Raw genomic sequence first — 144,179 nt, forward strand, 5'->3', positions numbered from 1 at the left:
TTTTTGTGTAGTTTTTAGCACTTGTTATCATTGGTGGATTTGTTTTTTGGTTTGGTTGCTCTCTTCTTTCTTTCTTTCTTTCTTTTTTTAATTATTTTTAAATTTTTTAGTTTTTAATTTCAATAATTTTTTGATTTTTTATTTTAATAACTTTAATTTAATTTAATTTTGTACTTCCTTTCTTTCCTTTTTTCTCCTTTTTCTTCTGAGGTGTGTGGCTGACAGGGTCTTGGTACTCCAGCCGGGCATCAGGCCTGGTCCTCTGAGGTGGGAGAACTGAGTTCAGGGCATTGGTCCACCAGAGACCTCCCAGCTCCACGTAATAACAAATGGTGAAAGCTCTCCCACAGATCTCCATCTCAACGCTAAGGCCGAGCTCCACTCAATGACCAGCAAGCTACAGTGCTGGACACCCTATGCCAAACAACTAGCAAGACAGGAACACAACCCCACACATTAGCAAAGAGGCAGCCTAAAATCATAGTACAGTCACGGACACCCAAAAACACACATCCGGATGTGGTCCTGCCCATCAGAAAGACAAGATCTAGCCTCATCCACCAGAAAAAAGGCACTAGTCCCCTCCAGCAGGAAGCATACACAACGCACTGAACCAATCTTAGCCACCAGGGCCAGACACCAAAAAAAACGGGAGGTACGAACCTGCAGCCTGCGAAAAGGAGACCCCAAACACAGTAAGTTTAGCAAAATGAGAAGACAGAGAAACACACAGCAGATGAAGAAATAAGGTAGAAACCCACCAGACCAAACAAATGAAGAGGAAATAGGCAGTCTACCTGAAAAATAATTCAGAGTAATGATAGTAAAGATGATCCAAAATCTTGGAAATAGAATGGAGAAAATACAAGAAACGTTTAACAAGGACATAGAAGAACTTAAGAGCAAACAAATAATGATGAACAGGACAATAAATGAAATTAAAATTTCTCTAGAAGGAATCAATAGCAGAATAACTGAGACAGAAGTACGGATAAGTGACCTGGAAGAAAAAATAGTGGAAATAACTCCCATAGGGGAGAATAAAGAAAAAATAATGAAAAGAAATGAGGACAGTCTCAGAGACTTCTGGGATAACATTAAAGATACCAATATTCGAATTATAGGGGTCCCAGAAGAAGAAGACAAAAAGAAAGGGACTGAGAAAATATTTGAAGAGATTATAGTTGAAAACTTCCCTAATGTGGGAAAGGAAATAGTCAGTCAAGTCCAGGAAGTGCAGAGAGTCCCATACAGCATAAATCCAAGGAGAAACATGTCAAGACACATATTAATAAAACTATCAAGCATTAAATACAAAGAAAAAATATTAAAAGCAGCAATGGAAAAACAAAAAATAAAACAAAAAATAATATACAGGGGAATCCCCCTAAGGTCAACAGCTGATCTTTCAGCAGAAACTCTGCAGGCCAGAAGGGAGTGGCAGGACATATTTAAAGTGATGAGAGGGAAGAACCTACAACCAAGATTACTGTACCCAGCAAGGATCTCATTCAGATTTGACGGAGAAATCAAAACCTTTACAGACAAGCAAAAGCTAAGAGAATTCAGCACCACCAAACCAGCTTTACAACAAATGCTACAGGAACTTCTCTAGGCAGGAAATACAAGAGAAGGAAAAGACCTACAATAACAAACCCAAAACAATTAAGGAAATGGTAATACGAACATACATAACGATAACTACCTTAAATATAAATGGATTAAATGCTCCAACCAAAAGACATAGACTGATGAATGGATACAAAAACAAGACACATATATATGCTGTCTACAAGAGACTCACTTCAGACCTAGGGGCACATACAGACTGAAAGTGAGGGGATGGAAAAAGATATTTCATGCAAATGGAAATCAAAAGAAAGCTGGAGTAGCAATTCTCATATCAGACAAAATAGACTTTAAAATAAAGACTATTACAAGAGACAAAGAAGGACACTACATAATGATCAAGGGATCAATCCAAGAAGAAGATATGATAATTGTAAATATTTATGCACCCAACATAGGAGCACCTCAATACATAAGGCAAATGCTAACAGCCATAACCGTAACACAATCATAGTAGGGGACTCTAACACCCCACTTTCATCAATGGACATATCATCCAAAATGAAAATAAATAAGGAAACACAAGCTTTAAATGATACTTTACACAAGATGGTCTTAATTGATATTTATAGGACATTCCATCCCAAAACAACAGAATACACTTTCTTCTCAAGTTCTCATAGAACAGTCTCCAGGATAGATCATATCTTGGGTCACAAATCAAGCCTTGGTAAATTTAAGAAAACTAAAACGTATCAAGTATCTTTTCTGACCACAACGCTATGAGACTAGATATCAATTACAGGAAAAAAAACATTAAAAGGATCATACACCATGATCAAGTGGGGTTTGTCAGAGGAATGCAGGGATTCTTAATATACACAAATCAATCAATATGATACACCAAATTAACAAACTGAAGGAGAAAAAACATATGATCATCTCAATAGATGCAGTAAAGCTTTTGACAAAATACAATACCCATTTATGGATAAAACCATCCAGAGAGTAGGCATACAGAGAACTTACCTCAACATCATAAAGGCCATATATGACAAACCCACAGCCAACATTGTTCTCAGAGGTGGAAAACTGAAACCATTTCCTCTAAAATCATGAACAAGAAAAGGTTGCCCACTCTCACCACTATTATTCAACATAGTTTTGGAAGTTTTAGCCACAGCAATCAGAGAAGAAAAAGAAATTAAAAAATCCAAATTGGAAAAGAAGAAGTAAAGCTGTCACTGTTTGCAGATGACATGATACTATACGTATAGAAACCTAAAGATGCTCCCAGAAAACTACTAGAGCTAATCAATGAATTTGGTAAACTAGCAGGATACAAAATTAATGCACTGAAATCTCTTGCATTCCTATACACTAATGATGAAAAATCTGAAAGAGAAATTAAGGAAACACTCCCATTTACGACTGCAAAAAAAAGAATAAAACACCTAGGAATAAACCTACCTAAGGAGACAAAAGACCTGTATGCAGAAAACTATAAGACACTGATGAAAGAAATCAAAGATGATACAAACAGAGGAGAGATATACCATGTCCTTGGATTGGAAGAATCAACACTGTGAAAATGACTCTACTACTCAAAGCAATCTGCAGATTCAGTGCAATCCCTATCAAACTACCAATGGCATTTTTCACAGAACTAGAACAAAAAATTTCACAATTTGTATGGAAACACAAAAGACCCCGAATAGCCAAAGCAATCTTGAGAAAGAAAAACGGAGCTGGAGGAATCAGGCTCCCTGACTTCAGACTATATTACAAAGCTACAGTAATCAAGGCACTATGGTACTGGCACAGAAACAGAAATATAGATCAGTGGAACAGGACAGAAAGCCCAGAGATAAACCCACACACAAATGGTCACCTTATCTTTGATAAAGGAGGCAAGAATATACAATGGAGAAAAGACTGCCTCTTCGATAAGTGGTGTTGGGAAAACTGGACAGCTACATGTAAATGAATGAAATTAGAACACTCCCTAACACCATACACAAAAATAAACTCAAAGTGGATTAAAGACCTAAATGTAAGGCCAGACACTGTAAAACTCTTAGAGGAAAACATAGGCAGAACACTCTATGACATATATCACAGCAAGATTCTTTTTTCCCAGCTCCTAGAGTAATGGAAATAAAAACAAAAATAAACAAATGGGATCTAATGAAACTTAAAACCTTTTGAACAGCAAACAAAACCATAAACAAGATGAAAAGACAACCCTCAGAATGGGAGAAAATATTTGCAAATGCAGCAACTGACAAAGGAGTAATCTTCAAAATATACAAGCAGCTTATGCAGCTCAATATCAAAAAAACAAACAACCCAATCCAAAAATGGGCAGAAGACCTAAACAGACATGTCTTCAAAGAAGATATACAGATTGTCAACAAACAAATGAAAGGATGCTCAACATCACTAATCATTAGAGAAATGCAAATCAAAACTACAGCGAGGTACCACCTCACACCAGTCAGAATGGCCATCATCAAAAAATCTAGAAACAATAAATGCTGGAAAGGGTGTGGAGAAAAGGGAACCCTCTTGCACTGTTGGTGAGAATGTAAATTGATACAGCCATCATGGAGAAGAGTATGGAGGTTCCTTAAAAAACTAAAAATAGAGCTAACATATGATGCAGCAATCCCACTACTGGGCATATACCCTGAGAAAACTATAATTCAAAAAGAGTCATGTACTACAATGTTGATTGCAGCTCTATTTACAATAGCCAGGACATGGAAGCAACCTAAGTGTCCATTGACAGATGAATGGATAAAGAAGATGTGGCACATATATACAATGGAATATGTCTCAGCCATAAAAAGATACGGAATTGAATCATTTGTAGTGAGCTGGATGGACCTAGAGTCTGTCACACAGAGTGAAGTAAGTCAGAAAGAGAAAAACAAATATCGTATGCTAACACATATATATGGAATCTTAAAAAAAAAGAAAAAGGAAAGTTCTGAAGAACCTAGGGGCAGGACAGGAATAAAGACGCAGATGTAGAGATTAGACTTGAGGACATGGGGAGGGGGAAGGCTAAGCTTGGACAAAGTGAGAGAGTGGCATGGACTTATATATAGTACCAAATGTAAAATAGATAGCTAGTGGGAAGCAGCTGCATAGCACATGGAGATCAGCTCGGTGCTTTGTGACCACCTAGAGGGTTGGGGTAGGGTGGGTGGGAGGGATACGCAAGAGGGAGGAGATATGGGGATATATGTATATGTTTAGCTGATTCACTTTGTTATAAAGCAGAAACTAACACACTATTGTAAAGCAATTATACTCCGATAAAGTTTTTAAATTAAAAAAAAGGAAACAAAATCAGTATCTCAAAGAGGTATCTGCACTTTTACGTTCATTGCAGCACTATTCACAATAGCAAAGATATGGAAACAACCTAAATGTTCTTCAGTGGATGAATGGATGAATAAATAAATAAATAAATAAATAATTCTACATATATATATATATATATAGATAGATAGATAGATAGATAGATAGATGTATATAGATCGATATATCTATATCTATACAGGCATCTTATTCAGCCGTGAGAAAGAAAGAAATCCTGTTATTTGAAACAACATGGATGGACCTGGAGGGCATTATGGTACGTGAAATAGCCAGATAAAGACAGACAAATACTGTGCAGTATCACTTATATGTGGAATCTAAGAAAAAAATTGTTGAACTTACAGAAATAGAATGGTAGTTGCCAAGACCTGGGGAGAGTGGGAAATGAGGAGATGTTGGCCAAAAGGTACAAACTTTCAGTTATAAGATGAATAAGTTCTGAGGATCTAATAAACAGGTAGTAACTATAGTTACTAGTACTGTATTTTATACTTGCAAATTTTCTGAGAGAGCAGATCTTAAGAATTTTTGCCACACACACAGTTAACTATGGGAGGTGATAGATGTGTTAACATGATTGTGGTGATCATTGTACAATGTGTATGTGTAGCAAATGATTACCTTGAACACTGCAAGTTTACACAATTTTATGTCAATTATACTTCAATAGAGCTGGGAAAAAAAAATTACTTGTAGTCCCTATCAGTGCCTTGTCTCTCAAAGAGGGTTAGTTCTTTTTTTCCCCTTTTGGAGCATACTTATCCTCAGTCTCCATCTTTACTTGGCTAACTACTATAGGTACTTATAAACTTAGCCAGATATGGCTTCTAAAGAAGTTTATTTGATATTTCTAGACTGATCTATGTATGTATGTATGTTTTATACTTCTATTTCAGTCCGTCATTACCTCTTTTATAACTTCTCAAACAGTTTTGAGCTCCATGAGAGCAGAAATTATGTATACTATCATAGTGCCTAATATTATACCTAAAATCTTATGGGAACTCAACTAGTATTTGTTGAAAAAAGATTAATTCATCAAGACAAAACACATGCCAGAGGGAGGGAAAAACTATGTTTCCATTAGAAAAGGTTAAGACAAAAATCTAACCAAGAATTCCATATCTATTCTATATTTGATTTTTAGGTATCTCAAGCTACTTATAGAGATAAGTTTAAAGGTGCAAATATCGGGCTTCCCTGGTGGCGCAGTGATTGAGAATCTGCCTGCCAATGCAGGGGACACGGGTTCGAGCCCTGGTCTGGGAAGATCCCACATGCTGCAGAGCAACTAGGCCCGTGAGCCACAACTACTGAGCCTGCGCGTCTGGAGCCTGTGCTCCACAACAGGAGAGGCCGCGATAGTGAGAGGCCCGCGCACCGCGATGAAGAGTGGCCCCCGCTTGCCACAACTAGAGAAAGCCCTCGCACAGAAACGAAGACCCAACACAGCCAAAAATAAATAATAAATAAATAATAAATAAGTTAAAAAAAATTAAAAAAAAAAAAAGGTGCAAATATCTATGTGTCCTTCCTACTGCTTAACATAGTTTTTAATAACTTTAAGTTGATTTTCTATCCTTTAAATGTCGAAAAAATTAAAATGTATCTTGTCCACAGTCTGCCTTAACAATTCTTTCCCAGACTAAATTTCTTTCTTCCCTTTAGGAAAATATAAAATATTTAATGTCTTAGTTTTCTCTTTTTACTCCATCAACACTTTCCATTACATAACTAAATTAGCTAATATTTTCCCAGAAACAAAACTGGCTTGATCATTTCAGAGATGGACTCAAAGCAATTTTGACCAAACACGATTCTTCAAGGCTACTATGTTTTATTTAGAATCAAAGAAAATTTGATGAAAATCCTCTTATATTATGTGATACATATACACAACCAAAGGGTTGGCTGGAGGGTAGCCAGTGGCGCTTTGTGGGGAGGGGTCTCCTACGTGCCTTACTTGACCACACAGCTGTGAAAAAAAAAAAAAAGAAAACTACCAAAGACAATTAACTCAAAATTATAATTTGTAATTGCCATATTTTTTCATCAATAATTGCCTATACTCCTAGTTTATGTCCTCAATTCTTTAATGATCAAGCATATTTTTATAGAAAGAATGGCACAGGACAACAGTCATTACTTTCTTAAAGATGCCAAACAATTTTTTTTGAGTATTTGAGAAAAATTGTGCTTAAAAATTACAACTGACCAGTGGTCCCTACTGCTGCCCAGTTTTTATGTTTAGATTCTGTACACAGTTTACTTGGGTTTGAGTCAAGCTTTTGTCACCTGTACATTGGGAGATTTGTGGCAAATTCTTTAATTCTTTTTCCTCAGTTTCCTCATCTGCAAAATAATATAATAAGAACACCTACCTCACAGGGTTATTGCATAATATGACTTATGAAAAGAGCACAGAAAATCACCTGACAATGGAACGTTTAAAACATTTTAAAAGGCAATAATTCTTATTAATTTAATAATTTTAATTTTCTGATTAAACTATTAATAATCACAGTAAATATTGAAAAAATACATACAAATTATAAAAAAAAGTCATTTAATTGATTTGTAATTATATGCTAAACACTATTTTATTCCAGGACTTGTAAGAATAATAGGGCTTGCTTTGTTGTTTTGTCTATTTTTAATTATAAAAAAGCCTTTTAAAAATAATTCTCTAAACAAAATGACATTTATAGAGAAATAATGTGACTAGACTCTAACTGAACTACAAAGTACCTAATCAATCAATTTGGGGAAAAATGATATAACAATTCTACCTATCTAAACACTAACTCTGATTCTAATAATCTATGATTTCCTTTGTCAATGTTTTTATAACTAGCACAATGGGACAGTGTTGTTGAATCATGATGACTATAGTTATTATTTGTATGAAAGATGGCAGTGACAACTTGAGTTAAAAGAAGAGAAACAGTGTGGGGTTTATTGCTTTTATCAATGTTTTCACAAAAAAAGGGTAAAACAGAATTTATTAAATGGGAAAAATAGAAGAAACATCAGAAATTGGTGGGTCATGGATTTTGTTTATAAAGCAAAAAGAATGAACTGAGATAGGGGCTAATAAGGGGTAAAGCCAATGAGTAGATATGTGATAACGTACCTTTCTCTTTTTCATGGAAATGATCTAAGTGAACATTGATCTAAGGCAAAGGAATGAATAAAATAACTTCATGATCCTGCCCAGAGCCTAGATATTGTAAATTCAAAGCCCTGTGGTGAGATATACAAAAGGAAAAGCAGATTTATTTGTAATAATTGCCTATCATATTAGATCATTTAGTATATGGTGGATAAAACAGAGGGATGTATGTTAATAAAACTCATCGTTAAGTTACAAATTTCCCTCTTATAACCATACAGAATCAGCTGGACTGTATTGGGTTTATCAGTAGAAGCATTTGGAATTCTGATTTTTTTCAATTACTCAAATCCCCCATTGTACCCAGATAGAAAAGAAGTGTTGTAAAAATGTCTATTGTAAAAAAGCAGTTTTCAGAACAATGCTGAGTATATAGGACTCATTTATCACCACCATCATATTCAGGTAGTTCCTTTCTGTTTTGAATTTGTAGTGTTTATATTGTTTCTGCGTGAATTAACCTAATAGATGTTTAAATGTATAAATCTTCTTTGTCTGATATTTCAACACATATGTTAAAATTTATTCTTATAATTTTATATGATGTTTTGATATAATGATGTTGTATTTATTTCTTCAGCTAAGTTTAACACTAAAGGAAAATGTGGCCTCTTATTCTTTTTGTAAATTGTAAAAGAAGATCATTGATTTCTACAGGAGTTCTTAGCATAATTTTTGAGACTGTTACCGTGGATATTTAATATACACAAATCTTACTTAAAAGTAAAAAATGTAAAATCTTCCTAATCAACACATATGTTAATAGATGGAAGAAAGAACATACATGGAATGTTTTCCTGTGATTTTATTATTTAAATCAGCATAAGGAAGAAAATATATTTTTGTTCTGAATTTCAGTTTCCTGATAACTCTTTATGTGTAAAATAGTATCAGACATGATTACTCATATATAATAAAATAAAAATGTCAACACATATTGGAAAATTAAAAGCTTGTTAGAGTTGTGTTTTAATTTTGCCCTGAAAATTAGTTAAAATGTTTTAAAGTATCTCAAAAATCTTCTATTAATTAATTCATATTTTTATTTTATTATATTTTAATGATTATGTATTACATTGTTCATTTTAGTAAACACTACCTGAAGTCCTTTTATGCTATTTATGGATTAAAAATAAAGACTTATTAAATGATCAAAAATGACGTGTTTAATTTTTTAATTTATTCTCATTTAATTTATTCTCATAATAAAAATTTATTATTAAAAAGTAAATTTTGAAATTTATTCTCTTAAAAATTCAACTGAAAATATTGGTTTTATTTTGTTCAAGATGTCTTCAATGGAAACTTTTGCCTTCCTAGTATACATGACAAGTACTGGAGACAAGGAGGTGAACTAGTCATCTGCTGACACTAAGCATATATTTTAGAGAGAAGAGGACATAAACACATACACAAATCACTGAACAATATCTGTTGTTGAAGAGACTCTTAAGAAAATGTAAAAAATTAGTGTAATTTAAAATGATTGTCAGTGGGAAGCTAGAGAAGATATGTCATGTGAGAGACATGAATACTGACAAAGTCAGACATGATAATCTGGTGTAAGAACAGTTCAGATGCAGATTACAAATGCAGTTCTTGAGATAGGAATTAGCTTTGCATGTTTTAAGAAAGTTTGGCCAGAGAAGAGTAGAAGTCAATTATATTAGTGTTCATGAATATAAAGTTTATTGAATAAATAGTAGATGTATTTGTTTTAATCTCCCTATCCAGACTAATCCTTACAACGTGCCCCTCAAGTGCAGTGCATGCTCCAGCAATTTGAGAATATGGGACTTTTTGATACTATCAAGTCATTGTATAAGCATCTGCGCTTCATGGGAATCCCTCCTCAATACACTAGCTGTTCCTATGCCTCAGAAATTTCCACTTCTACTTCAAGTCTCAATTTAAATACCATCTCTTTTGTAAAGTATTGCATAAATTTCAACAATTAATTTAAAGGTACTGTTTTTTTACACTCCTACTGGGTTTTAAAATATATTTTCACTATAACACATATAATTTTATAATAATCATTTGGAGTTGGAGCAGATGTCTGTCTATTAGATATGTCTCTGTATGTATAAAGATGTCTTGTTTACTTTGTACTCCCAGGTATGCTGTACATAGTAGATGCTCAACACATATTGGTTTAGATAAATTAATTTGATTCAAACACTATGTTTGAATATATGTTGTATGTTGTGATTACAAGTCATGAGGATGGAAAATAAAATTGTGGTCTACCATTGTAAGTTTTGAGCAATGTACCAAGGATTTTAAAACTAAAGAAGGTAGGGTGTAATCATGTCATTTCAGAAAGGGGAGTACAGGCCTAAACTACTGTGAAAGCACTGCCTTTATTTCTTTGCTCCTTGGATATCATTCAGCATATGGCTTTTCCTACGGAAATAATAAACACCATTATTTTCCTAGTAGAAATAAATGTTTACAGTTTTCAATAGTGGGATGAAATTACATAGAAATATCTATGTTGAAAATAAACTATGCATGACATTTCTACGTTTAATTACTTACAGAGGAATTAAATAGCAATGTAGTATTAAAACAGGTCATATTTTTTCTAACATCTCATTTCTACATACCAATTTAATGACATGTATGTTTTCTTCTTATTAGTTCAAACTATGATACACTGGTGCTTGTGCCTGAAATTAGTTGCAAATCAGGATACGCCTTTATACAACATTAGGTATGTGAAATAAATGGAGGGAATGACTTCTGAAATCTTAGCATTTCTATTCACCTTCGCCACTTTATATATTTTAAGCTAAGAATCTGCATTATGTAACTACCTTGGATCAATAAACTGGAGTAAGAAAGCAATATTCTTATGTTACATTACAATTATCTTCACCTATTTCACTGGTGTAAACTTGTTCAATGGGAACAAAAGAAGTTTTCCCACAAACAACTGAACTATTGTCACCAGTATCCAAACATTATGACAAAGACTACAAAGCAATACTCTAAGGAGTGTCATTGAGTGCCTGTGAGCAATGCAAGCTGTTAATGTGTTTTCTATTTTGGAAAACTTTTCCATGAACTTTCCTTTCACTATCTTGGATGAAATGCCCGTAAGTGTATTTTTTCTAACAACAATATAAACCTACATTCAATTTTGTAGGCATTTTATTATATCAAAAATATTTGTCTCTTTTTTTAAAGAGCAGATTCAAAGGTCTGCATTCTTTTAAGAATAAGCAATTTCCTTAAAGTGATTCCAAAGTTGTTGTTGTTTTTGTTTTCTTTAAAAGCATTACAAAGCTTGTAAGGACTGTTAAGACAGCCAAAAAGGACTCTGAAATAAAGAGTTGTAAAAGTAAAGCTACTTGAAATTTTGCAGTGTTATAGGATTACTAGGTGTGAAATGTGGTACTTGAAAAAACAAAACAAAGCAAAACAACAGGTAGGTAGTTACAAAGTAAAAAAGCTGCTGAACTGGAAATTATACCAAATTTTGTTTTTCTTATAGCCAAATTCTTTTATATTTCATGCTACCTCCCATATTATGACAAACAATGTCCTAGGAGCACAGGATCTGAAGTGATTGTTAAAAACAAGTAAAATATTTATATTCCCTTAATCTCTCAGCTTTTAATGTAGTAAGGATTCTTTCAAGCATAAAGACTTACTGCTTCCATTCAGAGAGGCTTATATTATACAGAGTATTTTTCATTATAAATATGCTCCTGAAATAATTTTATCTTTAAATTTTCAATGTTTAACTTATTTTTTGTAATACAATATTGGAAGTTATGATAAAGCCCTCTCTTGTTATGTAATAAATCCAAGCCATTATTTTATCCTACCACTGAGGGTCTGGTCACAGTCTTTATTTCTGTTAGAATTTCTTCACTCTATATCTTTCTACATATTGAATTTATACACAAAATTAATCTTTTAATTTAACAGGTAGGGCCTAGGTTTGAGACAAGGACAGAAAAATGAGGATTATCAATAGGGTGCACAGTTTGAGATAAACATCAACATACAGTAACCTTATGTTGAGCCCCATTTCTCCAATGTTTCTTGGATGCAGTTTCATGGGGAAAATGCACTTGATAGTCAATACCAGTATATGGTGTTTCTTCTGTGTAAGCAAAATAATAAGAGACTACAAACTAGATGACAGCTGTGGTCCAAAATATTATAGTTTAGGATACTTAAAGTAAAAATAAGAACATTATGGTCATAAAGGAAATATGCTCTTAAATGAATTGAAACACACAAATATATTTAGGGAACATTGTGGATTCATGGACTGGTGATAAGAGAAAATTACTGTAATGTATTACAACTATGGTTTTCAAACGTGTGTATTTGAAAAACAATTTTAACTGTCACTTAAAAGTGACATAGCTACTTCTTTCTTCAAATGCCTGAGGTTTATGTGTGTCAAGTACAGTACTAAAGTTGAACATACATTTTTTTACAACAAAATACATGTTCATAATTTTGTTTTGTATTTGAATTATGATGAATTTAAATGTTTAGCATGTTAAAATTTCTAACTTTGGTAAAACTGAATTAATATCCCTTTCCTTGCATTTTAAGATTTAAGATTAGGAACAGTTTCAGGTGCAATCTATCATACCTTATCACATCCAAGTTAATCCCATGCCATCAGATGAGACTAATAAAGAGTTAAATGAAACTTCACTTTAAATTATAACTTACTGTCTCCTTAGAATTTCATCTTAAAATATTCCTTTTTCTTAATCAGAACAAACTGAGAAAAGCTTTTCTTGGCAAACTGATTTCTCTTTTGCTAAATGTTCCGGGTATATGAGACTTAGAACTTCATGATATGTTATATAATTTGAAAAGGATATTTAAAACAGTTTTTAAGTTGATGGTGACTTTTAGGACTATTTTTTTTTTTTCTATCTGCATTTCAATTGCCAATTTTGTGGGAGAAATACAAGCACAACGCCAACCAATAGACTTTTGGGAGATCTCTTGCAGGGATATTTTGTTTACCAGAGCCATCTCCATGTTGGCAAGAGGAGCAGCTCCATTAGTGCTTAAGTTTTGCCCTTCTCTTGACAGTGGCAAGGTTTGAACTTTGTCAAGCTGTGGACAGTAACCTCATCAAAGGAAAAAAGAAAGAAAATGACTCAATTCACCTCTTGCAGTTATTTAAAAAGTGGTAAAGCGTACTATAGGAAGGAAATGAAAAAATTCTCAAATCAAATTTAATATTTTTTGGATTGCTCCAAACCTTTGAAATAGTTTTACTTCCTTTTAACAAAAGCTGGGTTCTTTATCATCTAGTCCTTTATATCACAGATTTTCATAGCGTACAGCTTCTCTGAAGAAATATGAAAGCCACTTTTACTCTGTGCCATGTTCTACCTTCTTTCTCTTCCCAAAGTCAAAAGTATATTACAGTTCACATTATTTTTTCCTATCATAAAACCTGAACCATAAGAAATCTAATAGAATTTGAAGTTTTATAACAGAGATAATATTTTTGAACTGTCTTTCATCTGAGTAGAAGTTTTAGCTATCTAATATTGTAATCCCATTGCCTTCCTAGCTCAGTGGCTGAATATGATACTATTCATGAACAGCTATTTCTTTTCTGTTAGTATATAGCATTATCATGACTGTATTTTCCTTAATTTATAATTAGAAGAATTTGGGGGCATTTTGCCTGTCCCATTTATTATTTTATAATTAGTTGATTATTTAGAATGTCTAATAATAGAAGGAAATACAAGCAAAATGATATTCACATAGATATCTAATTATCACTATTTGATAGATGTTGACATTTATGTCCGTATTGTGACTATAAATACTGATGTATATTGCGGTAATGCTGGTTCTGTCTGTTATATGTAAACATTTTATGTATAAGGCTGAAACTTCTTGTGAAAAATGGCAGGCAATGATCTTCATGAGTGATGGTTTGGTGATACTTTCATCAACATATGTCTCCTAATAAAATCAGTAGTTATGAATTACTTAATTAAAATGTGCAGAAAGATAATTCAGTTCTTTTTAATTCCATTTAGTTCACAGTTTGTCAAATATTCAACTGTTTCTGCCCTCCTTATTCTTTAAATATTTGAATCAAAAGAAATGAATGCATAGGCTGTGAGGCCTTGATTTTGAGACTATTCTCTTCCTTAATATGAGTAACCAACTGAAAAATTCTCAGAGTTCTTACATAACAAAGACAATAAAGCAGAATGAAACACACATTTTTCCCTCTTTCTCTCAAACTGCTGTCATGGTTATTAAAACTTATGTTCAAGTTGTTACATATGTATAACAGGTTTATTCATGATCATTAATGACTGGAAACTACCTAAAGTCCTCCAACTGGTGAAGAGACAAAATTTGTTTTTCTCACACAGGAAAATACTCCTCAGTAATAAAAGTAACAACTAGTGCTATGCACAGTACAGATTAATCTAAAATTTATTTCACTAAATGAAAGAAGCAGGTTCAAAAGGCTACATACTATACATTCATATGTATGTGGCCTCGTGGCAATGTCAAAGCTATAGGGATAGAAAACAGAATAGTGTTTTTAGGGGCTGCAATTGGATGGGGAGGTATTGATTACAAAGGGACATGGAGAATATCTGGGGATGATGCAGGAGTTCAATATCTTGTTTGTGGTGATAGTTATACAAATATGTGAACCTATCAAAACTCAACATTGTATACTAATAAGTGAGTCGGAAGTATGTAAATTATACCTCAGTAATGATAATAATTTGAACATTATCAAAGTCAATATGCTCACAGTGTACCCTCCTGGGGTCTTTCACTCAGGGATAAATACAAATAAATACATATAGAGGAAGAGGTTTTGATGTAACGGTAAAATGCCTAAAAGAAACAGATAATGGATATTGAGGGCTCTACTTGAATGCCAAACAATGTCCTTAATGCTTCATATGCATTATATCATTATATCATTTAAAACTTAAAACTATAGCCATTTTTCAGATACAGAATATCTTAAGTAGGTTAAATTAACTTCACATATTCAACAGGTAGAATTTGGGAAGGCAAGGACTTATTCCAGCCTTGTTGCCAGTCTTGTTTTTGTTTCTTTTACTTAGTATATTTCCAGAAAATACTTGCATTTAGCTAATGATTGAATGAGAAAATGATCTTTTAATTTGAGGAGATTCCATTGAAATTATGTTCATAAAGGAATTGTTAGAACATGTCCTTAAATAAATTTTTAAAATTTTCTTAATGATAGGAAAAACAGTAGAAAGAACGAACAGGAATATGGATGAAAACTGTTCTTAAATTTTTGTAGACAAACTTAAAATTTTACAATGGGATAAACATTTGGTTTTTAATGCGACTCACACAATGTATCTACGTGTTCATTAAATGAAAAGCGCTGTGCAAAGATTTTGCACTTACCAGTTGGATTAGGGTAATAATTATATGTCAAGTTGATATGCTCTTGAATAATGAGGCTGAAGAAGAGAATAGTAGATCAAATCAAATTGCAAGAATAACAGAACCACATATATTCAGATGAGACTAAAGCAGGGTCTATGATAAGTGAATCAAGATTTTAAATTTCCAAATTTCATTTTCAACATTTCAAAAGCTTTCTCAGTTTTTCTGAAAGACCAGTTTTTTGTTATCAATTGTTTGTAAACAAATGCTAAAAGTATAATTAAAAGCATATAATATTAGCCATGAAAAATCAAAATTAACATTGCAGGTCAATATTACTATATAAAACTTATGACACAGGGATGAAAGTTTTATGTATCTGCATCATCATTAATAATTAATGCTTGTTTTTATTTTGTATCAAACAGGTTCTAAAATAATACACATTGATACATATGCCTAAAGGCAAACGGAATACATCTGCTTTCATGACCAACATTTGAAAAAGTTTGTTTTCTTTTAAACTTTGTCAGGTTTATCTACCTCAACCTATTCTCAGCCTCTTGTACTAATGATAAATAATGAATATATGTTTATGAAATAAATAAAAGTTGTCACATAGTGAACTGACCTGAGCCAATATTGTCTTACACAACTTTACTTTTTTGTGTGTGTGCCAATATTACAGCCACGGAAAATTTTTGAGGATCTTTAGAATTAGCTATTTCCCTCTAAAAATTTTTAGTGAAAGTGAGTCTCAGACTATTCTGCCAATAATCATACATTTAATTAATTGAACATTTACTAGCAGGCAATCACTAAAGTACTTCCTGCAACCTCTTCATTAAACCTCAACCAAGTCCCAGCTTCCTGTCCTTTCAGGTATTTAGAGAACTACCTATGTAAATGTTTACTCAAAGCAGACACAACAAAATTCCAAAGGCAGAGTTCCACTACTCTCTTAACAAGAATCAGGCATCTAGAATTACCAGGTTCAAGGCTGGCACAGGGCCATTCAGAGGTTAGCCTAGGATATCATCTATAAGGGTAATAGGGATAGGTTTTATTGCTGTATCGTCTGTTCAGCCAAGGGCAGGGAGTATCTCTTAAATAATGTACCCAAACTGCATTTTTCACTGACTTTATCAATGAGAGCTCATTTCTAATATTCAACATGCTCATTAACAGTTCACTATTTTGCACCATTAAAACCCATTTCTCAAATTCACCATGCTAATTAAGAAAGCACTGATCATGCTAAAGAAAATAGAACCACTTCTAACCACATCCTACAGAATATGGACTCTCTGATGAAAATGTGTATTCTTTAGAATGCTAACTGCACTTGAGTTATAGTTTAACCTAAAAAACATGCAGTACCACAATCCATGGTGAAGTGCTTTTAAGGATCACAGCTGTCATAATATGACAGGTAAAAATGAATATTAACAGTGCTAATCATATTTTTTTCTGTTCTTATTTAAAATTTAATAACTTTCCTTCAGTTTTCTTTGTAGGAAATGGGCATTCTTACTGTCTATAAACTTAGACAATCCTTCTTGTCTTAAAACAAAAAATTAAACACCAACAAGCTACATTTACCAAAATGGCCAAAATGGTATTTTTAGACTATACATCACTTAGAAATTGCCTTGTTTCTTCAGACTATCACTTTTTCTAAACTTAAAAATAATGAAAGTAAACATATTTTCCATGAACTTACAGACTAAAAGATTTTCAAATATATGCATGATATATGTTTCAAACTATTTTGCATTTAATGAACTGTTAAATATTAATTTAAGACACACCTAAGATAACCATTGGCATTTTAACTTTTGCAATTTAAGGAAAATATTTGAAATGGAAGAAGGTATTTTTCAGTCTTTTATAACAAACTGAGAAAAGAACCAAATACATGAATAGTTTCTTATAATAGAAAAGCTATGCCAGTGTTGCTCTACTGCAGGAATCACACTGCAGGAGGAAAGTAGAAAGAAATGTACACCTAATAAATAACATTTTCCTTTATAGGTTTGTATAATCAGATCAACTACCACAAGGGGAAAAATAACCTTGTAAAAGTATTCAGTTCTTGATAATAGAACGACAGTCAGAGATATAGCAAATTGCCCTAGTTACATGTGCTTTAGTATTATTTCTTTGTAATTTCTAATTAGTTTCTAGTAAGCAGAAGCCTAAGTAAAAACATGTATGAGAAGTAAAAGATGTGACATGATATATCATCACTGGCATCTTCATTACAAAAACTATAATCTATCTAGAATGCAGTTTCACCACGTGTTAAAAATATGGACTATTGATCAATGTAACTCAATAAGTTCTCATTCTTCATGTGTCTCCTCTCTTCCAAACATACAGAAATGGTTCATGAAGTTTATAAAAATAGAAAATTAAATGACAGAGATGGGCTCCAAATCAAGATATATATTTCCAGACATCAGAATATACCACAGTGATCACTGCTAAAGCCACTTCTGCTTTGCTTTCATTACAGAAGTAGGTAGAAGCGTGGAGAAATTTAGTGAGGATAAGAAATAAGATCTACTCTCATTTTTTGAAAGCAAGGGATGGAGGGTAGGATAAAAGTGGTATGAGAAGGTTCTTCTCATTTTTGAAAGTGGACTAAAAAGCAAATAGACATTGCAAAGCATAGCCCCCACTCAGGCCTGGGGGTGGGATAGCAGGACAGGACCATGCCAAGCCTTATTAGGGCCTGAGGCAAAAGGAAAAAGGGTGCCCTGATATACACTTAGCAAAATGTTCTCTACATTTTGACCAAGAGGGAAAAGTGAATTAATGCTGGCTAATCAGAAAACATTATGATATACAAAGCCCCATGCTGCCCAATCCATTCTCTAGTCATTGTCAACTCTCGTAAATCCAGAAGTACAGGATTATTGAAAAGATTGTTCCCAATGCACAATAATTTGAGGTAATAAAACAAGCCCTCTGTCCTTATTTCAAATTTTTATAGTTTTCACTTTACAATTGTTCATTATGAACTTTTTGCATTAATTTTGAGTTTTTAAATTTTGTATTCAGAAAAATACTGTATGCTTATAAACTGAAAGTATATGCCTAAAGACATTCATGATATGTCAAGTCCAACTAAAACAAGAAATTATTGTTCTAGGCAGAATAATGCTGCCCCTCCTCTCCACAATGCCTAATTCCTAAAGTTCAGAACTTGTGACTACTTTAAATTACGTGGCAAAGGGGAATTAAGATTGCCGATAAAATTAAGTTTGCCAAACAGCTGACCTTAAAATATGGACATTATCCTGGATTACCTAGGTGGCCCCAATGTAATCATAAGGCTCCTTAAAAATGGAAGAGGGTGGCAGAAAAGGAGTCAGAGTCAGTGAAAGAGATGTGACAATGGAAACAGGGATGCTATTTTGCTGGCTTTAAAAATGTAGGAAGGAGGCCAAAAACCAAGGAATATGGGTAGCTTCTGGAAGCTGGAAAAAGCAAGGAAAGGAATTTTCCCCTACAGCCTCCAAAAGGGAATAAATTTTGCAGACAATTGATCTTAAGCTAGTGAGAAAGGCATGGGATTTCTGACATCCAGAAACGTAAGATAATAAATTTGTGTTGTGTTAAGCCATCCAGTTTATGGTAACTTGTTACTGCAGCAAACAGAAAACTAATACACTATTTAGAACTGATTTAAAATCTGTTTGTTATGTATCAATATTATAGGATGCCACTAAAGCAGTACTTAAATAAAAGCAATTAAATACAGGTGCTTAGAAAAAAGAATAACAAAGTTTTAGATTAAATGAATTATATTTTTCAACCCAGGAAGCTAGAAATACTGTGATTTGAAGAAAGCAGTTTTTCCTCAGAAATCGTGTAAAAGTAATAAGAAAATGAGAAATAGAAATGTAACTTTCATTTACAGAAAAATTCAGACATAGCTAAATGGCCCTGAAAAACATATTAAAAAGTGAGTAGAAATGTAGCCAAGTGCAATAAGCTTCAAATAGTAGTGATTGTTCTAGGAAACAGAAAGAATTATGGCAATCAATCTCAGAAGTAATCAGAAAAATAGGCTTTTTAAAGGTGATGGCCAAATCTGCAGTGAATCTCTTTTGTTTATCAGGGAAAGACAATGGAATATAGCATCATGAACTTCTCTGGAACCAGTTTGCTTCTTAGAAACAGGAGGCAAAGGAATCACGCAGGAAGGCCATGCATGCAGGCTGAAGCCTGTCTCCATGTCAGAGGGTTAGAGGAGTTGTTATCCTCTTTGACTGGTGAGAAGAAATGATAAACAAATTTACCTGCAAAATCCTGAGCCAAAAATAAATAAATAAATAACAAGTAACCTCGATACTAGTGATTCTAATCATTTTCCTACGTGGAACTCCTACAAATATATAACCTAAGGAATGTTCCCTTCCTTCGACAATGAGTGTTCAGACAGGCAGTACAAAGATATTACAAGGGAAGACAACTTTTAAGAAAATAGACAAAAAATAGTTACTAAAAATATTTTGTTACATGTTGATGAAAATGGAGAAGTAAAATCATATGCTTAATACAGTCACCATCCCTATGAATCACCAGCATAAAGCAGAAGCATAAGAACTCAAGAAAAAATAGTAAAGTCGTAGAGATTTTAAACGTGTGAGTGAATGAGCTCAGAAAAAAGTTAATTTATTTCACTCAACAAATATTTTATTTACTACACAATTGCTGAGATCCTATGACAGGCATTGTTTGAGCAACTTAAGATACATCAGGAAACAAAACTGACAAATACCCTTATTGTGATGGAGTTGATAAGATAGAAGGAAGCTGGAAAGATAATAAATATATAAGTGATGTACTATGTAAGAAAGCAAGAAGTAATAAGTAAAACAAGGTCAATATATCAGGATAAGGTTGGCTGGCAGTGTGATGAAGTAGGTGAGACTGGAGCATAGACACCAAGGAAGTAAGTGAATTTTCCAAGCAGATAATTGCAAGAGTGGCATTCTGGCAATGAAACCAAGGAAAACAAAAAATCCTAAGGTAGGTGCATCCTGAACTCCTTGAGAAGCCACAAGGGGCTGGTATGCCTTGAGCAGAGTGAACAAGCTGGAGATTGATGGGAAATGAGGTCAGAGAACTGTCCATGTTGCTTTCCTCATCATTACTCTTTAGTTTGAAAGGTATGATTTAAATCTATAAAGTCAAGAACATATGCACATGTGTGTGTGTGTATATATGTACATATATATGGACATGTTTGCATATTTAAAAGAAAAAAGACACTAAAATGTACCACAACTAAGTGTTGTGGACCGCTAGTTGTTTCCTCAAATCAGTTATCATCTTATTCCTACCACAGGGCAACTGTGGTGTATAACTTGAATAGTGTTAATTTTAAGACTACAGATTATATGCAATGTTGGCCAAGGTGTGTAGTCACACACAGTGACTCTGCCTAGCCACACGTCTGACTAACTAGATTCTACGTTTCTAAGTGTATTGGTTAACTCAGTTTGCCATAGCAAAATATCACAGGCTGGGTGATTTAAATAACAGAAATTTTTCTCACAATTCTGAAGACTGGGAAGTTAAGATCAAGGCAGATGAACCTAGTTGCAGGGCAGGAATAAAGAGGCAGACATAGAGAATGGACTTGATGACATGGGGTGGGAGGGCAAAGCTGGGGCGAAGTGAGAGTAGCATCGATGTATATACAGTACCAAATGTAAAATAGTTGGCTGGTGGGAAGCAGCAGCATAGCACAGGGAGATCAGCTCGGTGCTTTGCGATACCTAGAGGGGTGGGATAGGGAGGATGGGAGGGAAGCTCAAAAGGGAGGGATATGGGGACATGTGTATGCATATGGCTGCTTTGTTTTGTTGTGCAACAGAAACTAACACGGTATTGTGAAGCAATTATACTCCAATAAAGATGTATTTAAAAAAAAAAAAAATCAAGGCAGAGCTGAATCAGTTCCTGGTGAGGAATCTCTTCCTAGCTGGCAGACGGCCACATCCTCACTACGTCTTCACGTGAGCTCTTCTTTGTGCACATGGAAAAAGAGCAAGCTCTCTAGTGTCTCTTTTTATAAGAGCATTAATCCATGGGGCCAGGGCACCATCCTTATGACCGCATCTAACTCTAATTACCTCACAAAAGTCCACCTCCAAATACCATCACATTGGGAGTTAGGGCTTCCCATATGAATCTGGGGGGGATACTAACATTCAGTCCATACCAGTAAGTCTCCCTTTAGTTAACTAGATATGACCCTATAAGTTTGAACCATCGGATTATAAGCAGTAGATAGCATGTGCATTTTGGGGATGCTCTCCAGATTGAAGACAATCTACTTTTGCTGTACATTGGGTATTTGCCATTAACTCTAAGCTTGAATTTGGATAAGGCAGGGGGCCAATTTTAACCATGCCAACAAGGGCAATTCCTTAAGGCTGTGATTTGCAAACTTTATTTTACATTGAAATTGCCAGAAGAGTATTAAAACACAGACTGTTGGGCCATACGCTGAGAGCTTCTGACTCAGAGAGGCGTTTATTACTTTATGATGCTTAGGAGAACAGTTTATTAAAAAGATATAATTAATATGTTTTCAGGTTAATAATAACATAAATATTAAAAAGCAAAAAATGCAGGAGTTGGAGTAGACAAATACTTTAATAGTAGAAGACTTCAATTTCCTCTCAGTCAATGACAGATGAACTAAAAAATTAAAGATATTTAAGTAAGAATATAGAGACGCTAAATCACAAAATAAATAGGCAGACATCAATAACACAAATGAAAAAAGAACAAAACTTCCTTTAGTGGCAAAGGAATATTCATGAAAATTGATCATATAGTAGGTTGTAAACTAAAATGAATACAGAAAAGTTGTAGGTATAGATGATATTACCTTATCACAATATGACAAAATCAGAGAAAAACCAAAAATCAGAAAAGGCCCTCTCTCAAGGAAGTTACATTAAACAGATTAACTAAATTCCCTCCTATACATATTTTGGGTCAAAGTTAAAATATTTTACAAAATACAAGAGCTAGAATAATATGAAAACCTGAATATCAGAATCTTGACACAGTTAAATTAGTGTTTAAAAGACAATTTAAGGCCTTGTGTATTAATAGTAATAAATCAAGTAATATAGTTATATTAAACATCAAATATAAGACACTAGAAAAGAACAACAGAATAAGGGTAAGGGAAACAAAAGGAAGGGATTTATGAAAGTAAGTGTAGATGTCAGTGGATTATATAACACACAGTTTATAATTGGTAGCTCAACCACCATAATCACCTTGCGAACCATGATTAACTAGTCACTTAATCCAAGAGCAAACATATATATGTTTCAAAATGAGGAAAGTTACTTACCAAAGAAGGCATCACTCCAGTACCCTGAAGGTCTCCTAGGTACCCCTCTTATTAGCGTTTGGCACATTTTCATTCAGCCCCTTCCTTTTCCACACACATATCAACATTTGATCAGCTGAAACAAAAGGATAAAGTAGCAAGTTATAGACACACTATAGTCTCTATTCAGCGAAGAGCCTCTGCCCTCTAGACCGCACTCAAACCTGGCAGTCTTGCTGGTTGTTTAATAAAGTGTTCTGAACAGTATTCCCAGATGTGATATATCTTACCCTCAAATTCCTGAAATGTCAACTGCAACAGCCAATCTTGACAATTTTAGGTTCATTTGGAAATTTCAGACTCAGAAGATTGAAAGAGGTCATATCCAGCACTAGATTTCTCAGATTATAGAAAAACACTGAACAGGAAACCCAGCATGCCAGCATCGAGAGCAGTCCTTCTCTGACAGTACTTGCAAATTCCCAGGAGCTATTTGTTAGCCTTAAAAACTGACAGCTCAATGTGGGGGAATGAGACCATGGAATGGTGTGAGGGATTCACAATGACTTAGAAATTCTGAGAGCTCCATATAGGAATTAATCTCTCTTCTAACAGTTTCATAAGCTTAGCTTCCAATTTACCAAAAGAGGAACAGACTCAATCACCAAGCTGAGGAAAACCCAAAGCTATGGCTTCACCCAGATTTTTACTAGTTTGTTTTTTAATAGTCCCCTAGTCTAGATGTGTTTTAGTAGTCAGCATTTTTTTTTTTTTGTCCTAAACAATGTTGCCTGGTGAAACAGCTGAAATTCTACTTTTCTCAGGTTTCTAATAATTAGACGAAGGCAAAATTAAGGCCCATATACACTGGGAGAGAATAGAAGAGGAGAAACGTTTGTTGTTATCTTTACTTACACCTACCATGCATAGTGACTCTGCATTCATAATTGTATTGCAAATATCCTTTAGAGGGGTTATCTACTATGTCCTAAGCCACAGAATTCCAGAATTTGATTGCGATGACAAGCTCAAATAGAGTATTTCCTTGGGAATTACCTTCTAACTTGAGCGTACAAGTCTCTCATCAAAACACCAACTTCATTTCCCCAAGGATCTACCCACAAAATGTCATCAGATCATCATTTACTGGGCCTCCATTATGTTTTACAGAATATGGAGATTGTTACCGAGTCCAAGCTCGCTCTGCTTGCCGCACTACATGCCAATAAATCGGAGACGAGGTGCTGAGGCAAGGAATATGACTATTTGGAAAGCCAGGAGACCGAGAAGATGTCAGAATAATGTCTCAAAATAACCATCTTATCGGGGTTTGGATGCCAGTTTCTTTTATAGAACAGAGAGGGGGGAGGAGATGAAGTAAAGTAAGAAGGCCATAAGATTTGCAAATGTCCCCTGGAATGGTCAGCCTTGGGGAGGGGATGTGTTAATTTCTTCTTTCTTGCAACCATCTACAGGTGGACAGGGTCTGGATGTTTCCCTGAACAAAGGCACTTTGGCTTAACATTCAGGCAGAGGGGCAGGGTTCCTCGAGGCAGGCCATTATGTATAGACAGTATCCTTTTAGTGAACAAAAGCAGCAGAAAGCAAAGGTTAAAGTAAAAGAAACAGGTCCAACACGTAGTCAGATTTGGCTCCCTGTTACAGGAAGGCTCCTTCAGACTACACTGTGTAAGAGAGCAGGAGAGTTCATGGAGTCTTGAAGCAAAATAGTGATGATGAGCTCAGAGAGATTTTTCATGAAGCTAATGAAGCTTAATTTCGGGACTCCTCAATTATATAGCTCTTTACATATCCCCGAGAGATGCCTTATCAACTCTATATTAATATATACATATATAATTTTTTCTAAGAAAACTGTCCCCTAATTTATAGAAGCTTTAGGAATATAAGTCCACCAAAGGAATGTTAGCTTATATTAGTAGGAAAAAACAAGGTAACAAGGTAACTTGCAGAGGAATAAAGTAAATAACACTGGCTGTGTTAACTTACTACAATATAGAATACATCCAGATGGAAGCTTCAACTAGGACTACCACTCAATTAATGTATTATAATCCAAGGTCATTTCCGAAGCTCTATTCGTATTCTGTATAGTTCCATATTAAACAGGGATCTTTGAGGGATCAACTAACCTACAGAGCATAAGCTCCTTCATAGCATAATAGCCCTTGCTCCAGAAATCAGTAAGCTAATATGGACAATATACCAATTACCAAGTGAATTTATTAAAATTCTGTATTCAAGCATTGAAAAAGTAATCAAAGAACATGTTTGAGACTCTGTGGACCAACTATATATCAACCATGAGTAAAACTCTATCACTAGACCGTGCTAACCCTCTATCTGTGGAACACAATGTTATTCTGTGTCCCAAGAATTTGCATTCACTTAGACATATGTCCAACAATCCCTGAAATCCCTAACAATTACAATGGTACACAACTGACAGGTCGCTTTGGGAAAGGCGACTTATTACACTTATAATACACTTATTATGCTAGTGTAGGACCCTTTCTCTTTGTTACTTAGATTCAACTACATTAAAGAGGACCTGGGATTGTGAAATGACACATTTTTGAGAACTGGTTAAGATACTTTAAGTTCCTATTATATTGATTCAGGATAAACCTCTGGTTGCCAGATCTAGATTTATATTGTTTGTTTTATTTTGTTTATTTTTGTACAACTCTTTACTCTTATAATCCAATTGAACTTTAATGTCTTGCCTCTTTCAGTACCAGGAACTCCATAATCACTTAATAGTTTTTGCATTTATATGAAGTTTTTTGGCATCTATTACCCTGTGGTTACTTCATCCCAAAGATCAGGGAACCTATTTTAAAAAGTAGAATCTACTAACAACATCTCTGACTTTCACAGAAATACCACCACAATACATTTCAACAATATTATCATTCTCATAAAAATACAGTTCTTAATGCTTCGATGAACCACCTCTGGGGACATTAGTTAGGAACTAGTTAGGAGTAGATTGCACATCTTAAATCTATTTTGACATTGATAAATATCAATTTTTCTATTTCTTCCACTACATTAGACCAAGGAATTTCTAGCATCTCATCCTCATTTAGTGAGAGATAACTTTGAGTTCAAAGAACAGTAAACAAACAGCTAGAACCATTCCTGTTTCCAGGTGGAATATAAAGTTCTCAATCAATGTACTCTTTAAAATATCAGCTTTACTAAAATTATGTTTCTTTCTGTTTGGTCAAATGCTCTTAGAATCCATACACACAAATATCATGCATGGATTTCATCCAATATAAATTAACAAAGCTTTCCAATGCTTTTACTTCTTTTCTCCCAGGTTAACTATAACTGGCCCCCTGGGGAATGCTAGATTCTGTCTCATTACAGATCTGGATAAAATGATAAAATTAGAGTTAGTGGAGTTGTGCATGAGAAGGTTTGATTGCTCCAGGGGTTGTTTTAGAGTCTTCAACAAGGCAAGAACAGTCTCATGAGACCCTGGGGAGGTAAGGCTGCTTCTGCTGACAAGGGAGGTGTGGTTGGTGGGGCTTTGGAGTACTCCAGCAATCTAATTACCCCCCTGTGCAGCCATTTCTCTTTTCATGTTTATACTCTTTCATATACTTTATTAGTAACCTAAGTTTAACATGATATAATGATTTCTGTAATTAACAATGGCTAAACATTCTCTTTAAGATCCAGTATAAATAAAGGAAAGCTCAGCACACACATTCCTTGGATTGCTCATGTCTTTATATTTTTCTATGGAAACAGCTTCACTTGGACTTTATTCCAGTTATCCATAGACGGCAATTTAGTTACTTGCTGATGCATGCCATGGGTTGCTGTGAGTCACATAACTTAATACGTTTATAAGTGACAGAATTCCAAAGTAGGTCAGAAGACCAGTTCCAGACCTCCAAAAGTACCATGAGAGTGAGTTACTTTCTATTTATACCTGCCACCAAATTAAATAGATCCAGAGTAATTAACTTTAATAAACATATATCATTTGTGGTAGCCAATTAAACAGAAAAGGATATTGAGTAGCTTGTTTAATCACTGGAAAGCTGAAGTAGAAAGCTTGAATTTAGCTACCATGTATAATACCCAAAACAATGCTATGAAATTGCCTTGATAAGATGACTTCCTTTCTTCTACCACTGATGATACTGAAACTTAGGTACTTCTGCCAACAAAATATACAGAGATTCTGAATATTCAAGTTGCTGACCTCTGAAAAGTCTTTGGAAGTAGGTGTATTGATGAATTCTTAGTTCTGTTTGACCTAGACCTACAATTGGTCCTAAGTAACTAAGTCTTATGGATTCTAATATAGTAGGGGATGGCTATCATAAAGACTGAGAATCCCCCCAAATGAGAGTATCAAAAGATACTAAGGAGTCAGAAAATGGGACATGACAAATATTCTAAAGAGAAGAAAGAACCATATGCTGGTCTATTTCTATATATTCTGGAGAGATGTTTTTTATTATCCCTCATTAGGTTATTGATGAGAAAGAAAAAGCTAAGTAAAATAATAACAGAAGAATGTTTTAAAAATAGAAAACATATTTAGTTTAACAACAACAGCAACAACAAAAATGCTAATGTCATGCTTAATTAGAATACTAGAAGCAGTACCATTGAATTTAGAACCTAGATATGTTTTGCAGCCATTATTATTATTATTCAACAATGCCCTGGAAATCCTAGACAGTATTGTCTGTCAAGACAATGCAATGAGAGACATAACAGTTGGAAAGGAAGAGTTTTAATGTTTATTACTTGCCTGTAATTTTTTTGATAATTGGAAAATCCAAGAGTATTAACTAAAACAATTAAAAAAAAAAAGATTAAGAGACTAGAGGAAGCTGGCTGATTAAAAAATAATACTACTCAGGAATCAACAAGCTTCTCATGTAGAAACAACCACCAATTAGAAAATAAAATAAAAATTTTATTTATAATAATAAAACAAAAAAGGATAAAATACATATAAAGAATAAATCAATAAATAGAATTATATGTCTATATAAAAATTTATAAAATCTTTTAATATTTCCTAAAATAAAGAACAGAACAAAGATGTACATAAATCAGGTTTATAGACAGAAAGATTCAAAACAACTAAAATAACAATTCTCCCTATATCAGTTAATACATCTAATGTACTCTCAATGAAACTTACAGAAGAGTTTTTGACTAGAAAAGATGATTCTGAATTTTGTGGGAAAAATAAAACCAAGTAAAACTATCTGGGAAAATTCTGAAAATTAAGAATAATAAAGCAATGCTAGTCACAGCAGACAACAAAATATATTATAGTGCTATAATAATTAAATCATGTGATACTGTTACATGAATAGACAGATTAATAAGCTAAAGAATAAAGATTTTAAGTATCTCCAGATGCATAAAGCCATTAATATATGATAAAGTTGATGCTTGTGATCAATGGGAAATGAAGAAACATTTACAGAACTGGGGTAAGTCCTTTTGGGTATTAATTTAACAAAAAAGATATTGTGAATACATATCTCAACCCCAAACTAAGATAAATTCTAATTAGATTAAAGCAATGTTAAAGAAAAGAAGGAGAAGGGGAGGAGAACTGTAGAAGAAGACAGGAAAAGAAAGAGGAGAGGAGAAGACAAATAATTAAAAATATGGAAGAAACCATGGTAAAATGATTAATCTCAGAATGTGAAAGGCTTTTCTCACTAGACAAAAATTTTAAAAAAATACAGAAATTCTAAGATTGAAAAATTTAATATATAATATTTTTAAAATAATTGCATATGGGGAAAAAAAGTCACACCACAATACTTGAAGATACAAAAGCAAACTGGAAAAACATTTGTAACATACACTAAAAAGGATAATTTCACTAAATGATAAAGAATTCGAAATCAAAAAGAAAAGGTCAATGGGTGAATGACAAGTTGAAAATGGTTTTAAACAGTAAATTTACTAAGAGGCAAAGATGGCTCTTAAATATGATATGATAATACTTAATGTCACTTATGAAAGAGAAATGAATATTTAAAAAAAACTGAAATATATTTTCAGCCAGCTACAGCAACTAAGTTCTAATTGTTTGGTAGCATATTAAGTTGGAAATTAGGTTCCCTTGTATATTGCTATGATAATCACATTATATTGTTACTATTTCATGGTACAACATCCATGAAAGTAACATGGCAAAATTTATAAAAAGACTAAACAGATCTCATTTGACCCAGAAATATTTCTTGGAATTAATTAGAGACTATATATATATATATATATATATATATATATATATATATATATATATATATACACACACACACATAAATTAGTTACTCACAATTAGGACTTTCAAATACATTTTTGAGGATCTGAGGACATAAAAGAAGAACTGAAAAAATGGAGAATTAATTGATGGGAAGATTTAATGACAAATAACAAAAGATATTAATGATCTGTCAATTTAAAGTAATTTAAGTAATATTTAGTATCACTGTCAGAAAAAAATTAAAGCACTTAGAAAAATATAGATGATTTCATTAGAACAATTCTTAAACCCACCATCTGCCTTTAACAAATCCGTGTTATTATACACAGAAACAGTTTGCTCTTTTTCATTGCTTGTGGCATTTTGTTTTAATGTATCATATATAGTTATGATTTTTACTAGCTTTACTATTAAAACCTTCTGGTGAACATAAGCACTCATTACCGTTTGGTATATACCAGGGAGTGAAATAGCTTTAGGAAATATTGCCTTTAGTAGATAAAGCTTTAGTAGGTACCAGTACCACCACTGTCTTAATCTGTGACCTTGCACATATTTTTCTCTGTCTGTTTACCCTCTGTATAATGAGTACCTACTTTATGAAATATATGTGAGAATTCAATGAGATAATATATGCAAAGGATTAAGAGCAATGTCTGGAACTCTGCAACTGCAATTAGTCACTTTATACTACGATCACCTTCTATAAGATTGTTCTATTATTCTTTATATAAGGTACTACAGACATAAATAATGAGCTACACAAGAAAATATTGACATGTTATCTCCTATTATAATAAAATCATTTTCAAATAGGCATGCCTTCATAACATATTGGCTTCCAATTTCTCCATCTAGCAATGCGACACTTCCATTTATTTAAGTTTTTTAAAAAAAATTTATTTTATATTGGAGTATAGTTGATTAATAGTGTTTGTGTTAGTTTCAGGTGTACATCAAGGTGATTAAGTTTTAAATATACATGTATCTATTCTTTTTCAAATTCTTCTCCCATTTAGGTTATTACAGAATACCGACTGGCTCTAGGAAGTCAAGTATACTAGGTTCTCTTTGTTCATTTTCTCAGGTAATCCCCAGAGAATGCTAACTCATTTCAAAGATCCTATGCCTGTTGCCGTTTGCTAGCTGGCCAGCTGTTGTGCTTAAGAACACAGCTCTACTCTTGGTCAAATCAACTATATCCATCCTGATATGACTCTCCAGGTTGTAGTAGTTTCCTCTAATTTACCAGTATGTTTAATTCTATTCTATGAATTTTATAGGTCCTGAAATAATATTTTGGAATGTGGTTACTTATTAGAAATAGATAAATTAGGTAATGATTTGATGAGATTACTAATTACTTAAGTTTTATTTTTTGAGCACCTCCTAGTACACGGCATTTTGCCATCTCATTAAAGATTCCGTGATAAATAAATGTACTTTCTATTTCAAAGGGTCTTACAATTCCCTCAAAATCATGCAAGACTTCAAGCAAGGTACTAATTTTTGAGTAGTCTGAATCTTTTTGAAATAATGTATTCTTCCTATAATATCTTAAAAAACTTTTGATGTATTAAAATTGCATAAACATATGAACAGAGAGTATATTTTCCAATCTATTATCCTCTTTCAGAATTATGTTAAAGTGGACTAAATATGAATCTTAATATGTTTACTTTAGTTATTTTTCTAGTGTTCTTAACTTCATTCATACTAGTAACTAGAAGATTAAGAGGAGGTGAGGCAGTGACCCTGCATGGATCACAAAATATGGTTAAGTGAAAGTGTTAAGTGTTCCAGGCAAGACACATGGCTCCAGTGAGTGACGGGACTTGTGACAAACTGATGTCCACATTTGAGTAAAAATAGACAAAAAAATCACCTACAGAGGAAACTCTACTGGACAAATTTAACCTTCCATGAAGTGGGAAGGTGAACATGCTAAGTTTTGAATCCAGGTCTATTTGATACTGAAATCCATCCATCTTAAACTCTTCATCCAGGTCTTTAATTGTAGTTCATTCCTAAACCTGCACCTGAGTACACTGTCTTGAATTATTGCAAAATCTTCACCAACCACACATTCTCCAGCTTTTTCTTAGAATGAGCTTCTTAGACAGATGCTTAATGCTGTCTGTAATTCCTTGATTCTTGTTTGCTTCACTCACAAATGTTGATTTTAATTCCATATTCTAAAGGTTCCTTCTCGTAAGTGCTATATTAGGATTGTAGTAACATATTTAAAAAGGTCTGCTGTGTAGTCAGTTTTTCACCTTACCCGATTACGTGACAAGCAAAGGGCTTCTTGCCCATATAACACTTAATTAACCACAATGCTATGGCATTTATGTTTCATGCACAGAAGGAACGGAATCAGAAGAGTCAGGAATGTATAGAACATATTCTAGGGCAGTCTATTTTAACAGAAAAAGAAATGGAGCCCAGGATGATTAGATCATTTCCCAAGGTTACTTTAAATATTAGACAATAAATTAGTGATTAAATAAATGAATAAATAAATCTCAGTTTCTCCTTTACTCTTTAAGAGATGTATATCATTGTGTCATTTTATCACACTGTATCATTTCTTCTAGTATAGAATGTTAATGTAAGGTTTTCTAAAACTATTAAAATGAATTTTAATAAAAGTTATTTTGTGGAGAAAATACTTGATTATCATTCTTTCTGTAAATACTAACTTGGAAGATAGAATATGATACTCTTCATTGTTTTCTTTTTATTTATTTTATCTGTGTCAGTATCAATAAAATGTAGTCCAGCCCAACCAATCTTCTTTCTGGAGGAGCTATGAAGTATCATATGTTATTAACTAGGTAAATAAAGTCTGTCTCTTTAGAGTGTAAAATTTCAGAATTCTTTGGTGATTTGCAGGTCTTAATGCTACTGCCAGCAAGTCTCTTTGCTTAAAAGAAAAAAATTGATTTTCCAATATATGTCAAGTGCTGCTCAGAGTTGAAAAACAAGTTGAAAAAGACAGTACCTGTGAAAAGCTGAAGAGAATGTGAGTGAGAGGGAATAGCAATTTATTTACCCTGGAAACTGATTTCTGCAGAGTAAATGGTATAAAAAATCCAAACTTTGTCAAAAGTTCCAAAAATATGGATAAATGCAAGTGTAAAAAGCCAAAATTAGCTTGCCAAAGTAAGACTAGGGAGTAGTTATCAAATACATTTTGTCCAAGTTAGTCAAAGAGAAGTGGAAAAAAACATCCTTGCTCTTTGGAAATTATAATTTAGTACTTTTTTTCATTAGCAGCAGAAGAATACAATTTCTTATAAGACTTTTAACAATTAAGTTAACTTTTTCCACTTAATGAATCCAACTGTTTTTCTGTATAAACTGACCTTTCCATTGCCTAGGCAGTGAAATGGTTATGAGAACTGGCTTTAGGGTCAGGTAGGGACTCAGTTTGAGTCCTTGCCTTGTTATTTCTAGATATATGACAATTAAGTTACTTGAGCTCTCTATGCCTCATTAATATAGTCATAATAATAGTTCCCATCTCAAACAGTTGTTCTAAGGGTAAAAAGAGATATTAATGCAAAACACTTAGCATAGTGCCTGGCAAATGGTAAGCATTCAATATTTGTCAGCAAGGATAAATATGATGATGAGGAGGAGGACTACGACTTAAACACTGTATACATATATGTTTAGCATAATGGTCATACAACATTAAAGTGTAAATATGTGTGTATGTATATGTGTGATATTAAATATTTGGTGTCTGTCATCAAAGAAGTCGTCTTCAATTAGGTGGTGCTACCCAGTGCCTTTACTAAGGTGGAGAAGCACTGCTGATGTGCTGTCAGCAGCTTTTCAAGCATGCACCATACATCAGAAAACAACTATCACTTCTTGAGCACTTACTAGGTGTTAAGTAATAAGAGATTTAAAGTCTTAAATTATTTAATTCTTGCAATAAACCAATGAAATAAGTTACTATTGTTACCTCTGTTCACAAACGGAGAAACTAAGAACTGGGGAGTTAAGAAATGTGCCAAAGTCACACAATCAATAGATGGAGTGCAGGGATTGCATTATATGCTATCTGGCTTCCAGCCTCTTTGTTCTTATGCATTATTCTCTACTGCTTTATAGGGAACAATTTGAATTTTTAAACCTTCAGAAGACAATATCGGAAGGAATCAGCAACACTCTCTTTGTTTTTAGTTTTCAGCAAATGAGATTTTTATCGGCATTCTTTTCACAAAGGGGCAGATTAAGACTGAAGATTGTGCATCTCCAAGGTAGTACACTTGAAAATAATTAGTAAATACAGTGAAAGAAATGTTGTGTCCAGCCACCCTTCATTATCTCTTTCAAAAAACCATTCTGGGGAGGAGGACCTTCAAGATGGCAGAGGAGTAAGACGTGGAGATCACCTTCCTCCACACAAATATATCAAAAATACATCTATATGTGGAACAACTCCTACAGAACACCTACTGAATGCTGGCAGAAGACCTCAGACTTCCCAAAAGGCAAGAAAATCCCCACGTACCTGGGTAGGGCAAAAGAAAAAAGAAAAAACAGAGCCAAAAGAATAGGGATGGGACTTGCACCTCTGGGAGGGAGCTGTGAAGGAGGAAAAGCTTCCACACACTAGGAAGCCCCTTCACTGGTGGAGATGGGGGGGGGGCGGGGGTGTGTGGCAGAGGGGAAGCTTCGGAGCCACGGAGGAGAGGGCAGCAGTAGGGGTGCAGAGGGCAAAGCGGAGAGATTCCTGCACAGAGGATCGGTGTTGACCAGCACTCACCAGCCTGAGAGGCTTGTCTGCTCACCTGCCAGGGTGGGCGGGAGCTGGGAGCTGAGGCTCAGGCTTCGGAGGTCAGATCCCAGGGAGAGGACTGGGGTTGGCTGCATGAACACAGCCTGAGGGGGTGGGTGTGCCAAAGCTACTCGGGAGGGAGTCCAGGAAAAAGTCTGGAACTGCTTAAGAGGCAAGAGACCATTGTTTTGGGATGCGCAAGGAGAGGGGATTCAGAGCACCGCCTAACCAAGCTCCAGAGACCTGCGTGAGCTGCGGCTATCAGCACGGACACCAGAGACGGGTATGAAATGCTAAGGCTGTTGCTGCAGCCAAAAAGAAACCTGTGTGCAAGTACAGGTCACTATCCACACCTCTCCTCCTGGGAGCCTGTGCAGCCTGCCACTGCCAGGGTCCCGTGATCCAGGGACAACTTCCCCAGGAGAACACACGGCATTCCTCAGGCTGTTGCACGTCATGCCGGCCTCTGATGCCATAGGCTCACCCTGCATTCCATACCCCTCCCTACCCCCACCCCCGCCGAGTGAGCCAGAGACCCCTAATCAGCCGCTTCTTTAACCCCCTCCTATCTGGGTGAAGAACAGACACCAGAGGGTGACCTACATGCAGAGGCGGGGCCACATCCAAAGCTGAAACCCAGGAGCTGTGAGAACAAAGAAGAGAAAGGGAAACTTCCCTGTGCAGCCTGAGAAGCAGTGAATTAAATCCCGACAATCAACTTGATGTACCTTGCATCTGTGGAATACCTGAATAGACAACGGATCATCCCAAATTTGAGGCAGTGGACTTTGGGAGCAACTGTAGACTTTGGGTTAGCTGTAGGTGACAGCTACCTACTAGATAGCTGTAGATATACTAACTATACTATCTTAGTATAGTTTTTAGCACTTGTTATCTTTGGTGGATTTGTTTATTGCTTTGGTGGCTCTCCTCTTTTTTTTATTACTTTTAAAATTTTTTTATTTTAAAAATATTTTTTATTTTAATAACTATTTTATTTTATTATTATTTTTTTCTTTATTTATTTTCTCGCTTATCTTGTGAGCTGCGTGGCTGACAGGGTTTTGGTGCTCCGGCCGGGTGTCAGGCTTGAGCCACTGAGGTGGGAGAGCAGAGTTCAGGACATTGGACCACTGGAGATCTCCCAGCCCCATGTAATATCAATCGGCGAGAGCTCTCTCAGAGATCCTTGTCTCAATGCTAAGACCCAGCTCCACTCAACGATCAGCAAGCTCCAGTGCTGGGCACCCTATGCCAAACAACTAGCAAGACAGGAACACAAACCCACTGATTAGCAGAGAGGCTGTCTAAAATCATAATAAGGTCACAGACACCCCAAAACACACCACCAGATGCGGTCCTGCCAACCAGAAAGATAAGATCCAGCCTCATCCAACAGAACACAGGTACCAGTCCCTTCCACGAGGAAGCCTACACAACTCACTGAAACAACCTTACCACTGGGGGCAGACACCAGAAATAAGAGGAACTATGAACCTGCAGTCCAGGAAAAGGAGACCCCAAACACAGTAAGTTAAGCAAAATGAGAAGATAGAGAAATACGCAACAGAGAAAGGAGAAAAGTAAAAACCCACCAGACCAAACAAATGAAGGGGAAATAGGCAGTCTACCTGAAAAAGAATTCAGAGCAATGATAGTAAAGATGATCCAAAATCTTGGAATTAGAATGGAGAAAATACAAGAAATGTTTAACAAGGACCTAGAAGAACTAAAAGCAAACAAACAATGATGAACAACATAATAAATGAATTCAAAATTCTCTAGAAGGAAATAAATAGCAGAATAACTGAGGCAGAAGAACAGATAAGTGACCTGGAAGATGAAATAGTGGAAATAACTACTGCAGAGCAGAATAAAGAAAAAAGAATGAAAAGAATTGAGGACAGTCTCAGAGACATCTGGGACAACATTAAATACACCAACATTTGAATTATAGGCGTCACAGAAGAAGAAGAGAAAAAGAAAGGGGCTAAGGGTTTCAGAAAATATTTGAAGAGATTATAGTTGAAAACTTCCCTAATATGGGAAAGGAAATGGTCAATCAAGTCCAGGAAGCACAGAGTCCCATACAGCATATATCCAAGGAGAAATGTGCCAAGATACATATTAATCAAACTATCAAAAATTAAATACAAAGAAAAAATATTAAAAACAGCAAGGGAAAAGCAACAAGTCATATACAAGGGAATCCCCATAAGGTTAACAGCTGATCTTTCAGCAGAAACTCTGCAAGCCAGAAGGGAGTGGCAGGACATATTTAAAGTGATGAAAAGGAAAAACCTACAACGAAGATTACTCTAGCCAGCAAGGATCTCATTCAGTATTGACAGAGAAATTAAAAACTTTACAGACAAGCAAAAGCTAAGAGAATTCAGCACCACCAAACCAGATTTACAACAAATGCTAAAGGAAATTCTCTAGGCAGGAAACACAAGAGATGGAAAAGACCAACAATAACAAACTCAAAACAATTAAGAAAATGGTAATAGGAACGTTCATATCAATAATTACTTTAAATGTAAAAGGATTAAATGCTCCAACCAAAGGAAATAGACTGGCTGAACGGATACAAAAAGAAGACCTGCATATATGCTGTTTAAACGAGACTCACTTCAGACCTAGGGACACATACACACTGAAAGTGGAGCGATGGAAAAAGATATTCCATGCAAATGGAAAACAAAAGAAAGCTGGAGTAGCAATTCTCAAAGCAGACAAAATAGACTTTAAAATAAAGACTATTACAAGAGACAAAGAAGAACACTACATTAAATGATCAAGGGATCAATCTAAGAAGAATATATAACAATTGTAAATGTTTATGCACCCAAAATAGGAGCCCCTAAATACATAAGGGAAATGCTAACATCCATAAAATGGGAAATAGACAGTAACATAATCATAGTTGGGGATTTTAAAACCCCACTTTCACCAAAGAACAGATCATCCAAAATGAAAATAAATAAGGAAAAACAAGCTTTAAATGACACATTAAACATGATGGACTTAACTGATATTTATAGGACATTCCATCTAAAAACAACAGAATACACTTTCTTCTCAAGTACTCATGGAACATTTTCCAGGATAGATCATATCTTAGGTCACAAATCAAGCCTTGGTGAATTTAACAAAATTGAAATCGTATCAAATAACTTTTCCAACCACAACACTATGAGAATGGATATCAATTATAGGGAAAAAAATGTAAAAAATGCAAATACATGGAGGCTAAACTATACAGTACTAAATAACCAAGAGATCACTGAACAGTCAAAGAGGAAATCAAACAATACCTAGAAACAATGACAATGAAAACACAACGACACAAAACCTATGGAATGCAGCAAAAGCAGTTCAAAGACGGAAGTTTATAGCGATACAATCCTACCTTGAGAAATAAGAAAAATCTCAAATAAACAACCTAACTTTACACCTAAAGCAATTAGAGAAAGGAGACACAAAAACCCCAAAGTTAGCAGAAAGAAAGAAATCATAAAAATCAGATCAGAAATAAATAAAAAGAAATGAAGGAAACAATAGAAAAGATCAATAAAACTAAAAGCTGGTTCTTTGAGAAGATAAACAAAATTAATAACACATTAGCCTGACTCAACAAGAAACAAAGGGAAAAAACTCAAATCAACAGAATTAGAAATCAAAAACAAGTAAAAACTGACACTGCAGAAATACAAAGGATCATGAGAGATTACTACAAGCACCTATATGCCAATAAAATGGACAACCTGGAAGAAACGGACAAATTCTTAGAAAAGCACAAGCTTCCGAGACTGAACCAGGAAGAAACAGAAAATATAAACAGACCAATCACAAGCACTGAAATTGAGACTGTGATTAAAAATCTTCCTACAAACAAAAGCCCAGGACCAGATGGCTTCACAGGTGAATTCTATCAAATATTTACAGAAGAGCTAATACCTATCCTTCTCAATCTCTTCCAAAATATAGCAGAGGGAGGAAAACTCTCAAAGTCATTCTATGAGGCCACCATCACCCAGATACCAAAACCAGACAAAGATGTCACAAAAAAAGAAAACTACAGGCCAATATCACTGATGAACATACATGCAAAAATCTTCAACAAAACACTAGCAAACAGAATCAAAAAGCACATTAAAAGGATCATACACCATGATCAAGTGGTGTTTATCCCAGGAATGCAAGGATTCTTCAACATATGCAAATCAATCAATGTGATACACCATATTAACAAATTGAAGGAGAAAAACCATATGATAATCTCAATAGATGGAGAAAGAGCTTCGACAAAATACCATACCCATTTATGGATAAAACCCTCCAGAAAGGAGGCAAAGAGGGAACTTACTTCAACACAATAAAGGCTATATATGACAAAACCCACAGCCAACATGGTTCTCAATGGTGAAAAACTGAAAGCATTTCCTCTAAGATCAGAAATAAGACAAGGTTGCCCACTCTCACCACTATTATTCAATAGAGTTTTGGAAGTTTTGGCCACAGCAATCAGAGAAGAAAAAGAAATAAAAGGAATCCAAATCAGAAACGAAGAAGTAAAACTGTCACTGTTTGCAGATGACATGATACTATACATAGAGAATGCTAAAGATGCTAAAGTTTTCTAACTACTGGAGCTAATCAATGAATTTGGTAAAGTAGCAGGGTACAAAATTAATCCACAGAAATCTCTTGCATTCCTATAACCTAATGATGAACAATGTGAAAGAGAAATTAAGGAAACACTCCCATTTACCACTGCAACAAAAAGAATAAAATACCTAGGAATAAATTTACCTAAGGTGACAAAAGACCCGTATGCAGAAAACTATAAGACACTGATGAAGGAAATTAAAGATGATACAAACAGATGGAGAGATATACTAAGTTCTTGGATTGGAAGAATCAACATTGTGAAAATGACTATACTACCCAAAGCAACCTACAGATTCAATGCAATCCCTATCAAACTACCAATGGCATTTTTCACAGAACTAGAATAAAAAATTTCACAATTTGTATGGAAACACAAAAGACCCCGAACAGCTAAAGCAGTCTTAGAAAGAAAAACGGAGCTGTAGGAATCACGCTCCTGGACTTCAGACTATACTACAAAGCTACAGTAATCAAGACAGTATGCTACTGGCACAAAAACAGAAATATAGATCAATAGAACAGGATAGAAGTCCAGAGATAAACCCATGCACATATGTTCACCTTATTTTTGATAAAGGAGGCAAGAATATACAACGGCGAAAAGACCGACTCTTCAATAAGTGGTGCTGGGAAAACTGGACATTTATGTGTAAAAGAAAGAAAGTAGAACACTCTGTAACACCATACAAAAAAATAAACTCAAAATGGATTAAAGACCTAAATGTAAGGCCGGACACTATAAAACTCTTAGAGGAAAACATAGGCACAACACTGTGACATAAATCACAGTAAGTTCCTTTTTGACCCACCTCCTAGAGAAATGGAATTAAAAACAAAAATAAACAAATGGGACCTAATGAAAGTTAAAAGCTTTTGCACAGCAAAGGAAATCATAAACAAGTGAAAGGACAACTCTCAGAATGGGAAAAAATATTTGCAAACAAAGCAACTGACAAAGGATTAATCTCCAAAATATATAAGCTGCTCATGCAGATCAATATCAAAAAAACAAAGAACCCAATCCAAAAATGGGGAGGAGACCTAAACAGACATTTCTCCAAAGAAGATATACAGATGGCCAAGAAACACATGACAGGATGCTAAACATCATTAATCATTAGAGAAATGCAAATCAAAACTACAATGAGGTATCACCTCACACTGGTCAGAATGACCATCATCAAAATGTCTACAAACAATAAATGCTGGAGAGGGTGTGGAGAAAAGGGAACCCTCTTGCACTGTTGGTGGGAATGTAAACTGATACAGCCACTATGGAGAACAGTATGGAGGTTCCTTAAAAAACTAAAAATAGAGCTATCATACAAACCAGCAGTCCCACTACTGGGCATATACCCTGAGAAAACCATAATTCAAAAAGAGTCATGTACCACAATGTTCATTGCAGCTCTATTTACAATAGCCAGGACATGGAACAAACTAAATGTTCATCGAGAGATGAATGGATAAAGAAGATGTGGCACATATATACAGTGGAACATTACTCAGCCATAAAAAGAAATGAAATGGAGTTATTTGTAGTGAGGTGGATGGACCTAGAGTCTGTCATACAGAGTGAAGTAAGTCAGAAAGAGAAAAACAAATACCATATGCTAACACATATATATGGAATCTAAAAATTAAAAATGGTTCTGAAGAACCTAGGAGCAGGACAGGAATAAAGACGCAGACACAGATAATGGACTTGAGGACATGGGGAGTGGGAAGGGCAAGCTGGGACGAAGTGTGAGAGTGGCATGGACATATATACACTACCAAATGTAAAACAGATAGCTAGTGGGAAGCAGCCACATAGCACAGGGAGATCAGTTCAGTGCTTTGCATCTACCTAGGGGGCTGAGATACGGAGGGTGGGAGGGAGATGCAAGAGGGAGGAGATATGGCGATATATGTATATGTAGAGCTGATTCACTTATAAAGCAGAAACTAACACACCATTGTAAAGCAATTATACTCCAATAATGATGTTAAAAAAATTAAATTTAAAAAATGTGTCATAAGCAAAAAACAAAAACAAACAAACTAACAAAATCTACAGACAATAAATGCTGGAGAGTGTGTGGAGAAAACCAAACCCTCTTGCACTGTCGGTGGGAACATAAATTTATACAGCCACTATGGAGAACAGTATGGAGGTTACTTAAAAAATTAAAAATAGAACTACCATACAACCCAGCAATCCCACTACTGGGCATATACCCTGAGAACACCATAATTCAAAGAGTCATGTACCACAATGTTCACTGCAGCACTGTCTGCAATAGCCAGGACATGGACGCTACCTAAGTGTCCATCGACAGATGAATGGATAAAGAAGATGTGGCACATATATACAATGGAATATTACTCAGCCATAAAAAGAAACAAAATTGAGTTATTTGTAGTGAGGTGGATGGACCTAAAGTCTGTCATACAGAGTGAAGTAAGTCAGAAAGAGAAAAACAAATACCGTATGCTAACACACATGAATGGAATCTAAGATAAAAAAATGGTTCTGAAGAACCTAGGGGCAGGACAGGAATAAAGACGCAGACATAGATAATAGACTTGAGGACACTGGGAGGGGGAAGGTTAAGCTGGGACGAAGTGAAAAAGTGGCATTGACATATATACACTACTAAATGTAAAACAGATATCTAGTGGGAAGCAACGGTATAGCACAGGGAGATCAGCTCTGTGCTTTGTGACCACCCTAAGGAGTGGGATAGGGAGGGTGGAAGAGTGGTGCAAGAGGGAGGGGATATGGGGATATATGTATACGTATAGCTGATTCACTTTGTTATATAGCAGAAACTAACACAACATTGTAAAGCAATTATACTGTAATAAAGATGTTAAAAAAATAAAAAATAAAAAAGTAGAAGTTGACTCAGAAAAAAAAAAAAAAATGAAGGGCATATGTGCTCTTAGGAAAATATCCCAAATACACTAGTAAGTGGGAACAAAAGCAAATTGGAAAATAATATATATAATAGTATGACAACAGTTTTGTTAAAAAAATAAATATCAATATAAAGATATATGAACACTTGTTCATATATGTTACTAAACACATACACTGTTTAAAAATGGTTCTTCCAAGAAACAGTGGACATTTCACCTTTTATTTTATATACCTCTATGTTTTAAGATCCAGTAAAGAACCTGTTTTATTTCTAAAAAAAAAAAAAAAACAGCATTCAGGGACCTACAATTGAGCAATAATTCAGGACATAAAGAGGGACAATTGAATTTTCTGGCACTTACCTCAAATGGCTGCCTAAAAGGCCCATTTCTACTACACTGGCCCAACTTCAAGCAATGGAATATAAATTCACATTAAGGATAAAATAGTAGCTTTTAAATAACTTGATCATATGAAGGGTTTATAGAAATGATTCGAGAATTCTTAAAGGGATGTCAAAGGCCTGAATTCTGAGGATAAAGCTGAGCTGAGGATCATCATCTGGGCACTTCAGGATTGTTTGTGCTTTTGTGAAAAGTTAAATTATTGATCTAAACTCTTCATGACTCTTATCCTTTAGCTACTGACATTTCAAGAAAATAGAATATTAAGCCAATGTTGCATTCATTATTAATACATATTACACAAAAAATTAAATTCTTAAGGGCTTTTATATTTAAAAAAAAAATTCTTTCTACAGTGTTTTATTACCTGAGCTATAAATAATATATAATCTGATAATATAGTTATATTGCTAATCTAATTTCCAGTTAGTATTGTTCACTTATGGAATACTTAAAATGGAAAGAAAATATTTTAAGGCATCTGTTACAGGACAAACTATCATTTGACCAGTGATGAATGTCCTGAACTTGTGGAATTTTTAGGTAGTAACTTATAAAGTGCTCTTTAACTTTCTGAGCACTTTATATAAGCAAAGACTGAATTATGTTATTTTTGTCAGAGTGGTCTAATGTGAAAAGTTACAATCTAAACATCAAGAGTGTACTAGTTTTATCACCTAAACTCCACAGTAGCAGACAGGCCATTGTTGGACTTTTTGTTGTTTTCTTTGCTTGTTTTTCAACTGCAAATTTAAAAGATTGTGTTACATATTCTTAGGTTGAAAAATAAAATGATAAAGGAAGACTTCAACTTCCACGAGGGATTATTAGGTAGCAGAGGACTAGCACTCCTATCAAAACCACTAGAAAAAATATATTTAAAACATAGAGATCAACTGGTCGAAGATAGGGAACTCAAAAGGCGGAGACCTTGAGGAGGTAAGATGCCAAAGAGGGGAGACCCCAGTGAGGGGAACTGACTTTTACAGACTTAACCGGGGGACGTGCGGCAATTCTGGGCATGTCTTAGTAAATATTGTTAAAGAAATGTTGTGGCCAGCCAGTCTTTATTTTCCCTTTCAAAAAACCATTCAGGGATCCACAATTGGGAAACAATTTTAGGACACAGAGGGACAACTGAGTTTTCCAGCTTTTATGTCAAATGGCTGCCTATAAGACCTATTTCTACCATATGTGCCCAACCTCAAGCAAGGTAAAATAATAGCCCTTGGAATGTGTGAAGGGGAAATAAGGTTGCAGATGCATTTGGGACTGGTAATCAGCTAACACTAAAATAGAGAGATTATCCTGAATTATCCAGGTGGGCCCAAAACTGTTAAGTCTTTAAAAGCAGAGAACCTTTCCTGAATATGGTGAAAGGGGAAATAAAGTTGGAAGAAGGGTCACAGAGATGCTATGACACTGCTTCTGAAGATGAACTAAGCATGCAATAAGTTAAGAAATACAAGCAGCCCCTAGAAGCTAGAAAAGTCTAGGAAACAGATTCTCCCCTATTGCTTCTAGAAAGGAACACAGCCCTGCCAGCTCCTTGATTTTAGCCCAGTGAGACCTGTGTCTGATATCTATCCTACAGAATTGTAAGACAAAAAATTTGTGTTGTTTTAAGCTACAAAATTTGTGATAATTTGCTATGGCCTCAATAGAAAGCTGATACATTACACAAGCAAGAGGGTGAAAGTTCAGACTATGCCACAGGGAGCTGTTGCTGGATGACAAATAAAATTTAGACAGGGACTGGGGGTGTCTCAAGCATATGCCTGCTTTTCCCTCAGGAGATGGAGGAATCTGGACACCAGATATTTAATCAAAAAGTTTTCTAGAAAATAGACTTTAACAGAACTCCTGTGAGGAAAAAAAAAACAAAACAGATGAGTGTTTTAGTTGCCAATCCTGGAGGACAAAGAGTGAAGCCAAGGTAGCCTCAACCTTACCTGGACTGATAACCAGGCGTGAAACTGTGTAGTCTTTATCTGCATTGAGAGGAATTGTTGGCACTCAATCTCTTCTCTCTTTGGCACTCCAATTACAAGCATGGTAGATATTCTGACTTTATCCCACAGGTTTCTAGCATTCTTTTCTGTATTTCAAATTCCTATTTTTTCTGCACTTCATTTTAGATATTGGCTATCAACCTGTTTTCCAATTCTCTAATCACACCTCTAGCATTTTCAGTTCTGCTGTGTCTATCTAAAGAGGTATTAATTTTAGATATTGCATTTTACATTCTAAACTTTTAATATGATTATTTTATATATTTCAATTATCTGGTGATGTGCTCCATATTCTCATCTATTCTGTTAATTTTATCCTCCATTTTCTATAATATATTATTAAGAACTATTTTTAAGGCCTTATTAATATCCTCTATTATCTGGATTACAATGTATTAGCTTTTATGATCTGTGTTTCTTTTTTCTGTATACTCTTGAACATGTGGTTTTGCCTTTTGGCATGTCTATTAAAGAAATGAGACTCCAGATGATGCTTTCTTCCTTCAAGAAGTGTAGCGGGATTTACTCTTCCTTCTGCTAGAACAGGAGAGAAAAATGACATGTGGGAAGGAATAAAGAGCACCAAAAAGGTAAATACAATGAATGCTGGGCAAACATTAACTGTATAAAACAATAATAAGGAATCATAAGGTTTAAAATATAACTAAATACATGAAAATAATACTGTAAAAGATGAGAGGTGAATAAATGGAGTTAAAAGTATTATAAGTTTCTATGGTTATTAGGGAAGTAATAAGAGTAATATTTTGTGGTGGACTGAAATAAGGTAAGGTTACATGTTGTGATCACTAAATACCTACTAAAAGAACAGAAAGACTTTTTAATTAACAAGTTTATGGAAGAAAAATGGGCTCACAAAATAATATTGACAACACATAGATAAGAACAACATAAAAGTGGTTCATATAGAAAACAAACAGTAAGATAGATGTAAAGTCAGCTATTTCAATAATTCCATTAAATATAAGTAAATTAAATATTCCTAATGAAAGACTAAATTTTTCAGACTTGGTAAAGTGTGACAAATGGAAATATGTGGGCCTTTCTACATTCCAAATTGATAGATTTGCCATTTTCTTTAATTATCTATACGTATATGTGAAATTAAATTGGATGTCTATATAGTTCACAGAGAAAATTCACTAAATATACACATACATATACCCACATTTATATTATGTATTTTCTATGATTACTATTTTATAAGTTTTTCACACTGTTACATCTTACAAATGTCAGCATTTATAATAAACAAATGAGACATGGTTGACCAATAAAACCAAGCACACTTTATAAGGTAATTTATGCTCATAGAGTAAGGTAATTACAGATTTCTTAGAGAATAGTGCTGTGCCAGAACTTGACAATTCTACTTAATTTCAATTTACCATCTATTTACTGACACTCAATTAACCTCACTATTTAATTGAAAATTTTCTATACGTGTTCTGTCAAAGATATAATAGCCACTAGCCACACATGGCAATTGAGCACTTAAAACTGGCTTGTGTAACTAAGGAACTTAATTTTAATTAATTGAAATTTAAACTGAATTACCTATATGTGGCTAGTGGCTAGTATATTGTACAGTATAGCTGTAGTATGTGTCATGAAATCTTGCAAACACTGGAATATACAGAAACACAGATCTTTTTTTTTAATCTGCCCTTTCCTCAAGATGATTTCATCCTCATAATAAAAACAGTCATTTAAAAATGCACAAAACAGTGAAATAAATACATTTATAGGTATATAAGGTATATGTTAGGTATGAGAGGTAGCACTGGTTAGATAATCATCAATTTAAATAAGGGAGGTTATTGTCCAGTCTGATGAATAACAAGAGTTTATCAGAAGTATAATTAGGAAGCATCACATAAAAAGACATCTTAATAAATGGCACTGTCATCCATAGAGTTGCTCAAACCATGAAATTAGGTATATTTAATACCCCTGTATCTCATACCTCCGTATCTAATTCGTTAATATGCTCTGTCATCTCTACCTCTAAAAATAAAGCTGGAAAATTTATACTTGTCATCTCCACCTCTTCTCCTCTAGGTCACACAGTTATCACATAGTGCTTAGCATACTGCCAAAGCTTTCTATCAAGTTTCTTAACTTCTTTTCTGTCCACCTTGAAATAATCTTTCCAAACAGCAGCTAGAGAAAGCGTTTAAACGTATAAAGTAGATCATGGTCCCTCCCTGCTTAAAATTACTCAGTTTATTCCAAATTACACTTACAATTACTAAAAATAAACAGACAAAACATAAACAAAAATGTCTTATTTCCTTATCTTACAAAATGCTATGTGATATAGCACTGCTAACTTCTTATCACACAACTTTCTCTTGCTCCTTTTGTGCTCTAGACACTTGTCTTTAGAATCCTCTCCCTTGCTAAGATTGTTCCAAAATTTACAGTCACCATTCTTATAGCCTGCGGTGCTCTTCCACCTGGTGTCAGCTGGCTTTCTCTCATCATTTGGAATTCAAAATAAATGTTACTTTTTTAAAGAGACCTTTTCCCAGCATCTACCCTAATAATCTATTTAATAACTACCATATTGCTCTATTTAATTTCCTGCACAGCTATTATCTGTTTTTCTCCCATCGCCAGAATGTAAAGTTACAAGAAGACTGTGAGTCTAGTTAAGCTATATCCCAAGTGCCTAGAACAGTAATTGGATTGTAGAAACAAATATTCAATAACTATGTCAAATGAATAATTGAATGGTAAGGTACAGAAATACCTTTTAAATGTATCTGGTAAACTATTTTTTAAACATTTTAAAATGAAAATTATATCATAAGGGACGAGGAGTAGAAAATAAATCTAAACAAGCCAGGCAGTGGTAGAATATGAAAGATATGTATGTAACACTTCCTCCTGAAAACTAAGGCTCTCCAAATCAACAGGATGGAGTTAAGTAAAAATTAGAAGACAGATTGGTCACAGGTCCTCTGGGCCTTACAAAAGTTTATTTTTCTTTCATTACATTAAAAATTATTGTGGTATAACTTACATATTGCTACAATTCACAAATCTTATGAAAAGAATTTGATTAATTTTTACATATGAAACATTGAACTATAATTCAGATCTATCTATACCTATCAGCTAGCTAGCTATCCTTTCCAGAACCCTAGAAGCCTCCCTTCTAATCCCTCCAAGTCAATTTTTCCCTCCAGACTTAACATCTATTTTGATCACTGTCACCACAGATTAGTTTGTGCATGGAATCCTTGCTTTTATGATCTTAAGATGTGTGAAGAATACTGGTCAGATATTTTGTAGTATGTCCATCAGTCTGTGTTTCTCTGATGTTTTCTCATGATTACTCTGAGGGTATACATTACTGGGAAGAATACCACAAGGTAATCTGCCCTTCTCTGTGCACGACATCAAGGGGACATGATATCAATACGTCTTATTATTGGTGATGCTAAACTTTCCAATTTCTACATTGTATATATTCTATTTTCCATTTTTAATCAATAAATATTTGTTTTGGAGAAGATACTTTGAGTATATACAAAGATCCTGTTTCTCCTTAACTGTGTACCAAATGATTTCATCAACCACCAGTGGATCTTGCCAGTAGTGATTATTATTATAATGTTCTGAAAAGGTAGCTTTCTATTTTACTCATTTCTTTTACATTTATTAATTAGAATTATCCTTCAATAAGAATGCTGTCCTTTCTCCCTCAGAATATATCAGGAAGGACTTAAGGATATTTAATTTAGTAAGCTACAAATCCAATTCAATGGTTATTTATTTTGCCGCACAAATTGTCTTAGCTTCGGCCACTCCGACCTTCAGACAGGCTCCTGTGCTCTTTTGACATGCCGTCATCCTTTTTTGTTTTGTTTTGTTTTGAATAGTTCCTTGCTTTCTGGCAATACAAGATGATGTAGGATCATCTTGTATTATCCCTACCCCATCCTTATTATCAACCACTTTCTCAGGGAACCACAAAGTTTCTTTTACTGGAGAATGATATTTAGAAACACAGATCTGCATATATTGAAGAATCCTTGCATTCCTGAAATAAACCCCACTTGATCATGGTGTATGATCCTTTTAATGTGCTGTTGGATTCTGTTTGCTAGCATTTTGTTGAGGATTTTTGCATCTATGTTCATCAGTGATATTGGCCTGTAGTTTTCTTTCTTTGTGACATCTTTGTCTGGTTTTGGTATCAGGGTGATAGTGGCCTCGTAGAATGAGTTGGGGAGTGTTCCTCCCTCTGCTATATTTTGGAAGAGTTTGAGAAGTATAGGTGTTAGCTCTTCTCTAAATGTTTGATAGAATTCGCCTGTGAAGCCATCGGGTCCTGGGCTTTTGTTTCTTGGAATATTTTTAATCACAGTTTCAATCTCAGTGCTTGTGATTGGTCTGTTCATATTTTCTATTTCTTCCTGGTTCAGTGTCGGAAGGTTGTGCATTTCTAAGAATTTGTCCATTTCTTCCAGGTTGTCCATTTTATTGGCATATAGGTGCTTGTAGTAATCTCTCATGATCCTTTGTATTTCTGCAGTGTTAGTTGTTACTTCTCCTTTTTCATTTCTAACTCTATTGATATGAGTCTTCTCCCTTTTTTTCTTGTTGAGTCTGGCTAATGGTTTATCAATTTTGTTTATCTTCTCAAAGAACCAGCTTTTAGTTTTATTGATCTTTGCTATCATTTCCTTCATTTCTTTTTCATTTATTTCTGATCTGATCTTTATGATTTCTTTCCTTCTGCTAACTTTGGGGTTTTTTTGTTCTTCTTTCTCTAATTGCTTTAGGTGCAAGGTTAGGTTGTTTATTTGAGATGTCTCCTGTTTCTTAAGGTAGGATTGTATTGCTATAAACTTCCCTCTTAGAACTGTTTTGCTGCATCCCATCAATCAACGTGATACACCATATTAACAAATTGAAGGAGAAAAACCATATGATCATCTCAATAGATGCAGAGAAAGCTTTTGACAAAATTCAACACCCATTTATGATAAAAACCCTGCAGAAAGTAGGCATAGAGGGAACTTCCCTCAACATAATAAAGGCCATATATGACAAACCCACAGCCAACACCATCCTCAATGGTGAAAAACTGAAACCATTTCCACTAAGATCAGGAACAAGACAAGGTTGCCCACTCTCACCACTATTATTCAACACAGTTTTAGAAGTTTTAGCCACAGCAATCAGAGAAGAAAAAGAAAAGGAATCCAAATCGGAAAAGAAGAAGTAAAGCTGTCACTGTTTGCAGATGACATGACACTATACACAGAGAATCCTAAAGATGCTACCAAAAAACTACTAGAGCTAATCAATGCATTTGGTAAAGCAGCAGGATAAAAAATTAATGCACAGAAATCTCTGGCATTCCTATACACTAATGATGAAAAATCTGAAAGTGAAATTAAGAAAATACTCCCATTGACCATTGCAACAAAAAGAATAAAATACCTAGGAATAAACCTACCTAAGGAGACAAAAGACCTATATGCAGAAAATGATAAGACACTGATGAAAGAAATTAAAGATGATAAAAATAGATGGAGAGATATACCATGTTCTTGGACTGGAAGAATCAACATTGTGAAAATGACTATACTACCCAAAGCAACCTACAGATTCAATGCAATCCCTATCAAACTACCACTGGCATTTTTCACAGAACTAGAACAAAAAATTTCACAATTTGTATGGAAACACAAAAGACCCCGAATAGCTAAAGCAATCTTGAGAATGAAAAATGGAGCTGGAGGAATCAGGCTCCCTGACTTCAGACTATACTACAAAGCTACACTAATCAAGACACTACGGTACTGGCACAAAAACAGAAATATAGATCAATGGAACAGGACAGAAAGCCCAGAGATAAACCCATGCACATATGGTCACCTTACCTTTGATAAAGGAGGCAAGAATATACAGAGGAGAAAAGACAGCCTGTTCAATAAGTGGTGCTGGGAAAACTGGACAGGTACATGTAAAAGTATGAAAGTAGAACACTCCCTAACACCATACAAAGAAATAAACTCAAAGTGGATTAAAGACCTAAATATAAGGCCAGACACTATCAAACTCTTAGAGGAAAACATAGGCAGAACACTCTATGACATAAATCACAGCAAGATCCTTTTTGACCCACCTCCTAAAGAAATGGAAATAAAAACTAAAATAAACAAATGGGACCTAATGAAACTTAAAAGCTTTTGCACAGCAAAGGAAACCATAAACAAGACCAAAAGACAACCCTCAGAATGGGAGAAAATATTTGCAAATGAAGCAACTGACAAAGGATTAATCTCCAAAATTTATAAGCAGCTCATGCAGCTCAATAACAAAAAAACAAACAATCCAATCCAAAAATGGGCAGAAGACCTAAATAGACATTTCTCCAAAGCAGGTATACATATCTTCAACAAACACATGAAAGAATGCTCAACATCATTAAACATTAGAGAAATGCAAATCAAAACTCTAATGAGATATCATCCCACACCGGTCAGAATGGCCATCATCAAAAAATCTACAAACAATAAATGCTGGAGAGGGTGTGGAGAAAAGGGAACACTCTTGCACTGTTGGTGGGAATGTAAATTGATACAGCCACTATGGAGAACAGTATGGAGGTTCCTTAAAAAACTAAAAATAGAACTACCATACGACCCAGCAATCCCACTACTGGGCATATACCCTGAGAAAACCATAATTCAGAAAGAGTCATGTACCAAAATGTTCATTGCAGCTCTAATTACAATATCCAGGACATGGAAGCAACCTAAGTGTCCATCAACAGATGAATGGATAAAGAAGACATGGCACATATATACAATGGAATACTAGTCAGCCATAAAAAGAAACGAAATTGAGTTATTTGTAGTGAGGTGGATGGACCTAGAGTCTGTCATACAGAGTGAAGTAAGTCAGAAAGAGAAAAACAAATACCATATGCTAACACATATATATGGAATCTAAGAAAAAAAAAAAGGTCATGAAGAACCTAGGGGTAAGACAGGAATAAAGACACAGACCTACTAGAGAATGGACTTGAGGATATGGGGAGGGGGAAGGGTAAGATGTGACAAAGTGAGAGAGTGGCACGGACATATATACACTACCAAACGTAAAATAGATAGCTAGGGGGAAGCAGCCGCATAGCACAGGGAGATCAGCTCAGTGGTTTGTGGCTACCTGGAGGGGTGGGATAGGGAGGGTGGGAGGGAGGGAGACACAAGAGGGAAGAGATATGGGAACATATGTATATGTATAACTGATTCACTTTGTTATAAAGCAGAAACTAACACACCATTGTAAAGCAATTATACTCCAATAAAGATGTTAAAAAAAAAAGAAAAAGAAATGAAAACATATGTCGACACAGAGACACGTACGTGAATGTTCATAGCAGTGTTATTCATGGTTGCCAAAAGCTGGGAACAAGCCAAATGTCCATCAACTGGTGAATCCATCCAGTGGAATACTACTAGCAATAGAAGGGAATGAACTATTGGTAATATGCTACAGCATGGATGAACCTCAAAAAACATTACACTAAGCAAAAGAAGCCAGATACAAAAGATTACATATTGTATGAAATATTCAGAAAAGACAAATCTATGGAGACAGAGGCAGAACAGTAGTTGCCTGGGGCTGGGCATGGGAGCAGGGATTTGTGGCAAGTGGGCATGAGAGAACATTTTGGAGTGATGGAAAGATTTGAAAACTGGAAGGTGGTGATGGTTGAGTAACTCTCTGAATCCCAGCTCCCGGCTTGTGATATGAACTTGGTAAGTTACTTCACTGTTCTGAACCTTTATCTCTGCATCTGTAAAGGGGGCACACCAGTGCCCTGGTGCTGCAAGAGCCAGAGGTAGCTCCTGTAAATTGTCAAGCTTGGTTCCTGGCACAAAACAGGCACCCAGTAAGTGGATAAAAGAGTGTCAATTCATGCAAGAATGTGCTGGTCATTATAATTGACACCAAAGCTGTGAAGGACAAGAGTAATATTATATGCTTAACATTTTGAAAGTCACTTGGTTTCTATATTGTCAGATCAAATGTGAGAGTAGTTAGTAAACTTTTACAAAAGTATAGTAGAGAGACGATGACATACACACAAGACATACAGAAATGCACACTCTTTCTCTCACATACACACACAAACATACACATACCTCCTTGTTTCAAAAATGATTTCTGGGGCTTCAAATAACTTAAAAGTAGCATTTATAGCAACGTATTATTCTATCTGAATTATATTTAATCACTTACTATATATTTTGCATTGTATTAAGCTTCAGGATATTCTGATCAACTATATAATTATGTATATCAATTAATATATATAAATTTGCTACATGTGAAAATATTAATTATATATATTTATATTATAAATATATTTTATATATATTTTACATTATATATATTTTATGCTATAAAATATACATATATATTTCCCACATAGATCTTACAGTCTTTTGTAATTAGTATGGTAATAAAAATGGAGATCACAACGAATACTTATATTTTTTAATCTATAATATTGTTATACAAATTTATGAAATTAAATATATATATGTTTAGTCACATTCCCTCGGTAAAGTCACATTAAGTTTCCTATATATGTGCCCAAAATAATTATGTAAATTACATTATAATAATTATTGTTATTTTATATATTTGGGTGAAACTTGCAATACTGATGAAACATTTGGTTCTAAAGATTATTTACCACAGAGTTAAAACTAAACTGATTTAAAAAATTTTTCCTTCCAAGGAATATTGGCAAGCCTGTTAAATAAAAGTCACCAGTATGCTTTCCATTTTATTATCTGTTTATATATATGTATTCCACAAAACAAATGGTAGCTATTATATGCATGCAATAATTATCTGAAGAGGAAGAAAAAGAAACCTGACACTTAATTTCAGTGCCTGATCCATTTGTAGGAACTTAATTTCACTTTTTTACCTGAAAGATAGGTAATTTATACATTGTTTTATAATTTATGCCTGTTTACCACCATAATGGCCTTCTGACTTTGACCCTTTCAATTGTTTATGGTTATTTTGAAATGAAATCATGTAAGTTACGTTTAAGCAGGTAAATTGAACAGCTTCAATGTCCAAAAATATTGGCAAATTGGCAAGCATTTCTTACTAACCTAGTCCTATATTCTAATTGTTTTCAATCATCCTCTTTTTATTTTATCTCCTTATGTCAAGACTTCTTCTCATTTAGAGTAATTTCTATTGTCCTGTTCTCCATTATTATATATTTATTTATTACAACTACCCTGGGATGTGTGGGTAGAGTGGAGTAAAGAAATGGAGAAAAAAATTGGTTTAAGTCATTTTGCTGAAACACAAATTTTGGTTGGCTGAGTTAGGACTATACGCCAACTTCCTTTACTCACTCTCTGTTCAATTTTTATTCCTTTAATCAGTCTATAGGTTTGAGGTATTTTGAAAAAGAGAAACAATAAATTAAATGTATTGTAATATAATTTAGATAAAAATTTCAAATCATACAAGAATTTGAATATTTCTAATTAAAATATTAAACATATATTTAAAATACAAAAATCAGCAAATAATATTTAATAATATTAACAACAGAAACTTCACAACCATTCACCCACTTCTGTGTACTGATACAAGAATTTTGAGAATGACCGACAAGTTGTTTTTCCTGTGTTCTCCAACCATGAATCTATCATGTTTATTCTTGTTCAAAGAGAGTGACAGCAGATGAGAAGAAACAGAATGGCCTTTAAAAAAAATAAAAACACATGAAAGATGCCATATGGCTTTCCCCCCCATAACTGTGTTGAATACATTTAGAAAAGAATTTCAAAAAAAGGAGTAAAGTGGAAAATTATTTCATAAATGGCCTTGCATTTCAAACAAATAAACAACAAATATCATTTAGCATCAAGTGACCTGATACAATCCTAAGCAATAAATTATAAACTAGCTATAAGGTATTGATATGAGAATTTGGATAATGAAACTTTATGTTAAGAAATCATATATGTTAAAAAGTAGAGAGACAAGCATAATGACCCACAGTAGGCCCATCACCCAAATTAAAAAGTTTTCAACTATGGTCAATCATCTGCTTGACCATCTCCCCAAACCTAAATTAACTTGAAACAAGTCCAAGAAAGCATACATTTACATTATTCTATCATGTGACTTTAAAATGTAAGTATTATATTTAAAGTAAAATAAAAATATCATAAGTTATTTTATCATAAAATAACAAAACATATTTAATGTCATTTAATATGCCATCAAACAGAAAGACCCATTCAGGATAAAAACCTCTCAGAAAAAAACAAATAAACAGGAATAGAGGAAACTTCCTCAATTTAATTATTTAAGAAAGCATCTATAAAAATACTATAGCTAACATTATATTTAATGATAAAGGATTGAATGTCTTTCTCCTAATATTAGGAACATGACAAGGATGTGTGCTCTAACCATTTATTCAACAAAGTGGAGGTAGTTCTAGCCAGTAAAATGAAGCATGGAAAGGAAATAGAAGGCATACATATTCAAATGGAAAAATAAAACTGTCTCTACAGTTTTATTTTATACATAGACATGTTTGTCTATGTATAAAATCTTAAAGAAACAACCAAAAAAAAAAAAAACCCTACAACTAACAAGTTGGTTTAGGAAGGTTACAGGACAAAAAATAAACATTCACAAATCAACTGCATTCTATATGTTAGAAATGACAACATGAACACTGAAAACTAAATACAATAGCAGCCCCCAAAATTAAATACTTAGGTAGAAACCTAATATATATAGCAATCTCTATTTGCAAAATATTACAAAATCTCTGAAGAAAGAAAACAAAGAAGATCTAAATAAAAGAGATATTCCATGTTCATGAATTTGAAGATTCAATATTAAGATGTCAATTCTCCCAAACATGTTCTATAAAATCTGTGAAATCCTATTAAAAATCACCCCCAAATTATTAATAAATACTGAAAACCTAATTCTAAAAATTCTCTGAAAAAGTAAAAGACCTAGAATAGTCAACACAATAGTGAAGGAGAAAAAAATTTAGAGAACTCACATTGCCTGATTTCAAGACTTACTATACAGTTACAGAAATCAAGACAGCATGATAGTGAAAGAGGACCATCTAGATCAGTGGTTCCCAACCTTTTTGGCACCAGGGACCAGTTTCATGGAAGACAATTTTTCCATGGACGGGGGCAGGGGGATGGTTCAGGCAGTAATGCGAGCAATGGGAAGCAATGGGGAGCGGCAGATGAAGCTTTGCTCGCTCTCCCGCCGCTCACCTCCTGCTGTGTGGCCCGGTTCCTAACACGCCATGGACTGGTACCAGTCTGCAGCCCCGGAGTTGTGGACTGCTGATACAGATTGATGGAATGGAATAGAGTCCACAAATAGACCCACACAAATATAGTCCATTGATCTTTGGCAAAGGAGCAAAGACAATTCAATGGAGAAAGAATACTCCTTTCAACAGATCTAGAGACTTATTGTGACTCAGTGTCAAGATATTTCATTTCAGTTTTCTGTGCTTCTGTCAGCATGCGTAGAATGCCTGAGTATTCCATGTTTTGAAATGCTAGCAATCACTGATGACCATGGCCTAGATTTATCATTTCATTCTTAGTGGAAAAAAACGGTAATGTTATAACTCTGCTATTCTTTATCTATTAGCCAGGTACTTCCTTAACAGACACTTTCCCTTATTAACAATTTGATAAAAATTCCTATATAAATTTTAGGATCGATTCCTGATTATTTTCCTTTATAGCTACTTTTGAAAATATAAATTTGGTTTCTTAGGATAATTCAGAGATGAAAATGAGCTGTTTATTTTTTAAAATAAATTTTCCATTTGGATAATGGATTTTACATATTTAAAGTGCTCAGCCCATTGTTGTTAACTTATCAATGTTAAAATTCCCCATCTTTGGCCAGGGAACCACTTCAAGTTGTTTCTTGAGTCAACCTGATAAATGCTTAATAGTCTTTAATACCTTGCTTTTGATAATTATAAAATATTACAGGCTCATCTTGAATGTTTGTAGTTCCAGCCTTAAAATCCAACTAATTCACAAATAGGCAATGGTATTTAGAGATATCAGCCTTTGAGACAGATGTGTCCCCAAGACAAGGTTGGTTTTGTGATTATCAAAAGAAAAGCAAAAACCTAATTTTTACAAAATCTATTTTCATGAGTTTACAAAGACACTTCCAATCCAAACTTAAGACTACAAGATTTTTATTCTTAAATTTATATATCTTTCTCCTTTCCGCCATACCAAAATCTAAGATCCCAGCTACAATAAATATTTTCTCATTTGCTTTATCTTGTAATATGTTATGTTTACATTTACATTAAAATTTCATTATTATAAAATAATTAATGGCATAACAAATAGACTTGCATATTTGTATTTTTGTCAGTGTAACTTTGAAACAGATTTCCATGAGTGTGATTTCTGATCAAAGACTAAGTATATCTTTGATATTGGCAATTTCAGAAAGTAGATGTATATCAAAATATCAGATTGCACACCTTAAATATACACCACTTTTATTTGTCAATCATACCTCAATAAAGGTGGGGAAAAATAACTACGTAGTTGAAAAAGCATAGAATATGTTAGTTGCTTTTCCTGGTGATTGTGACTATACTGAGATAATACACAAAATTTGACAAGTGGTCACTTATTAAAGGTTATTGAGGTATAGAATATGGAACTATACTGATTAAATATAGCCTATTGGTCTATCTTGCACTTTGAATAGATCTTTAACTGATGTATTATTATCCAACAGCATGCTTTGGTCATTTGGAAAATATTAGTTCACTGAGTTGTACAGGGCTTTCATATATTGACATTATTTGATATAATCACATTTTTAAAAATCACTGACAATCTCATTTTAAAGTAGTTTAAGAATTGGCAAACTTACAAGCACACAGTGCCATGTATGTTTTCCAAATTTTTAATTTTCACTTTAACACTCAAATTTTATTATTGGCAACAAATAGTGCCAATTGTTTTCCTGAAAATGATCCACATCAGTCATTTTCTAGAAAATATCTGCCAAAATCCAAATGTGAATCAGCACACATTTTCATTTTAGTAAAAATGATATTCTATGTAAAATATAACAAACAAAAACTCAGTTAATTCAGCTCACAGTTCAAACAATTACTCAAGTGTTTTCCCTCCAGACAAAAAGAGAGGATTTATGTGTTCTTCCCATTTTCTTTCAGAGTATATTGAAAAGTATATTTCATTTTCCTCTAGGAATACTGCTTCTGTCCTATCCACAGCACTGTCTGGCTAATCACAACAAAAAGCCTAAATGGCAAACCTAATACCAATGGAGAAATGTTCAACATTCTTTAGAAAATATAATATTTAATTAATTATTGTTAAACAGCAAAGAAGTCCTTCAAAATATTTTAGCTTTCTGAATATCTATAAATAGAATCGGCTAAATACTGTATATATGTGGTGGGAATTTTTGTTTTCTTTCTTAAATATCTGTGTGTAGGTTTTCTTTTGATCTAGTCCCTTAGGCAGTCCTTGTTATATGGCAATAATTTAATGGACATTTTATATGCTTATTATGAGGAAAGTTGATTTTGTACATTATTCAATTGGAATCATCTAAAGAGAGATCATCTGTGCATTACCCAGCATAATTTTATTTTATTACACTTGATATACATGAGAGAGTGAAGTGATCATGGCTAGTATCATTAAACAGATGGCAGTGAATTTTTTTTCCATCCTCTGTAACTCAGAAGGAGTGTCCTTTCTTATTCTACTTCAAAATTAAGTTTAATGTGAAGAATAATTAAGAGCAGATTTCATGGCTTTCCATTTTCAATTAGAATGCAGAACTTCACTGATGACCATCACTTCATTCACCAATGACAAGTCAGATAAATTAGAAAACTTCAGTACCTAAAAACAAACATGGTGATAAAGACTCCAAAAATAAAAAAATAAACGAATGAACTAAGTTTTGAATAATATTGTATCTTTCCATTATATAAGCAACCTATGGCTATTTTCAAGCCTGGAAGATCAGCAGGAAGAGGAGCGAATACAACATAAATAGTGGTAAGGAGAAATCACCCCAACTTTTAACCACTGTGAGAGTACTGGAGGGATGACTTGGAATCCCAAGGAGCCATAATTACACAATGAGCCAGCACCTGCCAACTCTTTTCCATTGGCCTTTTCAGAGCATATGGTGTAACTTCTGTAGGCTGGAAACTGTGCAGGAGATCTAGCTAAGAGAGAATCTTCCTATAAGGTGCACAGTGCTTCTACTGAATACAAGGCTGTGGACATGTAAAGGATTGAGGCTGTTAGGAAAGCCGATGAAAATTGTCCCTGAGGCACCTGGAGCCTTCATCTCATCTGAAGGATGAAAATGAGAGAGGAGAAATGAGAGACATTCCTCCAAGGTACATTAGGCTTTCATAAAGCAAACTTCCATGGACAAATACAAGTGGGGTGAGGGAGGAAGACAGCAAGACAAAGAGAAATCACCAAAGCACCAGCAAGTTCAAGGTGTGTCTCTGTGTAAAGAGGATTCTTCAAGAACTCTAAAATCTAGATGTCATCCTGTATACCAGAGAGAGATTCTAAATCCCGAGAACAAACTGGTTGTACAGTATACAGTAGCTTGGATATAAAGTACAAAGAATTCTGTGGAATCTCACCACTGCAAAGACGCAGATCCTGCTTAAAGGGAAGCAATGATCCCGTCCTCAAAATTTTTAATGCCAGTGTTGAACTAAATATAAATAAAGCTGCAACAAAACCCAGATTTCACTACAGATATGACTGGCTCATCATGCTCTCTTCCCATATAAACATCATAGACAGGTGTATGCCGTTTTCTGAGAAAATTAAATTAAATTTAATGAATTCTCCATTGTTCTTTGGACTATGATATCTCATATAATAAAAAGTAATGAGAAATTCAAAGAAGCAGGAAAGTGTTAACTATATCCAATAGGGTAAAAAAATAGTTAATAGAAATAAACTCATAAGTGGCCAAATTATTAGAACTATCATACAAAGAATTTAACATTATGAGGGAAAATATACTAAATGATCTAAGGGAAAATATTAAAAACATGTCTGAATGATGCTCACTAACATTACTGTGGTAACCATGTCATGATGTATGTAAGTCAAATCATTAGGCTGTACACCTTAATTTTACACAGTGCTATATGTCAATTATATCTCAATAAAATTGGAAGAAAAATATGTGTGAATAGATGGATAATTTCAGCAGATAAATGGAAACTATAAACAGGTAATAAATGATAGAAACCAGATTCCCCTCCCCCCAAAAAAAATGTTTCTGCATGAAACATTTCTGAGTACAAAACTAATTCATGGTGTTAGAAGTGAGAAGATGTTTACCTAAATTGGGGACAGGAATCAACTGAAAAGGGGCAGGAGATAATTTTCTGGTGTGAAGTAAATATTCTGTTTTATTTTATGTTCTGGTTCTTTTTGCTATATAATTGCTAAAACTTATGTAGCTGTACTGAATACTAGGATTCCTAAATTTAATTATCTGTAAAAAAGACCTTTATAGATATGTCAATAAATAGATAAATAGTCCAATAAAAATGAATCCACTAAAAGACCTCAGTACTTTAGACCTGCCACTATACGTACTGATTATTTTGCATCGACACATACATTTATGTGGATTATGATAGTCTTTTTATACTGCCTTTTGTGGAGCAGAAATTTTAAATTTTAATGAAGTCCCGCTTATCAATTATTTCTTTCGTGAATTCTGCCTTTAGTGTTGTATCTAAAAAGTCACTGCCATTCTCCTGCAAAAGCAGCAAACAGGGGAAGCCTGCAGCTCCCTTAACCAGAGATTGTGGTCCCAGTAAGGCAGTGGCAGAACTAGCAAGAAATATAACAAGCGGATCCTGGAAATGAAAGAGCCATTGAGAAAGGCTGATAACTATCATATGTTGTTATCTTGACTGCTGAAGAAGCTACACACAAGGGGGAAACCAAAGGAAAGGACCTAAGCTCTCCACAAAACCACAGCTGACTGGTTGCACTTAGGAACAGGGAAGACACAAAATGGCCAAAGTTTTCCACACATTTCTGAATGAGTTGGAAGCATGCACAGGGAAGACTTGAGAAGATTCAGCAAAATATAAAATTCATGGTAGAACTGAAAACTGCCTAAAATTTGAATGTAAAACCTGATCTATACACAGATCCATTGGTAAAATGTGGAAATTTTACTTGGCTCAAGGTGTTTAATCACAACCTTCGACCAATCAGTGACTGACACCTAAGTTTTGCAGACCTTTGACCAATCAGTGACTGACACCTAAGCTTTGCAGACACAGCAATGACCCATATATAGTCAAAATTTTAAAAATTTAAAATAATAATTAAAATCAACTGAGCACAGATATCATTGTCCACAGAGCATGGGGAAGACAGGTTTCACAGATTAAAGGCAGAAAAGAGATTAGTGTTTCGCAGGAATCAGGGCTCAGGGAAGGACATTGATTGCCAGGGTTATAAGAGAAATTTGAGCACTGATGGAAATGTTATATATACCTACATCATTATTGTGGAAGCAGTTACATGACTGCATACATTTGTTGATCTCATCAAGCTGTATACCTAAAATTGCTCAGACCAATCTAACAGTATGTAAATAATTAAACTATAATTTATTGTCTGTATTGTGATAAATTCATTTCAATAATTAGTGTCAGTGTGATATAGTTTACTTTAAAATATGAAAGTTAAATTTAGAAAGTAAAACATAGTTTCCTTGTATGAAAAAATATGTTTTACTCAAATTACAACTAAGATATGTTATTTTATTGTTTTTTTAAAAAAAATCATGAAAGTAGATACTGATTATTTGATAAAGCACCTTTGGTTTTCCTTAATGCTATACTTCTGGGATGATAGGGAGAGGTATGGGATTTCCATTCTCTCTAGCTTTTCTCAATATCTTATATAAGAGGTATGTCCTTAGATTATTCTTGAGAGATCTAATTTGAGGATAGTCTCAGGCCTTTATCCTTCTCAAAATAAAGCACCTCTTCATTTTCCTAATGATATCTGGTTATAGTTACACTTTTTTACCAATAAAGTTTTTCTTTGACCCTTATTCTTAATACCCCACTCTCTTTTCATTGCAGGTCCAAAATCCTAATTATCCTGAAAAAAATTCCGGATTATTAAATATACATTGTAACTCAACTCTGATATAGAATTGAAGTATCTTCACCTTGATAAGAATTTTAGACCTGTCAAAACTAATTGAAATATTAAATTTGATTTCATTAAAAATATTAGCCATTCCTTCCATTGTGATGAAATTAATGACAATAAGTAATGATGCTGGTGTTAAGAAAAGTTACAATTGGAAAGTAAAGTGTAATTTCCTTGTAAGAGAAAATTTTAGACTTTTCAAATTTTATAAAGAAACCCTTTAATATATTAATCTGTTTTCCAAATATGAATATATTCCCTCAGTCAGAAATACACAATGCTAATCACCCAATATTGTCTAGAAAATATTTACTTAAAATTTATTATTCTAAAACTGTGTTAATCCAATATCATCATTCTCAATTATGGTATATTTCTAAATCTTCTATAAGACTTGCCTGCTCAAATATAGTCATATATATATTTCCTCTTTTTCTTCATCTCACAAATTCTATGGTATATTTTTTCCTTCATATAGTAAGTATGCAGGGGTTTTTTTTGCACAATGTTCCAAAAAGCCAACTTTACAGAATGCAGTTGATAGTTTTAAAAAACATCAGCATAAAATGAACATACATTAACAATGTGGAAGTTCTTATCTATATGAAAACTGAGAAGAGATTAGATTTTTGTTATTCTGTTTAGTTTTTTTCTTTTCTTTTTTGCTGTATTTAGCTGTACTGAAAAAATGTATAGTCACCATAATATATCCTAAGTATGATGGAATAAGAAATAATCTTATATTAAGACAGGAGAAAACTACATTAAAATTTTATGGGTGAGTCACTTCCTCAAGACTGATATTCGGATGAGTAATTAGGACGCTATCCTTTGCTTGAACCTTGTTATAAAAAAAAAAAAAATACGAACCCATCCATCTTGTAGCTTATTTTAAATTAAACATGCTTATGATAGTATATGGCATTCTACAGTCTCTACTGCGTATGACAGATGCTCATATTTTATTAAATGATGATAAACATATCTAAATATATTTGCTACTAAAATTCATCATAACTAAAATTCTGAATATATTTGTTGCCTTAAAGAGAGTTCTTTGTTTATCCATTTGCATTTTCTCTTGATGCCCACTTTCATTTTTGTACTTCAGTAATTTTTTTTCTGACAGAACCATTAATTTTCCAGGCAAATACTCTGAATTGTCTTGTTTTTCATTTGCCTGTTTCAGAAACTGCAACCCACATTGTTTGTACCATAAGCCTAGTCATATTTACTGAAATATTACCTTTTAATTGAAGTAGATTAGATATACTTTTTGGCATCGTTGGGAGAGATTTGTTTTGAACAGGTAACTTCTAAAGTGACAATCTGTGTCCTTAATATTAAATTTATGTATCTTTCCATACTAATGTGCATTATGGTTATGAAGTCACAGTGAACAAAACCATTATTAAGTGAATTCTAAATTCAATGAATTTTAAGTTGCATTAAAAACGTACATACCAACAATTCACAAAAAACCTATTTGTAGAAAGAAATTTGTCTGAGCTTGACTAAGGTTATTTGGGAACACACCAATTCTTCTAAAACTTGCTAAAAAATAGGAGAATAAATATGAAAATATCCATTTTAAAAATGGAGATTTGACATATTTAATAATTGTAAGTGATAAGATATATATTAGATAAAATATAATGCATTATGCTAGTAAATGACATTGTAAAAGCAAATCATTAATTTTTTTAAAAAAGACCAGTGATTTTGTGATTTTATGCATTTATTATACATGTACAAATGCTTCAAATATGTAATAGAACTTCTAAACATAAATCCTGTTTTACATACAAAATGTTCATGCACATACATTCTTTTCCATATGGTCCAAAGAGCTACTATATTTAAATGGTATAATTATATGAAATATATATATATAAATGGTATAAATGATTTTATATATATATATATACACACACACACACACACACACTGGTTTTTGAAATATTGGTAAATGTCTATCAGGTAATTGCATATAAGTATCTGAAGTTTGTAAGAGAGTTTAGTATGTATGTGCATATAAAGATGTAAAAGTCAAGAGCAAATAGGTAGTATTAAAGTCACTGGTAGAGAAAAATATCTAAAGAGGGGATGTGTAGTATAAGAATGATGTAAAAGATCTAAGTTTGGATAATATGAAAATTTTAAGAAAGATTCTTAGGAAGAACAGAATACTAGAAATAATAGAAACTGAAATAATCAGAGAGGTAGGAGGAGAATCAGCATATTACTGAATTCTAAGTGTTAAGAGTACTATAAGGAGATAAGGGATTCCTACTTAAAATAGAAAGTTAGTGTCAAAAAATTCCCCACCTGCCAACTTTGTACTGAAATAACACACAGAGTTAGGTGTAAAATTTAACAACAAAAAATTGAGGGATTGAGACCACGGGGCAAAACTAAATTAACCGAAATCACAATGGACTGAGGCAAAAGAATACAGGGCCAATCAAGAAGCTATTAGAGGATTTCTAATAATCCTTTCTATATTTGGAGAAAATGTTTTCAATGAATAATTTCTAAAGTAGTAACTTCTGTTATTAATATTGAATTAATATATCTTTCCATATTACAGTGTATTATGGTTATTAAATCATACTGCTAATTAGACACCTCTAACTCAGTGGTATAATGAGTGGCCAGAGGAGGGAGATGGCAAGCAAATGAGTCTTGCATTATGAAACATGATAAAAATTGTAGAAAGAGATGGAGATAAAAATATCCTGGAGCTGATGGAATTTATAGTTTTTTTAAATGGTAATTTCTAAAAACAGTAAATGATAGTCTTCACCACTTTTCAGACTGAATTTCCTTCTATGTAAAAAGACCAGGACATGGAATCACTGGGATACATTTTGAGTTAGATAAACCTTAATTATATGAAATCCAAGAAAACTTTGTTTAATTAGACACAGATATGAAACTGTCATTCAATAAAACTGTAAGAAATTAATAAAAATTAATTAAAAAATAATTCTAAAGGGAAAGAATGAATGCTAAAGAAATGATCCTTAAAGTGATACTTGCATAAATATACCAATAAATGAATTAATGAATAAATGAATTACATATTCATAAAATTCAGATTTTAGAGCTTTGGTTTAAAAATAGTAGTCACCAATGTATTAGACCGCAATCACAGAATCATTTCTGCAGAGAATTCTAAATTAATCCAAGTCTAAAACATCACACTAGTAGAAACCTATACTAATATAAAAAATAGATATGCAAGGTTTGCCTATATGTTCTATTTTAAAAGTAAGTACAAAGTAAGTTTTGTTATCAAAACTGACAAAGATTGTTTTAAAACAGAAACAATCGGTCAGTCTCACCTGTAAATACTGAAGCAAAATACCTCAAATAAAATTAACAAAATATAAATTGGATCTTTGAAATAGTATTACAAGATCAAACAGGTTTCTTGCGTGAACAAAATATAGCTCTACATTAGGAAACCTAGCAATATAACTTTCAGATTAAGAGATTCAAAGAAAAAAATCAAAGGATTAGATGCATAGATACTGCAGTTATATTTGTTAAAATTCAACACAGAACTCGTAATAGGACTCATAATAAAATTAGAATTATAGGCTATTGTCCTTACATTTTAATATGCACGTATATGAAAAAAATATAATAGTGTCCTTTCACACCATATTTTTAACGTTGATTGGATCTACCTATCAGCATAAATAGACCAGATAAAATAATACTTGTTTGTGGTAGACAAAATAATGCCCTCCCCCCCAAAGATGTCCATGTCGTAATCTTTGGAAATTGTGACTATGTTATATTACCTGGGAAGGAGTACTAAATTTGAAAATGGAAAGAAGGTTGCTATTCCATTGACCTTAGAATAAGGAGATTAATCTGGAATATCTGGGTGAGCCCACTGCAATCATGCGGGTCCTTTAATGTGAAAGTTGGAGAGAAAAGAGTTAGTATTAGAATGGTGCAGCATGAGAAGCACTTCACTGGCCATTGCTGGCTTTGAGAATGGAAGGAGACAAGGAGCCAAGGAATTTGGGCAGCCTCTAGGAGCTGGAAAAGACAAGAAGATGGATTATTTCCTAGAGCCTCCAGAAAGGAATTCATACCTATCAACATCTTATTTTAGTCCAAGGTGAACATTTCAGATGTCTGACCTCCAAAACTGTAAGATAATAAATTTGTTTTACTTATTTAAGCCACTAAAATTGTGAAAATTTATTAAAGCAGCAATGAAACTGGCACAGTGCATAAAAGTTTAAGAGGTGGTTTAAATGTTTTGTTATCTAGAGATAGTACTTAATGATGATAGAGTTTTACAGTTGAAAAATCTACAAGAACACTGGAAATATTACAAAAATTTTTAAAAAATACTAATGAAGCTAGACAGAATTTATAAAAATCAATTCTTTTTCTCTTCAGAAAAAATATAAAACTAAAGACTACACTTAAAAGAACAAAAATAATAAATGGATATAAATGATTTTTAAAACATGAACATGTATGTAAAGATTAACATACTCTTAGCAAAACCTTGAAGAAATGAAAATACAAATATTCAGATAAAAATTCAATTCTCAGATATCTTTACTATATTAATCTATATGTGATCCTGATTCCAATAAAAAATACAAAGCTATTTTTGTAAACAAGCAAGCAAGGCAGAGAATATACATGTAATATTTAACAAGTAATTCTCAAAAAAGAAGAATGAGGGGATGCTAGCTTTTTCAGATGTCAGAAATCCACCATAATTTACACAATGTGGAGCTGTTGACATAATAGTGGAGAGAAATCAATGGTACAGAATGGAAAATTCAAGAATAGACTCAGAAATGGGAAGTAATACACAATAAGTCTTTACAACTGCACAAAACTTGACAAAACTGTCAAGAATATAAAGATCTTCTTTTCATAATCTTATCTCAGAATCAATCTTGTTAAAGCCCCAACTCAATATGAGCAATAAAGGGATAGCCTGATTTTAGCAATTTATAGCAATCTGTTTTACAAGTAATTTTAAATGATTTCAGCAGTTCTAATCCTGAAAATTAAATATTAACTAGAAAATATTTCTCTAAGGATACTTTAAACCAGAAACTTGTATGGAAACATGGGACATTTTGGTAACTGCCATTTTCCAGATTAGGGTTCAATGATAGCCAGGTAAAATTTCCAAGTCCTGACAATACTAATTGAAGTTTTAATTGAATAGAGACACATTTTGGAAGGAGAAGGTTCCATTTCAAAAAAACTAATGAGACCAGCATCTTTCAGGCTTTTCTACATTATGAATTATATAAGTTGCATAATTTGAAAGCAGCTATAAAGATAACCCTTTATAAGTACTTTCATCACTTGTAAAACTCTTGTTCTGTGGTTTCTTGCAGTACTTTTAAGATGTTAAAAACACACACACAATATATGTACTCCAGTAAATATTCATCTGAATTGCTCCAAATGTTTATTTTATTTTTATTGACTTGCTCATATTTAATATGTCTCTTCCACTGCCATCCACAATAATGTCATCCTGTATACAACTGAGAAAATACATTCAAATAAGAACAATTAAATCACAGAGGGAATACATTTAATAGGAGCATAATAGTTATCAGTAAATTATTCAGTAAAACTTGCTCTTCCCACAAGAACTGCATTTAAGCACTGCAATATAAATTCCATCAGACAAACATGATAATCTTAATGAGTCAAATCTAAAAGACTTTCATTCTCCTCAGGTGGGCAATTAGTTAATTATAAAATAAAAAGATTCTGTTAATGCTACCTACTTAAAAAAAGGAGTGTCCCATGATTCCTTTGTTTTTTTAGGTATGTTTTTTCCTGAAAATGTCACTATATGTAGGATTTGTCACTATATGTAGCAAATTTTGGGGTTTTCAACTTCTGAACAATCATTAAAATACTGGTTAATTTCTCAATTCATCAAGAAAAATATCTAAATATATCACCAATCAGGAAGTTTTGGTCTTCTGCCATTTTTGTACTTCTATATATTAGATCTTACATATATTCCTAGGTAATATCTGAATATGAAACCACTTATGTTACAAAGTGGCATATAATAATTCTATTTCCAAAGCAATTTCCTCTACAATATATTATAAAATTGAAGGAAAAAAGACTGAAGACAAAAACAAAAAACAAAAAAAACCAGAACTTTCATCTGCAAGAAATTAGAAGGCATACCAGGTACCTACTAAGTATTTAGCTGTGGGGGAACTGATTGGGAAAAGTCAGAATGTTAGTGTGTTTTGTTTACTCTTGGCTCTCTTTAGCAAAGTATTACTTTGATCATTACCTTGTATTAATTTGAGTCTTTGGGAGTTACTTTGCCACTCATACTAAATGTGGCCATCATTAAGTTATTAGAGACAGTCATGAATCATGTAAGAAAAAAAAAAACATATGAGAACTGTATGTAGTGGCAGCAAATGCATGAAAAAATTGCTTGTTAAAAGTTGATACTATTGTATGAATAAAACAATACACACACATTGTACATAGTTTGTACATAGGTTGTATATATATAGCATACAAATACAAATAAAATGTTGAGCTTTAAAATAACCCTTGTCTCAATACTTGAATGTTTATGAATATTGCTATTAATATTATGAAGCCCTCAAAAGGGTAGACTCACCATTTATTTCAAATATGGTGAAAGAGGAAACACTGAAAAGACTGAGAGTGAAAATGAACAACAACAACAAAACAGTGCATAGTGCACACTGCAACTCTTTTCAGAGAGCAGTGTCAGCTAATAATTAATGAATATCCTCATCCCAAGATAGGCAGTCTTATATTATCTGTCTACTGATGTCAGAACTGGTAATTACCATGTCACCCATTTTTCTCTTTTCTACCTGAGAATGTTCCTTGCAGTTGGTGCATCCATGTTCCACCATTGCATACTGGGTGTGTGTAGGACAGATAGCTTGTCTTTTTAGGATGTACGTCTGAAGGAAATGTACCTGATGGAGAGACAGTGGCACCTCTTCCACTACCCAGGACTTTGAACTGTGACTGGATAGGATTTGGGTTGTCTGCCATGGGGAGTAAGTGAGTGTGTTCAATGTGTGAGACAGACAGTGAACCAGTTTGTTATGAAAAAATGGACTATGGTAGACATTAATGGTATCTGTCAATATCCAGTGCTTTTTGACTTCAGATAGGGCAGCCAAATTTAGCAACCTGTTAAATTTGAATTTCAAGCAAACAGAAGATATATTTTTGTATAAGTATGCACCATTTTTATTCTAAAAAATTAGTTTTTGTGTGTGCAATTCAAATTTAACTGAGCATCCTGTATTATTTTCCAGCAACCCTACTTCTGTGGTACTTGGCAGACTCTGTTTCCCACATTCATTTCATTTCGGAAAAGCCATTTGACTAGTTTCACTAATAGGCTTTTAAGAAAGACAACACATGTTACTTCTAGATAAAACTAAATTTTCATTATGCAACTCTTTACTTGTTTTCCAGTTATGGTATCCAAGCAGACTTCAATTTGAGATTTTGGTGAAACAAGATGAAAACATCCCATATTACTAACTCACTGGCCTCTAAATGAGTGAGAAATCAACTTTTGTGGTTTATACAACTGATAATCATGACTATCACACACAGATTTTATCTTCTAGTTTTTCTCTATTTCCCCTTTCTTTTACCACAACTCTCAACCATTTAATACCTTACCAAATCTCTCACCTCACTTGCTCTCCAACTACCCTGTGCTTTTGTGTTATACCAAAATTGCATAGAAACGGGTAGAACAGAGGAGTAGTCTCAAGAATATTTTTTAAAAATCCATAATAGCTTGGATGAAAGTATAGAATTATAATGAGATTTGGGTCCTAGTACAATTTGCATGTCCAAACCCCCTCTTACAGCTCAAATAATGTTCCACTTTTCCCCCCACTGTGGAAAATGTAGCAGATCTGGAAATGATATATTCCTTTCTAAGAACATTAGTGGATGAAAAGATGGAGAGGTTAAAGAGATCAACTCAATAGTAGAAAGAGCAATTTCTACTTCTCTAGAGAAAAAATAACCTTCTTTAACCTATTTGTGTGAATAGGCTGAAAATATTGGCTATGTGACCCAAGACACCTGCTACTACATGTCAGACTGGGATAAAAGCAGCACAGTAGTCCAGGAGTAGGTTTGGGAGATGGGATTTTAAATAAGTGTTGAGATATGGGGAAAAGAAACCATAAGAAAGAACATAAATTATGAGTAAACTAGTAAATTTTATCTCATGTAAGGAAGAGATATCATAGGCAAGTAATACAGATGCTCACATTGTTAAACTTTTTATTGTTTTATTTCATCTGAAACTGGGTTGCATTATTGTGGGCCTGGACCTCATAATTTTAAATATTGAAAAGTTCCAGAGAGAAGCAACTCCATGCAACAAGAGGAAATTACCTCAGGAATTGAGAGATCACAAGAGAAAAGAAGTGAATTTGCTTTTCTTACACATCAGAAGCAGAGATAAGATCAAAACCATTCCCTAGCTTAAGAATGGAAACTCAGATCATACTCTAGTCTTTCTTGTTTGACTAACATAATGAATAACTATTTGCACAGTGCAAGTCAATTTTGTTTTGATGCAACACTTATAACTGATATTTCAAAAAATCAAATTAATTAAAACTGCTGAACTGCCCTCTGTAATATATGTCAACAGAATTGACCAACTCATAAGAAACAAAGATCTACTTATTTCCTATATTAATATGATTGACATTAATTTTATCAACAGATGTAAATATTCACATAAGTCACCTGAGATCTGCCACTGTCTGGAGTCAAAATTAGAGTCAATTTCTTCATCACTCTTTCCTTAAAAGTTAAAAATATTGAATAATCAATCAATATGGCATTCTGGAGAAACAATTTTGTTTTAACATTACCTGTCAAATAACACATTTGCATCCTATTAAGGCAAGACCTGCTATGAGACGAGAATATGTGTGTACCCATAATTTAGAGTATTCTTCAAAAAGAATAGAGTATAATTTGTTTATTCAAATGTGTGTGTGCTTTTATGACATCTACCATGATTTATTCTCATTCAAAAAGTCTATCAAAAATACTTAGAAAAAAAAAAATACTTAGAGACAACCAAAATATTTAACTCCACCATTGTGTTTCTTTTTTTAATAAAAAATATATACTTAAGGTGTACATGATGAAATGACATACATATAAATAGCGAATGATTACTACAGTCAAGCTAATTACATATCTCATTTGGTTGCTTTTTTCTTTTAATTAGAGCACCTGAAATCTACTGTCTTAGCAAATGTCTAATATTCAACACAGTATTATTTACTATAGTCATCACGGGGTACATTAGATCTTTAGACTTATTCATCCTACATAACTGCCACTTTGTACCCTTTGACCAACCTTGCCCTGCTTTCCTCATGTTCCAGCCCCTGGTAACCAAGTTTATATTCTCTGCTTCTACGTATGTGACGATTTTAGACTCCATATATAAGTGAAATTATGTGCTTTTTTCTCTTTTTGTGTTTGACTTATTTCAGTTAGCATAATGTCCTCCAGCTTCATCCATGTAGTTGCAAATGGTTGAATATTCTTATTTTTTAAGGATAAATAGTATTCCATTGTACATATATAACATAATTTATTATCTCTTCATCTATCAATGAACACTTTGGTTTTTTTCCATATCTTTGCTATCGTGAATAATGCTGCAATGAACATGGGATAGCAGATATCTCTTTGAGGTGTTGATTTCACTTCCTTGTGAGTATATACCCTGAAGAGGAATTTCTGGATTATATGGTAATTCTATTTTTAGTTTTTTGAGGAAACTCCATACTGTTTTCCATAATTGTTGCACCACTTTACATTCCTACCAACAGTGTACAAGGATTCCTTTTTCTCCACATCCTTGCCAACACTTGATTTCTTTCTTTTTATAAAAATAGCCATCCTAACAGATGTGAGGTAATGTATCATTTTGGTTTTGATTTGCATTTCCCTGATGATTAATAATGTTGAGGATCTTTTCATATACCTTTTGGTCATTTGTATGTCTGCTTTGGAAAAATGTCTATTAAGGTCAAAGATTATTTTTGGATATGATACCAAAAGCTCAGGCAACAAAAGCAAAAATAAATAAGCTGGACTTCGACTAAAAACCTTGTACAAAACAAAGGAAACAATAAACAAAATGGTAAGGCAAGCAGTGAACTAGAAGAAAATATTTGCAAAACATATATCTGATAAGGGGTTTTTAACCAAAATATATAAGAAACTCATAAAACTAGAGAGCAAAAAATGAATGATCTGATTTAAAAATGGGCAAAAGACCTGAATAGACACTTTTCTACCAATGTATTTCTGAACTTTATTATTATGCCTCATTTATATTTAAATAGAAAAATAAATTTTAGCTAGGTTACTGGATTTTTAGATGAAATTTTCAGGTGTTAACTCAGGAAAATATTGTGCACTAAGTGTATAAAGTACTTTTAAATATTAAGGTTCTGGATTTTAAAAATGCATCCTACAGCTCTGGCATACAAAACTGTAACTTTATACAACCAGAACCTTCAACAAATGAAAGCCATTATGTCTATCTATACTAATTTCTATCGTATCAATATTAATATCATAATGGCATTATTATGAAAATAAGATTACTTATTTTCTACATTTAATCGTAATAGAGTGTTAACTGAAATAGGTAATATGTTTATTTAGACTTGTTTGCTTATATTACATAAACTGAATGATAAATATCTTTAATCTTATTACTTTGTACAATTAACCATCCCCATCTAGCAAATTTGGTTGTATTTTCTAACAGTACTAAATACTGCATATCATAGTAGTAAAACTGAAAATGATGAAATGTTATATATGTAAATCTTTTATGTATACACTCACTAAAAAAATTACCGAATTCTTATTATGTGCTAAGCTCTGTGATAAAAAGGATGACTAGGGAAATTGTAAGCAATATGATTTTAAGTGGTTAGAACAATGACATACAGGTATAACTAATTTTATAATAAATTTCTTCTTAAGCACATCAGCAGGTTTGATGATACTAAAATGTCTCAGTGAAATTCATTATTTGATTACCCAAAACAACTCAGAAACACTAAAAATCGTTCCAAAAAAATCAAGGAAAAAAAATGAAACAAATACTATTTGCCAAAATCTGAATAGTTTTCCAATTTCTGAATTACTGATAGCAGATGATTGATATCTCATAAATGACTGATATTTAGTCACCATTCCAACATTCTCAAAAAATGCTGGACATGTACTAAATCAACACCACCACGTGCAAATAATGTACAGGAAACTACAGAAGTGGTATAGAGATCAAATAAATGGTATCATTATAATATTGATAGAAAAATGAAAGTAAAATTGATGAGAAAAAAGTTGAGCATTATAAAACAGATATTCAATCTAAGATTCCTAAATTTTAAGAGGAAAATTTACAAACAATATGTGCATATACAATGAACACAGAAAAATTTTAAAGATCTTAGAATGTTCCAGAGAAAACAATTAAATTATAATCTGAGATATAAAAAGGTTTTCTTTCCCCCTATTTCTAGAACTCTAAATATTCAGAATATGTACCAATAGCCCATATTTTCTACAAAGCATTAGTAGGAATATAGGAAATCAGGAAAAGTAAGTATAGAGCATAATTTTATATTTTTATGTTTATTCATATATATGTAAAAAATTAACAAGCTTATAACCAAGAAGCACTAGTAGTTACACATTAGAGATATGTTTTGAGATTTATTTTTCATTCTATAATACAGTATATGTCTGAAATAAGGGAGATGAAATTTTTTTATTAATTTTAATATTTAAAATTTTATTACATATTTTAATCTAAATTCTAATTGTAAACTTTAAAAATTGTATTAGAAATAAGTATTTTAGCATTATTTTCCCTTTTATATTGTAAAGCTTGATAAAGTCACGTTTGTCTTTAAAATCACAACTTTCTTATATGCCTCATGCCTATTTTTGATTCCTAAATATGAATTTAGGAATTCATATTCCTAAATATGAATATTCTTAAATATGAAAATATGATTCCTAAATATGAAATTAATAACCAACTGTTATTAATATATAAATATTGTTCACAATCATGACAAAGTTTGTCATGATTATATTTCTTTATGTGTTTGTTCACAATGCCATGACTCCCATACTTCTCAAACAAGGATACTCAAAGCTTTGCAAGTGTTTTTAATAATCCTGGCACATATACTAGGTACTGAAAAAATTTTAATAAGAGAATAATAATTATATCTAAATTTAAACATGATAAAAATACAACCAAAATTTTAAATTGTAGCATACTTGATACGAGGATATAATTAGAGATAAGTAGTTCAGAGGTCTTATTTTGTTGTGGAAGAATGAAGAGATAGTGAATAATTTTAATAGTAGAGACTGCATGCCAAATAAAGTTTACAGTTATTCCATTTTTCTCTCAATATCTATAATATCTATAATATAATGGTAATTACAAGAGCTACATGGTTTCCAGTTGGTAAGGTATTTGGCTCACATGCCTTATACTAGAAGAATATAGTAAACATGCAAGCAAAATAATAAATAATATTTCAGATAGTGATAAGTTAAATGAAGGAGGTAAAACAGACTATAATTACAGGGAGTAATTTTTCTGAGGATATGGCATTGCACTGAATGATAAGCCTGTTCTCACAAAGTCAAAATTTGGGGTAAATAACTCTTCAGTTATTGGAAAGGGTTACTGCAAAAGCCATGAAGCTCACGTAGATTCTGTGGCATAGAGGAGAGGAAAAGGAGACTGTGTGCAGGGGGCAAAATGAAGGAAAGTACACAGAACTGATTGGTATTTAGTGACTATATTTGAAGGTATGGCTTACAACGTTAACACAAATACAAGAATGTAGCAATAATTCACAAGTACACAATTTATCTTTTTCATTTATTTACTATCCTATTTCAGGTTATTAAAATTGCAATATAAATATGTTGTACTTAAATCTGAAATGTGAAATAAAAGCTAAAAACTATGTTCTGAAAACTAGTGTTTAAAATTTAATATATTCTATTTTTATCAACTGACTGAAAACTTCAAATTAGTTATAATTACAATTAGAAACTCTGGGAACAAACTGTCCATGCACACATGTTGTTGCACATCATCTAGGAAACATTAATCATATTTACCTGAAGGAAGTTTTTAGACTGCCTGCAGAGACTAAATGATTATAGGACCACAAATGAGTATTTTTCATTTTACTTCCATGTTTTACAAATGTAAGGCAATACCCAAACCCATTACCTCCTAAACTGGGGAGACTAACGATCTGTGGAAATATTTTAAATGCCAAACATTAAACAAACCTCAGATTTCAGGACATTAATATACAATATCATAGATGAGTTTTTAATGGTCTAACCACATTTTCATGCATACTGCTATCTTTTTATCACATTTTGGATCAGTGGTCTGGAAAATTTCATTCTATGAATTTCAGGACTTCAAATGAATCCTTGCAAGCATGTTGAAGGAGAAAACAGAAGCAGTAGCATAGTCAGAAGTAATACGTCACCACAACTAGTAGGATGTATGGTTGTGTACTTCTCAAGTGTTGTTTTTTTAATATCCTTTACCATTTTCTGTAAACATAATTATTAACATAATTCTTATGAAAAATTACTTTTATATAAATTTTTAGAAATTTCTAGAGAACATGTACATTGGTCATTAATACAACTGTTGTTATAATAGAGGTATCTGCTACTTAAAATTTTTCTAATTTTCTCTATTTATTGACATTAATTTTTTTTCAAATATTTATCTTCCCCAAACCTAATGATACTGCAATAAGACAATGGAAAAGAAAAATATTTCAAAGAGATAAACAAGTTTTTTTTTCTTTTCTTTTTTTTTTTTTTTCTGTCTCTCACAATGCATAGTGCACGGGAGGCTTTGCAGTTAGAAGGCATGTTATTCACATACCATCTCTGGTAATGTAGGTTTCTTTGCATGCTATTTAACCATTAGGAAGCACCAGAGATAAAATAATTAATCATTATCAACTGTAAGGTGACATTAAAACACAAAATATGTTATTAGCCCAAGAATTTTTTTAACTGTTATTCTCAAGTTTAGGATTCCCTGCATCTGCCAGTCAGTTCCAACCCTTAAACATATAGGACAAGAATAGCCTAATGCAGAAATATATTACTTAAAATATTTTATTTTTTTTGTAATTGAACTATTAAATTTTTAATAAAATATTTTAAGGAAAAATCACAGAGTCCACTTCTTTCTATTAATGAAATTTTGTTAATTTGGGGAAATTTTGTTAAAATATGTCTGCTTTCTTTATACACATAGTCAAATATTATTTCCTAGCCACAATAAATGTCTAAAGAATGGAAAGCAAGTAATTCTGACCAAAAAAAAAAAAAAAAAACTGTCACCAGTAAATGAAAACAAAACATATGAATACTTCAAAATGAATTACTGTGCTAGATAAATTGGCACACTCAGGATCAAAGCTAAGGTAGGAGAAAACCATAAGCTGATAAATTTTCTGTGTTTGAAACATGCAGAAATTTAAGTGAGGAAAGAGGGAAATTGCCAATAAGACACGTGGCACAAGAAAATGAAATCTGTAATTAAAAGCTAAAAAGATGATGCTATACACCAATAACAAACTATCAGAAAGATAAATTAAGAAAACAATCCCATTTATAATTTCATCAAAAAATAAAATACCTAGGAATAAATTTAACCAAGGACGTAAAAAATCTGTACACTGAAAAATGATAAGATGTTGATGAAACAAATTGAAGAGGACACAAATGAATGGAAAGACACTCCATGCTCATAGAATGGAAGAATTAATATTGTTAAAACATCCATACTATCCAAATTGATTGATAAATTCGGTGCAATTCCTATCAAAATCCCAATGTTTTTTTCACAGAAATAGAAGGAAAAAATCCTAAAATGTGTATGGAACCACAAAAGACACTGAATATCCAAAACAATCTTGAGAAAAAAGAAAAAAAGCTGGAGGCATCACACTTCTGTATTTCAAATATATTACAAAGCTATAGTAAAAAAACTCAGCATGGTATTGGCATAAAAACAGACATAGATCAATGGAATGTAAGACCTGAAACCATAAAACTGCTAGTAGAAAATATAGGCAGGAAGCACCTTGATATTGGTCTTGGTGATGATTTTTTGGATTTGACACCAAAAGCAAAAACAGCAAAAGAAAAAATAAACAAGTGAGACCATGTCAAACTAAAAAGCTTTTGCAGAGCCAAAGGAAACCACAAACAAAATTAAACATCAACAAACAGAATGGGATAAAATACTTTCAAATCATATATCTGATAAGAGGTCAATATCCAAAATATAGAAAGCACTCATAGAAATCAATAGCAAAAAAAAAAAAAGCAAATATTCTGATCAAAAAATGGACTGAGAAATTGAGTAGAAATTTTTCCAAAGAAGATACAAAAATGGCTTACATGAAGAGGTGCTCAACATCACTAATCATCAGGAAAATGCAAATCAAAACTACAATGAACTATCACCTGACACCTGTTAGAATGGTTATTATCCTAAAAATAAAACAAGTGTTGGCAAGAATGTGGAGAAAAGGGAACCCTTGTGCAGTGCTGGTGGGAATGTAAATTGGTGCAGCCACTATGGAAAACAGCTACTATGGAAATTTTTTTTTCCTCAGAAAACTAAAATAGAACCACCATATATGCAGCAATTCCACTTCTGGGTATATATCAGAAGGAAACAAAGTCACACTCTCCAAAAGATATCTGTACCCCCAAGTTCATTGCTTCATTATGTGTAGCAGCCAAGACATGCAAACAACCTATGTGTTCATCGACAGATGAACAGATAAATAAAATGCGACACACACACACACACACACACACGCACACCCTGGAATGTTATTCAGCCAAAAAGAAAATATCGCCACTTTCAACATGAGGGACCATAAGGGCACTATGCTAAGTGAAATAAGTTAGAGAAACCCTAACCTAGAGCTCTTTAATAGTGCACAGCCACACAATCCCTACTATACAGTCTGAAATCCAGACAACTCTGAAAACTGCAAGCTTGCTGTGGAACTCATTTGGAAGCAAACCAAACTGACTTGAACTTCTTTTGTGGTGACCTTGAACTGGGGGCCCTAAAGCTATGTACGGTTTTTCCACATCCCACCTAATGTGAATGTTCATCTGTGTCACTGTATAAATATTAATGTGTTTGATCATAAAAAAGTTTGAAAGATGATGAAAGCAAATGAATTATTAAAATTACCATAGAAATATTAAAGTTTAAGGATAACATATTATTCAACAAGTTTCTATTGAAGACCTATTTACTGCAAAACATATTAGATGTTGTAAAGTACAGAAAATACGTACTATAAAAATGAACTACTGAAAATTAAGTCAATCATTTTGTTTTAAGCTGTAAAATAAAACCACATAAAAATGAATGTAAATTTAGTGAATGATTATTAGGCACACATGCTTGTAACCACCATCCAGAAAAAGAAACAGAACTTCGCCAGCCATTTCTGATGTCCCTCCACGTGTCATGTTCTGACCTCACCTCCTCTCTTCACCTGTAATTAACCACTCTCTTGCCTTTTATAGTAATCCCTTCTTTGCATTTCTTAATATTAGCACTCAAGTTTACATTATTAATCTCTACAGTTTAATCATGCCCATTTTTGATCATTCTTTTAAATATTTTTAATCCACAGATTTTGCTTTTCTTTCTTACAGAAAATCCTCTTCGTTTCTTACAGTTTATCTATTGTTAAAATGTGATTCATTGGGCCTACAGAATTTTTTATAGCCTGCGTTTTGCAGCTTGCCTCCTCATGTACCAGATATACATGTTCCTCCATCTTGAATACTGGCAGCTAGATACAAAGGCTTGGTTAAATGTAGTTTCAATCTAATTGGCAGAACTACAGGTTGCATTAGTTTCTATTCATTTTGGAACACATCACCACAATTTTAGTGGCTTAAACACTACAAATTTTAGTTCTGGGGGGCAGATGTTATATTTGGGTCTCATGGGGCTAAAATCAAATTTCCAGCAGTGCTAATTTCTATTTTGGGGGTAGCAAATCTATTTCCAAGCCTTTCCCAGCTTCTAGAGTCTGCACTCATTCCTCACCTCATAGCCCCATTCTTCCACCTTCAAACTCAGCAGTGTTGACCCTCTCTGACAGTTTTCCCTTAGTTTCATCTCCCTCAGGGAAGGTTCTCTGCTTTTAAGAATTCATATTCAATAGGCTCCACTTGGATAATCCAGGATAATCTGCTCATTCCAAAGTTTCTAATAGTAATCATATCTGTTAATCCCCTCTGTCATGTAAAGTAACATCTTCAGAGGTTCCTGTGATCTACAGAGGCATTATTTTGCTGACCAATCACATAGGAACTATCTCATTCTTTCAAAATGAAGCAAGTATTTCTGGTTTTCTCTTCATTGTCATGTGAGCAGTTTTTGATTCTCAATGTCTAGATACATCAGTTCACTGATGGCTGCAAAATGGAGATTTTCTAGTTTGTTCTTCATTTCTTTTTCATTTATTAACTGGAATGCAAAAGTATGTATTGCAAAAATAGAATATAAAAACATAGGATATGTTTTATCTTACCTTTTCAGATTCCTAATTCAAACAGAAAAGGTAGGATCAATGTCTGATTCTTTCCCTTTATTTATCAGATTTTAAGGTAATTATTTTTTCCCTATCATGCTCATAAGGATTTGATACTAGTGTGTGTGTGCGTGTGCATGTGTGTGTGTGTGTGTGTGTGTGTGTGTGTGAGAGAGAGAGAGAGAGAAAATACAATTATTAACTTATGAATTTAAATATACTTGGTGGGTTTCAAGCCACTGTAAGCACTATGCCTGTTGCCTATTATCCCATCTTTGGCCAGAGGGAGGGCCTTCAAGTTTATTTCTTAACGTTTTATCATGACCCTAGAAGTCTTTGATATTTTTCTTGCTATCTGGCATATCAAAGTATTTAATATTCCATACTGATACTTCTAATGAAAATTCAGAACTGTAGAGCTTTTACTTACTTTTTTATTAGATAGGTTTCTCTTTCATTTCAAACTCAGATTTTCAAAAAATGAGAGGATGATAGAATACCCTAAAATTACTCATTTTGCTCTGACCACATTACACTTCTAGGTGTCCTGATATACCAGTGCTAATAGTAAAACTGCTAATTATATTATTAAAAGAGATATTTTTGCATATCCCATGTTTTTGTTTTTAAGTATAGTTGATTTACAATGTTTCAGGTGTACAGAAAAGTAATTCCGATTCTTTTCCATTACAGGTTATTACAAGGTTTTGAAGGTAGTTCCCTGTACTATAGAGTAGGTCCTTGTTGGTTATCTATTATATATAAATTAGTGTGTACATGTTAATCCCAAATTCCCAATTTATCCCCCCCTTTCTTCTTCGGTAATCATAAGTTTGTTTTCTATGTCTGTGAGTCTATTTCTGTTTTGTAAATAAGTTAATTTGTATCATATTTTAAGATTTCACATGTAAGTGATATATTTGTCTTTCTCCTTCTGACTTACATTACTTATGATATGATAATCTCTAGGTCCAACCATGTTGCTGAAAATGGCATTATTTCATTCTTTTTTATGGCTGAGGAATATTCCATCTTTTTTATCCATTCGTTTGTCAATGGACATTTAGGTTGCTTCCATGTCTTGGCAATTGTAAACAGTGCTGCTATGAACATTGGGGTGCATGTATCTTTTTGAATTAGAATTTTTGTCTTTTCTGGACATATGCTCAGGAGTGGGACTGCTGGATCAGTATAGCTCATGTTGTTTAAAATTCTACTCTATGTAAAATTCCATACCCAATAGACATTGCATTATATACTCATTATTTTGACCTCATTTGTTCCTTGTTTTACAAAATCTAGATATTCATTGATTACTGCTAGTTCTTATGTTGCTGTGCCTGTAATAGTTTTTCCCATTTAAAGCTCATTTTGGGCAGATTTTTCAGGGTAATCTCATATAAACATAACTCCCTAAGTATTTGCATGTTGGTAACATTTTTCTGACATTTTTTCTTAAAAATCAACTTGACTTTCAAGTACATTCTTGACCCCCATTTTCATCTAGCATAGAGTAATATTCTTAAAAATGCTGATTGTGATCCAATTTTCTATTTTTATAAGTCACTTGATCTTCTGTCCTAGATATGCAAAGAGTTCTTTATTTGCTCTCTAAATTTCAGAAACTGTTCTATAATATTTATTGCATAGTACCTCAAAACTGAATTGTCATCTTTTTATACATATTTCAAATTTTATTTTTTAATTTAGAAGTATTTTCTGAAATTACAGTTTTTAGTGTTTGTTCAGTTTTCTTCTTTTGGTTTTCACCTTCAGGAGATCATAAATTTTACCATAAATTTTAATCATAAATTTTATCTGCCTTAGCTATTTTCAGTATTTGTCACTTGCTTGAGGTTTTATTATTTCTTTCTTCATTTCATCTTTATTTTTAAAATAATCCTGTTTCACCTTCCTTTTCTAGTAAGTCCACTTTACTCTTTGATTGCTGATATGATTTTTATTTTATTTATAATTCTTTCCTAAATTCTGTAACCTCACTTCTAAGTGTTTTCTAAATCTGGCAAATTTTTGCTCTTTTTCTATCTTGTATCATTTTCTTAATGATTTTTAACTGATTTTAAAATAGATGTTTGAACTTTTTTTGTGGGCATGTCTTTCTGGCATGATTTCATTGCCTGTAGTAAGAAAGAGAAAAAGCAGCCTTTGAGCTAGCTTAGTACTATCATCAAGGCTTCAGTGTTTAGAGAATCTGGTCTAATTATCATAGCTAAGCTTTATTGTGTCCCTGTTATAAACAATTTTGCAACACTTCAATGTCAGACACATTTATAACAGTAGTTTATAATATCCCTTTGAATGCACATTACAATGTGTTTCTCCATTCACAAGTTGATGGTCATTTGAATTGTTTCCAGATTGGGGCTGTATATGAAACTGTTACAAACATTCATGCAAAAGAATTTATGTAGATGCTTACTTCATTTATCTTGTGAAAATACATAGGAATTCAGTTCCAGTCATATAGTAATTTTAGGCTTAATTTTATTAAAACTGCAAAATGACTGCCGCAAGTAATTACACAATTTTACATTTCCACTAGCAAATTATGAGAGTTCAGTTGCACAACCTCCTAACATTTGATATTATTTTTATTTTAGCAAGTCTAGGGTGTATGTAGTAATAACTTATATTGTGGGTTTATCTGATGACTAATGAAGTTTGACATCTGTTCTTGTAATTATTGATTATTAATTTTATCTTCTTTCCCCCCTGAAGTATCTGTTCAAATATTTTGGCAATATAGATTGGGTTATTTTTTTTCTTAGAGTTATAGGAGTTATTTGTATACTTTGGATAAATATCCTGTGTTATATGTATGTATGTGTGTATGTGTGTGTATATATATATATATATATATATATATATATATATATATATATATATATACTGCAAGTAATTTCTCCTATTTGTCATTTACATTTTTATTTTCTTAACAGAGACTTGGGAAGAGTAGACTTTTTCATTTTGATGGAGTCGAATTTATCATTGTTTCCCCAATTTCTTTTATGATTCACACTTTATGTACCCTACTTAGAAATCTTTGCTAGATAATAACTGCAAACATTTTTTCCTATTTCTAAAAAGTTGTATATTTTTAGTCTTTAACTTTAGGTATATACTTTGATATGAGGAAGAAATAACAATTATACACAATATCTTCCAGAAAATAAAAGGAAATATATCTTTTCCATATTGCATAACATGGGCAACTTAAGCAAAAATATGATCCATATATGGGTAGGTCTATTTTTGGACTATCTATTCTGTTCCATTTACTTATATCAAGTATAGATTTATAGTATGTTTTGAAATAAGTGAGCATAAGTGCTATAGCTTGGTACCTTTTCTTCAAAAATATTTTTGGATAAATAAATATATATATTTGCTCTTTTCACATACAGTTTAGGATCATCTTACCTATTTCTAAAAAAAATAGCCTGTTGGATTTTAGCTGAATTTGTATTGGACCTATACATCGATGTGGGGACACTGATTTTGATACTTCTATTTATGCTGGGTTTAATTTGCAAGGCTTTTCTAACTTCACCTTAACTCAGCAACACCAGTCTGTTCTTCTTGGGATTCCCTTTCCTGTATCATATTTCATAAAGTAACTCCAGGGAGAATTCTGGAGGCAACTGTACAGTGCACCTCATTTGCTTTTCTTCTTTCAATGTTGATGATCCCATACTTTTTTCAGTGTCAGAAAACAGTTATTTTTACATTTTGCAAGTTTCCCAGTCATTTAAGGGGGTAGCTTAAGTAACTTCCACCTGCTCATTTATGTACTCAAGTGGAATTCCTTATTTCCTCTTTAAAAAAATTCTCTATTGGATCTGTAGTGGCTTTATCTCATTCAATTTTCTCCCACTCCTGTTCAGTCTTGCAACGAGTCATAGTTTATTCATATCTTCAAAGAACCCACTTTTAACTTTGTTTATTTTCAATATCAATCACCTGTTTTCTATTAAATTCATTTCTGCTCTTTATTGTTTCCTTCTTTCTCTTTCCCTTGGGTGATGTTACTCAATTATAATGATGCTATCAATCTATCATTCATTAATACATTTCACTTATTCTCTAATATGCACATTAAAAACTATGAAATGTCTTCCAAACATTATTTTGTCTGTACCTTAAAAATTTAATATTCTATATAACGTGTCCATATATTTGTAAACATATTTTATAGTTTTCATTATGATTTCTTTTTGAGATGTCGATTAATTAGAAGTAATTCTTTTATAAATAGTTGAGGATTTTCTAGTTTACTTTATGATATAGACTACTACCTTAACATTATGAACAGAAAATAATTGATATGTAGTCTTTAAAATTTATTAATATTTGATTTATAATACTTTGTTCAATTTTGATAACTTTTCCACTTGCACTTGAAAATAATGTGCATTGCCTTGGTTGCTGGGTGCAGGTTTACTTCATTAAAACTAGGTCAGAGACCTTCAAGATGGTGGAGGAGTAAGACATGGAGATCACCTTCCTCCCCACAAATACAACAAAAATACATCTACATGTGGAGCAACTCCTACAGAACACCTACTGAATGCTGACAGAAGACCACAGACTTCCAAAAAGGCAAGAAAATCCCCAAATACCTGGGTAGGGCGAAAGAAAAAAGAAAAAAAAGAATAGGGACAGGACCTGCACCCCTGGGAGGGAGCTGTGAAGGAGGAAAAGTTTCCACACACTAGGAAGCCCCTTCACTGGCAGGGACAGGGTCGGGGGAGCTTCGGAGCCACAGAGGAGAGCACAGCAACAGGGGTGCAGAGGGCAAAGTAGAGAAATCCCCACACAGAGGATTGGTGCCAACCAGCACTCACCAGCCTGAGACGCTTGTCTGCTCACATGCTGTGGTGAGTGGGGGCTGGGAGCTGAGGCTCGGGCTTCGGAGGTCAGACCCCAGGAAGAGGACTGGAGTTGGCTGCACGAAGACAGCCTGAAGGGAGCTAGTGTCCCACAGCTAACCAGGAGGGGATACAGCAAAAAGTCTGGACCTGCTAGAGAGGCAAGAGACCATTGTTTTGGGGTGCATGAGGAGAGGGGCTTCCTTCTCCGTGTGCCCACAGAGGACTGTGCACCACCTGAGTTCCAGAGAAGGGCATGAGCTGCTGCTATCATCGTGGACCCCACAGGCAGGCACAGAACACTACCGCTGCCTCCGCTGCCACCAAGGATCCTGTGTGCACGTGCAGGTCACTACCCACACCCTCCCGGAAGCCTGTGCAGCACACCACTGCCAGGGTCCCATGATCCAGGGACGACTTCCCCGGGAGAACACATGGCATGCCTCAGGCTGTTGCAACATCAGGCCGGCCTCTGCCGCCACAGGCATGCTGCACATTCCAACTGTTGACTACCGTACCCCTACCTGTCCCCAGCCTCAGTGAGCAAGAGACCCCTAATCAGCTGCTGCTTTAACCCCCTCCTGTCTGGGCTGAGAAGAGATGCCTGAGGGTGGCCTACACACAGAGGCAGGGCCAAAACCAAAGATGAACCACAAGAGCTGTGCGAACAAAGAAGAGAAAGGGAAATTTCTCCGTGCAGCGTCAGGAGCAGTGGACTAAACCCCCGGAGTCGGCTTAGTAAAACCTGCATGTCTGGAATACCTGAATAGAAAACGAGTGTTCCCAAAATTGGGGCAGTGGACTTTGGGAGTAACTGTGGACTTGGGGTTTGCTTTCTCAGTTTGATTTGTTTTTGGCTTTATGTTTATATCTTAGTTTATTTTTTAGTGATTGCTTTTATTTGTGGGTTTGTTTAGTGGTTGCTCTCTCCCATTTTTTTTCCTCTTTTTGTGAGTGTGTGTGTGTATGTTTCTTTGTGTGATTTTTTCTGTTTAGTTTTGCTTTTACCATTTGTCTAGCGGTTCTGTCTGTTCATTTTTTGTTTTTCTGTGTGTGTGAGTGTGTGTGTGTATGTTTGTGTGGTTTTGTCTGTTTAGTTTTGCTTTTACCATCTGTTTTGGGGTTCTGTCTTTTTTTTTTTCTTCCTTTTCTTCCGAGCTGTGCAGTTGACAGGGTCTTGGTGCTCCAGCTGGGTATTGGGCCAGAGCCTCTGAGTTGGGAGAGCCAAATCCGGGATGTTGGACCACCAGAGACTTTACAGCCCCATGTAATATTAATTGGCGAGAGCTCTCCCAGAGATTTCCATCTCAACACTAAGATCCAGCTCAACCCAATGGCCAGCAAGCTCCAGTGCTGGATGCCCCATGCCAAACAACTAGCAAAACAGGAACACAAACCCACCTATTAGCAGAGAGGCTGCCTAAAGTCATACTAAGCTCACAGACACCCAAAAAAAAACCCACCAGACACGGCCCTGCCCACCAAAGGGACAAGATCGAGCCCCAACCACCAGAACACAGGCACTAGTCCCCCCCACCAGGAAGCCTGCACAAGCCACTAAAACAACCTCACCCACTGGGGGCAGACACCAGAAATAAAAGGAACTACAAACCTGTAGCCTGAGAAAAGGAGGCCCCAAACACAATAAGTTAAGGAAAGTGAGATGACAGAGAAACACACAGCAGATGAAGGAGCAAGGTAAAAACCCACCAGACCTAACAAATGAAGAGGAAATAGGCAGTCTACCTGAAAAAGAATTCAGAGTAATGATAGTAAAGATGATCCAGAATCTTGGAAATACAATGGAGACAATACAAGAAATGTTTAACATGGACCTAGAAGAACTAAAGGGCAAACAAACAATGATGAACAACACAATAAACGAAATTAAAAATACTCTAGAAGGAATCAATAGCAGAATAACTGAGGCAGAAGAACAGATAAGTAATCTGGAAGATAGAATAGTGGAAATAACTGCTGCAGAGCAGAATAAAGAAAAAAGAATGGAAAGAATTGAGGACAGTCTCAGAGACCTCTGGGACAACATTAAACGCACCAGCATTCGAATTATAGGCGTCCCAGAAGAAGAGAAAAAGAAAGTGACTGAGAAAATATTTGAAGAGATTATAATCGAAAACATCCCTAATATGGGAAAGGAAATAGCTAATCAAGTTCAGGAAGCGCAGAGAGTCCTATACAGGATAAACCCAAGGAGAAATATGCAAGGACACATATTAATCAAACTATCAAAAATTAAATACAAAGAAAAAATATTAAAAGCAGAAAGGGAAAAGCAATAAATAACATACAAAGGATTCCCCATAAGGTTAACAGCTGATCTTTCTGCAGAAACTCTGCAAGCCATAATGGAGTGGCAGGACATATTTAAAGTGATGACAGGGAAAAACGTACAACCAAGATTACTCTACCCAGCAGGGATCTCATTCAGATTCCATGTAGTAATTAAAACCTTTACAGACAAGAAAAATCTAAGAGAATTCAGTACCACCAAACCAGATTTACAACAAATGCTAAAGGAACTTCTCTAAGCAGGAAACACAAGAGAAGGAAAAGACCTACAACAACAAAACCAAAACAATTTAGTAAATGGTAATACGAACATACATATCGATAATTACCTTAAATGTAAATGGATTAAATGCCCCAGTAAAAAGAAACAGACTGACTGAATGGATACAAATACAAGACCCATATATATACTGTCAACAAGAGACCCACTTCAGACCTTCAGACCCACTTCAGACCATACAGAATGAAGGTGGGGGGATGGAAAAAGATATTCCATGCAAACGGAAATCAAAAGAAAGCCAGAGTAGCAATGCTCATATCAGACAAAACACACTTTAAAATAAACACTATTACAAGAGACAAAGAAGGACACTACATAATGATCAAGGGATCAATCCAAGAAGAAGATATAACAATTGTAAATATTTATGCACCCAACATAGGAGCACCTCAATACATAAGGTAAATGCCAACAGCCATAAAAGGGGACATCAACAGTAACACAATCATAGTAGGGGACTTTAACACCCCACTTTCACCAATGGACAGATCATCCAAAATGAAAGTAAATGAGGAAACACAAGCTTTAAATGACATATTAGACCACATGGACTTAATTGACATTCATAGGATATTCCATCCAAAAACTACAGAATACACTTTCTTCTCAAGTGTTCATGGAACATTCTCCAGGACAGATCATATCTTAGGTCACAAATCAAGCCTTGATAAATTTAAGAAAACTGAAATTATATAAAGTATCTTTTCCAACCATAACACTATGAGACTAGATATCAATTACAAGAAAAAAACTGTAAAAAATACAAACCCATGGAGGCTAAATAATACAGTACTAACTAACCAAGAGATCACTGGAGAAATCAAAGAGGAAATCAAAAAATACCTAGAAACAAATGACAATGAAAACACAACGACCCAATACCTATGGGATGCAGCAAAAGCAGTTCTGAGACGGAAATTTATAGCAATACAATCTTACCTCAAGAAACAAGAAAAATCTCAAATAAACAACCTAAACTTACACCTAAAGCAATTACAGAAAAACCCCCAAAGTTAGCAGAAGGAAAGAAATCATAATGATCACATCAGAAATAAATGAAAAAGAAAGGAAGGAAACAATAGCAAAGATCAATAAAACTAAAAGCTGGTTTTTTGAGAAGATAAACAAAATTGATAAACCATTATCAAGACTCATTAAGAACAAAAATGAGAAGATTCAAATCAACAGAATTAGAAATGAAAAAGGAGAAGTAACAACTGACGCTGCAGAAATATAAGGGATCATGAGGGACTATTACAAGCAACTATATGCCAATAAAATGAATAACCTGGAAGAAATGGAAATTTTCTTAGTAAACTACAACCTTCTAAGACTGAACCAAGAAGAAATAGAAAATATGAACAGACAATCACAAGCATTGAAATTGAAACTAATTAAAAATCTTGCAACAAACAAAAGCCCAGAACCAGATGGCTTCACAGGCAAATTCTATCAAACATTTAGAGAAGAGCTAACACCTATCCTTCTCAAACTCTTCCAAAATACAGCAGAGGGAGAAATACTCCGAAACTCATTCTACGAGGCCATCAACACCCTGATACCAAAACCAGATAAAGATGTCACAAAAAAAGAAAACTACAGGCCAATATTACTGCTGAACATAGATGCAAAAATCTTCAACAAAATACTACCAAACAAAATCCAACAGCACTAAAAGGATCATACATCATGATCAAGTGGAGTTTATCCCAGAAATGCAAGGATTCTTCATTATATGCAAACCAATCAATGTGATACACCACATTAACAAATTGAAGGATAAAAAACCATATGATCATCTCAATAGATGCAGAAAAAGCTTTTGAGAAAATTCAAAACCTATTTATGATAAAAACTCTCCAGAAAGTGGGCATAGAGGGAACCTACCTCAACCTTATAAAGGCCATATATGAGAAACATAATACTCAATGGTGAAAAACTGAAACCACTTTCTGTAAGATTGGGAACAAGACAAGGGTGCCCACTCTCAGCATTCTTACGCAACATAGTTTTGGAAGTTTTATCCACAGCAATGAGAGAAAGAAAGAAAAAAGCAATCCAAATTGGAATAAAAGAAGTAAACCTGTCACTGTCTGCAGATTACATGATACTACACATAGAGAATCCTGAAGATGCTACCAGAAAACTACTAGAGCTAATCAATGAATTTGGTAAAGTAGCAGGATACAAAATTACTGCACAGAAATCTCTTGCATTCCTATACACTAACAATGAAAAATCTGAAAGAGAAATTAAGGAAACATTCCCATTTACCTTTGCAACAAAAAGAATAAAATACCTAGGAATAAACCTGCCTAAGGAGACAAAAGACCTGTATGCAGAAAGATTTCTGCATAAGACACTGAAGAAAGAAATCAGAGATGATACAAACAGATGGAGAGATATACCATGTTCTTGGATTGGAAGAATCAACATTGTGAAGATGACTATACTACCAAAAGCAATCTACAGATTCAATGCAATCTCTATCAAACTAACAAGGGCATTTTTCTCAGAACTAGAACAAAAAATGTTACAGTTTGTATGGAAACACAAAAGACCCCGAATAGCCAAAGCAATCTTGAGAAAGAAAAATGGAGCTGGAGGCATCAGGCTCCCTGACTTCAGGCTATACTACAAAGCTACAGTAATCAAGAAAGTATGGTACTGGCACAAAAACAGAAATATAGATCAATGGAACAGGATAGAAAGCCCAGAGATAAACCCACGCACATATGGTCACCTTCATTTTGTTAAAGGAGGCAAGAATATACAGTGGAGAAAATACAGCCTCTTCAATAAGTGGTGCTGGGAAAACTGCACAGCTACATGTAAAAGAATGAAATAGAACACTCCTTAACACTGTACACAAAAATAAACTCATAATGGATTAAGGACCTAAATGTAAGGTCAGACACTATAAAACCCTTAGAGGAAAACATAGGCAGAACATTATATGACATAAATTACAGCAAAATCCTGTTTGACCCACCTCCTAGAGTGATGTAAATTTAAACAAAAATAAGCAAATGGGATCTAATGAAACTTAAAAGCTTTTGCACAGCAATGAAACCATAAACAAGACAAAAAGACCACCCTCAGAATGAAGGAAAATATTTGCAAATGAAGCAACTGACAAAGGATTAATCTCCAAAATATACAAGCAGCTCATGCAGCTCAATATCATAAAAACAAACAACCCAATCCAAAAATGGGCAGAAGACCTAAACAGACATTTCTCCAAAGAAGATATACAGATTGCCAATAAACACATGAAAGGATGCTTAACATCACTAATCATTAGAGAAATGCAAATCGAAACTACAATGAGGTACCACCTCACACTAGTCACAATGGCCATCATCAAAAAATCTACAAACAATAAATGCTGAGAGGGTGTGTAGAAAAGGGAACACTCTTGCACTATTGGTGGGAATGTCAAGTGATACAGCCACTATGGAGAGCAATATGGAGGTTCCTTAAACAAACTAAATATAGAAGTACCACATGACCCAGGAATCCCACTACTGGGCTTATACCCTGAGAGAACCATAATTCAAAAAGAGTCACGTACCACAATGTTCACTGCAGCACTATTTACAACAGCCAGAACATGGAAGCAACCTAAGTGTCCGTCGACAGATGAATGGATAAAGAACATGTGGCACATATATACAATGGAATATCACTCAGCCATAAAAAGAAATGAAATTGAGGTATTTGTAGTGAGGTGGATGGACCTCGAATCTGTCATACAGAGTGAGTCAGAAAGAGAAAAACAAATACCATATGCTAACATATATATGGAATCTAAAAAAAAAAAATGTTTCGATGAACCTAGGCAGGATAGGAATAAAGACGCAGATGTAGAGAATAGACTTGAGGACACGGGGCAGGGGAAGGGGAAGCTGGTACGAGGTGAGAGAGTAGCACTGACATATATACACTACCAAATGTAAAATAGATAGCTAGTGGGAAGCAGCTGCAAAGCCTAAGCTGATCAGCTTGGTGCTTTGTGACCACCTAGAGAGGTGGGATAGGGAGGGTCGGAGGGAGTTTCAAGAGGGAGGGATATGGGGATATATGTACACATATGGCTGATTCACTTTGTTATACAACTGAAACTAACACAACATTGTAAAGCAATTATACTCCAGTAAAGATGTTAAAAAAAAAAAAATACTGTCAATTTACCGCTTGTGCTGACATACCTACTACAGCATTTTTTTTCTTTGTTATATTAGCTATCATACAATAAATGTTAAATGTGTGGTATGTGAATATCTCCCATTAATTTTGAAATCATATGTGTATGGTATATAATAAAATATGTATTTTTATGTATGTATATATCTAACATATTTCTTTCTACCTGTGCTTTACATATTTAAAATCTATATTATTTTTGCATACAACTTTTGAAACGTGATATGTTCCTGTTGGGTTTCTTTTTCTAAATTACAAAATATTCCTCTGTCCTTTAGTGATGCATTTTTGCTTGAAATGTACTTTGACTACTATTAGTATAGCTACAGTATCTTTGTTTTGTTTAGTGTTTATATATTTATTTTTTCTTTACTTTTAAAATTTTCCATGTCCTTATCTCGAACATAATGCTCTTGATAGAAGTCCACAGTTGTGTTTTGCAGTTTATATTTTCTGAAAATCATACTGTTTTCCCGAAGTATTTTCTGTTCGATCCACCAATTTTTAAAAAATATTCCTTTTTCCTCCATTTAAAATTAATATAAACAACTACAAATATGCTAAGGACAGTGAAATATAAGTACAGATGTAAAAATACTACTACTATGTGGGGAGGGGCTTCACAGTATACTTCAGTGATAGAGAAGTCCTTCCTGAGAAAATGACACGTAAACTGATTAGCAGAAGATGAAGGAGAGATAATCACTTGAAAATTTTTTAGAATAGGGTTATGGATAGAGAAAATAGCATGAACTCCCAGATACAAAAAAAAGGTCGGCCTGAATGGCCATAGCATAGAATGGAAGAAGTTACATAAGATGAAATTAAATAAGTTGTAAAAATATCTTAAGAAACGAATAAATTTGGTGGTAAAGAATTTCTATGTAGAAAATTATTAGACTATAGATCTAAATTTTTAAATCAAAATGTAAAAATATCCCATGAATGCAGTGCTCATCCCAACATACTCTACAAAATGCTCTTGTAATTGCACATTGGAGATTTTCTTCCAGACTTTTCTTGCTCTTGTAATTGCATATTGGAGTTATAGAAAATAGAAAAATAAATATTTATTAGTCTTTATACATTAAATTAGCAGGTGTTATGTGTTTATAAGGTCTATATTGATTTTGGTTGTATTGGATGAACTGTCACATAAAGTTTAACTTTTACAAGAATACAGTTATGATTATAAAGATAATGGATAAAAATATTTCCAAATCCATGCTAAATTGTCATAAAACAGTATGGTACAATTTAACTGCTGAAAAGGTATCTTTCTAAACTGTAATGACTCAAGGCAAGCATCCTATAAACTGTGAAATAAAAACTGCAGAGGCATTATCTAAAATTATAATCTTCAAGTAGCACTGTCTAGATAAAAAGCATTTTATCATTCATTTTAGGAAAATATTTCATATTTTGTATTTATGATAAAGAGCTTTTAAATTTCACATATGAATGAGTTAATAATGCATTCATAAACACTTTCCAAATGGTACTTCCATTCACCTTGGTGTATTCACTGCATCCAAGATTATAAAAGGAAATAGCAATTTCTTGTCATACAGTCATTTACTTCTATTCTGATGTGAAGAGAAAGTGAAGATCTCTTTTGAAATGAATCAAAAGTCGTACTGTAGAGATAAGACACGGTGATATTTTACCATGACTAATTTTTTAGGTCTTCACGATATACAGTACTAAAACATTACTTCTTGTAGTAAAGATTCTCAATATCAAATTTTAGTAAATAAAATTTTGAAACATTCACTCATTTTGTTCATGTTTTCCCACTACGAGAATTAGCAGAAAAGACAGATTATTACAAGGAAACAAATGACATTAAACAAAAACAAATGCGAAACGAATATCCCAAATTGGAGTTATATTTAAGTATAAAACGTCTGTGTTTAGTTCTACTATTTATTCATGGATTAGTAGAATCACCTACCTTGGTTTAACCACACTTTCAGACACACATGTACATCATACATATGTAATTCCCTATCTTAAAATATATACTATCCTTGCTTTGCTTTAGTTTGTTGATAACAATCTTATTCTGACCTACTAGATTATAATTATTGCCCAAAGAATAGTTTTCAAAAACAAACACATATGGTTTTAAAATTCTAACTCTGTCACTTGACAGTTTTGACTTTCAAATACTTCATTTGTATAGTAAGAAAAAGAACATTTATCTCAGACTTTTTAGTAGAAGGTAGAAAAATATCAATAATATTACCTAATAATTTGCACTTATTAAGTAATGACTATGTAACAGCAACTATTCTAAGTACTTATTTAATCATTAGACTAAACATATGAGGAAGGTAATTGTATAATTACTTTTATGGATGAACAAACTAAGAATTTGCTAAATTAATGCATGGTAGAGAAAGGCCTTCAAACCCAAGTTCTTAATAACACACATTTACCTTTATTAAAAACAGAAGTATTGATGCATAGGTAAATCCTGTAGTCTCTCAAGGCAAGGAACGATGATTATAGACACAAGATATTTGTGTGCATGTAAGTTTTTGTTATGATATCACAGAGTTATCTGAAGATTTTCTTCCAGGCTTTTCCTGGCTTGATTGTCTCAGTTAGATATCCATTATGTCAGGGTTGGTTCTCTTTCATAATTAGCATTCTTGGATAATTATGAGTATAAAAGAGAACAATTCTAGTTTAGTTTCGAGAAACTTGAAAAGTTCCCTTTTATAACTTTCTCTTATTTCTTAACTCTATTTTATCTGTACTTAAATATGATCAATATTTATTGATATGTAATATGTAGTCAATTAAATAAGCACCCTAAAAATTCCTCTTGACTCATACCTCCTTTCAGTTTAAATACTTTCTTTTTTTCTCATTTTCATAATGAAAAAAGTTGTCTAGATATTCTGATGCCCTATCTCCAAACTGTCAATCTAGTATAACATGTTTACTGGCTTTATTATTTTCTGAAAAGATACTTATATAAACAGTGAACAAAATTCTACAGAAACACTTAACTTCTTATCTTGCTCTTTTCCTTCACAGCATTTTAAAATATTCATCTAGATATGAGAGGATATGACTGAGGAGAGAGGGGTATGTAAGAAATATGGTCAACATCAGGAAATTAGAGAAATTCTAGAGCACAATGCATGATCAGTACCAAGAAACCATGGATAAGCTGATCCAATTTATCAGATCTTTAATTCCCATTCACATGAGTGTACTGCAGTGTCTTCACAGAAGAGTTATATAGGCACATTGTCTAAACAAGTGGTTTCAAAGCCTGACAAAACATATCTAGAGACATAGCTGTAATAGCTTTTTAGCCTCTGCTGACCAGGAATGAATTCAGAATAAGTGCTGAACAAGACAATAAGCAGCATCAGCCAAAGGAGAAAATCAAGAAAGATACTTAATTATTTGGCAGGAACATCTGGATGGATAGATAGAAGTGCCATCAATTCTGATAAGATGGACAAGAAATGTAATAGACTGAAGCACAGAAAAATAGTATTCAATTTGAACATGTTAAAGATACGATTCCTATGAGACAACTAAGTTGAAATTTTGACATATGGCCTATAACATGTGACTCAGACAACTGGATATATGAATCTAGTTTTTAGAAATAGATACAGGCAGGAGATATAAACTGCAGATATATGAATAAAGGCTTTGTAGAGTAAAATATCATTGAGAGAGAGTATTTAGATAGAGACAGTATAAAGGAGAAAAACCAGCATTATATAATGTAGTAAAAATCCAGACCAAAAAAACTGTTTTTTAATAAATTGGCGAGCTAATTGAAAAATTTATGTGAAAACACAAAAGACCAAGAATATCAAAAAGCTATGAAAATAAAGAACAAAGTTGGATGACTCACACTACCTTATTTCAAGGCTCATTAAAAAGCAACCAGCAAATAATGAAATATTGGTATAAAAGTAGACATAAATTAATGGAGAAAAAAAAGAGAGAGTGAAGAAATAGATCCTCAAACATTTGGTTTCCAAGAAAGATATAATGGGAATGCAAAGAGAAAAAGAAAATATTGTCAACTAGTGGTGATGAAAAATTGAATATACATCTATAAGAAAAATTAAGTTCTACCCTTGCCTAACATCAAAATTCAACAAAATAATCAAAATTTAATCAAAATAAATCATAGACCTAAATATGAACATTAAACTTATAAAACTTTTATAAGAAAACCTGAGAGAAATCTTTGTGACCTTGAGTTTGTCAAAGGTTTCTTAAATAGTATATACCAATTACATAACATAAACGGAAAGTTATATATATATATATATATATACACGTGTATATATACACATTAAGCTAGACTTCATCAAAATTTTAAAAATTAGCTGTTTAAAACATACTCATCAGAAAATAAAAATACAAGAAAAAAAAAAACTTGCTAAACAAATATCTGATAAAGAATTTCATTCAGAATGTATTTTTAAATGTTACAATAACAAGACAAACAACCTAATAAAAAATGGGAAAAGATGTTAATTAGATACTTCACAAAAGAAGATGTACAAATGAAAATTGCTCAACCTTGTTAATCATCAGAGTAATAAAAATTAATCCACATTGAAATACTACTGCTAAGTGGCTAAAATTTTAAAGCTAATAATATAAAGCAATGGTGTAGAACATGGTGCAGTTTTCATTCATTGCTTGCAGAAATATAAAATAATATAAAAAGTTTGAAATGCAGTCTTGCAGTTTCTTATGGAGTTAAACATGAAGTCACCATTGACCCAGTAATTCTAATCTTAGATATTTATCCAAAAGAAATGAAAATATATGTTCACAATTGAAGACTTGTTCTAGAATGTTTATAGAAGCATTAGTCATAATTCCCCCAAAAGTGGAAACAGTAGGGGGGATATATGGATAAACTTTGTACCTCCCTTTCAATTTTGTTTGAAACCTAGAACTCCTCTAAAAACATAAAGTATTTTTTTAAAAAAAGTAAAATCCTGAAGTAAAGGTGAGTTAGTTAGTATTAGGCTGGGCTCCAGTAATATTACTGAAAGTACAACTTAAAGTATAACAATCTGAAAACATTTGGTAACCTAAAGCTGTCCTTATGATTTACTAGTGATGATAATGTATTCGGATTTGTCCATGAAGTTTTAAATACTTGTAATTCTAATGGGATGTCCCCTTTACTCACTCTAAAATGCAAATGAGGCAATGGTGATAACTTCCCTCCCCCCTTTTAAAGAATCCTAATTAGAATTACACATTTCTGAGGAGGAAAACAATAGAGAAAACCCAAGAATACTTCAAAGAGTTAAGCAATACCACAGTGAATTCTGGCAAGTGGATAAGCTTATAAATTCTTTTACTGTAACTTAAAAATGTGATGGGGTTTCATTTGTATAATTTCAAATTATCTTGCTCAAATTCTTATTTATAATGAAATAAACAACATCTTGAATTTTCCAGGTTAGTAAAAGCCAAATCTTAAAGAGGTAAAAAAGTAAGAAGAGGTTATTTCAGAACTTCTAGGCACTGTAGAAATGTTGAATGACATTCAGCAGAACAGACACCTGCTGCTTTTCTGAGATACCTATAGAAATACTTTCGAATTTCCATAGGTTTTAAAGTGCTCTGATTTAATGGCAGTGGGGGAGGCAGTTGAGAAATCATGATGTCTACAAGCTATATCAATAATAAAAATGAACTGCTGATACAAGCAGGAGCATCAGTGTCTCACAATAGCATAAAGAGTCCGTATAATATTTATGATGCACTATAAGATTCAATGAGCTATCTCATCACGTCACACTTGTTAGAGTGTCTATTAAAAAGAGGAAAGAAAACAACTGTTGCCAAGGATATGAAGAAATCTGAACTCCTGTATACTGTTTTTTTGTATATATATACTTATTGAAGTACAGTTGATTTACAATGTTGTGTTAGTTTCAGGTGTACAGCACAGTGATTCAAATATATATAAATCATGGATATATCAGGAACTCAGAGAGCTACCACTAAATAAACCAACTAATTTTTCTGCAGCAAAGTTTATGAATGTGTACCCTAAATGGGTAAGTAAAGATTACAAGTAGTCTAATCTCAAGTGAGATTAGATTTAGTTACCAAAAGAACTATGGAAAAAAATACACAATTTTCAGAGCTTTTTGTATTTCTGAAGTTTTGACAAGGCATTGTGGAACACAAATTTATGTATTCCAAGCACATAACACAATATTTTACTTTAAATTACATATGTAAATACTGTATGTAAAATGATTTCATGATCGAGTGATATGATTCAAGTTTTATGTGTAAATCAGAAAACATACTCCAAGTAGAAAATAAGTCTGAGAGTATGTGGCCTAAAACAAAGACATTATATATGTTCACTTCTTCATTATAATGTTTGTCTTATATTGCTTTGTTTTTTTCACTATTTAATGCAGGAAAATATTGGCCTTGAATATTTTTTTGCTCTGTCAAGTTACAAGTTATTTCATGAAGAAAATATCTCTGAGATAAAAAGCTTTATGAGGTGATTCTCACCATTGTACATGAGTGACCTTTTAAATCTTCTCTGTCTTGATCAAGTAGCCATTCAGTTCATGCCCTAAATGCTAGTATAAACATGGGGGAACCCACTAACCAAATATATTGTTTCAAAAGTCACAAAGCTTTTTTTAATATATTACTTTATACTAATTTTTTAAAAATACATAAAAAGGAAATGCTAAATACTTGCTATAATGTAAGAATAGCAAGGAAAATTTATATATATATGGATATAAAATAGTAGTTCAACTGTATAGGTCTGTATGTTTCTGTGTATATGATTTAAATATCTTAAACTAAATAGAAGTATAAATTTGAAGCTATACTAATGATAAATCTAATAATATGTAAAATATTTTTAAACATTTAAAATAAATATTTTAAAACATAATATAGATTTTAACATAGAGTAATGTTAATTCACACTATGTTACATATTTCTCTTGACTTGCTGAAGACCTTTCCATTCAGGAAAACAAAGAATCCTAGACTACTGATGAATTTTAGTTTCAAAATGAATGCTCGGGTTCTGAGAGAACATGGCGGAAGAGTAAGACGCGGAGATCACCTTCCTTCCCACAGATACATTAGAAATACATCTACACGTGGAACTGCTCCTACAGAACACCCACTGAATGCTGGCAGAAAACGTCAGACCTCCCAAAAGGCAAGAAACTCCCTACATACTTGGGTAGGGCAAAAGAAAAAAGAAATAACAGAGACAAAAGAATAGGGATGGGACCTGCACCAGTGGGAGGGAGCCGTGAAGGAGGAAAGGTTTCCACACACTAGGAAGCCCCTTCACAGGCGGAGACTGCGGGTAGCAGAGGGGGGAAGCTTCGGAGCCACGGAGGAGAGCACAGCCACAGGGGTGCGGAGGGCAAAGCGGAGAGATTCCCGTACGGAGGATGGGTGCCGAGCAGCACTCACCAGCCCGAGAGGCTTGTCTGCTCCCCCGCCGGGGCGGGCGGGGGCTGGGAGCTGAGGCTCGGGCTTCGTAGGTCGGATCGCAGGGAGAGGACTGGTGTTGGCGGCGTGAACACAGCCTGAAGGGGTTAGTGCACCACAGCTAGCTGGGAGAGAGACTGGAAAAAGTCTGCAGCTGCCGAAGAGGCAAGAGACTTTTTCTTCCCTCTTTGTTTCCTGGTGCGCGAGGAGAGGGGATTCAGAGCGCCGCCTAAACGAGATCCAGAGACGGGCGCAAGCCACGGTGATCAGCGCGGGCCCCAGAGAAGGGCATGAGATGCTAAGGCTGCTGCTGCTGCCGCCACCAAATAGCCTGTGTGCAAGCACAGGTCACTCTCCACACTACCCCTCCCAGTAGCCGGTGCAGCCCACCACTGCCAGGGTCCCGTGATCCAGGGAAAACTTCCCCGGGAGAACGCACAGCGCGCCTCAGGCTGCTGCAACATCACGCAGGCCTCTGCCGCTGCAGGCTCGCCCCGCCTCCTCCGTACCCCTCCCTCCCCCCGGCCTGAGTGAGCAAGAGCCCCCGAAGCAGCTGCTCCTTTAACCCCGTTCTGTCTGGGCGGGGAACAGACACCCTCAGGCGACCTACATGCAGAGGCGGGTCCAAATCCAAAGCTGAACCCCGGGAGCTGTGCAAACAAAGAAGAGAAAGGGAAATCTCTCCCAGCAGCCTCAGAAGCAGCAGATTAAAACTCCACAAACAACTTGATGTGCCTGCATCTGTTGAATACCTGAATAGACAACAAATCATCCCAAATTCAGGAGGTGGACTTTGGGAGCAGGATATATTAATTTTTCCCCTTTTCCTTTTTCTGTGAGTGTATATGTATATGCTTCTGGGTGAGATTTTGTCTGTATAGCTTTGCTTTTTAATAGCTTTATTTTACTTCACTATATTATATCCTCTTTCTTTCTTTCTTTCTTTCTATTTTTTCTCCCTTTTACTCTGAGCCGTGTGGATGAAAGGTTCTTGGTGCTCCAGCCAGGCATCAGGGCTGTGCCTCTGAGGTGGGAGAGCCAACTTCAGGACACTGGTCCACAAGAGGCCTCCCAGCTCCACGTAATACCAAACGGCGAATATCTCTCAGAGATCTCCATCTCAACATCAAGACCCAGCTTCACTCAACGACCAGCAAGCTACAGTGCTGGACACCCTATGCCAAACAACTAGCAAGACAGGAACACAGCCCCATCCATTAGCAGAGAGGCTGCCTAAAATCATAATAAGGCCACAGACACCCCAAAATACATCACCAGACGTGGACGTGGCCACCAGAAAGACAAGATCCAACCTCATCCACCAGAACACAGGCACTAGTTCCCTCCACCAGGAAGCCTACACAACCCACTGAACCAACCTTAGCCACTGGGGACAGATACCAAAAACAACGGGAACTACGAACCTGCAGCCTGTGAAAAGGAGACCCCAAACACAGTAAGATAAGCAAAATGAGACGACAGAAAAACACACAGCAGATGAAGGAGCAGGGTCAAAACACACCAGACCTAACAAATGAAGAGGAAATAGGTAGTCTACCTGAAAAAGAATTCAGAATAATGATAGTAAGGATGATCCAAAATCTTGGAAATACAATAGACAAAATGCAAGAAACATTTAACAAGGAAGTAGAAGAAATAAAGAGGAACCAAGCAACGATGAAAAACACAATAAATGAAATTAAAAATACTCTAGATGGGACCAATAGCAGAATAACTGAGGCAGAAGAACGGATAAGTGACCTGGAAGATAAAATGGTGGAAATAACTACTGCAGAGCAGGATAAAGAAAAAAGAATGAAAAGAACTGAGGACAGTCTCAGAGACCTCTGGGACAACAATAAACGCACCAACATTCGAATTATAGGGGTCCAAGAAGAAGAAGAGAAAAAGAAAGGGACTGAGAAAATATTTGAAGAGATTATAGTTGAAAACTTCCCTAATATGGGAAAGGAAGTAATTAATCAAGTCCTGGAAGCACAGAGAGTCCCATACAGGATAAATCCAAGGAGAAACACGCCAAGACACATATTAATCAAACTGTCAAAAATTAAATACAAAGAAAACATATTAAACACAGCAAGGGAAAAACAACAAATAATACATAAGGGAATCCCCATAAGGTTAACAGCTGATCTTTCAGCAGAAACTCTGCAAGCCAGAAGGGAGTGGCAGGATATACTTAAAGTGATGAAGGAGAAAAACCTACAAGCAAGATTAATCTACCCAGCAAGGATCTCATTCAGATTTGATGGAGAAACTAAAAACTGTACAGACAAGCAAAAGCTGAGAGAGTTCAGCACCACCAAACCAGCTTTACAACAAATGCCAAAGGAACTTCTCTAGGCAAGAAACACAAGAGAAGGAAAACACCTACAATAACAAACCCAAAACATTTATGAAAATGGGAATAGGAACATACATATTGATAATTACCTTAAATGTAAATGGATTAAATGCTCCCACCAAAAGACACAGACTGGCTGAATGGATACAAAAACAAGACCCATATATATGCTGTCTACAAGAGACCCACTTCAGACCTAGAGACACATACAGACTGAAAGTGAGGGGATGCAAAAAGATATTCCATGCAAATGGAAATCAAAAGAAAGCTGGAGTAACAATTCTCATATCAGACAAAATAGACTTTAAAATAAAGACTATTACAGGACACAAAGAAGGACACTATATAATGATCAAGGGATCGATCCAAGAGGAAGGTATAACAATTGTAAATATTTATGCACCCAACATAGGAGCACCTCAATACATAAGGCAAATACTAACAGCCATAAAAGGGGAAATCAACAGCAACACAATCATAGTAGGGGACTTTAACACCCCACTTTCACCAATGGACAGATCATCCAAAATGAAAATAAATAAGGAAACACAAGCTTTAAATGATACATTAAACACGATGGACTTAATTGATATTTATAGGACATTCCACCCAAAAACAACAGAATACACATTTTTCTCAAGTGCTCATGGAACATTCTCCAGGATAGACATCTTGGGTCACAAATCAAGCCTTGGTAAATTTAAGAAAATTGAAATCGTATCAAGTATCTTTTCCGACCACAACGCTATGAGACTAGATATCAGTTACAGGAAAAGATCTGTAAAAAATACAAACACATGGAGGCTACACAATACACTACTTAATAACGAAGTAATCACTGAAGAAATCAAAGGGGAAATCAAAAAATACCTAGAAACAAATGACAATGGAGACACGACGACCCAAAACCTATGGGACGCAGCAAAAGCAGTGCTAAGAGGGAATTTTATAGCAATACAAGCCAACCTCAAGCAACAGGAAACATCTCGAATAAACAACCTAACCTTGCACCTGAAGCAATTAGAGAAAGAAGAACAAAATAACCCCAAAGCTAGCAGAAGGAAAGAAATCATAAAGATTAGATCAGAAATAAATGAAAAAGAAATGAAGGAAACAATAGCAAAAATCAATGAAACTAAAAGCTGATTCTTTGAAAAGATAAAAAAAATTGATAAACCATTAGCCAGACTCATCAAGAGAAAAAGGGAAAAGACTCAAATCAATAGAATTAGAAATGAAAAAGGAGAAGTAACCACTGACACTGCAGAAATACAAACGATCATGAGAGATTACTACAAGCAACTCTATGCCAATAAAATGGACAACCTGGAAGAAATGGACAGATTCTTAGAAATGCACAACCTGCTGAGACTGAACCAGGAAGAAACAGAAAATATGAACAGACCAATCACAAGCACTGAAATTGAAACTGTGATTAAAAACCTTCCAACAAACAAAAGCCCAGGACCAGATGGCTTCACAGGTGAATTCTATCAAACATTTAGAGAAGAGCTAACACCTATCCTTCTCAAACTCTTCCAAAATATTGCAGAGGGAGGAACACTCCCAAATTCATTCTACGAGGCCACCATCACCCTGATACCAAAACCAGACAAAGATGTCACAGAGAAAGAAAACTACAGGCCAATATCACTGATGAACATAGATGCAAAAATTCTCAACAAAATATTAGCAAACAGAATCCAACAGCACATTAAAAGCATCATACACTATGATCAAGTCGGGTTTATTCCAGGAATGCAAGGATTCTTCAATATACGCAAATCAATAAACGTGATACACCATATTAACAACTTGAAGGAGAAAAACCATATGATCATCTTAATAGATGCAGAAAAAGTTTTCGACAAAATGCAACACCCATTTATGATAAAAACCCTGCAGAAAGTAGACATAGAGGGAACTTTCCTCAACATAATAAAGGCCATATATGACAAAACCCACAGCCAACATGGTTCTCAATGGTGAAAAACTGAAACCATTTCCACTAAGATAAGGAACAAGACAAGGTTGCCCACTCTCACCACTATTATTCAACATAGTTTTGGAAGTGTTAGCCACAGCAATCAGAGAAGAAAAAGAAATAAAAGGAATCCAAATCGGAAAAGAAGAAGTAAAGCTGTCACTGTTTGCAGATGACATGATACTATACATAGAGAATCCTAAAGATGCTACCAGAAAACTACTAGAGCTAATCAATGAATTTGGTAAAGTAGCAGGATATAAAATTAATGCACAAAAATCTCTTGCATTTCTATACACTAATGACGAAAAACCTGAAAGTGAAATTAAGAAAACACTCTTGTTTACCACTGCAACAAAAAGAATAAAATATCTAGGAATAAACCTACCTAAGGAGACAAAAGACCTGTATGCAGAAAATTATAAGACACTGATGAAAGAAATTAAAGATGATACAAATAGATGGAGAGATATACCATGTTCTTGGATTGGAAGAATCAACATTGTGAAAATGACTCTACTACCCAAAGCAATCTACAGATTCAGTGCAATCCTTATCAAACTACCAATGGCATTTTTCACAGAACTAGAACAAAAAATTTCACAATTTGTACAGAGACACAAAAGACCCCGAATAGCCAAAGCAATCCTGAGAACGAAAAATGGAGCTGGGGGAATCAGGCTCCCTGACTTCAGACTATATTACAAAGCTACAGTAATCAAGACAGTTTGGTACTGGCAGAAAAACAGAAATATAGATCAATGGAACAGGATAGAAAGCCCAGAGATAAACCCACACACATATGGTCACCTTATCTTTGATAAAGGAGGCAAGCATATACAGTGGAGAAAAGACAGCCTCTTCAATAAGTGGTGCTGGGAAAATTGGACAGCTACATGTAAAAGTATGAAATTAGAACACTCCCTGACACCATGCACAAAAATAAACTCAAAATGGATTAAAGACCTAAGTGTAAGGGCAGACACTATCAAACTCTTAGAGGAAAACATAGGCAGAACACTCTATGACATAAATCACAGCAAGATCCTTTTTGACCCAGCTCCTAGAGAAATGGAAATAAAAACACAAATAAACAAATGGGACCTAATGAAACTTAAAAGCTTTTGCACAGCAAAGGAAACCATAAACAAGACCAAAAGACAACCATCAGAATGGGAGAAAATATTTGCAAATGAAGCAAATGACAAAGGATTAATCTCCAAGATTTACAAGCAGCTCATGCAGCTCAATAACAAAAAAACAAACAACCCAATCCAAAAATGGGCAGAAGACCTAAATAGACATTTCTCCAAAGAAGATATACAGATTGCCAACAGACACATGAAAGAATGCTCAACATCATTAATCATTAGAGAAATGCAAATCAAAACTACAATGAGATATCATCTCACACCGGTCAGAATGGCCATCATCAAAAAATCTATAAACAATAAATGCTGGAGAGGGTGTGGAGGAAAGGGAACACTCTTGCACTGTTGATGGGAATGTAAATTGATACCGCTACTATGGAGAACAGTATGGAGGTTCCTTAAAAAACTACAAATAGAACTACCATATGACCCAGCAATCCCACTCCTGGGCATATACCCTGAGAAAACCATAGTTCAAAAAGAGTCATGTACCACAATGTTCATTGCAGCTCTATTTACAATGGCCAGGACATGGAAGCAACCTAAGTGTCCATCATCAGATGAATGGATAAAGAAGATGTGGCACATATATACAATGGAATATTACTCAGCCATAAAAAGAAATGAAATGGAGGTATTTGTAATGAGGTGGATGGAGTTAGAGTCTGTCATACAGAGTGAAGTAAGTCAGAAAGAGAAAAACAAATACAGTATGCTAACACATATATATGGAATCTAAGGAAAAAATAAAAGAAGGCCATGAGGAACCTAGTGGCAAGACAGGAATAAAGACACAGACCTACTAGAGAATGGACTTGAGGATATGGGGAGGGGGAGGGGTGAGATGTGACAGGGTGAGAGAGTGTCATGGACATATATACATTAGCAAATGTAAAATAGATAGCTAGTGGGAAGCAGCCGCATAGCACAGGGAGATCAGCTCGGTGCTTTGTGACCAACTAGAGGGGTGGGATGGGGAGGGTGGGAGGGAGGGAGATGCAAGAGGGAAGAGATATGGGAACATATGTATATGTATAACTGATTCACTTTGTTATAAAGCAGAAACTAATACACCATTGTAAAGCAATTATACTTCAATAAAGATGTTTAAAAAAAAATGAATGCTCGACTGGAAAAGGAAAACTAGTGGATTTTTAAGCATGTAACTATTGCTAAAAAGAACTGTGGAAAAGGGCTGGTAATAAAGAATTAAACATATATCACATATTGTACCTAGTATATGTTTGTAGCATTTGTAATGTATTTTCAAGATTGCATTATACTGTCTTGGAGAAAATTATCTATGAGATTCAGTAACTTGGAAAGCTCTGAAGTTTCTTAAAAAGTGTATGCAGGTAGGGAAAAGGCATTTGGGAGTAAGGGGGACATAAAGCCGTATTCATATCTGATGTGGCATTGCAAACCAAATCAACTTTCTGTAGGCTAGTTGATTATTGAAAGATTCTGGTGCTAGGGAAAAAAACAGTTTCCAAATTATAAACTGCTCTCACAGACTTTTATTTCATAATAATCTAGATTGTCAGTACTATTAATGTTCTTTCAAGTACTTATTAATTTATTGATGATGTGATTTTCCAGATTCTCCCTACTTATGTTCGTACTAAATCCAGGTTATAACCAAGAAAATTAAAATATGTCACACAAGGATAAATGTTACTAGTATTTTTTTAGGAAAAAATGGCATCTAATTGTAATGATCTCTTTGTTATTACTGTACTATATATAGAATGTGTGTGCTTTGGATATTTAAATTACACTAATATTTCATGTGTTTACAAGGGATTGTTTGAATATTTATGTATTCATTATATATCTATGTTTTCCTTCAGGAGTTTTAGAATCTAATAAAACTGTCACAGAATTTTCAGCTGAAATGAATAAATAAGTAGATGCTTGGGTTCTTTTTCATTCCATAAGTAAAGAACACTGTAACTTTTAAAAATTCTCTTCACTCACAAAATAAACTTAAATCAATTACGATACTAATATGATGAGATTTCTCATTTGATATTCAAATTTGTCAACACCTATTTAACCAGAATCTCAGAAATGTATGTCTATACTTTGTTTTATGTAAAAGAAAAAATAAATGGGTAAATTAACCCTTAATGCTTTTCTTTCTGCCCAAACAACAACTGCAAATTTAAGATGTGAGACATTAAAATGAATTCATTAGTTTCACCTCTCCTTAACAACTTAAATATATCCTAATATAATCACAGAGAAGCATGTTTGGAATGGGAGAGTAAAAACTGAAAATCTGCTCCTCCACAAAAGCAGAAACACCGGGAAAATTTGTCAAGTTGACCTATTCAAAACTCTGGAAATTTACCAAAGGATTGCAACAATCCAAGGATGATATAACTACAAAAAACTGCAGTTTTCAGTTAGAACAATGAGCTTAGTTATCTCTTATCTTCCCTGTCTTCAGGTGTATATAGTAGCCTATACGCCAAAAGCTCAGCACACACTGGAGAGTGGATGATGGTTTGGAGCTTCCCAAAAACTCCATCTCCAGAGTACTGTCACTCTCTGACTTGTATTGAAGTTCCCTGGAAGACCCCATTCACTGGGCTTATCATTATTTGATCTGCCTCAGGAGAGTTACCTCTGATGCAAAAGACCTATCCTCAGAGCATTTATCAAAAACAATCAGCTGCCTGAGGAACTAATACCAATCTGGGCAAACAAGAGGGTAGTCAAGAAGAAAAATAACTGAGGGGTGAGATGTCCATAGGATCCCTGAAAAAGTTCTAACATTCTTAACACTCCAAAAGAGTTGCTTTGCCACTCTAACAACAGAAAGATGTGTTATTGCTGTTTTTACCATCCTTGTAAGTACAGAGGAGAATTCAGGCTATTTCGACTTTAATGTTCTAATTGACAAGGGATTGCTATAATGACATGAAGCCTTAGTGATAACTGAACTAAACACAATATAATGAAGTTTCCTGAGAAATTACTAAATGAAATAAAAATCAAGTAATAAGAAACACAGAATGTTATTCATTGGTTTTATTATTTCAACATTCAGTAGTTTCCCAGACTGTCCAGTATTTAATAATATTCTTTAACACCAAAAAACCTGAAAACTCTTAGAAGAAAACCTAGGGGAAAAACTTCATGAGATTGTCCTTGGCAATGATTTCATGGTCATGACACCAAGCACACAGGTAACAAAAACAAAAATAGTCAAGTGGGACTACATCAAACTAGAAAGCTTCTGCACAGCAAAGGAAACAATCAACAAATTGTAAAGGCAACCTATAAGACAGGAGAAAATGTATGCAAATCAAATATCTGAAAATGGGCCAATATCGAAAATATATATATACAACTCAGTAGCAAAAAATAAATTTAAAAATGGGCAGAAGATATGAATAGACATGTTTCCAAAGAAGACATAAGATGGCCAACAGGTACATGAAAAGATGCTCTACATCAATAATCATCAGAGAAACGAAAATCAAAACCACGGTGAGATATCACCTTATATCTGTTAGGATGACTATTATTTAAAAAGATAAAATTTTAAAATATGTGTTAACAAGGATTTGGAGAAATTGAAAACCTTGTGTACTGTCAGTGAGGATGTAACCTGTTCAATCACTATAAAAACAGTATGGAGTTGCCTCAAAAAACTAAAAAGAAGTACCATATGATCCAGCAATCCCACTTCTGGGTATTTATCCAAAGGAATTGAAATCAGGGTCTTCAAGAGGTATCTGCACTCCTATGTTCACTGCAGCATTATTCACAATAGCTAAGATAAGGAAACAATCCAAATATCCATCAATGAATGAATGGATAAAGAAAATGTGGTCTATATGGAATATTACTTATATAATAAATTTATCATATAATATAAATGTGCTATATTATGTACTATATCTTATTTGTTATATATTATATATTTTATTACATATTATATAAATTTATTGTAATAATATGAAATATTATTTAGCCTAAAAAGGAAGGAAATGATGTCATTTGCAACAACGTGGATGAACTTGGAGAACATTATACTTAGTGTAACAAGTCCGATGCAGAAAGACAAATACTGCAAGATCTTGCTTATATGTGGAATCTAAAATAGTCAAATTCATAGAATCACAGAACAGAATGGTGGTTTCCAGGGCCTGGGGAGAGGTGGATATGGGCTGATGTTGTTCAAAGTGTACAAAGTTTCGGATATGCAAGATGTATAAATTCTTGAGATTTAATGTATATTGTGGTACCTATAGCTAACAACACTGTATTGTATACTTCAAATCTGCTTAAAGGGTAGATCTTAAATTGTCTTCTCGCCACAAAATAAAGAAGAAAAAGAAAGCAAGAACTGCATGAATGTGACAGATATATTAATTTTCTTGATTATGTGATCATTTCACAATGTACACATATCAAAATATCAAGCTGTACACCTGAAATATATGCAATATTTATATGTCAATTATACTTCAATAAAGCTGTTAAAAAAATCTAGAATTTCAATAAACTTTAGCTGGAATCTTAGGCATATTCTGACAATATTATTCAAAACTTTGTTTTGTTTTTTATTTCATTGGTCAGTTGACAATTTTTCTGGTTATTCTCACTTTACAGAAGTCATGTTTCCATAATTTTAAAAGATAATAGTTTTCTATTAGAATTTATAGCCTCTATCTGCCATTAATACATACAAAAGACATTTAATATTATTTTTATATGATAGCCAACATACTCCTAAAGACTAAAAAAGATACACCTCTGAAATATATTTGTCATTTTTTATTACTTTTTGGATGAAGCATATTTTGAATGCTTGATGACTCATCATATATTATTTTATCATTCTCCATTTATGATCCTTAAATATATAATTAGAAAGACTATACAAAATTAAATGTTATCTTTAGAAGAGGATTCAAAATTATTTTAAAAATTATCACACTACAAATATCCTTCTTTTCCTGATATAAAACTTAGCTGGTAACTTTGGAAGTCATATCTTGAACCTGCAATTTTAACTGGTTTAACTTTGAGAACTTTTAAGTGCATCATTGTCACCTAACAGTGGATTCATAGATTATTTGTGCTAGATAATAGTTTTATTTTTAATGAAAGAAAATAAGTCTAATTTTAAATTAAGCTTAAGTTGTAGGAGCAATACAAATTTTAAAAATTAATTTACTTAAAAGAAACGAATGAAGTAAACAATTGATTTTAAGGGATTTTTAAGATTGTGAAAAAAGGGGAGAAAAAATAAAAACATCATGCTCACGATGTATAGAAAAAATAAAATACTCCAGCACAGAGCTAAATGTTTGATGACTTGAGACAAATAATCAAATGATGACACTTTTATTGTTTCATTTTTCCCGTTATTTGATTTTATTATAAATTAACTGAAGTGGTATTTCAATGGTGCACATTACTGAAACTGAAGCAAAGACAGGTTGATCAGTCTTTTTTCCTCTATCCCAGAAAGAATTCATCTATCTATGTACCTTAACCAAACCTTTGCTTATAAAAGACTTTACTGTGGATCAAATTTTCTTGAGGGGAAAAAAAAAAGTTCTGTTTAGTAAATATAACCTAGGTACAGAACTCAAAATTCCCAAACTGAGTTTCATTTCTACTGTTTAATAAAAGTGAAAATATGTTGATGCACTATAACTTATATTAGATTGTCAGTGCATTTTATATTGTTTTGTTATAAATACAATTTTCTCATTAAATTTTCTGGAGAATTGATTGTTTAGATTATCAGAACAAAGCTCTAAATTTACTTTTTATTCTGTATTATACTACTAGACTCTGTACACCACTCCTGTACAGTATATTGCCTTTACACAACCATTTTATGAAATATGAATATTTCATAGTAGTTTCATACCATTTGTAAAAGCAATTATGCCAAAGAGGCATTTCAGTGACTCAATTTCGTAACTTATTTTTAAAACTCTATAAAGATACACATCAATAAAAATCCATTAAATGATAAAACAAAATACTGTATAATATTTAATATCCCATTTGGAATGAGAAAAGGGTGTCTCTATAATCATATCAATTTCATATATCTTTAGACTTTTTGTCCAATGTAATAAGGTATTAAACAACTACTGAGACAATATTTCTTTATGTGTACATAAATAGCTGACAAAATATTCGGGTAAAAGTAGTAGAAAAAAGCAATTGCTTTACTTTGAAGATTGTGTAGTCATTAAAAGTATACTGAAAAAATATTGTTTAAAAATGTAAAGCAGAGCTAGTGGGAAGCAGCCGCATAGCACAGGGAGATCAGCTGGGTGCTTTGTGACCACCTAGAGATGTGGGATAGGGAGGGTGGGAGGGAGGTTCAAGAGGGAGGGATATGGGGATATATGTACACATATAGCTGATTCACTTTGTTATACAGCAGAAACTAACACACCATTGTAAACCAATTATACTCCAATAAAATGTTTAAAAAAATAATGTAAAGCATAAATTTAAATTATTGAGGAATAATTACAATGTTAATAGAGAAACACTGGTTGCAGTGGCACTAGTTCATTTTAAAATATATATATACACATATCTATGTGTATGTATGTATATATCTATATATATCTCAGTATATACATATATAGTGATAATGTATTGTTTATTAAATTATTAATGAGAACAAACTTCTACATAGCTGTTTTTACTCTATAAGCCAAAAGTAAAGATATCACATTTATAGGTATCATTATCACTGTGATAAATTAGAACTGAAATTAAAATCAATTCAAACCGAAAGTCCAACCACTGTTAAACTTTTAATAAGGTATCATTTATTTATCACTAGATTAGTAATTTGACATCAGAATAGCAAAAATGCTACATGTATGTCCTTTAGATTGTCTTATTATTGATACAATAAAGAAAAATCATCCTTGTCTTAGTTTACTTAGTATGCTAGAAGTACACACTCACCTGGTTTTGAGTGAGTAGTTTATTACTTACATAAAGAAAAGGCGAATACTGAAAGAAGTCAGGAGACACAGGCAACAAAGGGTGTGGAATCAAGGCAGGTACCACTCTGGGTGTCTGAACTTAAAACTGCAGGAAAGGGCTTCCCTGGTGGCGCAGTGGTTGAGAATCTGCCTGACGATGCAGGGGACACGGGTTCGAGCCCTGGTCTGGGAAGATCCCACATGCCGCGGAGCAACTGGGCCCGTGAGCCACAATTACTGAGCCTGCGCATCTGGAGCCTGTGCTCCGCAACAAGAGAGGCCGCGATAGTGAGAGGCCCGCGCACCGCGATGAAGAGTGGCCCCCGCTCGCCGCAACTGGAGAAAGCCCTCGCACAGAAACGAAGACCCAACACAGCCATAAATAAATAAATAAATAAAATTTAAAAAAAAAAAAAAAAACTGCAGGAAAAACTCCAGGAGTCACTATAGACTAGAGCACTCACCTATCTTTTTAAAAATTTCTCCAAGGGGCAAGGGAGTTGGTGTTTTGGGTCAGTCCTCGGTTGTGGACTGTCCCTAAAACAAATTAAATCCCGGGCACATACAATCTAAAGAGCTCAGTGAAAGAAATGCAGGTGCTTCTAGTTGTCAGGTTGCTGGGAATAGAGGTGGGGCATTAGCAATGTCTTAGACAGTTATCTCATAGCAATCAGTATGACACACAGAAGCAATGTGTGTCTGAGTATGTATAAATGATTTTGGCACAATATGAGTACTAAAATTTTAATACAAATAATATGAATACTTAATATTATTTCTACAAATATCAATACATAAAAGGTTTTCTTTTTGCCCTAGTTACTTTTAAGATTTTAAAATTTAAATTATAGCTATTTTACTATTATGTGTCTACATGTGGTTTTCTCTGTATTTATTCTGCTTTGAGTTTGCAATGTTTTTGAATATGTGGCTAAGTATCCTATCTTTTTAAAAAATTTCTCCAGCCATAATCACTTAAAACCTTGTTTCTGACCACTTATTTTCTCCTGTTCTTCTGGGGTCTCAGTATTAAAACTTTGTCCCTTTTTGCAATTTTCTATAAGTTTTCTCTCTTTCTCACTGTTGTAGTTCGGATATTTTTGTGATCTTTCATTCAGCTCATTAAGGCTCTTTTCACCTTTGTCTAATATATTATTAAATCTCTCTACTGAGTTCTTCTACTATCATATTTTTTTCTTTTTTATGTCTATTTATTTTATAGTTTCCAGTTCTCAGCTAAAATTCTCTAATTGCTCTTTTGAACAGATAAAACACATGTGTTTTAAAGTCTACCTAAATAAACTCAAATATCTGGTCTTATATGGGTCTGTTTCTCTTGTATCTTTTTATACTTTAGTCTTTTGTGTACCTGGTTATTTTTATCCGTTGCTGAACATTTTGTTTAAACATGTGTCCTGTTAAAGACTGAATGATGTTATATGCTTTCCAATAGGAGTGATATTTTCTTTTGACCATCAGGTATGCAGGGTCAGTAAACCTATTCCATCAATGATTGAATTGATTTAAAGCTGAAGTTCAATATTTGTGAGTTATGCTACTGTATGGTTTACTATTAATTCTATGCTGTGCCCTTTTCCAGCAGATCCTGAACTCCAACTTTTATTCTCCAAGCCCCAGATGATGACTGAAAATCCTATTCAGACTTACACGGCCCTCTTTCCAAGTTGGAAAATGGCACAAGGAGAAAAGTCACATCATAAGTTGTGCTTAGTCCAAAGGACTCCTCTTTACTCCAGGATCTCGACCCATCATATCCTCTCTGCTTTGACGGTTTTCTGATATCTTCCTATAGATATTATTTTTAAACACTCTCCATTTTTCTTAGTTATCTCTTATCCTAGAAATTATTTAAACAACAAGCCCCAAACTGCCAGGAGTTAAAAGGTTCTCTCTACCACTGACATGAATACACCAAGAGAATAACACTTCAAACTTCACATTTACATTCAAATAACTGATTTAAACTACGCCATTTGTGCAAGTAAACAAATATTTTAAAATATATCTTAGTGCTGGTGAGTAAGCTAAGAAACGTATCCTCCTACCTGGTTTTGAGTAGCTTATTCGGTAGGTTGAAGGAAACACTGGTATGGAAGGAGAGCAGTGAAAGATGGCAGTAGACACTGTCTATAAAGAGTGTGAACTCAAGTTCCTGTTGGAACTGCAGACGTTCCAACAGGCCCGCCTGGCCAGTGACTGTCCCTGGGACTCCACTTGCCACAGTGCTCTCAGGAGGAATGGCAGCCGTGTGCAGCCTGCTTGGCCTTCTGTGGCGGTGTGTGGTGACAGGGCGCCCCTGCGGGCCACCTTCTGCACACATCCTCCTGGCGGGCTGAGAGTAGCAAAGCCTCGCTCGCGCGCGTGCACTTGCCGGGCTACACTCGCCCCTACTCGGTGCTTCTGGCCCAGAATCAGGGCTACGCTACCCATATCCGCTTCCGGGAGCCGCGACGTAAGACGTAAGCTCGCGAGAACCGGGAACTGGACGCTTCGTCCCCGGAAGAGAGGCAGGCGCGGGTCAGAATCTGAGGCGCCTCTCAATTGGAAGATGGAGGAGATAGCTGCGCTTATACGCTTCTTTAGGTAACTATGCACTTCCCTGAATGAAGGGTTTTATATTACCCAAGGTTTACGCCCAGCAACTCAGTTTCAGAAAATATTTTAAAGGAATAATTTTTAAATGCACAAATATTTAAGTAAGAAGGCGTTAACACCTCCCTTTACATTGGAATGCCCCTATAGATATTGAATACTTAAATACGGTGTCATTATCACACCTGTGTACTGTAATTATCACAATGGAATTATATGCAATAAAAAGTGATATTTACATGAAACTTTTAATGCCGCCATAACATTCTAAATATTTAGTGTTCATTGGGAAAATTAAGAATTTGTAATTACAATGAGATATTAAAAATATGGCAGATATTTATAGACACCAATATATGTTCAAATATATTACATATTTTTCATTTAATATTGATTTATCAAAAACTTAATAATTTCTTATTAATTTAAAATATTCCAGTGCAGTGAGAACATTTTATTTCTCAGATGACTCCAAAATGTGCTTTGGGACTTGCATAATGAATGTTAATGTTTAAATTGTTTCCTATACAAATAAAATCAGTAAATTGTTAACAAATAACAAATGAGGTAAATATATATTTAAGTAATATGGAGTGACAGGGAGCTGACAAATATTGTTTCAATACTTTATTCCAATTGACTTTGCAATGGTTTTATTTTACAAATCCATTTTAAATATTAAATATCATCTAAACTGCAAAATTTATTGTCTTACATTCATGTTGTAACTTCAACACTTCCGTGCTGAGTAGTTACTCAAAGACATATACATACACACATATATATATAATTTTTGAGATAAACACTAAACTATTTCTTCAATTATTACATGACAGTTCCTTCTTAGAAACAAATAAAACACCATTTCCATTTCTTTCTGTTCTGAGCAGGTGAAAATGACAGTAAAATCAATAAAAAGAATTGTAAGATCAGGAAGAAGAACATTCCCAGTTCAGCTCTTAATTTCAGGAACAATTTGCCATGACATCTGTGTAATCTCTTCATGGAAGTTTAGCAGATCTGACAGCTAATTAATTATAAAGCAAGATTAGAGAGTGGACAGAAATGCTAGCAGAGGAGAATTCATCTTTTGTGTCAACATGTTTCAGTACATTCATCTTCTTAGGCCTGAAACACATACTCCTAGTAAATCATTGTTTATCTTTAAGCTCAAAAAGGAAATCGAACATGATGTGAAAAATTATCAAGATATTCTCAGAGAAATGCATTCTCAAAAAAGAAACATGAAAATAAATTAGAACTATGGTGACATCTGAGATTTCCCTGGTTTTTGTCTGAATTGTATGCAGTGTGTAAAATCACTTTATTTTAAAATCTCAGCCAGAAATACAAAACTATCACTAGAAACAAAGTGCATATAAAATGATCATGAATTAAATATAGATACAAAAAGTGTAGATTATGATTTAAGAATACAAAGTTCAAGGTAACATTATTATGAGTTAAATAGGAAAACTTAGCTGATAAAAATCTCCATTTTTAGTAATTCAGAAATATGTATTTGACCTAGTCAAAGTCCTATTTTTATATATCTCTGCATAAAGTAAAACAAACCAAGTAAGCAAAAACTTGTTACTTTCAGTCAAGTTTTCCAACATTATATTCTGTAAAAAATAAATGTGCATATCGTAACTTGACTTATCGTGGTGAACATTTTGAAGTGTATAGAAATATCAAATCAGTGTGTTGTGTAACAGGAACTAACATAGTGTTGTAGGCCAGTAATACTCTGCAAAGAAACTCATAGAAAAAGAGATCAGATTTGTGTTACCAGAGACAGGGGCGGGGGGAATTAGATGAAGGTGGTCAAAAGGTACAAACTTCCAGTTATAAGATAAATAAGTACTAGGGATGTAATGTGCAACATGCTTAATATAATTAATACCGCTGTACATTATATATGAAATTTGTTAAGAGAGTAAATTCTAAGAGTTCTCATCACAGGGAAAAATTTTTTTTTAAATTTCTTTAATTTTGTATCTTTTGAAATGATGGGTGTTCACTAAACTTATTGTAATAATCATTTCGTGATATATATGTCACACAATTATATTGTACACTTTAAGCTTATACAATAGTGCTGTAAGTCAATTATATCTCCATAAAACTAGGAAGAAAAAGTTTTTAAATAAATGGAGAAACTTAGAACACTTCATCTCTCCCAACAACTTACCACTACATTATTCAAGGCATATTTATAGCAGTTCCTTTTTCCTGGTATTTCATGTCCATTTATCAAGAAAAAATTATAAGGCAAAAATGGCACGCACAAAAAAAAATCACGGTTTTAAGAGACAGAGCAAGTATTAGAACCGCAGTCAGTCTGACAGAAACGTTGGTATTGTCAGACTAGGAATTTGAAACAGCTATTATTAGTATACTAATTTGAAATTAAAAACACAAAACCATTTACATGAGCAAACTAAAAATGAAATAATTGGGTGAAAATCTAATAAAATATATACAAGATCTATATGAAGAAAACTACAAAACTCTGATAAAACAAATCAAGCAACTAAATAAATGGAAGGATATTTCATGTTCCAGGGATAAGAGTCAATATTGTAATGTGTCAATTCTCTGCACTCTGATCTATAGATTCAATGCCATACCAATCAAAAAAAATCTACAGATCAGATTCAAATTTTAAAATTCATGTTCAGAAGGAAAAGACCCAAAATAGCCAACACAGATTAGGAAAATAACAAAGTCAGAGGAGTGACATTATCCAACTTCATGACTTATAGTAAAGCTACAGTAATCAAGACTGTGTTTTGTCAACAGGATAGATAGATGCATGGAACAATGGAACATAATAGAAAGCTCAGCATTACACTCACATAGATATAATCAACTGATATTTGACAAAGGTACAAAGGGAATACATTGAAGAAAACATAACCTTTTAAACAAATCATCCTGGAACAACTGGACATCTATGTAGAAAAATAAATCTAGACACAGACTTTACATCCTCAAAAAAATTAACTAACCTAGAGACTGTCATACAGAGTGAAGTAAGACAGAAAGAGAAAAACAAATACTGTATGCTAACACATATATATGGAATCAAAAAAAAAAAAAAGATTCTGAAGAACCTAGGGGCAGGACAGGAATAAAGACGCAGATGTAGAGAATGGACTTGAGGACACGGGGAGGGGGTAGGGTAAGCTGGGACGAAGTGAGAGAGTGGCATGGACATATATACACTACCAAATATAAGATAGTGGGAAGCAGCCACATAGCACAGGGAGATCAGCTCGGTGCTTTGTGTCCAACTAGAGGGGTGGGATAGGGAGGGTGGGAGGGAGACGCAAGAGGGAGGAGATATAGGGACATATGTATACGTATAGCTGATTCACTTTGTTATATAGCAGAAATTAACACACCCTTGTAAAGTAATTACTCCAATAAAGTTAAAAAAAAAAGTATTGATGAAAGAAAATTTGAAAAAATTAAAGAGCTAGAGCTTGGAAAAAAAAGAATTAACTAAAATGGATCAAGGACCTAAATGTAAACTGCAAAAATGTGAAAATTCTAGAAGATAACATAGAAGAAAATCTAAGTAATTTTGGGGTTGGTAACAACTTTTAGATACAATATCAAAGGCATGATCTTTGAAAAATGAATTGAAAAGCTGGGCTTTATTAAAATTAAAAACTTCTGCTCAGAGAAACTCACTGTAAAGAGAAGGAAAAGACAAGCGACAGGCTGGGAGAAAATATTTGCAAAAGACATATCTGAGAAAAGACAGTTACCCAAAATATACAAAGAATTCTTAAAACTCAACAACAACAACAAAACCTGATTTTTAAAAAATAGGCAAAATACCTTAACATATACCTCCCCAAAGAAGATTTATATTTGGCTAAGAAGTATGTGAAAAGATGCTTCACATCATGTGTGATTAGGGTAATGTAAATTAAAACAACAATGAAATGCCACTACGAGTCTATTAAAATGGCCAAAATCTGATACACTGACAACACCCAATACTTGTGAGATGGGGAGCAACAGGAACTCTGATTCATTACTAAGGGAATGTAAAATGGTACAGACACTTTAGAAGACAGTTTGGCAGCTCCTTACAAAACTATATATACTCTTATCATATGATCCAGCAATTCATTCCTTGGTACTTTCCAAAGGAGTTGAAAGCTTAGGTCCACACAATAACCTGCTCGTGATGTTAATAACAACTTTACTCATGATTACGTAAGCTTGGAAGCAACTAAGATGTCCTTCAGTAGGTAAATAGATAAGTAAACTGTGGTACATCCTTGCAATGGGATATTATTCAGTGCTAAAAAGAAATGTGTTATCAAGCCCAGAAAGTACATGGAGAAAACTTAAATGCATATTACTAAGAAAAAAAAGCCAACCTGAAAATGCTACATACTGTATTATTCCAATTGTATGACATTCTGGAAAGGGCAAAACTATGGAGACAGTAAATAAGATTAGTGGTTTCCAGGGGTTAGAGAGAGTGAGGGGTGAATAGTCAGAGCAGAGAAAATTTTAAGGGCAGTGAAGCTATACTGTATGATACATGTCATTATAATTTTTTTCAAACCCATAGAATGCACAATAACAAAGTGGAACCACAATGTTATCTGTGGACTTTGGATTATAATGATGTTATCAGTGTAGGTTTATCAATTATAACAAATCTACCACTCTAGTGGGGGACACTGATAGTGGGAAATTCTGTACATACATGGGTCATGAAGTATATCAGAAATCTCTTACCTTCTACTCAATTTTGTTGTGAACCTAAAAAATACTGTTAAAAAATATAAAGTGTGTAGATAGATAGATAAACGTCTTGATTCGTATCCAGTATAGCTCATTATAAAGCAGATAGTTAAAATAACACTAGCCCAAACTTAATCAGTTCTATGTCATAATAATGACTATTTTCTGGGAGACAGCAGAATTCATGTTTAGAATAACATGTTCCCTAAGATTAGAAAGACTTGGGATATAAATTTTGACCTTGTGACCTATGGCATGTCTCCTTCCCTAGCATCCGCTTCCTCATACATAAGGCAAATAATATGTATCTCAGAGATTATAAGACTATAAATGTATAGTTACTGCCATTTAACAACCTCTGAAAAGCATTACGTTGTGTCTATTCTGAATCAGCAGATAATTTGTCTTGTCTACTGGAAATATTAGCCAACAGAATGCAAATATGTGAGTCTCTTCTGACTTACTTTAGTTATTATAATTAGGATCATTATGTATCTACAGCTATTAATTCTGTAACATTTAGAAAAGGAAGTATTTTTCATGGTTTCCAAATCTAAAATTTTTAAAGTGAAATTTAAAATTTTATGAAGTATGGAATTTTGTGGCCAAGGAGTTATTGTTTTCTCAGAATATAAAAAGAAATAGACAGCCATGATGACATATCAAGTCTTAGTTCTCTTTATGGAATTATATCTGTGTGTTTGTTGCTTTGAATTAATGTCTATGGATTCTCCCCTCTCTTCCTTTTTCTGAAGTTCACTGTCAAATTGGGTTGCTAATTGTAGTGAAGCAGGCCCCTTAAAGTTGAACTAGGTATATAATTTAGACCAGTCCCATGGCCTCTCTGGGCCTCATCAATATTAAATATTAAAATAAAATGAAAGGCTAGATTCTGAGTTGCATCATGTACTTAGAATTAATTATTCTATGTGTATTAACTGTTGTTTTGTTTGTCAGCTGTTTCCTAACTTACAGCTTTAAAAAACATCATATCTCAGTGTAATCAATTGTGAACATATTTTCATAGAATGGAAGGAAATGTAAAACTTATCTAAATCAAGGTTGTGGGAGCAGCTAGCTTACTTGGAAGGTAACCCCTGGGAACAGATTTGAGGGAGTGGTGAAAGTGAAACAGAGAAAGGATAAAATTAAAAAAAAAAAAAGTTTGTCAATGTGGTAATAACTATGGAAAGGGTAGGCTTATTCTTTCTGTGGACCATTTGGTTAACTGTGGAATGCATCTTAGAATTGTTATATGAGAGAGCAAGAAGCCTGGAGAATTTATCTACCACCCTATATGCTCTATATGTTAATGGTTCCTTCTGGAGTTGTCAAATCTCCCACACTTTTGGAGTGTACCAGTGTTGAGCAAAGGAGATTTTCACAGCTTTGAAGAAAGTGGCAGGCGGGAGACCAGAGTGCATAGTTGGTGTGGAACTCTGGGGCAAATGTAGGGAACTATTGCAGCAGTGCTATGTGGCAAACATTGTTTGAATACTTTAGAGGCAATAAACATTTTACCTAACTCACACAAAGAGGAACATACAAATATCATCTCTTTTATACAGATGAAAAAACTAAGCCACACATAAACAAAAACCCAAATCGCATAGCTAGTAAAGGACTTAATCAAAGTTTAACGTCTAGCAGTCTGACTCTTGCATTTTCAGTAGTTAGACAATACCAGCCTTAAAGACTTTTTAAACATATGTTTAATATCATTGCTTATAAACAGTTTTCCTTGAAATAAACACCACTGAAAAATTGTTGAATCTTAGATAATCTGGTATGTATACCCCATGGCTTCTCACAACAGTGTCAGCTTCTTTTCCATATGTGATCCACAAAATTCTGTAGGTCAAAGAACAAGAGTATAATTTATCATAGTGGTTTGCCAATAGGAAAGAACATTGCCCATTAAAATTCAGTAGCATAAAACCATGTATTCTTTGGAGAAATGTCTATTCAAGTAGGTTGCCCATTTTTAAATTGGGTTACTTGTTTTTCTTGATACTGACTTGTAGGAGATTCTTAAATATTTGGGGTATTAACCACTTATCAGATAGATGGTTTGCAAATATTTTCTCCAATTCCAGTTGTTTCATATAAAAACTCTTACCAGTTAATATCCAAAATATATAAATGACTCTTAGAACATTAACACAAAAACAAAAAATCCAATTAAAAATGTGCAGAGGAACCAAATAGATGTTTTTCCAAAGAATACTTGCAAATGATCAATAAGTACATGAAAAGATACTCAACATCACTAATTATCAGGGAAGTGCAGATCAAAACCATAGTGAGATAGCACCTCACACCTCTTAAAATGGTTATTATAAAAAATACAAGAGATAACTAGTGTTGGCAAGGATGTGGAGAAAAGGGAACCCTTGTGCATTGTTGGAGGTAATATAAATTAGTATACCAGTATGGAGGTTCCTCAAAAAATTAAAAATGTCTACACTACCATGTATATTGCACCATTATTCACAATAGCCAAGATATGGAAACAACCTAAGTATCTGTCAATGAATGAACATAAAAAATGTAACACACACACACACACATGCACACACACACACAGAGATATTCAGCCATGAGAAAGATGGAAATCCTGCCATTTGTGGCAGCATGGTTGGATATTGAGGGCATTATGCTAAGCGAAATAAGTCAGAGAAAGACAAATACTGTATGATACCACTTAAATGTGAAATTTTAAAAAGCTGAACCTGTAGAAACAGAGAGTAGAATAGTAGTTACCAGAGGCTGGGGAATGGGAGAAATGGCGAGACGTTGGTCAAAGAGTATAAACTTCCAGTTAAGAATATGCATAAGTTCTGGGGATCTAATGTACAGCATTGTGATTATAGCTAATAATACTGTATTATATACTTGAAAGTTGCTAAGATTGATTAAATAATGTTTTCACCACAAAGAAGAAATGGTAATTATGTGACAAGACAGAGGTGTTAGCCAAGGCTATGGTGGTAGTCATTTTGCAGTATATAAGTGTATCAAATCAACATGTGGTACACCTTAAACTTACCCAGTGTTATATGTCGTTATATCTCAATAAATCTGGAAAAAATATTTTTGGAAAGATAACCAAGAATAATCAACAAGTTTGCTTCTGGGTATTATCATGGAAATCTAGTTTAAAAAGTGGTATCTATATACATACATTAACTTTTAAAATAATAGTAACAACAGAACATACTCAACATAAAACCTTGAAATAATTCTTATAAAGTAAAATACCATTTTAATGGGCTAAAAGGGCTAAAATTTTAAAAATAAGATTAAAAAAAATCTTACTGGTGATTAATTAAAATATTCACTTTGAAGAAACAGGTTTTTCTTCACTTTTGTGATGTTTAATTCTATTATTTATTTTCATTTACTAATTTTGGGTTTTTTCCCATTTTTTTTCCCCTTCATTCTGCAATGGTACATTTTTTTCATATTATAGGAGACAAAGACTCTTTGACCCAATTTGAGTGAAGCTCCCTTGAGCCTTCTTCTGAGCTAGGTCTACACCTTAGCCCACTTCTTTGCTAGGCTTACGTTCCCAGTTGTAGCAAGAATCCTGCTAAGTCAGGTTAGTGAGAATCTCCCCATCCTTGATATCTGATCAGCCTGGCCTGCCTTCAGCAAGAAACCTGTTAAGTTGGTTTGGCAAGAATCTCCCTACCCTTGATGTCTCTTCTTAGTAAGTTCCCATCCCCTGACCCCCTCATTCTATTTTAACAGTAAATCCCCACTTTTCCTTGCTGTGTTTAGAGTTGCATTTGATCTCTCTCCCCTAATGTGATAGTCTTGACACCTGCCTTGATAGTCCTGATTAAAGTCTCCCTTACCCTTTTAACAAGTGCAAGAATAATTTATTTATTTAACATAGGGCACCTTTGTCTTCCAAGTCTCTTACACTGTCACTCATATTTACCATCAATTTTCTTGTAAAATATTCCACTTGGTCTTCTAGACTTAAGTGTTGATCATACTCTTTCTTGTTGATTTGCTATCATTTTCATTTATGAAGATTATGTTTTTATGATACTATATAGTTCAGAAAGTTTTTCTATTCCACTCATGATATCTCCAGAAAAGTTGTCACTCTTGTCAAATTTCCTTTTGACTCATCTAAATTTTTAATATAAATAAGAGAGGGTTTTTTTAAGTTGCTGAATCTATCTTAAAATAATTGTAACTTTTCTTTCATATTCAAGGTGGTCAGTTCCCTCAGTACTTGCATATAGCAGAACATTGGTTTCTTTGGGTAAAAGGAAGATGGAAACCCTCTGAGAGTCCTGCATTTCTGTGGCATATTAATAAAATAATATCGTACGGAAGTAAAAGAGAATGGCCCACAGTCGGGGCCAAAAACTTGGCAAACAATTACAATTCTGCTGAGTTGCTGAGAGTGGAGAGGAGGTAGAATTTCTCTACTCCCAGATCCCTCCAGCTACAAGAAGCAATTTTCTCCAGTTTGTAATGACTATGAGAAATTCACCCTGCCACTGCAAACACCTTGACATTTTGTAATATCTGAAAAATGTGGAAGCTCTACCAAAGCTCACAGGCAGTAAGCAATGGGTGCATCATTGTTCATTTTAAATGAGAAAATATATGTAAATCTATTAGAACTATGTCTGACACTCAACATGTTAGCTATTAATACTGTTATTAAGAGAATCCATAGATTCCTATCAGTCAGGCTTCCTCTGAAAGTTGGATAGTCGTCTGTCTTCAACACAGCTGCTTAGAAGTTCATTTCATCCACAAGATTTCAGAATTTACATTTTAAAGACACCCTCCAAGGAGAACTAGCATATTCTTTATTGGTATATTATTCTAGACAAGGAGTAGTTAAAGGAAGGGCATGTAAAAATCTATCTGCCTTTTTCCTAGAATTTCCCTTCTTTTTTTGTTTTTTAAGAATTTTTAAATTGAATATTGCTTACATATAGAATGATGTGCACATCATAAGCTTACATGTTGATGAATTCTTACAGGGTCAAGACAACTACACAGTTACTACTGAAAAAAAGAAATAGAACGTTACCATTACCACGGAAGTCTCCCTCAACCTTCCTAGTTGTTACACATCCCCAAAGATTACCACTAGTCTCACCTTTATCTCCAAAGATTTTATGGTTTTTATTTTACCTTTAACTTTAAATGAATGGAATCAGTACGTATTTTTGTGTCCTGATTTCTCATTTTTTTAACATTTTGTTGGTGATATTCTTTATCACCACATTGTTTTGTGTATCCATTCATCATTCATTTTTACTTCTGTACAGTATTACTTTTTTATTAATATGCCACAGTATATTTGTCCATTTTCCTGTCAAATTACTTTCAATGTAAGGTACTACAGATTATATTGTTGTGAATACACTTTTCCTTCTCCTTTGTCCAAGTATATACTTGTTTCTGCTGGTTATATCTCTAGAAGAGAGTTGTTTGTTGGTAGGGCATGCATGTATTTAACTCTAGTAGATGTCATCAGTTTTGCAAAGTACCAGTTTTACCTCCCCCATCCCACAGCAATACACAAGGGTTACTATTTTTGTACATCCTTTCAAACATCAGTAAGTTTATTCTTTCTCATTAGATTTATGCCAGTGGATGTGTAGTTACCTCATGTTGTTGTTGAAGGAGTTCAGAACATGTTATCCCAAAATATGCCACTCTGGCATATTGACTATTTTGAGTTAAAAGCACTTGAAAAACAGCAGATGCAAGAAGAACACTCTGACTTTCCTCTTTTTTTTTTTTTTAAACTAGGAGATGAAATTTCTATCTGAAGGGTAATCCACCCTATACCAGAAGGAAAGTAACATTCTTATCACCAACTGGCAAGTTAAGATGGAGAGAATTCTGTACAAACAAACCTTGAGAAAATAATTTTTACTTGTCTTCAGCCTCCTCAAATAGATCACTTCTCCACAACTGCCTCTTTTTATTCAACCTGGTATAAAAGCATTTGGTTTTGCCACTTCTTTAGGTCTTCATTCCTTACAGAGGCTCCTGTGTCACATAAAACTTACATTAAATAGATTTCTGTGCTTTTTCTCCTGTTGATCTGTCTTTTGTCAATTTAATTATCAGGCTCAGGAAAAAAACCTAAGATGGTAGAGGTAAAAATTTGCCTCCCTATACTGTTTTAATATGTGTTTCCTGTATCATTATGGCAGGTGAACCACATTTTCAGTTTTTACCAGCCAATTGCATATGCTTTCTTTTGTACATTTTGAGTTGACTTCTTTTGTATTTATTTTGGATTAATTTATATTGTTAATAGATAAGCAAAAGAGATGCCCCAGTAAGATTCTAAAATTAAGTGGAATTTATTTTTATCTGGTAAGGTAGAACTTGCACAGTGCCATCATGTGCAAGTTCAGGGGTCTTCTCCAAGTAGAAGTGTGAAAGGGCTATAGCAAAGAGAGCATGCATTCGAAATGAGACAAGATTCTAAATGCAAGCCTCAGCTCACAAGGTGAACTGTAAATTCTTTGTGACTGATTGGACATGTTCAATTTTCACATCACAGATGCTGGGAAATCTGGTTTCAAACAAGTCTGGTATGAGTTGCTTAAGAACCAGCAGGCCTAAGATTCCTTAGGGAGGTACATATTGCTGAAGCTTAGCAGAGTTTTCATTATCAATATATTCTGGATATAAGAACTTGCTACTATATTGTTACTTATACTAGTGTCCCGAGTTGCCTTTTCACACTGCTGAAGATGTTTTGCCTTTTCATTGCTGAAGACGTTTTTTGCTTTAATTAACAAAATTTTCTAACTTTAATGTAGCCTAGATTCACAGACTTTTTCTTAATGATTAAGGCACTTTCTGGGTTCTCTTTTTTGGCGGGGTACTGATTTTTAAAATTATTCTTTAACTCAGAGTCAAGAAAAATTTCTGTTTTATTTACACATTTAGATTGGAAGTCCACCTAGAGTTTAATGTTATGTAAGGGGTGAGGTAGGATAATGGTATACTTTGTCCATTTGGACACCTACTGGACCCAGCACATTTTACTGAAAAGGATAAAATTCCCCAGTGTTACGCAGTGCCAAATTTGTCAAAAATAAGTATCCTTTCATTTGTAAGTTTTTTTCTGAAGTTTTTATTCTATTTTTCTCTTTATCATTATTTCAAAATCAACCGCTTTTCCAGGCTGTAGCTTTCTAATTCTTCAAGATATGATCATATAAATCCTGTTGTATTAGCAGACTTTGTATAGAAGTATAAATGTGTTTAAAAAGTTTTAAAATCCTGAAATTGGCATAATTCTGTCCAAATTCTATATAACTTTAACAGACATCATTTTATTTGTATTTTATTTCTCACAGTAGCACTCTGGTGTAATTTGGCCTGCATCCCTATCCATTCTTCACAATTATGAAAAATATGACCACAATTATAAAAAATATGACCACAACCAGCAAGTTTTCCCCTGATCCTTGTCTAAGTTCATTACTTATAAAACAGGAACATCATATCCTATAAGAAGGAAAGCATTCTTTGACACAGCCATATCACGACATTTTAAAAATATATAAAGAGATTTCAAGGAATTTCTGTTATAGTTAACACAAATAAATCATTCTAAATACCTAAGGATTTCTATGCCTCAATTTAATCTGATAACAGAATAAATTCATGAGATTAAAGTTCATTTTAGGCTGTGCTTGAGAGTGCATCTCTCAGATTTAACTGTATTCTTTAAATATTCTCTGAGCTGTGCTATGGTCTCCTCTGGAAAAAAGTAACACCTTTTTTACTTTAAATCTTCCCAGTAAACCAGAGAACTTATAAATTTTTGTATAATTTGTCTAATTGTGTTTTCGCCTTTTAGTTTCATTTTGTTCTGTTTTGCATAAATGTCTCCTCCCTTACACTGTTTCTCCCAAACCCCACATGACTTTAAGCTTTTCTACTTGGGGATTATACTGGGAAGTTAAAGTATAAAGGCACATGGCATTCTGAAATCAGATACACCTATACTTAAATCTCAGTTCCACAATTGGTAGATATGTAACATTGAGCAAATTGAAACTGCATTTATAAAATGAGAACAAAATACCATGGTTATCTCTGAATTCTCAGAAACAAAGATGCATATTTCTTACGGTGGAAACTCAACAAATGTTTTTTAAGGATTGATTTATCATAGAATTCTCATTAAAGAGCTGTAATATAGTTTTTTGTTAAATCCTCTAGGGGCATTTAAGGTGTTACTTTTTTTCCAGAGGAGACTGTAGCACAGCTCAGAGAATATTTAAAGAATACAGTTAAATCTGAGAGATGTACTCTCAAGCACAGCCTAAAATGAACTTTAATCTCATGAATTTATTCTCAGTTATCAGATTAAATTGAGGCATAGAAATCCTTAGGCATTCAGAATGATTTGTTTGTGTTAACTTCATTAATTTTTTAGGCAGATTTTTTCAATCCTCCCGTGGATAAATAGGTTAAGCATCATTTAACAGAAGGCATGTGGGAAAGAAGTAAGGGCTTTCCGATCCTGGGAAGACCCAGGACAACAATTCTCCTCATTCTGCCCTGTGGAAAGAAGATTCTCAGCATGTACACCCTTGGAATGGAAGTCTTAAGCTACTTAGGTTTAACTTTTCTCCTGAACTATGAGTGCACATGGCTTTGTCTCTCCAATCCTAGTAGAACTGTAGGAACAATGTTAGGACTCAGAATATCAAGTTAATAGAGCAGATTTGGATACAGACATTTGCAAAAATTGTCCATTTTGCTCAAACTCTGTTATCTCTGTATTTCTAAGTTTACTCATTTTTCATAATGTTCACACTTCTTTCCTGAAAATGTGGGTCAAAGGAATAGCTTCTCTCCTTGACTTATTTGCTTTCAGGAATCAGAGGAAGAGCGACGATCTAAGTACATTTAGCACAACTATTTTATATCACTTGGAGAGATCAGTTTATTAAAAAAATATTCTGTCTGGGTCATCTTGAGCAGCAAAACATTATTTTTGATTCATGACACATAATGAGCCAAAATACACTTGCCGTAAGAATGCTAAACATAAAAATGACCTTGGCTTTTCTCTTAGCAAGGAAACCATCTGTAGAGGAAAACTGCCATATGCAGACTGGTATAAGAAGCTTCAACACCTTTTCTTTCCCCAAATGAAATTTAGATAATCACAAAAAAACCCTAAAGAAAAATATTTTATACTTTCAAAGTTCCTTAAAAACGTCATTAATTTGAAGCACCTTTAAGCTAATTCTGTGGGCCAGCCTAAATATTTTCCATACAGCATTCAGCCATTTTGTTTTATTTCCAACTTTATATTTGTATACTTATATTTTATTGAGTATAAAGAGCCAAAAATATACCCAAGTAACAGAATAAATACAATCTATTCATATACTAGTCCAGTTAACTTTAGTTAGGAATATCTTCCCAGTGTGAAAGACTATAATCCTTAAATAAATATAACATATTACTTTGAGTTTAACAGGACCATGAAAATGTTACTACCAAATTCTAGAGCCCCTGGCTTATTTTCTTATATTTCCTTTGATTCTTATTGTGAAACTATTCTTATGGAAAATTCAGGCAAATGACACAGAGTCAGTCAAATAGATGTCAGGTTTATAGTTTCCTGCTGACTATTGTTGAGAGAAATCGTATATTTTGCAATGTAAGATCATACCTATAGTTGTGAAAACTTAGATGCATCTTCTCTTTTTTTGTATTTAAGCAAAAGGAAAAACATACCTCCTAGTTTTAAGTAACACTTAAAAAATCATTTATGCTCTAACATATACCTTTTGTGAAAATATTGGAGATGTAAAGGAATTTTAAAAAATCAAATATGTTTATCCAGAAATATGAGATTTTTTTTCTCAGAAGGCAAGGAATTTGAAGTGATTTAAAGAAGCATCAGATATCATTTGATTTTATACTATGATTCACCTAATTCTAAAAATTTATGCTGCAATAGTTAAATATTATGACTTTTGAGAGTAAATGTTCAGCATGACTTTTAATAGAAGCCATACCAGTCAGGATCTAGTGAGCTTTTCTAAAGTTGCCCTTCATCGTATTAAGGCATTTGTCTGCTATTCTTAGTTTAGTAAAGCTTGTAGGGAATGGCTGTTGGAATTTGTACAATGCTTTTCCTGCATCAATAGAGATGATCATATATTTTAAATTTTAATGTCTTTGTACTTTTATATTAAAATGAGGTTTCAGATAGACATCAAAGAGTTGGATTTTGCTTTTTTATCTTTCTTGATAGTCTCTCCCTTTCATTTAGGTTTAGGACATTTAAACTTAATGTGATTATTTATACATTTAGATGTGATGGGCTGAGATGCTTCTTGTATCATGAGGCTAAAGGCCATACCTTCAGTGTGGAAGGAGGAAGCTAGAAGTAATGTGGATCAAAGAAAGACACAGCCTAGCTGCCATATCTGCCCTGGACTTCTATGTGAGTGTGAAATATCTTTTTAAAATTTTATTTCTCTTATTCTATGTACCTGTTACAGCTGAATATAAATTATATGCATATTCTAACTAATATAGCATTACTCCTAGACTCTGGAGGTGTGGCAAGTTTCCCTATTTGATATCTTCTTAGTATTTTAGTCAAAATTAGGTTGGAGAAAGTCAGACAGAGCTATGGTGAATTATCAAGAATATAACATTGTAAAAAATGGGAAGTAACAATATGGATCTCTTTATGTAAATCAACTGCTAAAAGCAATTTATTCAAATATATGCAATGACACTACTTATGCTACTTAAAGAATTGTAATGACACGTGTTTTGTTTTTAATATGGGCCTTCAATAAATGTTGCCTATAAGGACTTTATTGACATCAAAGTTTTTGTACTAAGATTTGAAATTAGAAGTAAAATTTTCAAAAGTTTTCCTCTAAAAGGTAACTTGCATGCATTTTGACATATTTTTCAGAGCTACGTCTTAACATTTTATGTAATACTGTCATTAGAAGGAACACGATGGCTTCCATTTTAGCTACAGAACAACAAAATATTATTCACTTTGTAGTTTATGGCAATATCCATGTTATATATTACTTAAGTGGTGTAGAATAAGACATTTCTAATTTTGAATAAAATAAATCATTTTAAGAGTTACCTTCTTTTTCCTTTTCCTTTTTTTGCTATGTTATTTTCTAAAATTAGGGTAACCCCATATACTATTTACACATTCAAATATAGTTTTGAAGTACTTATGGAAACATTCAATCAATACTAACTAAAAATGCCAAAATACATAGCAAATAAGTTTCACTATTTTTCCAAGGTAGAATACCCCCAAAATGTACACATCACTGTTTATAAATTTTCTGTTTTAAAATAGTGTCAGTGGATACATGTGTATGTATGGCTGAGTCCCTTTGCTGTGCACCTGAAACTATCACAACATTGTTAAGTGACTATACTCCAATATAAAATAAAAAGTTAAAAGTAAAATAAAATAATGTCTCTGATATATTGGACAAATTTTGTATGACTATACAGATCCTTTACTATAATCTGTATTATATATTGTATTATTAGTAGTACCATTGAACATTAAAAATATGATCAAATTCTATTTTATTTACATGTAAGTTACCTATCTACCTGACTATAAGTTAACATAATATTAAGTTCAAAATCTTATTTATTTTCCATGTGTTTTTATGAAGTCAGCTTTCTGAACACATGCATATAAAGAAAATATTATTTAGGCATTTAGCAAATTGATAAAGATGTGGAAAACTAAAAATTAAGTTAATTTCAATAGAATAAATTTTTTTAATTCAGTTGATTTCAATAATAATGTTATTTCCAACTTTGATTTGAGAATATAAATTAGGTGCAGTTTATATAACTTAAAAGAAAATGTTAAACTTGAAGAATGAGCTTTGAAATATAGAATTGTGCCATCTGCATTTCCTGACGCTATCATATGACCTTGACATTCTAGCCATCTAGAATATATTTTTATGGGATTAAATGCTTATGATAAAAAGGAAGAAAACAGAATCTGCTGGGTTCACATACACTTATGTTGAAATAGCTTAGGAATTATTATTCTTATTTTTTTAGCACAACATGTATCCTTGATATGAAATCAAATATTCCTTGCACTTGCCTTGAGATTATTTAAGTAGTTCCTTTATTCTCCATTGGCTTTTTTTTTTTAATGCTATACAGTATTTCTTTTTTACCTGCACACTTAGATTTCCAACATCGTTCCTTATAGATATAAACCAAATATGTTAAATATATCCCTCAGAAGTCTAAAGATATTTTTGCTTCTATTTTTTTGCAATGACCTCTGCTCATAGATAGATAAATAATTGCTAACTTCAATATCTGAGTTCTGATAGCCCAAGTATAAAGCCTTTTGAGAATATTTGCTTTAAAAGGAAACAAAATCTTCTTTTCTTAGAATATTCTTTGTTGGTAAGATTCATGTTGTTTCTCTCTTGGTGACCGTTTCATAGTTGGTCACATCTTTCAAGTTCCTCTTTTTTGAAGGTTTGCTTTTCTGAAAATATTCTCTATATTCTGAGACATAATTCATTATTTGACACCTCAGGTGGAGTTGAAATTATGTAACTAATACATTGGAAAATTTCTGTTTTTCTGTTGCCTTCCACCAGCGTCTGCATGGTTAGTTTTTCTGTGGCTATAAATGACTTAAAATTTCCATAGAAAAATTCAAAATTGTCCTATTTTTCATTTTGTAAAAACATGTTGTGTTTTCTTTTGTTCTTGGATATCTCAAAATAGCACATGAAAACTCATCCTTTCACTCTCATTACATCTTAGCTGCAATATGAGCAGTTCTACCTTGGCTGTTTTGGAATCTAATCCATATTGATCTCAGTAAAATGTGAATTTTATTTGAAAATGTTGTGTTAATTCAGTTGGTAATGTTTTATTATTGCCTTGATTTATTCAATAATTTTTCCATGTAATTTATAATGTTAAGAACATTATCACTGGCACTGAGGTTTGTCTAACTTTGTTCTTTACTCTCATAATCCCTTTTTGCTATCATTGTAAGATTAATCTCATTGTTTTAAGTCTTAATGGGTATCATGTTCTTGGTTATAAACTTTTTAAATGCATTCACATAACTTGTTATGTTTTAAACAATGATCAGTGACATGTCTTTACTTTTATATTCAGTGAATGTTTGTTAAAGACTTCAGAAGTTACATTGACCTCTTTATATGTTTTTTCACACTCTAATTAGGATATTAATTAATGAAATTATTTTTTTCATTTCAAACACATATTGAGAACTGTGATTGACACAAGGGAAACATACTCATTGCCTTAGAAAAATTGACAGTCTGAGTTTTGATTTGAAGACACCTGAATCTCTCTGAAGTCATCAATTTTAGAGCCATGAGATAATACCTATATTTCTTCTGAAATATAGAAAAATTGATTTTCTTTTTATATAGAATTTTTCTGTAGTTATTGCAAACTCTGACATAATGTAACTTTTCATAAGGCTTTTGCTTTCATCATCATTTTAGTAGGCAAATTCTTCTTGATAAAAAGTGCATCTAGGCAATTGCTCAGTTATATTTTGCTTCTCCAACCTCCGAGAAAATTATGACAATAAAAGCATCATATAGTCCAGACAATTTTCATTGAACAGAAGTTTATAGATTATATCTATACAGTTGAAGACAAAGTTACCATATCGTCCTCCTTCCTCATTTTTGTAAACCATGGAATAATTTTGTTCCTCCCTTTATCTTTAAATATATCCAAAATACCACAAATTTTCAGAAAAATAGAGAAAAATGTAGGGAATATTTCCTGTATTTCTCAAAAGTATTCTTAATTTTTTTTAATTTTTATTTTATATTGGAATATAGTTGATTTACAGTGTTGTGTTAGTTGCAGGTGTACAGCTAAGTGATTTAGTTATACGTATACATATATCTACTCTTTTTCAGATCTCAGAAGTAAATTCATGCTGGATAAATGTGTATAAAGTAAGTTAGTTTAGAAAAAGGAAGGGGGAAATTTAATGAGTATTTATTGAACACCTACCAGGATTTTATATAATGTAATTTAATTATATTTAATTTAATCCTGATGTCTAAAATACTCTTCATTTCAAAAAAACTCAGTTAATTTCTTTTCACCTTTTCTGTCTCAGCTCAAGTGAAAAATATATGAAAAAAGTCATCTTGATTGAGTTCACAACCTAAACAAAATAACATTTTACTCTGCCTTTTGAAGCCTATTTTGTCCTTTTCAACAATTGGTAGATTTCTTTAATGCCTTTATATAATAATAAATAGATAGAACTAACTAGTCTACCCTAACATACCTTGATTTCCTCCTTCCCTTCATAATAGTCAATCAGAGCAACCATCAACATTACTGGAGTCTTCCCTTGAATGGGTACTGCATTCCAGGTGAATTTAGGCACTCATTAAGTGACTATATTATCATAGTGTGACAGAGATTACTAGGGTCGCATTTTCCTTAGGCCACCTGATAATCATTGCCTTCCAATTCAGCAATTTAGGCAACTTAACTCATTCCCAACAGTGGAATATTAAGAAAGTACTTCTAATACCAAATACTGAATTCATTATTATTTAGTGTAAAAGACAAAATACTCTGGGTGTTTTAACAAAATTAAGTTTATTCAACTTGGAAAATCAAACTCTCACCTCACATGTATACTTGGCATGTACTCACCTCACATAATACACAAAATAAAATCCCACCTGAATTAAAAACCAAAATATGAAAAAAATTTTGATGTGTTTTCATTTTATTTAGGAAAATTGATCAGTTAAACAAGATATCAAAAAACTCAAAATATAAAAGAAAAGACTGAGTAATTGCAACAATATTAAAACAAATGTCACTATATGCATATTTAAAACAGAAGGCAGTGGGGAGAGGGAAAAACACACATTTAAAGGGAACAGATCTAGCTTGGGCCTGAACCTTATGGCTCCTGCTCCAGCAACTTGGGATCAGCCCCCACTCCCAATTGGGCAGTGACTGCCACTGAGCAGAAGAGAAGTCCCACCTCATACCCAGCACCAACTCTAGCCACTGCTTCTCCACCTCACCACCTACCAAGGTGAGAGCTGGTAGCACACACTGGGGAAAGATGTGACTTATGTCCATGTCAACTCCAGCTCTCCCAAAAAAGGCACTGAGCACATGCAGTCTGTATACAGATGCTCCCACATAACATCACCCCTTTAAGAGTGCAATAGGTAACAGTTTCACCTAAATTCATAGAGGCAAAGAAAGGTAAGCAAAATGAAGAAGCAGAGGAACTACTCTCAATGGAAGGAGCAAGAGAAACCCTGAAAAAATAAATAATAAAACAAATAAATTATCTACAAGATAAAGAATTCAAAGGATTGGTAATAAAAACGTTAACTGATGTACTCACTGAACATTTTAACAATGAACTAGAAAATTTGTAAAAAAAGAAAATCAGAAATTAAAAATTCAATAGCTGAAATTTTTTTTTTTTACATAGAAGGAATGAATAGTAGACTAAGTGATACACACAAACACACATTTGATCTGGGAGACAGAATAACAGAAATCACCCAATAAAAAGAGCAAGATGAAAAACAAATTTAAAAAATGAAAACAGTTTAAGGGATCTCTGACAAAACATCAAGCATACCAACATTCACATTATAGGGGTCCCAGAAGGATAAGAGAGAAAGAAAGAGATCAAAAATGTATTGGAGGAAATTATGGCTGAAAACTTCCCAAAGCTGATGAAAGAAAGAGATAGCCAAGTATAGGAAACACAGAGGGTACCACATAAGATGAACCCAAACAGATCCACACCAAGACATATCATAATTAAAGAGAAAGAGAAAATTCTAAATGCAGCAAGAGTAAAAACAAAGAGTTGTATACAAGGGAATCCTCATAAGGCTGTCAGCTGATTTCTCTGCAGAAACTTTGCAGGCCAGAAGGGAGTGGAATGATATATTCAAAGTGCTAAAAGGTTAAAAACGTCAACCTAGGAAAATCTTACATGGTAAGATTACCACGTAAAATAGAAGGAGCGACAAAGAACTCAGACAAAAAAAAAAAAACCTAACTAAAAGAGTTTATCAATACTAAACCTACTCTAAAAGCAATGTTAAATGGTTTCTCTAAGAGGAAAAGAAGTGAGAATCTATAGAAAAAGAAAAATCCCAGTAGGAAAGGTAAATATATAGTAAGAACTGACAATCAACCACTTAAATAAGCCAGTACAAAGATTGAAAGACAAAAAATTTCAAAAGCAACTATAACTACAATATGTTAAGGGATATGCACGAAGATATACAATATGACATCAAAAACACAAAATGTGGGGAAAGGGGCTATAAAAGGTAGATCATTTAAAATGCTTTTGAACCTAAATGACTACTAGTTTAAAATGAGTAGATATACTTATAGGTCAACATATATAAACCCCATGGTAATCATAAATCAAAACCCTACAGTAGATACAGAAAACTAAAAAGAAAGGAACACAAGCATACTAATAAGAAAAATAATCAAACCACAAGGGAAGAAACAAAAAGAAAGAAATGAACTGAGAAGAACTACAAAAACAACCAGAAAACATGTGATAAAATGACAATAAGTGTACACCTATCAAAAAATACTGTAAATGTAAATGAAAAAAATGCTTGAATCAAAAGATATAGGGTGTCTGTAGTGAGGTGGATGGACATAGAGACTGTCATACAGAGTGAAGTAAGTCAGAAAGAGAAAAACAAATACTGTATGTTAACACATATACATGGAATCTAAAAAAAAAAAAAAAAAAAGGTCATGAAGAACCTAGGGCCAAGATGGGAATAAAGCTTCAGACCTACTAGAGAATGGACTTGAGGATATGGGGAGGGGGAAGGGTAAGCTGATACAAACTGAGTGGCATGGACATATATACACTACCAAACGTAAAATAGATAGCTAGTGGGAAGCAGCCGCATAGCACAGGGAGATCAGCTCGGTGCTTTGTGACCACCTAGAGGGGTGGGATAAGGAGGGTGGGAGGGAGGGAGATGCAAGAGGGAAGAGATATGGGGACATATGTATATGTATAACTGATTCACTTTGTTATAAAGCAGAAAGTAACACACCATTGTAAAGCAATTATACTCCAATAAAGATGTTAAAAAAAAAAAAGATATAAGGTGGCTGATTGGATCAAAAACCAAGATCTTTCTATATGCTGCCTACAAAAGCCTCACTTCAGCGCTAAAGACACACATGGTCTGAAAGTGAGGGAGGGGATGGAAAAATATACTTCATGCAAATGGAAACAGCAAGAAAGCAGGGGTAGCAATCTTCATATAAGCCAGTATAGACTTTAAAACAAAGTCTATAACAAAAAAAGACAAAGAAGGGCATTATATAATAATGGGGATCAATACAAGAAGAGGACATATGCTCATTAACATATATGTACCCAGTACATGAGCACCTAAATATATAAAGCAAATACTAACAGACATAAAAGGAGAAATTGACAATAATACAATACTGGCAGGGGACTTTAACACCCTACTTACATCAATGGGAACATCATCCAGACAGAAAATCAGTAAGACAACAGTGGTCTTAAATGAGACAATAGACCTGTTGGACTTAACAGATATCTGAGGACATTACATCCAAAAAGAGCAGAATATACATTCATTTCAATTGCACATATAATATCCTGCAGGATAGATCACATAACAGGCCGCAAAACAAGTCTCAAGGAATTTAAGAGGATAGAAATTATATCAAGCATTTTTCTTCCAACCACACTTGTATGAAACTAGAACTCAGAAATCAGTTACAGAAAGAAAAATAAGAAAAGAACAAACATGTGTAGACTAAACAACATGTTACTAAAAAAAAAAAAGAAAAAAAAAGGGAGGGGGTCAATGAAGAAATCAAGGAGGAAACCAGAAAATACCTCAAGACAAATGAAAATGGAAATCACAACTTTTCAAAATCTATGGGATGTAGCAAAAACAATTCTAAGAGGGTAATTTATAGCAATACACGCCTTCCTCAAGAAACAAGAAAAATCTCAACCCACCTAAAGAAATTAGAAAAGAAGAACAAAGCCCCAAATCATCAGTTAGAAGGAAATAATAAAGATCAGAGAGGATTAAATATAATAGAGATTTTTTAAAAGCTAATAGAAAAGAGCAATGAAACCAAGAGCTGGTTTTTTAAAAAGATTTTAAAAAGTGATAAATCTTTAGCCAGGCTCACCAAGAAGAAAATGCACAGGTCACTAATAAACAAAATAAGAAATGAAAGAAGAGAAATAATGACTGATACCACAGAGATACAAAAATATCATAAGAGAATACTAGAATCAGTTATATGCCAACAAATTGGACAGCCTAGAAAAATGGGCAAGTTTCTGGAAAAATAAAACATGCCAAGACTGAATTAAGAAAAAACAATTTGAACAAACCAGTCACTAGTAGTGAAATTGAATTTGTAATAAATAAACTCCCTGTAAACCAAAGTCCATGACAAGTGGGCTTCACAGTGTAATTTTACCAAACAAATAAAGAAGAACAAATAACTCTCCTTCTCAAACTATTCCAAACAATTGAAAAGGATGGAACACTCCTAAATACAGTCTGTGAGACCATAATTACCCTGCCTGGCACCAAAACCAGACAAAGATACTACAAAAAAAGAATATTATAGTCCAATATCTTTGATGAATATAGATGCCAAAATCCTCAATAAAGTATTAGCAAGCTGACTCCAACAACATATCAAAAGGATCAAACACCTTGATCAAGTTGGATTTATTCCTGGTATGCAAGGATGGTTTGAGATTTGCAAATCAGTGTGACAAACGACATTAACAAAAGAAAGGATAAAAGTCACATGATCATCTCAATAGATGCAGAAAAGCATCTGACAAAATAAAACAACTTTTATAACAATAGATCTCTTCAAAGTGGGTATAGAGGGTAAATGTCTCAGCATAACAAAGGCCATTTATGGTAAACCCACAACTGGCATCATACTCAACAATAAAAAGCTGAAAGCCTTTCCTCTAAATTCAAGAACAAGACAAGGATGCTCACTCTTGCCACTTCTACCTGACATGGTATTGAAAATCCTAGCCACAGCAATCAGACAAGAATAAGAAATGAATGGCATCCAAATTGGAAGGGAAGTAGAACTCACCATTTTCAGAAGACATAATACTATACATGAAAAACCTAAAGTCTCCACTGCAAAACTATTAAAACTAATAAATGAAAAATATAAAATATTGATGAAGGAAATTGAAGATGATACTAAGAAATATTAAGCTCTCCTGTGCTATTATATTGGCAGATTTGATATTGATAAAACGGCCATACTACACAAAGTAATTTACAAATTTAATGCAATCCTATAAAAATACCCATGACATTTTTCACAAAATGAGAACAAATAATCCTATAGTTTTTGTGGTAACACAAAAGACCTCGAATTTCCAAAGCAATCTTCAGAAAAAAGAACACCACTGGAGGTACCACCCTCCCAGACATCAGACTATATTACAAAGCTACAGCATGATACTGGCAGAAAAAGAGCAACATAGAGCAGTGGAACAGAATAGAGAGCCCAGAAATAAACTCACACACCTGTGGCCAATTAATCTGCAACAAAGGAAGCAAGAATATACAATGGAGAAAGGACAGTCTTCCATAAGTGGTACTGGGAAAACTGGACAACCACATGTAAAACAATGAGATTAGAACATTTCCTCACACCATATACAAAAATAAACTCATAATTGGTTAAAGAACTAAATTTAATGCCTGAAATATAGAACACCTAGAAGAGAATATAGACAAAACAGCCTTTGACATAAATCCTAGCAATATATTTTTGGATCTGTCCTCCAAGGCAAAATAAATAAAAGAAAAAAGAAGAAAATGGGACCTAATTAAAGTTAGAAGTTTTTGCACAGTGAAGGAAATTATCAACAAAATGAAAAGGCAATCTATAGAATGGGAGAAAATATTTACAAATGATATGACCAACAAGGAGATAATATCTAAATTATATAAACAATTCATAGAACTCAACAACTCAACATCCAAAAAAAAAAAAAACCTGATTTAGAAATGGCCAGAAGATCTGAGTAGACATTTTTCCAAAGTGGACAAACAGAAGGCCAACAGGCACAGGAAAAGATGCTCAAAATCACTCATCATCAGGGAAATGCAAATCAAAACCACAATGAGATATCACCTCACATCTGTCAGAATGGCTGTCTATCATCAAAAACAACAAAAATAACAAATGTTGGTGAGGATGTGAATAAAAGAGAACCCTCATACACTGTTGGTAGGAATGTAAATTGGTCCAGCCATTGTAGAAAACAGTATGGAGGTTCCTCAAAAAACTAGAAATAGAACTACCATATGACCCAGAATTTTCACTTCCAGGTATATATCTGGAAAAAATTAAAACACTAATTAGAAAAGATACACTCACCCCAATGTTTATAGCAGCACTATTTACAATAGCCAAGGTATGGAAGCAACTCAAGTGTCCATCGATAGATGAATGGATAAAGAGATGCATTGTGTGGGTGTATGTATGTATGTGTATATATATGTATATATATACATTATAAAATATATAAAAGAATATTACTCAGCCATAAAAAAGAATGAAATTCTGCCATTTGCAGCAACATGGATGGAACTAGAGAATATAATGCATAGTGAAATAAGTCAGACAGAGAAAGACAATGCTATATGACATCACTTATATATGGAATCTAAAAATTAATAACAAATGAATGTGTATAGCAAAACAGAAACAGACTCACAGATATAAAAAAAAAAACTGGTGGTTACCAGTGGGGAGAGAGGGTCAAATTAGGCATATGGGATTAAGGGATAGCACTGCTATGTATAGAATAGTAAACAACAATGATATACTGTATAGCACAAGTAATTATAGCCATTATCTTGTAATAACTTTTAATGGAGTATGACAGTAAAAATGCTGAATCACTATGCTATACACCTGAAACTAATATACTATTGTAATCAATTATACTTCAGTATAAATAAATAAATAAATTACAAAAGGCCTGTGGGTGGAAGATATGTCCAACATACACATAACTCTTTTTTAAAATGGAGAACTTTGCCCCTTTTTTACAGTAAATTCTAAGTGTTCCCACATTCCAAACTGAGAGTCTACATTATCTATGCTAAGAAGAAGTCCAAGAATTTGTTTTGGCCCACGGTCCATCACTTAACCAATATTATATGAGGATGCATGCTTTCTTTGAAGATATTTTCCTGCAAAACCCAATCCACATAGAAGAGGAGCAGAGTTGATGCCCCATGACTTCTAGCCTAGAACAAGATCACTGGGGTGTATAATAATTTCCTCCTAAAATTTGAGAAACACGATGAACGGGAATCTGGCTTACACCTGAGGAAAACATTTTTTAAAAGGGAGAGAACATCTAGCTAAATTAACCTATAATAACAGAACAGCCTGGAATGTTAGGAGACTGCATACAAATGGATGGTTGGTCAGCAATATCTACTAAAGAGCAGATAATGGGTCAAAAGTTGATTCAAGAGACAGAGTTAACCAGGAGTCTACTGGAAAGTTACTAGAATTTCACAAAGACTATGGCAATAAGCTTTGGGAAACCATGGGCAATGTAGGATTTATAAGTGGTCAGCAAGAGTCAGACAGTTTAGACAGTCTCAGCATTAGGAGGAAATTATGAAAGACTTACTAAGCATACCAAAAGAGAGAGTCATTGTTAGATATTTTCAAAGAATGAAAGAACCAAATACACTTTATACCTGTGCTAGTGGAGAAAGACACTTCCTATTTTATATGTTTCTCTTTTCTCACTTCAGCATTAAAGGAACTAGGAGCAGGCTATTGAACAGTGAAAGTGCTAGTCCAAGAAAACAGAAAAATAAAACAACAAAAAGGTGTGTAACCTGGGCCAAGTTCAAGCTGGAGGAGAAGGAGTCTAAATAACTTAAAGTTTTTAATATTTTATGAGACTACACTTATTAATCAATGGTCTAAGACTGTTTAGGGGAGTAAAATGAGCAGCTAATGTATTATTCATTTATTTATTTTATCATCATAAAATGTCCAAAATGCAATGGGGCTCATTTTAGATTTGATTGAAGGAAGGCGGAAAAACAAGACCCATGTCAATGACTTGAATGAGTAATGTGGGTAGGAGATGAGAGATTAATATGAATTCCACTATTGAATCAATAGCAATATAGACATAGTTTTTTTACATGTAAAGTATTGAAACCCTTTTAGTTTTTCTTTGATTGAGTTTAGAAGCAGGACTGATAAATTTAGATTAGGTTTGCCTAATTTAAGATTATTAGGTCAGAACACAAGTCAACAATGCTGGACTCCAAAAAGGAAGGACCTGATAAATAGCCAGGACTCTTCTGCTATACCCTAGAAGTAAGGGAGGGCAGGAAAGAACCAGACCTCACAAGGAAAGAAGCCTTCCTTTCAGTCAGTTTTGCCTCTAGCAGAATTGTTTCTGGAGGAACATAATATCACCCAGAGCCTTCATTATTTTCAACAAAATTTGATACTCTGGCACTTTATAAAAATAAAGCAAGTATAAAAATAACTAGTTATTAAAAAGAAAATAATTGTCCAAAAACAACAAAAGAATATATATGGACCCACAAAAATCCAGATGCAGATATTGCCAGATAGAAAACTTAAAATAATTTTAAATATGTTCAAGAAATTAAATGACAATGGAAAAATGACAGAGAAGTGGAACTTGTAGAATACATATTAGTATTGTATCTGTTCTTATACTTAATCTGATTAAAGGCTTGTTAGAAATTGCTGAAGAGATAATCAGTTACTAGAATACAGCTCAAAAAATGTGCAAAGTGAAACATGGAGAAAGAATATGGTGACAAGTACTGAAAGGAATTCAAGAATAATTCAAGAAATACAGTAAAAAAAAAATACAATATATGTTTAAATGAACTTCCAGAAATAGGACAGAAACAAATGAAACCACATATAAATACAAAATATGAAAATGACTGCAAACTAAAGACAAAGTAGAATCTTAAAAATAGCCAAAAGAAAAGACAAGTTTACCTTTGAAGGAGCAGCAATGAGTTGGAAATTGACTTCTCAAAAGTCTTGATTACTGTAGCTTTGTAATATAATCTGAAGTCAGGCTCCCTGACTTCAGACTATATTACAAAGCTACAGTAATCAAGACAGTTTGGTACTGGCACAAAAACAGAAATATAGATCAATGGAACAGGATAGAAAGCCCAGAGATAAACCCACGCACATATGGTCACCTTATCTTCGATAAAGGAGGCAAGCATATACAGTGGAGAAAAGACAGCCTCTTCAATAAGTGGTGCTGGGAAAATTGGACAGGTACATGTAAAAGTATGAAATTAGAACACTCCCTGACACCATACACAAAAATAAACTCAAAATGGATTAAAGACCTAAGTGTAAGGCCAGACACTATCAAACTCTTAGAGGAAAACATAGGCAGAACACTCTATGACATAAATCACAGCAAGATCCTTTTTGACCCAGCCCCTAGAGAAATGGAAATAAAAACACAAATAAACAAATGGGACCTAATGAAACTTAAAAGCTTTTGCACAGCAAAGGAAACCATAAACAAGACCAAAAGACAGCCCTCAGAATGGGAGAAAATATTTGCAAATGAAGCAACTGACAAAGGATTAATCTCCAAGATTTACAAGCAGCTCATGCAGCTCAATAACAAAAAAACAAACAACCCAATCCAAAAATGGGCAGAAGACCTAAATAGACATTTCTCCAAAGAAGATATATAGGTGGCCAACAGACACATGAAAGAATGCTCAACATCATTAATCATTAGAGAAATGCAAATCAAAACTACAATGAGGTATCATCTCACACCGGTCAGAATGGCCATCATCAAAAAATCTAGAAATAATAAATGCTGGAGAGGGTGTGGAGAAAAGGGAACACTCTTGCACTGTTGGTGGGAATGTAAATTGATACAGCCACTATGGAGAACAGTATGGAGTTTCCTTAAAAAACTAAAAATAGAACTACCATATGACCCAGCAATCCCACTCCTGGGCATATACCCTGAGAAAACCATAATTCAAAAAGAGTCATGTACCAAAATGTTCATTGCAGCTCTGTTTACAATAGCCAGGACATGGAAGCAACCTAAGTGTCCATCATCGGATGAATGGATAAAGAATATGTGGCACATATATACAATGGAATATTACTCAGCCATAAAAAGAAATGAAATGGAGGTATTTGTAATGAGGTGGATGGAGTTAGAGTCTGTCATACAGAGTGAAGTAAGTCAGAAAGAGAAAAACAAATACAGTATGCTAACACATATATATGGAATCTAAGGGAAAAAAAAAAAAAAAGGCCATGAAGAACCTAGTGGCAAGACGGGAATAAAGACACAAACCTACTAGAGAATGGACCTGAGGATATGGGGAGGGGGAGGGATGAGATGTGACAGGGTGAGAGAGTGTCATGGACATATATACACTACCAAATGTAAAATAGATAGCTAGTGGGAAGCAGCCGCATAGCATAGGGAGATCAGCTCGGTGCTTTGTGACCACTTAGAGGGTTGGGATAGGGAGGGTGAGAGGGAGGGAGATGCAAGAGGGAAGAGATATGGGAACATATGTATATGTATAACTGATTCACTTTGTTATAAAGCAGAAACTAACACACCATTGTAAAGCAATTATACTCCAATAAAGATGTTTAAAAAAAAATTATGGCAACCTAGATAACAATAATCTTACCTGTATTAATATGGTGCTTTTATGTAACTTCCTTATATATACATCAATTTATTTGACTTTTACACATCTTGTAAGCTAAGTAGGTCAGTATAGTTTTTCCCATTTCATTAATGATGGCTGAGGCTGAGACAGGTTAAAAGAGCTGCTGAAAGGTCATTGCTTTTTCTATTAGTTATCACAAAATCATGTCTAATTCTTCGATATCTTAAGAAATCTGAAATAACTAATCCAACCAATCTTTTAAAATAATATGATACATTACAATAAATGTCAGAATAGGTAAAATGAAATATTCATAATTCAAATTGATTCTTAATATTCCTTAGTCAAAAACCACATGGAAATTCTATTTTTTTTTTTTTTCACACACACACACTATATTTTATTTTTACAAGAGATAAATAGACTGACACCAAGCATTGTACATGGATGACCACAACAAGAGCAACAATGATTGCAATTACCAAACATGAAACACACTCATACTATGTCATAATATTGACATTCAGTCCAGTAATCCTCCACTGTAAAAGCTCCTTTACTTTGCAGTGAAAATTGATTTCTATATTCTTTGCCACTGAGTCCTTGTTGGATTTTTTTTTTTTAATTCAGACAGAAAGTCACAAAAATTATACTCATTCTCATCAGTTCACTCAGTCCCATGTAATTAATTTTTTTTTTTCATCTTGATCTTTTGTTAGCACTTTTATGGGTTCATCAGTTTTTCATTAGAGTTCTGAAAATTCAGTTCTGCTTATTCATTCAGTTCAGCAGTACAGTCAGTTACCAGAAACCTGTACTTCTCAGAGTCTTTTCCATGAATTTCTATTTCTAAGATATTTGCCAAGTGTCTTTGATTTGTAGTAAATAAATTTAAGTCCTTTGATGTAGAGTAAATAAATTATAAAGTATAATTCTAAAAAAAAAAAAGCAGCAACTGTTGACAGAAAATTTAGAATGACATTTCTAAAGAAAGAAAATAACTAACATATATTTCTTTATGTAGCAAAACATACATTTTACAAATGAAGTTGAAATTTTAAAAATTAGAAAAAAAAAAAGCTAAAAGAACTTAGCTCTAGCAGATCATTAGTAAAGAAAATTATAAAGGGATTATT

Source organism: Balaenoptera musculus, chromosome 2, assembly GCF_009873245.2.
Source record: "Balaenoptera musculus isolate JJ_BM4_2016_0621 chromosome 2, mBalMus1.pri.v3, whole genome shotgun sequence".
NCBI classification, from domain to species: Eukaryota; Metazoa; Chordata; class Mammalia; order Artiodactyla; family Balaenopteridae; genus Balaenoptera; species Balaenoptera musculus.